General features: G+C 52.5%; 5 protein-coding genes and 1 non-coding gene across 23 annotated transcripts; 4 read left to right on the top strand and 2 right to left on the bottom strand.

Annotated features, from left to right (window-relative positions):
• The first annotated feature begins 3,890 nt into the window (after positions 1-3,890).
• Positions 3,891-26,552, top strand: CWC25 (CWC25 spliceosome associated protein homolog). The gene is made up of 10 exons (XM_045488642.1): positions 3,891-4,084; positions 6,354-6,526; positions 11,541-11,777; positions 14,304-14,373; positions 15,096-15,223; positions 15,881-15,944; positions 16,830-17,041; positions 17,409-17,507; positions 24,523-24,684; positions 25,410-26,552. Exons 1-10 carry the CDS (start codon positions 4,067-4,069, stop codon positions 25,522-25,524), a joined length of 1,278 nt encoding a protein of 425 aa, XP_045344598.1. The 5' UTR covers positions 3,891-4,066; the 3' UTR covers positions 25,525-26,552.
• A 1,259-nt stretch (positions 26,553-27,811) lies between these two features.
• PIP4K2B (phosphatidylinositol-5-phosphate 4-kinase type 2 beta) lies at positions 27,812-53,479 on the top strand. Of its 6 annotated transcripts, XM_045488637.1 has the most exons (11): positions 28,012-28,123; positions 28,672-28,771; positions 37,891-37,988; positions 40,792-40,888; positions 43,128-43,280; positions 44,178-44,324; positions 45,305-45,343; positions 45,859-45,972; positions 48,308-48,566; positions 48,663-48,766; positions 49,006-49,341. In XM_045488637.1, exons 3-11 carry the CDS (start codon positions 37,924-37,926, stop codon positions 49,324-49,326), a joined length of 1,299 nt encoding a protein of 432 aa, XP_045344593.1. In that variant the 5' UTR covers positions 28,012-28,123; positions 28,672-28,771; positions 37,891-37,923; the 3' UTR covers positions 49,327-49,341. The 6 variants fall into 6 exon arrangements, with proteins under 6 accessions (XP_045344595.1, XP_045344592.1, XP_045344593.1 ...); XM_045488639.1 differs by lacking the exons at positions 28,672-28,771; positions 49,006-49,341 and adding an exon at positions 49,348-53,479 and having other exon boundaries at positions 27,812-28,123; XM_045488636.1 differs by lacking the exon at positions 28,672-28,771 and having other exon boundaries at positions 27,812-28,123.
• A 1,894-nt stretch (positions 53,480-55,373) lies between these two features.
• Positions 55,374-64,663, bottom strand: PSMB3 (proteasome 20S subunit beta 3). Its single transcript, XM_045488635.1, has 6 exons — positions 64,524-64,663; positions 64,031-64,215; positions 62,170-62,277; positions 57,951-58,128; positions 56,403-56,497; positions 55,374-55,489 (listed from the first exon to the last, which is right to left on the bottom strand). The coding sequence occupies exons 1-6, from the start codon at positions 64,524-64,526 to the stop codon at positions 55,441-55,443; spliced, it is 618 nt and encodes a 205-aa protein (XP_045344591.1). The 5' UTR covers positions 64,527-64,663; the 3' UTR covers positions 55,374-55,440.
• An 814-nt stretch (positions 64,664-65,477) lies between these two features.
• TRNAN-GUU lies at positions 65,478-65,551 on the top strand. The gene has a single exon. It is a non-coding gene; the product is annotated as a tRNA-Asn (tRNA).
• Positions 65,552-69,065: 3,514 nt separating this feature from the next.
• Positions 69,066-80,862, top strand: PCGF2 (polycomb group ring finger 2). 8 transcript variants are annotated; one of them, XM_045488632.1, is made up of 12 exons: positions 69,601-69,972; positions 74,916-74,971; positions 75,138-75,289; positions 75,919-76,015; positions 76,315-76,370; positions 76,453-76,503; positions 76,721-76,829; positions 77,006-77,060; positions 77,150-77,248; positions 78,537-78,617; positions 79,161-79,269; positions 79,490-80,862. In XM_045488632.1, the coding sequence occupies exons 1-12, from the start codon at positions 69,814-69,816 to the stop codon at positions 79,501-79,503; spliced, it is 1,038 nt and encodes a 345-aa protein (XP_045344588.1). In that variant the 5' UTR covers positions 69,601-69,813; the 3' UTR covers positions 79,504-80,862. The 8 variants fall into 8 exon arrangements, with proteins under 8 accessions (XP_045344584.1, XP_045344587.1, XP_045344589.1 ...); XM_045488628.1 differs by lacking the exon at positions 69,601-69,972 and adding an exon at positions 69,066-69,248 and having other exon boundaries at positions 77,153-77,248; positions 79,161-80,862; XM_045488631.1 differs by lacking the exons at positions 69,601-69,972; positions 74,916-74,971 and adding an exon at positions 69,066-69,248 and having other exon boundaries at positions 79,161-80,862.
• A 221-nt stretch (positions 80,863-81,083) lies between these two features.
• Positions 81,084-107,365, bottom strand: MLLT6 (MLLT6, PHD finger containing). Of its 6 annotated transcripts, none has more exons than XM_045488620.1 (22): positions 107,126-107,363; positions 105,836-105,915; positions 105,315-105,369; positions 104,975-105,084; positions 103,893-103,996; positions 103,570-103,663; positions 101,126-101,284; positions 100,360-100,458; positions 97,679-97,904; positions 96,550-97,164; positions 95,919-96,106; positions 95,597-95,705; positions 94,332-94,398; positions 93,987-94,132; positions 93,271-93,468; positions 93,079-93,167; positions 91,614-91,963; positions 91,086-91,176; positions 89,714-90,064; positions 84,107-84,163; positions 83,422-83,541; positions 81,084-81,474 (listed from the first exon to the last, which is right to left on the bottom strand). In XM_045488620.1, the coding sequence occupies exons 1-22, from the start codon at positions 107,232-107,234 to the stop codon at positions 81,295-81,297; spliced, it is 3,597 nt and encodes a 1,198-aa protein (XP_045344576.1). In that variant the 5' UTR covers positions 107,235-107,363; the 3' UTR covers positions 81,084-81,294. The 6 variants fall into 6 exon arrangements, with proteins under 6 accessions (XP_045344576.1, XP_045344578.1, XP_045344577.1 ...); XM_045488622.1 differs by having other exon boundaries at positions 97,766-97,904; XM_045488621.1 differs by having other exon boundaries at positions 101,126-101,281.
• Positions 107,366-108,946: the final 1,581 nt, after the last annotated feature.

Below are 108,946 nucleotides of genomic sequence, written 5' to 3'. Positions count from 1 at the left end.
CTCAATTGTAGCCTTTGTTATACTATAGTGATGTCAGGTGTTTAGATGTCTGTCACCTCCTCCACACCATGAGCCCCTTCAGGGCAGAAACAGTTTCCATCTTTGTAGCTTCCATACAAAAGTATAGTGCTAACTAGCCTATAATCATCTCTCCCTTAAGGTGCTGATGGATGAAGGAAGGAAGAAAGAAAGAAATGCTTCCTAACTTCGATGACGTTTTGGCTAACTTACCCCCAGAGTTCCCTCTCCCACCACTTTCTGCAAAGATCTATGCTTAACCAGGCCACTTGATCAGAGCCTATCTGTGTTCACCTTGGTCAACAGCTGTGGGGCTATTTATGATTACTTGACAGGGCTGGTTGCCACAAGCCCCAAAGAAGCAAAAGTTGGAGCATCTGTCTCTGGAATAGCTGAGGAGTAGCAAAGACCTGACTTTACCTCAGGAAGAGAATTTGTCAGTTTGCAGACTATGGCTATAATACAATTTGTCCAGTGTCTGACATCTATTGAATGGAGGGATGGATGGAAGGATGGATGGATGGATGAATGATGAGTAGCTGGATGAAAAGGCAACACAAGTCAGCCACGGTGATTAATTTCTTGATCAGTGATGTCTCGCCTCTCCTTATTGGGGAAGCATCTCTGTATCACGATGTTTGTAAACAACCTTCACGTTTCCTGGTTTCAGACAAGACTATATTTTTCCTTGAAAACTAACTTTATTCTAAAAACATTTTCAAATTTTAGTGTGCATCTGAATCACACGAAGAACTTGTTAGAATCTGGGGGTTCGACCCTTTGGGAAGTCTGATTCAGTGATTCAGAGGTAGGGCCCAGGGTTCTGTAGGCTTGAATAAGACCTTCAGGGCAATCCATTATGGGTAGTCCCCAGGTCACAATTTGGAAAACACTGGTGAAAAGAGATTATTTCCTGCGATTTCAGTTCTCTCTCCCTCAAATATAGGGAGTCTTGTATTAAAATATTTTCCACCACAAAACTATGGCACCATTGACTTTTAGAAGCATCCTTGTCCTAATCTCTCATGTCAATCAGATAGAGTCCTAGAAAAGAAGTTCTACAGATGTTAGTAACATAGTAGAATTGTTATCATCCACTGAGCATCTGCTATCTGCCAGACACTTTGTGAAATGCTTTACAAATGCTGTTTCATGTAATACAACAACTTTCACGGTAGGTGGTAGTATATTTATTATACAGATGGGGAAAAACCCTCAGAGAGGTTATATAACTTGTCCAAAGTCACAGTAACCTACATGGCATACAAAGTCATTGCTTTTTCAAATATACAATCCCTTTTATTATTGTGTAATTATTTAATTTTTAATGTTCATTTATTCTTGAGGGAGAGAGAGCCAGAGTGAGAATGGGGTAGAGAGAGGGGGAGGGCAGAGAGAGAGGGAGACACAGAATTCGAAACAGGTTCCAGGCTCTGAGCTGTCAGCACAGAGCCCGACGCGGGGCTCAAACTCAGGAGCCATGAGATCATGACCTGAGCTGAAGTCAGACGCTTAACCGACTGAGCCACCCAGGCGCCCCTATTATTGTGTAATTATTAATAACATTAATGATTACTCTTATTTCTATGAGATCATACCCTAAAAAAATATGTTGGTCAACTTTGACTCCAGACATGAGCCTTTAAGGATTCAGCAATCCATTCACTCATTCATTTAACGACACTTAATTGAGCAACTATTGTGCGCCAGAATCTGTCCCAGGCATAAAGCACACAAAGATGACCTAAAGTCTCTAGTATTATGGAACTCACATGGATACAGACAAGTATACAGGCAATTTATAAAACAGCGTGATAAGTGCTATAATTCTAATTAATCTAAACATTGATATATCCTTCAATAAAAACAAAACAGCACTGTTTCTGGAACTGGACAAGCTGACTTTAAAAGTTCACTTGGAAGAATAAAAGTGTAAGAAGAGCCAGGACATTCCAGAGAAAGAGTATTGAGGGAGAAGTAGGCATACCAGTCATTAAAAAAAAGTTACAATAATGAGGACAGTTTGGTAATAGTATATGAATAGAGGGATTAATGAAATCAAATAGAGAATCCAGAAACAAACTCAGATACGAATGGGAATACACTATATAATAAAGGGATATTTCACACCAGTGGGGAAAATACAAGATTATTCTGTAAAGCGTTGAGGCAAATGTGTAGCCAACTGGAAAGACAATACACAAAAATAAATTCCAAATGGATCTGAGACATAAATATTTAATATAAAATTATAAAGTTACTTGGAGGAGGGGCGCTTCGGTGGCTCAGGTCATGATCCCAGGGTCATGGAATTGAGCCCTGGCTGGACTCCACACTGAATGTGGAACCTGCTTAAGATTCTCTCTCTCTCTCTCTCTCTCTCTCTCTCTCTTCCATTTGCTCTCTTTCTCCCTCTAAAAACAAACAAATATATGGACATTATAGTATGAATAATGCCGAATTATAAAAGGTTTTAAAGCATGGGGATTGATACAGCGTTTTGCATTTTAGAGAGATCACTCAGTATAAAGTCATGCATAGATCCGGAAGGGATAAAACTTAAAGAAGGGACATAAGAATTCTCCCAGAGGAAGGATGATGGTAGTCTGAACCAAGCTGGCGGTGAATGGTGATAGAGAGGTGGATAGATGTGAGAGATGTTTAGCAGTGAGGATCTTGTTGACTGATTGGATGTTGGAGGGGAGGGAGAGGTCTTGAATGATGCCAAGACGGAAGTGGTGGTAATAAGGGATAAAAGAGGTGGGTTGGGGGAATACGGATAGGTTAGATAATAAGTTCAGTTTATGTGCCTCCCAGATGTCCAACTGGAAATATCTAACAGCCAGGCTTAAAAACCTGGAGCTTGAAAGATAAATATGACTGGAGGTAATGAATTTGGGATCCATCAGTTTATAGATGGTAACTGAAGCCCTGATGAGATCACCCAGTGAGAGCATTTAGTGTGAAAAGACCCAAGACAGAACCTAAGAGGCAAGATGAAGTAGGAACAAAATGCTCCCTGAGAAGGGATTACAGAAGAAAACAACACCCTAGAGAGTGGTGCGGAGAAGTCAAGTGAAAAGTATTTTGAAGAGGAGAGTGTGATGAACCGCCCCGCCTTAGGAACGACGCCCCTTCCAACATAAACCAAGGGAAAGGAAATGGGGAAGCTGGCATTTTAAAGGTTTGGTGCAGGGCGGGGCGCCTGGCTGTCTCAGTGGGTAGAGCACGAGGCTTTTGATCTCTCAGAGTCGTGAGTTCGAGCCCAGGTTGGGGGTAAAGATTATTTGATAAACAAACAAACAAACAAACAAAATATATATATATATATATATATATATATATATATATATATATATATATATTTTTTTTTTTTTTTTTTTTTTTTTTTTTTTTTTTTTAAATAAAGGTTTGGTGCAGGGAAGCCGATGGAAGTTCGGTTCGATGCTTTCTCCTTCTTTCAGTAAACTCGGCCTGGAGTAAGGGAGTTGACCCTGCGTGGAGGTTGGAGGGGAGTGCGGGCTATTTTTTTTTTGGAAAAGGCCGCTGCGGGGAGGTGTGCCCGGGCGAGGAGACAGACGTAGGCTGGTCGGCGCCGGGGCCCTGCGGGCAGAAGCCCGGTGCGGCCTGCGGAAGAGCCGGGAGGAGAGTCGTGGCACGCTGCCATGGCAACAGGACCGCGGGGCGCAGCCCGCGGCCGAATGGTAACTGGACCGAGCGGCGGCGTTTCAACACAGCTCTCGCGAAACCGGGTGAGGTGCCAACCAAGAGGCCCAAAACACGACCGCAGGCGCCGCCAATCTGGGCGTCACTGGCCGTGACGCTCGCGCTGCTGCGCGTCAGAGTGCGAAACGTCATCATCCCGCGACGCCGACGCTGTAATAGGACGCCCTCCCGGAAGTGGGCTCTGGAGCTGGCAGTCGAAGCGGCAGCCGGTGGCCTCCGAGACCAGATCCGGGGAGGTCGCAGCTGAACTGTTTGTCTGCGTTTCCTCCGGATCCCTCCTGAATCCTCCAGGTCCGCGCAGAGAGGAAACTTCCCCGTCGTCATGGGGGGCGGAGATCTGGTAAGTGGGCGAAGCCTGGGCGGGAGAGGACTGAGCGGGAGACCGACCGGGTCTGGGGACGGAAATTGGAGGGTGCGGGAGTGGGTGACCATGGCTACACAGCCGTGCTTTCGCGAGAAGGGAGCCGTAGCCTTGGAGAGGGGACCGATCTCTGGGGCCACGGAGGGACAGGGCGGAGACTTGGAAAGGTGTGCGAAGCGTGTCGCCAACGGTGGCGGCAGGCGTTTGTGGTGTTTGTTGGCGGGGACTCTCCCGACTGGAAATTCTGGGAGGGGGTGGTGGTGGTGGTGGAACCATGCTTACGAAAGGAGGCAGATATCGAGTCACGCAAGCTTTACTTTGTATGTCTTGTCTTGGGACACTTCTGTCTTCCTCAGCTGGGAGTTCAGTCATATTTTGGACTATAGTAGGAGTGGTGTGTGCCCCATTCTCTTTGCCCTTGAGCCGTATCCAGGGGTCTGTTTTAAACCTGAAGAGATCTTCTTCATGTCCACCTTTCTGACTTCCACTCCTCGTCAGTGCTTCATTCTGATCTGTAGGGACAGAGCTTTCTTCTGAATTTATAGCACTTAAATATAAGTGATGTGGCAATTTCTCTTGAACTGCATAGTTCATTTGTAGGGTGCTGAAGCCCCCGACGGGGCAAAAGACCCACAACGGCATGGTGCAAGGTCAGAAAGATGCTAATCTGTTTAAAGTGTAGCTGATTGAGTCAGCAAATAGATCAATTCTACCTATCCAGTATCTGTATTAGAGTTTGTTTGGTGTCACTGATTAGAATGACACCTAATTTTAATGCTGAGTGTGGCTCGATCCCATGACCCTGGGATCATGACCTGAGCTGAAATCAAGAGTCATATGCTCAACTGACTGAGCCACCCAGGCACCGCTTTTTGTTTTGCTTGTGTGTGTGTGTGTGTGTGTGTTGGGGGTGGGGGGATGATGGCCCTATGCATTGTAGGATGTTTAGCAGCATTCTTGGTCCCTAGCCACTGGATACCAGTAGCACTCTTCTCTGGATGGGGCAACCAAAAATGTGTCTGGACATTGCCAAATGTGGAGTGCATGGGGGGGGGGGGGGCAAGATCACCCATGTTAAAGGAGAGAGAGGAAGACCAGTAGGCCAAGGCCAGGGATGGGGTGGGACAGGGGATTGAGTGACCTGATGAAGGGAAAGGAAGGACAAGGAGGAAGAGAGAAAAGAAAGAAAAGAGAGCCCTCATTGACGGAATACCTTCTCCATGCCAGATACCTTGTGTTGGTTTTCTCATTTAGGCCTCTTAACCGGTCTCCTGGTCTCCAGTCTCTGCCCTCTCCAATCCATTCTTCACATGATAGCTAGTCATGCCTGCAATGTTTAGTGTTTCCTACTGTCCACAGGATGAAGCCCACTCCATTAACATGGTTTATAAGGCCCTTATTCTATTGCTTTCTTAGTTGGTTTTGTTGATTTCATCTTGGACCCCGCCCCGTCCCCCTTCATCAGCTTGCATGCCATCTTTAGCCACACGAAATCATCTGTGCTGTGTTCTTTGTTGCCGCTGGGCCTGCGGTTGTGTGTGCTGTTCCCTCTGGAAATCTGCCCCCTCTCTACCCTGCTTCCTACGTCACTGGGCTAAATTATAATTGTCCTTAGATGATGACTGCTTCCAGGAAACCTTCCCTGGTTGGGAAGCTGAACCAAAGTAGTGGCTTATGGGGAAGCGGGAGAGGAGAAGCATTCTTGAAGTTCGTCAAGGTGTAGTGCGAAGGGGAGCTCAGAACCAAGGGGAGAGTCCCAGGAAGGAAGGGGGAAAGAGGTACTCGGTGGGGTTGTAAACCACGAAAGGTTGGGGTTGCAAACCAAGGTGAAGGCAGGTTAAGTGGACTCGAGAGAAGGAAGATTGTGTTCGTGAAAATGAAAGGTCCCCTGCCAAAGGCACTTGAGTTCTGTTGCCTTTTAGAGTTTACCTTCCCACCTCTCTGCCCATTCCTCCTTTACTGTCATCACTAACCCTTAGTTCAGGAATGGCCCGTGGAAGTCCGAGTCGTGTGCATTCCGAGTGAAAAGTGTTCAAAGGGAACCCGGACAAGGCCTGAAGGCTTACATACTTGAACAGAACCCCTGGATGTGTGGGAGATTGGTGGGGGCCAACCTCGCCGTTGTGAACGATGCCTTGCCCCTAGATGTCGGCCCTGGCACGAACAGGGAGCAGAGGGGTCGGTGGTGGTGGGGCCCACGCACCCACCGGCTCCCCGCATCATCTTCTCCCTCCTTTGGCCACCACAGAATCTGAAGAAGAGCTGGCACCCCCAGACCCTCCGCAATGTGGAGAAGGTGTGGAAGGCCGAGCAGAAGCATGAGGCTGAGCGGAAGAAGATCGAAGAGCTGCAGCGGGAGCTGCGGGAGGAGCGGGCCCGGGAAGAGATGCAGCGCTATGCCGAGGACGTCGGGGCCGTCAAGTGAGGGGGCAGCCGGGGCTGCGGGGAGGCGGCGGGGCTGTGGGTGTCCCAGGGTGCAGGGCCGGCCCCCAGCGGCATCATCCTTTGGCTGCAGACCTGCTGGTTAAGAGCATGGGTTTGGGAGTCGGCCCGGCCTGAGCGCTGAGGCTGGCTTGGGGTGTCCTGGCCTCACTGTGGCACCGAGAGCAAGTTCGGGGCCTCGGTGACCTCGGTAGGACCAAGGAAGGGAGAGTGCCCAGTTCCCAAGGTTTGTGGAGGATCAAATGAGATGACACCCAAAGGGCCTAGCGCAGGCCTGGCTTGTGGCAGGCGATCGACCAATAACCAGGCCTGAGGATGATTGCCCCCCACCCCGCCTCTCGGGACGTGTCCAGGTCTCAGACCTGCTTTTGTTTGTTTACGTACCGCGGACTCATTTCAGGGGCGCAGTGAGGCCTCGTGGAGGGAGGCAGATGGTGCGTCTGTCAGTAAAAGCTACGTGAGCGTGGACAGTCCCACCGCTCGGTTTTACCTTATTTCAGTTTCCTCTTGTATAATATGGGATAGGAGTAGCAGATAATTATCAGGCTACCCGTCTCATAAACTGAGGTGGGAGGACATGTGTTCTGAGAAAAATGCAAAGCATAAAGCGTACAGCGCATTCTTAAATTTCGCCAGAACAACACAGAGCCAGAAATGGGGTAATCGGCACCGTCTCCTTGTTCATTCTCCTCGTACGTTTGCCTTGCTCACATCCTTGTGGGCAAGTCCCCGGGGTGCCGTGTGGCATACTCTCCCCACTGGGTATCTAGGGCTCTTCCTTAATACTTCATGACAGGGTCTGTGACATTCAGGGTTGTGTGTGTACGTGAAACTTAGTTTCACTTCATGGAAATGGCATTACGGACGTGGTGCCCTGGGGAGGTTCAGGATAATGGATTGGGGAGAAGGCCCTTCTGACTCAAGTATGAAACTTGGAATGTTTTAAAATAAATAAGAGTTTTTAGGGGCACCTGGGTGGCTCAGTCCCTCGAGCACCCAACTCTTGGTATCGGCTCAGGTCATGATCTCACGGCTTTGTGGGTTCGAGCCCGGCCTTGGGCCCTGCACTGACAGTGCGGAGCCTGCTTGAGATTCTCTCTCTCCCTCTCTCTCTGCCCCTCCCCCACTTGCTCTGTCTCTGTCTCTTTCAAAATACATTTTTTAAAATTTGGGGAAAAAAAAAGAATTTTAGAATTTTTAAATACAGCAAAATATGACATTAATATATCCAATGAGATAAGGGAATGAAGTTTTATGTTTTTTGGTACTGTAGACACGCCTTAAATTATTTTACTTTATATGCTTTATGTAAATTAAAGCCTATAAAGCAAAAAAAAAATTTACTTTTTTTTTTTTATAGAGTGAGCGAGAGTGTGTGGGGGAGGGAGCCGAGGGAGGGAGAGAGTGAGAATCTTAAGCAGGCTCCACCCTCAGCACAGAGCCCAAAGTGGAGCTACATCCCACAACCCCGGGATCATGACACTGAACTGACTAAGCCACCCAGGTGCCCCTAAATTTTTTTTTTTTTTTTTTTTTTTAGGTAAATTCTGCCCCCCATGTGGGGGCTCAGACTCACAGCTCTGAGATCAAGAGTGGCATGCTCTACTGACTGAGCCAACCAGACACCTACGTTATAATTTAATGCAAATAGGGGCACGTGGATGGCTCAGTTGGTTAAGCAACCAACTCAGCTCAGGTCATGATCTCGTGGTTCATGAGTTCAAACCTCGCATTGGGCTCATTGCTGTCAGCGCAGAGCCTGTTTTGGACTCTCTGTCCCCCCCTCTCTTTCTGCCCCGCTGACTCTTGCATGCTCCATCTCTCTCTCAAAAATAAGTAAAAATTAAAAAAAATGTTTAATAAAAACTAATAATTGAATGTAAATAAATTTCACACATTCAAATTAATTCCTGGGCAGCTTACAAAGTGAACACACATTGTTCTATGTGAAATTTTAGACTTTGTAGGGGCACCTGGGTGGCTCAGTCGGTTAAGCGGCCGACTTCGGCTCAGGTCATGATCTCCCGGTCTGTGAGTTCGAGCCCCGCGTCGGGCTCTGGGCTGACAGCTCAGAGCCTGGAGCCTGTTTCGGATTCTGTGTCTCCCTCTCTCTCTGACCCTCCCCTGTTCATGCTCTGTCTCTCTCTGTCTCAAAAATAAATAAACGTTAAAAAAAAAAAAAAAAATTTTAGACTTTGTGACCCCTTGATTTTCAAACAGATACCAATTTTAGATTCAATACTCACTAGTCATAAGAGTTTGCTTTCCCACTAACCAAAAGTAAAAAAAAAAAAAAAAAAAAAAAAATTGTGAAATTCTCTCTCTGTCTTTTTTTTTTTTTTTTTTTTTTTTTTAAAAAGTAATCTCTACACCCAGCATGGGGCTCAAACTCACAATCCCAAGATCAAGCATTGCATGCTCTTATGACGGAGCCAGCCAGGTGCCCCTTGAAATTTTTATTCAGCAAAGCATTACACATCATATGCCTGATGTGTATTATTTAATCCCCAACAAATCTGTGAGGTAGGTACAGTTTTATCCTCATTTTACAGGTGAGGACACCAGGGCTCAGAGAAGGTGCTTGGCTTTAGACCTGGGGTTCAAATCCCTGTTGCCTGACTCCAGAGCTGGTGCTCTTAACCATCATGTTGATTATACGGCCTTTCAGGAAAGTGAGCTTCCTAGAATGTTCTAGGCAACACTGATCTTCCTACTCAGACTTCCTTAAGATCTGAAGTGGTCTGCCTTTCACAATCAATTCTTTTTTTTTTTTTTTTTTTTTTTTTTTTTTCCGCCCCAGGCACAGAAATCCCAAAGGAAATGGTGGCCATGTTTCACGGTTATTTGCCCTTTGTCCTTGACCTTCTACGCACTTATTATATATTTTATTTTTATGCTATTGGACATTTACTTTAGTCACAAATACAGTCCAAGGGTGGATAAAGAAATGTATTCTCTTTTTACACCTCATCCCCTTCCCCCCGTGTGCTAAATGTCTCTTCATAGCCTGTTTGGCCATAGTTAGCCTATGGTTTAAAAACAGACTGTACCTTGGTCTTCCCAAATCCTTCTTGAACTGCAACTTATTCTGTTAAAGAAGTCCTGGGAAAGAAGTCCTATTGGCATTGTCCATATAGTCTCCAATGGGGAGAGTGGTCACTGGGTTGAAGGCAACTGGGAGGAGTCTTCAACAAACTGAGGACCATTGAGAAACCACACAAAAGCGAAAGAAGTCAGTCAGAGAAAGACAGATATATCCTATGTTTTCACTCATATGTGGATCTTGAGAAACTTAACAGAAGACCGTGGGGGAAGGGAAAGGGGGAAAAAGTTACAAACAGAGAGGGAGGGAGGCAAACCATAAGAAACTCTTAAATACAGAGAACAAACTGAGGGTTGATGGGGGGTGGGGGAGAGGGGAACGTGGGTGATGGGCATTGAGGAGGACACTTGTTGGGATGAGCACTGGGTGTTGTATGGAAGCCAATTTGACAATAAATCATATTTAAAAAAAAAGAAACTGCACGAAAGCAAATCTTGTCAACCAGAGACCAGCTCGTCCAGTTAATCCTTGGATCACCCATCACAACTGACCCAACAACCATGGCCACTGGTCCATTTCTTGCTGCCAGTGTGGCTCCTATCAAGGCAGCACATGTGATGAAGTTTCAGAGGCCTTCGTTCCCTTTATCTTGAACCATACAACAATCGATCGTGGAAAACAGACCTCTCCAAACTACAAAGCTACCTCCCAACTGCGGAGGCCTGATTTTAATAGCTGTCAAAATCTCCTGTAGTCGCTGGTTTATTCCAGCTGGAGAATGGCAAGAACCTTTAATTGCTTGAAAGACTCCACTACCTGTGGTGCTCATTGTAAAGGCCCCACCACAGTCTCCCACAGTTCGCCAGGGCACGGCCCTGTCTATACTCCTCCATCTTGACTCCAGTGGGGTGAGTGAGGCTGGGCAAGCTGGGTGGAGCCCGACCCCAGTGGCCCACAATCAGTTTTTAATTATAGACTAGAGGGTTTCTCAAACCGCTCCTCTTAATAGGAAAAACAAAAACAAAAACAAATCTAAAACGAAAGCATTATGACCCTCCATTATTGGGTTAAAATATTCTTATTAAAAATGTCCAAAGACCTCACGAGGAAGACTTTCCTTATGCTCATAGTTGTTACGTAATCGTAAACAAAAATAGATACGCCAGTTTTGAAAAGCCATATTCAAAAAACATTGAATTTAATGTTACAGGTAATACTGCTTTTGATGAAGCTACTTAGCCGCTCGCAGTGTAAACGTGCCATCGGCTGCTGCGGCGCATGCACTTAATTTGGCGTGCCTTTGCTGTCTGTTGTGGGAAGGTTCAGTTCTCCCACCATTTTTTCCCCTCAGAAGCACAGGGCCATGTTTGTTTGGCAAATATCAGACATGACTGACATTAGTGATATTGATAACTCTCTTTTGGCTTGAAAGCATAATTTCCTTCTTCACTTATCTCTGGTCTTTTCTCATCATCTTGAGTTATCTCAAATGTGGAATTCCTGCTTGTGCCCACGCTCCAAAAGACACCTCGAACAACCGCACACGTGCTCCCTGAAACTGTTCTCGGTCATGAGGTGATGCAGAATCTCTTTATTGTTTCAGATTATCCTCAAAATGAAAGCGTAACATAAGGGCTTTTGTAAAGGAGGCTTGAGAAGCCCTGAACAAAGGTCCGTGTCTCGGAGGATACTTTCTTCACAGAAATTGCTTTAAGTGTGGGGGAACGATCTCTCCACGAAATGGCGAGCTCCATGCCGGCAAGCACCATTTCTTCTCATGTGCCACATGAGGAGCACAGCGTTTAGTCCCTACTAGGTGCTTGGAGAATGAGTCGTGCTCTTGCCAGCTGCCGTCTCTCCCTCATGTTGGGGTTGTGTGTGTAGGTCTGCAAGAGCCCTACACTTCCTTTGATTGTATTTTTTTTTTTTTTTTTTTTTGTCTTGACCTAGGAAAAAAGAAGAAAAATTGGACTGGATGTATCAGGGTCCTGGTGGGATGGTGAACCGTGATGAGTACTTGCTGGGGCGCCCCATTGACAAGTACGTTTTTGAGAAGATGGAGGAGAAGGAGGCAGGCTGTTCTTCGGAGACAGGACTGCTCCCAGGTTCCATTTTTGCCCCATCCGGTGCCAATTCCCTCCTCGACATGGCCAGCAAAATCCGGGAGGACCCGCTCTTCATCATCAGGTACTGGCGACGGGCCGGGGAGGGTTTTTTCATAGTTGCTCAGCTTTCCAGTCGGTTTCCTCTTGACTTTGGTCTGCTCTGTAAAAGGATTTGTCTCCATTTGGGCTCCCTGATGTTGGGAAGGAGGCTCCATCAAGTGTGTCTTATCTAGGCCGTGTGATAAGAGATGGCAAGTAGACCAGGGCAGACCAGATTTATTCATTTACCTTTGGCCCTTGAACAAAAAATGGGATAGAAGCAAGGTAAGGAGTACGTGGGTAGCTCAGTTGGTTAGGGGTGGTTTTGGCTCAAGTCATGATCTCGTGGTTCGTGAGATTGAGCCCCACACCAAGCTCTGTGCTGACAGTGCGGAGCTTGCTTGGGATTCGCTCTCTCTCTCTCTGTCTCTCAAAAAATTAAAAAAAAAATGAGAAAGGCTGGCAGCTTCTTGGAAATTTGGGGATATGTATATCGTGGGATAGGTGGGTGAACGGGCCTTCTACCTACCCCACGGCCCTCCTTTTTTGTGTGGCCAAACCCCTTAAAAAGAATCTGCCTCGAAACCCTAATATGTAATGTATCAAAGTGGAGTTGCATTTTTCCATATGTATAAATTTGTTTGATTTAATTTGCAGGATTTTATTTCAAGTGGATAGGTTGAACATTGAAAAACCTTTGTCATTTATATTTCTTCTTTTGAAAACATGTTAAAGTTATTTACATATTGGGGCACCTGGGTGGCACAGTCGGTTGAGTGTCCAACTTCAGCTCAGGTCATGATCTCACGGTTCATGGGTTCGAGCCCCGCGTCAGGCTCTTGCTGACAGCTCGGAGCCTGGAACCTGCTTCAGATTCTGCACCTGTCTCTCTCTGCCCCTCCCCAACTCACGCTCTGTCTCTCTCTCTCTCAAAAATAAATATTAAAAAAAAATTTTTTTAATAAAAAATAAAGTTATTTACATGTTAAACGTATTGCATAGATATATATATAAAGGTATTGTATAAAAATTTATTTATTTTGAGAGAGAGAGAGAGTGTGAGCAGGAGAGGTGCAGAGAGAGAGAGAGAGAGAGAGAGAGAGAGAGAGAGAGAATCCCAAGCAGGTTCCGTGCTAACAGCTCAGAGCCCGACTTGGGGCTTGAACTCAAGAACTGCGAGATCACGACCTGAGCTGAAATCAAGAGTCAGACACTTAACTGACTGAGCCACCCAGGCGCCCCACCATTTTGTTAGCCTCTTAATTAATTAAATTGTGGTAATTGTGTTAGCTGTGCTGACAGGTTCAGAGCCTGGATCCTGCTTCTGATTCTGTGTGTCCCTCTCTCTCCGCTGCTTCTCCACTCGCACTCTCTCTCTCCCAAAATAAATACGTTAAAAAAAAAAAAAAAAAAAGGTTTTCACCTTACAAAGCTGAAACTCTTTACTCATGAAACAAGAACTCCACATTTCCCCTTGCCCCAACTCCTGCGAACCACCATTCTCTTTTCTTTGAGTTCTACTACTCTAGGAACGTCATATAAGTGAAATCATACAGTAGTTATCTTTTTGTGGGACTGGGTTATTTCGCTCAGTATAATGTCTTCCAGGTTCATCCATGTTATACCATGTATAACATGTCCTTCCTTTTTAAGGCCGAATAATATTCCGTTGTATACATTTTGTTTGTCTCTTTGTCTGTCGGTGGACATTTGGGTTATTTCCACTTTTTGGCTATTGTGAATAATGCTGCTGTGAACATTGATGTACAGATATTGTGCACATTATTTTATAAGCTTTTTTTTCACCTAATTATATATAGCAAGCATCTTTCTACATCCCTATGTTTCTATAATACCGTTTTTTATGTCGATATTATGTGGTATACCATAATTTTTTAATACTCTCTTATTAGGTCCCTAACCTGTTTCTGAATTTGCATTGTTATAATATGGACGACGCTGTAGGGACCTCTTGATTGTATCCATACAGTAACAAATTCTTGGGAAAGAATTGGTTAAAGAGTGTGCAGGCAGTGATAAGTATTGCCAAATTGTCTTCCATGAAGGCTGACCAGTTTACCCTCATGAATAATGAGAGTAAGACTCCTTTTTGTTTTTTTAATTTTTTTTAATGTTTATTTATTTTTGAGAGAGAGAGAGCAAGTGGGGGAGGAGCAGAGAGAGAGGGAGACACGGAATCCGAAGCAGGCTCCAGGCTCTGAGTTGTCAGCACAGAGCCTGACGCGGGCTTGAACTCACAAGCTATGAGATCATGACTTGAGCCCAAGTCAGATACTCAACTGACTGAGCCACTCAGGCATTCCCCATACTCATTCTTATACAACAGGGGGCCAGTGTGGACTTGCCTCACACCATTCAGTCCCTTCTGCAGATTTGGGGAAGAGTCCTGACTTCCACACCATCATGTAGCTTTTAACACAGGTCCTGTCTGCGTGTATTTGGAAAAACGATTGCTATATAGATGGTCTTGTGGAGAGTACAATGAATGACTTAATCCCCTTCCCCAAAGAGATAGTCATGATTTTTATAATGTTCTCTTTCTCTTTAGGAAGAAGGAGGAAGAGAAAAAAAGAGAGGTGTTGAATAATCCCGTGAAAATGAAGAAAATCAAAGAATTGGTAAGTAGTGCATCAAATTAGGCACCAAGAGTGCCTTTTAGCTACTTCTCGTGAGAACTACTCACCATTCACTCTTACCTTGTGAGAGGGCAGACAGAATGGCTTTTACATTCTGGCTTTTAGAGACCTTCCCTTGGTGATTTTATGCAGTCTTCATTATCGAGCTCAATTAAGCTTACCTTCTCTTTTATTTTTTTGATTGGAAGAGCACCATGTGATGTCTTTTTTTTTGTTTGTTTAGAAAAAGGAGTGTATGGGATAGGCCTGTGCAAGTCCTAATCACACAGTGTGTTCAGGGGATCAGGTGATATCAAGCCTCGAGGGCCCATTTGTCATTCACGTGACATATTCCACAATTGTGTTTTGGATTAGTTGGCAAGGAGAATGGAAAGCTGGATCCTACGGTCCCCGATTGCTTTCGGTGTTGCTGGGAGTTCCTCTGACAGATTGGAAATTCCCAGGCACCGGTTCTGGGGATGGTTTAAAAATACAGATTCCTAGCCCCACTCGCCAGAGATTCTGTTCAGTAGTCTAGGGGCTGTTTATGCACCCCCCAAGGTAAGACTCGCCCCCTCTTGTTGGTGGGGAAACTCCGCTGGGGTCTTGGGCCTCTGTAGTCCCAGAGGACGAAGTTAGGTAGCTTCGGGCGTGAACCAGGCCCCTCGGAGGGACCGACAGGGGCCTTCGTGATCTTGCATGGTTATGTTCTGGGTGTTTTGTAGTTGCAAATGAGTCTGGAAAAAAAGGAGAAGAAGAAAAAGAAGGAGAAGAAAAAGAAGCACAAGAAACATAAGCACAGAAGCTCAAGTAGCGATGGCGGCAGCAGCCAGGATGAGCGCAGCCGGGGGAGGTGAGCACGTGGGGGCGGGCCTCCCTCATTGACTCATTCACTCATTCATTCCCCACGTAGTCACGGCTGCTCTAGGCGGGGAACTGCCAGGCACTGGGGTTTCAGTGGTGAATGCTCGTACGTGGGCCCCGTGCCCACAGAACTTTGCCATCTAGCACCAGAGTTCCTTGGAGGTCTTGGCATGGCCCCTAAAGGGCTGCCCGTAGCCTTGTAGGTCTTAGCTCAGACATCCTGGCTGCGACTTTCGTCTCAGCTTATGACTCCTCCAAGACCGAAGTGGGTTTTATGTAGGCCTTTTTTTTTAATGCATTAATGGGCCCATCTGGGCGCATTCTGTGTGCCTTCTCTGTGGGAACAGTGAGCACTGTCACCGCTGACTCACTCTTAGTCGCTGGAATAGCAAGCAGCACGAGGTGAGAGGAGAATGTGTTCAGGCGGTGGGGCTGAAGAGCCAGGCCCACGTGTTTTCGCAGGAAAAACATGACTGTGCTGATGCATCTTCCAAAGACAGTCCAAAGCGAGAGCCACGCTCCCAAGTAATAGAAGAAGTGGGGAAGGTCACGTTTGAAGCAGGAGGAGGCGTGTTTCAGCACGAGACATTTAAACTGGACCTTCATACATTTTCTTTTTCAATGAATGTGTGTTTTAATCTCTTAGAGCTCAAAAGAAGACGGCAGATTCTTCCCCTGTTTTGTCCAAAGCCCCTGGATACGGCTTACAGGTAAGGGTGTGGGCGTCTCAGAGGGAGTGACCGTGGACCAGGGAATGCGTTAACTTGAGAGCCTTTTTGGACAGAGAGCATTTCGAGCAGCCAGTCAGGCGTCACATGGGAAAAAGGGAGTTTGGGCAGCCAAAGCGGGCACCGCTGGGGAACTGGCCCATTCCTTGTCCTTGAGCCTCCGACCGGGGCTGGGGGCCCTCTGAGTGGAGAGTCTAAACCACCAGTGGGGCCTGCAGGCGTTCTGCCCATCTCTCTGCAGATGACTTACGTGAAATGCAGGCATTTTAAGCTTCAAGGTTGATGACTTTTTTTTTTTTTTTTTTAATTTTTTTTTCAACGTTTATTTATTTTTGGGACAGAGAGAGACAGAGCATGAACGGGGGAGGGGCAGAGAGAGAGGGAGACACAGAATCGGAAACAGGCTCCAGGCTCTGAGCCATCAGCCCAGAGCCCGACGCGGGGCTCGAACTCCCGGACCGCGAGATCGTGACCTGGCTGAAGTCGGACGCTTAACCGACTGCGCCACCCAGGCGCCCCTCAAGGTTGATGACTTTTGACAGATGGACATCCCTCTGGATCCCTTTTTCCCATAGTAGGTTTAACCTTAGGGCCTGTTCTCCACGCTCTGTCTCTTGCTCCTGCTCAGGCTTTGGTGAAGCGCCAAGCCAGTGGAGGTGACTGGGTGGGTACATTCTCTTAGGGGACCCTGCAGGTAACTTTGCTAAGTTTGAGTGGTTCTCTGCGGTAACTGTGCGATGGGATCGGTACGCCCACTTAGCTTCGTACCGACCCTCATTGCTCATTCATTTCCTTGCTTCACTGCATTTCCTCCTGAGCTGCACATTTTCCTCTGAATACCTTTTCTTCCTTTCCTTGGTGCTACAGATCAGGGACTCCTACCACAGCCAGGGACTGCAGAGTCCTCTGACGGCCAAGCAAAAGGGAATGCACGGGTTGAAGAATTATTCCAGGTCCAGAAGCTCCTCCCACTCACCTCCCAGACATGCCAGCAAGAAGAGCACCAGAGAAGCAGGGTCCCGGGACAGGAGTTCTCGATCCCCAGGCAGAAGGTCACGGTCCCCAAGGCCAAGCAAACCGTGAGTGTAGGAATTCACTGGGAAATGGCTTGTAAGGGTGGGGGTTGCTCACCGCAGGTATTTCTGTTCATTCATTTTTCCAAACGCCTTTGCTTTATTTCCTTTACATCATTTTCCCCCACCGCTATGTAAAGCTCAGTCCCCTAGAACTACATATTTATATATGTAGGCTCTTTGGAGTGAGTTTAGTACCATATCTTCTGTTTCTTTAGGTATTTGTTTTTCTTCCACCTCTGCCCTCTGTTCCCTTCAACTTGGATTGCAATTCTAAGACTGTTAGCTTTTCTTCCATCATTTGAGGGACACGATAAAAGCCCCTACCTTGAAAAGGCTTTTCTCCTTTCTGCCCTCTGTGTGTCTGTCCCAGGCACAACTCTAAGGTCAACAGGAGAGAGAGAGGCCGCACTAAGAGCCCATCGCCTAAAAAAGAGGTCTATCAAAGGCGCCACGCTCCTGGATACACCAGGTGAGTCAAGAGCCCCGTAGGTGAACTTCAGACTCTGCGGGCCTGAGTCTCGGAGTGGCTCAAACCAGGGCAGGTGGATAATCTAAATCACCTTTTTTCTTTCTTTTTTTAATTAAAAAAATTTTTTTAATTAAAAAAATTTTAACCCAAACCTCTCTCTTTGAGAGAGAACGAGACAGTGCGTGAGGAGAGGAGCGGCAGAGAGAGAGGGAGACACAGAATCCAAAGCAGGCTCCAGGTTCCCAGGTGTCAGCAGAGAGCCCGACGTGGGGCTTGATCTCACAAGCCATCAGTCAGATTGTGACCCGAGCCAAAGTTGGACGCTTAACCGACTAAGCCACCCAGGCACCCCTACATCACCTTTTTGCCAAACCTGCTTTTATTCTTCATGTCAGCTTTTTTTTTTAATATTTTATTTTTTATTTTTGAGAGAGAGAGAGAGAGAGAGAGCGTGAGCAAAGGAGGGGCAGAAAGAGAGAGGAAAACACAGAACTTGAAGCAGGCTTCAGGCTCTGTACTGTCAGTACAGGGCCCAACTGGGGCTTGAACTCATGAACTGTGAGATCCTGACCTCATGAGCTGAAGTCAGAGCCGAAGTCAGATGCCATCCAGGGGCCCCTCTTCCTGTCAGCTTTTAACAGTCTGTCCCGCCTCCCTACACTGTACACACTGAAAGGACAAAGAGTTTTAACTTGATGAACAATCGATTAAGCGACTGTCTCTGGACATCTAAGCATGTTAATTCTCTCAAGAGATTTCCACCGAGAAGCTTTTCTTGAGAGAGTGCTCCTTTCTTGAGGCACCAGCTGAAGGAGAAGCAGGGTGCTCTCCTTGAGGGCCGACACCCTAAGATGGACTCTGTGTTCACGTTGGGTGTGTAGTGGGTCAGACAGAACAGGGACATAAAGCCCTGGGACCTGAGGGGAGTTGGTTGTGCCCATGAAAGGCTGTCCCTAGGGGTCCGTCTTGCTCTTAGAATTTAGAGGAGCCAGGCAACTTTTGTGAACTTCCTTTTACTGCCCAAATTGGCTGCACGTTCGAATCACCTGGGAAGCATAAAAAAGAAAAAATCCCGTTACCCAGCTACACCCCAGCCCTACTACATCAGAACCTCTGGGGGTGGGCAGCCAACGTTGAGAACCGCCGAGAGTCTATACCCACCTCTTATATTCACTGTGTTAAAACAGAGGCAGACCCTACATGTCCCTTGCAACTCTTAATTGCCCGACTCCCTGAGTCTCCAAGGAACAGAAACTTTTAAAAGGTTTAGTCTTGACTGACAACCTTTAAAAGTATGTTATATATTTCCCTGCCTTCCCTGACTGAGTATGTTACATAGAATTTGACCTATTATTAGTTGGCAGTTTTTCAGCTGTGCTGTAATTCATGCTGCTCTTAGGGTAGATACTCGTGAGTGTAAGTATTTGTTTCTGTGGGTTTTTTTGTTTTTTTTTTAATTTTTTTTTTTTTTTAACGTTTATTTATTTTTGAGACAGAGAGAGACAGAGCATGAATGGGGGAGGAGCAGAGAGAGAGGGAGACACAGAATCGGAAGCAGGCTCCAGGCTCTGGGCCATCAGCCCAGAGCCCGACGCGGGGCTCGAACTCACGGACCGTGAGATCGTGACCTGAGCTGAAGTTGGACACTCAACCGACTGAGCCACCCAGGCTCCCCTTGTTTCTGTGTTTTAAGGCTTGTGGGCAGCAGGCTTTTTCAGATCCTGCTTTGTTTTTCTCTCTTTTGCCATCTACCATCACTTTAAGTTTATGTATTTATTTTGAGAGAGAGACAGCATGAGTAGGGGAGAGGTAGAGACAGAGGGAGAGAGAGAATCCCAAGCAGGCTCCACACTGTCAGCACAGAGCCTGATGCGGGGCTTGAACTCAGGAACCGTGAGGTCATGACCTGAGCCGAAACCAAGAGTTGGATACTTAACCGACTGAGCCACCCAGGTGCCCCTCACTTTAGTTTGTTTTATTTTATCAGCCTTCCTTCTCTCCCTTTCAATTTGTGTTGAATTTTGTGACGTAAATGGTTTAGAGCCCTCAAGACCTCTCTTCCCCAGGAGTAAAAGCACAGAAACTTTAACACGTAGACTTTATGATTTCATTGTCTGTTTCGGTTTGGTGTTCCAAGTGGTCAAGGTTGTTTTATGTACTTAAGATGATGCTGAATTAAGAAAAAGAAAAATTAGGGCCATAATTGAGAATTCTGTAAGAACTCTTTCTTTTGTGTATTTTAGCTGCTGGTCTAAAATGACTTTCTTAATGGCTGAAAAGATGAAGGTTCTCTTTTATAGTGAGATGCTCAATTTAAAGTAATTTTTAGGGGCGCCTGGGTGGCTCAGTCGGTTAAGCATCCGACTTCAGTTCAGGTCACGATCTCGCGGTCCATGAGTTCGAGCCCCGCATCGGGCTCTGGGCTGATGGCTCAGAGCCTGGAGCCTGCTTCCGATTCTGTGTTTCCCTCTTTCTCTGCCCCTCCCCCGTTCATGCTCTGTCTCTCTGTCTCAAAAATAAATAAACGTTAAAAAAAAAAAAAAAAAGTAATTTTTATGGGCCAAGACAATATTTTTTTCTTGTAAAAAATTTTCGGGGTCTTTTGGGATTCCCATTTAATTAATATTAGTTTTGATTGCTTTTGAAATTTCTTACAGGCAACACAGCCCTTTTATAAGTTAAAAATATATGTGCTCAAAACAGACCAAAAAACCACTATTATGATGTCACACCCCAGAAATGCCTAAAATTCCTTCTATTGGGCTTATAAGTTGCCCAGAATAAAAGTGGCTACAGGCAATAAAAAATAAAGCTATTACTCTTATATTAATTACTATTATTTTAGAGGCACAATTACTGTTATTATCAAGGCTTAAATTATTTTGATCAGATAATACCCCTTAGAGATACATTTTATTTTATTTTATTTTATTTTATTTTATTTTATTTTATTTTATTTTATTTTATTTTATTTTATTCTATTTTATTTTATTTAACATTTTATTTATTTTTAAAGAGAGAGTGAGCACAACCGGGAAAGGGGCAGAGAGAGACGGGGACACAGGATCCGAAGCGGGTTCTGCGCTCTCAGCACAAGCCTGATGCGGGGCTCAAACTCACATACCGTGAGATCATGACCTGAGCTGAAGTTGGACACTCAACTGACTATGCCACCCAGGCTCCTAATTGTTATTATTTTTTTAATTTTCGAGAGAGAGACTGCGAGTGGGGGAGAGGGGCAGAGGGAGAGGGAGATTGAGAGAGAATCCCAAGCAGGGGCTTGAACTCACAAACTGTGAGATGATGACCTGGGCTAAAATGAAGAGTCAGAGGCTTAACCGACTGAGCCACCCAGGCACCCCTAATAATACACATTTTTAAAAGTTAAAAACGATTAAAAATCTTCTCACAAGAGGTGCCTTGTGAGACCCAGAGCCTGCTTCAGATTGTGTCTCCCTCGCTCTCTCTCTGCCCCTCCCCCCTCACACTCTTTCTCTCAAAAATAAAATAAACATGAAAAAAAAAATCTCACAAAAATTACCAGTCCCTTGCTCTGCCTGACCTCACTTCCAGTCATGCTGCCTAGTGGCAAACACTGTCAGCTTTTTGAGTGGTTTCTTTTGGCAGCTACCTGTCTCTAAAAATATGCACATGTTGCTGTCTCTTAAGTCATCAATTTTATGTATGTATGTATGCATGTATGTATGTATTATTTATTTATTTATTTTAAGATTTGATTTTTTAAAGTAATCTCTACCCCTAATGTGGGGCTTGAACTCACAATCCCAAGATCAAGAGTCTCCTGTTCTACCAACTGAGCCAGCCAGGCACCCCTTAAGTCATCAATTTTATCTATCTATCTATCTATCTATCTATCTATCTATCTATCTATCTATATTTATATCTATTTACTTATTTATTTATTCCTATTTATCTATTTATTTTTAAGTTTACTTATTTTGAGAGAGAAAGAGCACAAGCAGGGGAGGAGAAGAAAGAAGGGGAGAGAGAGAGAGAGACAGAGAGGGAGAGAAACCCAAGCAGGCTCTGCACTGTTAGCACAGTGCCCGACACAGGGCTCGAACCCACAAACCGTGAGATCGTGACCTGTGCCAGAGTCCAGAGCTGGGCGCTTAACCGATTGAGCCACCCAGCTGCCCCTTAAGTCATCAATTTTAGACATTAGGTATTTTCTTACTATTGGAGTAAATGAGCTCTTATACACTCCCAGTCCCATATTTCTTCTCCCTCCATTTATTCCATTAGGTAAATATCACAGTTTTTGGTTTTGTCAATAAGTGGATTCATGTTCTTCCATTATGTAAATATTGTTCATCGATACTTTTCATCGCCAAGCAGAATATTGAGGTTATATCTCTTTTCTTGTATGAGTTTCATATTTTTTCTAGGGTCAATATTTGCCTCTTTCAGTTTTGACTTACGGATTTTATTTCTGGGAAATGTTCTTGTATCATTTCTTTGATAACTTCTTTGTTCTCTCTGATTTTTCAGAGCTCTTGTATGTTCTGATTGTTCCTTTTTAAAAGCCTTTCTCGGGGTGCCTAGGTGGCTCAGTCTCTTGAGCATCCAACTCTTGGTTTTGACTTTGGTCATGATCCCAGGGTTGTGGGATTGAGCCCGGAGCCTGCTTAGGAGTCTCTCTCTCTCTCCGCCTGCCCCTTTCCCCTGCTTGCAGTCTCTCTCTCTCTCAAATAAAAAATTAAAAGAAAGTAAAGCAAAAGCCTTTCCCATTTCAATGATGTAATATCTTTTATTTATCATCTCTGAGTGAGATTTTTAATTGTTCACTTTTTGTTGCCAATTTTAAATAGTTTTATTTAAGATGAATTGTACATTTTTTAAAAGTTTTGTGGTTTATCTTTGTTAAGTTCTCTTTTCCTTTTCCTTTGGTCGCTTTCATGTGAGAGGCTTTCCTGAAATGTTTGGTGATATTTCACTGTCTCTTCATAGGCATTAAAAAGCCTATGAAGTAAAAGCCAATACACACTGTATTGTGTATGGGCAGGGCTTGTCTACTGGTGGAGATTGGTTTTTTGTACTGGTTTTTAGCTGGGGACATTCTTATACCCTCTGGTTACCTTTGGTTCTCCTGTCAGGAACCATTAAATTTTTGTAGAAGAAAAAAAAACCCCTCTGGTTGCCTGACCAATGGCTCTAACTCTGGCTGCTGGCATTTTGGGACGTTATTTCCACTCCTGGTAGCCCTACCAGCTTCTTTGGCTGTGCCGGATACCTCTGCAACTTCTGATTTCCTATCTGGTTTAGTTCTTCAGACACTACAAGAAACGTCTCCCCTTTGGAGGGTCTCCTGTAGACGTTTGGGAGAAAAATCACTGGCCTCCCCCAAGTTGAGGTCCCAGGGTGTCTTAATTGCTTCCCATACAGACTTTAAATCATTCCCTTTGTTTTCAGCCTTACTGCCATCCTTCAAAGTACTGGGTGCCTGCAGTCCTTGAGCCTTTCCTGGATTTTGCTTCTGATTAGTATTGGGCACTTTATTTATTAAAAAAAAATTTTTTTTTTAATGTTTATTTTTGAGAGGGAGGGAGACAGAGCATGAGCGGGGAAGGGACAGAGAGAGAGGGAGACACAGAATCCAAAGCAGGCTCCAGGCTCTGAGCTGTCAGCACAGAGCCCGATGCGGGGCTCGAACTCATAAGCCGTGAGATCATGACCCGAGCCGAAGTCAGACATTTAACCAACGGAGCCACCCAGGTGCCCCCTAGTATTGGGCACTTTAAAGGGATTCAGTTTTCTCTAACCTGTTAAAGTAGTTACCACTTCTTTATCCACTTCCATCTTCCAAAAATTTTTAGACATCTCTTATCCAGTGTCGTCTCCTGTCCCGTTCTCTTTGTGGTTTTTTTGAAAGGGAGCATTGCCATTTCACTGTAGACAACCGAATGTCAAGTTTTAGTGTCTTAAGTTTGTTTCTCAAAATTTGGCTCCATTTATGTATGTATGTATGTGTTTTAAAGTTTTATTTATTTATTTTTAAGTAATCTTTATGCCCATTGTGGGGCTTGAACTCATGACCCTGAGATCAAGAGTCACATGCTCTTCCGACTATGCCAGCCAGGTACCCCTTATTTTTTCTTTTAAAGGGGGATCTTTCACGGGGTACCTGGCTGGCTCAATGTGAGGAGCTGCGACTCATGATCTCGGGGTTAAGTTTGAGCCCCACGTGGGGTGTAGAGATTACTACAAAAAAAAAAAAAAAACTTAGGGATCTTTTTTTTTTTTCTCTAAAGACTTTATTTTTAAGTAATCTCTACACCCCACATGGGGCTTAAACTTACAACCCCAAGATCAAGAGTCACATGCTCTACGAACTGAGTTAGCCAGGCACCTCTAAAGGGGAATCTTCCAAATGGGTACATCACACCCATTTGAGAAGCAATGGATTCCGATTTCTCATATTGTTAAATAGTGATTGAGCTCCTTCATCACCTCCTCTTCTTGCTCCAACTTCATTTTCAATGAGTGCCAGGAAAGACTTACCTATTACTTTCTGAGGTTAAGTTGAATTGACTTGAATTCTTCAGGCATCTGGCTTCTGGCTTAGTCCTAAAGTGGTATACTCATGGGCTGCGTCCATGAATTTCTAAGCATTTCCAGTGGGTAGATGGTAGATGTCAACAGTCACATGGCTAACTTAGTCCTCCATACTTCAATAAGTTGTTGAGCAAATAGTGGAATATTTTGTTTTTTGGGGGGGAATATTTTGTTTTTAATGTTTCAGAATAATCACTCCAGGGAGTATAGAGAGTATGGAATCCTTCATTACAAGTCTTTGAAATTTGGATGAAACCACCTGACCCAAGATGTTAGGAAGGAAGGAAACTCATGCTGAGTTTGGCCCTGGGTTGGGCATTTCCATGGAGAGAGCAGTGCGATGGAGAACCTGGGGTCCTACCTGATTTCTGTTCTCCCTGAAGTGTTTGGTTTTTTTTGCTGGGAGAGAAGTAGACCTGATCGTTTTTGTGTTCAACAGAAAGCTCTCATCAGAGGAACTAGAGCGAAAACGGCAAGAGATGATGGAAAATGCCAAGTGGCGGGAGGAAGAGAGGCTAAACATCCTCAAGAGGCATGCTAAGGATGACGAACGGGAGCAGAAGCTGGAGAAGCTGGGCTCCCGAGATGGAAGGTTTATCCAGTGAGTGCATCTTCCTGCTGCCTAAAGGCTTTCATGGCTGTGGTTCCAAGGAGGCAGTTGGGCAGCTGATTCACTCATCGTGTTCCTGGTGTTTCTGTGACTATGCAGAGAGAACGGGGAGGTCAGCCTCCAAGCCACCTTTGTTACTACTCCCAGCATCTAGCCAGACAGTGGGATGGTTTTGATTTGAGGAGAGGAGAAGTGAATTAGTATTTTCATTGAATCTCCTTGCCTTCCATTTAAATAAGAGTTCATGGCTCAGGGGGCCTTTTTCCTTTTCTTTTTTTTTTTTTTTTTCTTTTTTTGCATGAACAGGGGAAGAGCAGAGAGAGAGAGGGGGAGAGAAGAGAATCCCAAGCAGGCTCCACGCTGTCAGCACAGAGCCTGACGTGGGGCTTGATCTCACGAACCGTGAGATCATGACCTGAGCTGAAATCAAGAGTCGGATGCTTAACTGACTGAGCCACCCAGGCGCCTCTCAGGAGGCCTTTTTCCAATGAGGCTTTACTTACTTTCCAAAACAGATAAATTTGCCCTTAGGGATATTGGTTTAAAGAATGGAGTTCCAAATGGACTCACTCCAAAGTTATCTACATGGGCTTAAAAGAGCTTGTATTTCTACATGGGCTATAGGACTGGCAACCCGTTTCTTCTAATTCTGCCAGAGAGTTGACCAGCTGACAAATATTTGTAACTCACATTATTCTCCTCTCTTCTGTTCCTAGTCGCATGAAGCTGGAGAGTGCATCTACCTCCTCCCTGGAGGACCGGGTAAAACGGAATATCTACTCTCTGCAGAGAACCTCAATAGCTCTGGAGAAGAACTTTATGAAAAGATGAAAACCATCCCCTCTTTTGTTGGTTTTCCTGAATTTTCCAGGGAGGCTGCTGTTCCCTTAAAAATTCTCTTTATAAGAGTTCAAGTGACTTCTTCCACAGTTGTCAAACCACCACTGTTCAAAGTGACTCTCCTCCAGCGATTCCCGAAACAGCTCACTTCCTTTAAGAACCAGTGTGACTCGCTTTATGGGACCCTCAGTAACTTTTGCTGGGTGCTGAGTGGGTTTTGACTGTGTTTTTAATGAGTGGGCACTGGACCATGTAGGTGTGAGCACTTGCCCTGCCGTGGAAGGGCTGCTCCCTGTGGTCGTGATACTGACTATGCCACTTCTTTCCCACCCGTGTAAACTGTGTGCCTCAGTATAGACCGGACCTTTCAGAAACCTCCCTCTAGAGTCACCCAGGTGGATGGTGCCTAGTGGGGTAAATGAACATTTACTGGGTTTAGTAGATAATGGGACAGAATGATGTCTGCTTAGGGCAGAGCAAAGGGGGTGACAAAGAATCTGGAAGGGAAAACAATACAAAAAAGCACTAAATGAGCTGTTGAACTATTTGGACTATCTTTTCAACTGTAAAAGTGTAGTGTGTATGTGTATAAATGTATAATTTTTACAAGCTTTTTAAAAAGTTAGCTTTGTGAGAATATCTTGTTCGGTAAGTGACTTTACTATGTCATGGAAATGTATCTTGTTATCGAGTAATACGGTAAGGCAGGTCAGCTTTTTTTTCCCCTCTGAATCCAGCTAGTTTAGGAGAAGCCTGGGTTTGTAGATCGGATCTAGTGTATCCTTTTACACTGCTTATAGTCTCCCATGTGGGCAGTGCAGTGGTGAAGTCAAATGATTTTAGGAGTCAGGACCAAATTACCAGTGTGCTCCCACCCTGGCTCTTAAAAGAAAATAAAATGGAAGCTGTTCCTTTCATGGCTTCCTTTTTATCATGTAGTAATCTTATTACAATGCTAAAATTTCAGGAGGTGTTTGCTACTAATTTTTAGTCAGGTATTAAAAAAAACCCAAAACTCATGGGACCGGTCTCCTGTCTTTACTCCTTCCCCTTTTCTATTCTTTTACCAGAAGCCCTCATTTGACCCATGCAGTCCTAGGCCCTGTTGACCCACACATTAGCTGGGCCAGTTCCTTGTTCTGCCAATCCCTAATTCTGCTTAAAACGACGTTGGATTTATATTTTTGAGCACTTAACGATGCCAGGCACTGCAATACTTAAAGCCCAGTCTTTCCCCAGAAAGAAAGTAACATACACTTGTTATTCATTTAATCACCTCATCGTGCTTCTCTATGCTAGAGTTAATTATGTCTTTTATTTTATTACTTGGTAATAAAGGCTACATTTTTTGTAACTGTTTAAAGAGCAACCACGCGCGGAGTACCGAATTTACGAATTCCCCCACAGAACGATATTGACCTGTTAATTTGTGTCGCATGTATGGAGATCCTTCGTCCAAGAGGAATTATGTAACAAAGCGTGGGCAGTTTACCGAAAGATTTCATGAAGCGAGCCAGAGAATAAGACGATTATGTTTCTCGGCTGTAGGATAGAAGTCTTAAGGTGCCGCCGGTCTTTTAACTGGACCCTTTGGAGGGAGGAGGCCAAGCGGCAGGTGGGTGGACGCGCGACCCATTCATAAAACCCAGGGCTCTCGGCTTGCTTCTCTCATTGGCCCCGGGGGGAAGGGGCGTGACCCGCGGGTGGAGCGCGCTCCAGGCCCCAGGGAGTGGGAAGATCCACGCTTGGGTGGAGCGAGGGGGCGTTCCTTAGTTTTCCCGGCAGGACTGCCTTTTCCCCTCGCCCTGTTCCTCCTCTCTCCCCTGGGGTGGGATGGTACGTCCCACCCTCCTCGCATTCCCGCCCCCTCCTCCCCTCCGGAGCTGGGGCGCTGCCGCCATCTTGGCACGTCAGGTTGAGGGAAAGAGCCAAACCCTGGCTTCAGGGGGCCCGGACAGGAGGAACCCTCCGGCGGTAGACAGCGAGCCCTACCCCCAGCCCTCCTCCCGTTTTTGCTCCGGCGCGGGGCTCTGAGGCGTCCCAAGGCCGGCCGGTTCCTGTCAGGCCCGGGGAGGAGGGGCGGGCGGGGCGGCCTCTGCCTCCCCGGGACGGGCGCTACCACCCGGGCGGGGAGGAGAGCGCCTGGTGACGGTGGGGCGGCGGCGGCGCCCGGGGGCGGGGTGCGGAGCGAGCCGGCCGACTCCCTGGAGCGGAGCGGGGCGGGGCGGGGCGGGGCGGGGCGGGCCGTGGGGGCGGGCCGTGGGGCGGACGGAACCACCGGGGCGGGGTGGGGAGGTAACGGGACGGGCGCTACCATGGCGCGGTGAGGGAGCGGGGGTGGGGATCGGTCCCGGGGAGGCCTGGGGCCGCTGGCTTGTGCGCCGTCTCGGCCGCCCCCCCTTTTGCCGCCGCCGCCGCCGCCGCCCCGGGCATGTCGTCCAACTGCACCAGCACCACGGCGGTGGCGGTGGCGCCGCTCAGCGCCAGCAAGACCAAGACCAAAAAGAAGCATTTCGTGTGCCAGAAAGTGAAGCTATTCCGGGCCAGCGAGCCGATCCTCAGCGTCCTGATGTGGGGGGTGAACCACACGGTAACCAGCTCCCCCGCGCGCGCCCCTCCGAGCGCGGCGCCGCGCGCTCCCACGCCCCCCGCAGGCCCGGCCCTCGCCCCGCGGGCCCTGCCGGTGACGCCTGCAGCCCCTCGCCAAGCCACTTGCACGCCCACCCCACCCTTGCACGCCGTCCCGGCCGGGTGTGCACTCCCCGAGCGCCACGCGAGGCCTGGTGTCTCCGACGGTGGTATGCCGTCGCCCCCTCCCTTCCCTCCAGCCCCTCTAGCTTCCTGCGTCTGGCTTGCTCGCTTCGGGCAGTCCCTGGAGCGCTGGGGGAAGGCCTGGGTGCGGCGGAATCGCTTTCATCCCTTCACCCTGTTTGTTGCATGTGTTTCCCCCCTTGTTCCTTTAACCGGCTGCCAGCTCACTGTCCAGTTGACGGAGCAAGTGGCATTGGCCTGCCTGAATATTCCTCTATTTCTGGTTATTTGGTTGGTGTGGCTGCTTAAAGTTTCCCACCCTCCAGATCTCCCTACCCCTGACTGTGGAAATCCTTCTTGGGTTTCCTTTTTTTCTTCTTGAACAAGATGTATCAACTGGAGAAGCACAGGCTTCCTTGAACCACAGACACTTTACCAGGGTCTTCCTTGGTTAGGGAGAAGAGAGAATGTAACCATTTGAGAGAAGGTGAGGCCTGATTATAAGGAGGGCTATTCATAGTAGAAATAATGTGTCTTTTTGCATTCGCCTATGGTGTTCATGTCAAAGACACTGACTTCTCTTTTTATTGAGCTTTCTGTTGTATGGTCATGAAGGGTGTGATAGTGGATGGTGGTTAGGGTGAGAGGGCGGTCCCCTGGACCTTTGGGGTGCTTTGAGATTGTCCTAGGAAGTTGGAGCCCAGCATTAGTGCTTGAGCTGGAAGACTTTGTGCCCTGATTGTTTAGGGTCTTTCTTTTCTTTTCCATCCACTTGCTCCTTGCTTTCTGACCACTTGCACTGTGAGTCCCTACGCCAGGAATGAGCAGAGGAAGCTAAAGGACCTGAAACACCAACTTCACCAACTGGAAGTCTGGAATGAGGAAGATGAAGCTGATGGCTTGGGTTCCCTGTGAATTTCAGTTTAGGCACCTGACTTTTCAGAGCACTTGCAATTATCCTCAAGATCAAATGATGACAAAGGGGCCTGGGGCCAGCAAGACTTTGTGCTTTGCTTTGGTAGAGGAGCCTTCAGCTGGAGATCGATGAACCTTAGTCTGAGCCAGGGTTTTAGATCTTTACATCTAGTACAGAAATGTACATGCATATGATGAGGTCTTTGTTGGTGTTTTGGTCTTGGACAGGTTACGGTTTTCAGTAACCTCACTCAGGCGAGGGTCCTCCTGGCCAGGGGTAGAGACTAGCATTGCCTGGAAGCTGCTCTGGGCGAGTAGTCCAGCAGACTTTGTTTCTCCTGCTTCCTGCTGCTTCAGGGGTCATCTGACAACATTGCAAGTGAAACTGGGTCATCAAAATGTGAACCTTGTGTCCCTGCCTGGAAGTCAATCCTTAATTTTGTTCTACAGCCTACTTCTCACTAGAAAGCATCCCGTCTATATAGAGAACTGGTGGAGGTCTGAGAGTCGGGAATATTGCAGCTAACTACCTTGGGTCCTTATTTTATACACGAAGAAATGGAGGCCTCAGGTGGGGGATTAGCTCACTCACCCATGGCCACGGCAAAAGATGCAGCTCATTGTCCGACACCATGGGCTGTGTTGGCCACTGGTGGTGCTTGAATGGCAGGTCTCACTTTCTGTGCTTCCTGTTGTTCATTCCATCTCTCAACCGAGTGCCAGGATAGGTGGGGATTATCGTCTTGTTGGAGAACCTGAATGCACCCTCCTGTATGTGTGCTTGTGCACGCCGTTTCTCGGGAGTGTGTGTGACGTTTGGCAATGAGTCTGCCCAGATGTGGGCCTCTGAATGGCAGATGGATAGGCATCTGTGATTCTTACTTTCTTGGACTAGGGGGTCACCCTCCTTCATTGCTAACTTGAAGAAAGTTCATTTGAGGGCTAGTTGGGAAGGCATTGACTTTAAGTAAGGCCCACGGTTCTGGGTGTAATGAGTGAGCACCTCAGGGGAAAGGCACTGGGCACCACTCCCTGGACAGGCCAAGCAGCGCAGGGCAGTTAGTTCCAAGCTTTATTGCATTCATCTTGGCCTGCCATAAGGTCTGATACTTTAGGGTCCCCATCTGGGAGATGGAGGTGTCTCTGCAGAAGAAGAGTGGTATAAAATCTTGCAGTTCTCTAGGGGGTCAGGACTGCATTGTTCTTGGCAGATTGCTCGCCTTTCTGGGAGGTTACCTTCCTTCAGAAGCCCACTGTTGCCACTCTTTGCAATCTGAGGTTTCAGATACCACGTTTCTTTGATTCTTTAGTCTCTCACCCACTTAGGCGTTTAGAGCATGATGGTCTGTGACTGATGGTGCGTGAGATGCTATGTCTTTATCGAGAGCAAAAGTCAGTTACTCTGTCCTGAAGTGGTTGATTGACTTCTAGATGGACAAAGACAGGTTTTTGAGCTTGGTGTTGTTACAGGAGCTCCTCTCCTGGACAAGAGATGCGGCCCATTGACTTTGTGGAGGGAGACTGAAGGAAAAGGAGAAGAGTCCGAAGACTTTGGATCTGTCAGGGAAGAACTAGTAAAGAGAGAAAACCAGGGTTTTTGTGGATGCAAAACAGTTTAGAGGCTCTTGAGTTAGGGAAGAGATTGTCTTGGAGAGGGGCGTGGAAACCAGAGATCTCCAGACCTGGGTCGATAACCTGTTGGCCATTTCAGGAATCAGGTATGTGTGAAGATTCACCCAGGTTATCAGAGAGAGTGGGAGCAATCCATGGTAGCCATATTTAACCATACAGGAAACTGATAGACTGTTCTACACCATTTTACATTTCCCCCAGCAGGGTTGTGGGGTTTCCAATTTCTCCTCATCCTTGGCAACACTTGTTATTGTCTGTCTTTTTTATTATAGCCCCCCTGGTGGATTTGAAGTGTTACCTCCTTGTAATTATGATTTGTGTTTCCTTGATAACTAATGGTGTCGAGTATCTTTTCATGTGCTAATTAGCCTTTTTTATGTTTTCATTGGAGAAACATCTAAGACCCTTTGCCCATTCTTTTAAAAACACTTTTGTCCATTTTTTAATTGGGTTGCCTTTTTATTACTGAGTTGTAAGAGTTCTTTATATATTTTCGATACAAGTCCCTTATCAGATATATGATTTGCAAATATTTTCTCACATTCTTTGGATTATCTTTTCTACTTTCTTGATGGTATCTTTTGAAGCTCAGGTTTTTAATTTTGATAAAGTCCAATTTATGAATTTTTTTTTGCTTGTACTTTTGGTGTCATATCTAAGAATTTACTCCTATATTTTCTTCTAAGAAAAAGTCTGATAGTTTTAGCTCTTACATGTAGGTCTGTAATCCATTTTGCATTAATTTTTGTGTACGGTGGAAGGGACAGATTCATTCTTAAGTCTGCTCAGTTCTCCCCCCACACTTCACCCCTGTTCTGCCCATGTATTTTCTTTGCCTAATGCAGACCCAGAACCTCTTTTACCTGCCTTTTTGTCTTCCTCTGCCACTTTTAAAACCTTCAGTAAATATTCCCATTCTAGTGAGGCCTTTGGATAACTTTGCCCTTTGCCAGGGCTTTCCACCTCACCGAGAAGAAAAGGAGAAGAAAACCCACGGTGTGCAGAAGGACGAATAAACGTAGGGGTGAATTTGTTGGCACTTGTGGCTCTGTTCGTGCTTTTTTCCTCTCTGGTTTGAGGTCTTGCTTGGACTTCCTTGGTCTTGGGAGTGTGTTTTTCAACACAACATGTTTTCTGATGGAGGCAGGTGACACATGATTGTCAGTGGTAGCCAGCCCATTGCTGAGCCAACCACAGAATTGCAGGACAGGTCAGGAAACCAGCACGTCCCGCCCACGCCTTCTGTGTAACAATTCCTATGAAGGTCACACAGGGAAGTAGAGGCTTCTGGAGTCAGAAGTTCACCAGACGAGAACTAGCGACTGAATTTTCATCTCCAGTAGGATCAGCCGAGGGTGAATTCTCTGCTCCTAAATTTCTCACTCAGCTTGTTTAGCCTCCTTATTATTCATGCTGATGGCTCATGGAGTTAATCATGTGGATAATCCAAAAACCACTTACGTGATGTGAGATACAACAGATTTACCATCCTAACGCGTTGTATTTAGCGTGATACTTGAATGAATATGCATTCCGCAAGTGCACTTCTGCTGAAGGGCAGAGGGGTTGGTTGGCCCAGAAATGTGCTGGATAATAAAGGAAAGGCACATCTTCCTGAAACGTTGCTGTAAGTCATGACCTTTCAGGTTTCGAAACTTTTAGTTACTCCCCTTTACCTACCAAATAAAGTTTCTTCTTCTCTCCCTGGTATTTAAGACTTTTTAAGGTCTAGTCATAGCCTTCTCTGTAGCTGACTTAATCTTCGTTCCCATTCTCCAGACCATGAGTCTTTGGCAAAGTCACAACAGCTTTGCTGTCTCTTTTCTCTTTGTCCTGGTGTTGCCATCCTTCAGTCCCCTTTTTCTAGCCATGCATCCCTCTGGCCAACATTTATTGTGCAATTACTATGTGCCAGTTATTGTGCTAGGGGCATAAACATGGGTAAGGTGGTCACTTCCTTCTAGGGGAAAAATTAAGCCTAGTGGAAAAATCAAGCATGCAAGCAAACAGTTACCCAAGTGAGTGTGATATTTAGGTTATAAAGATGCACAGAGGAATGAATAATTAATTCAGCTTGGGAAAGACAGAGTGGGTCTCACAGAGGAAGTGTCATTTAGCCAGATCTTGTATGATTCTCTTAGCTTTATCCTTTCCTCAATTCCTGCTGCCAGAGTCTGTCACCTGAACTATTGTAATGGCCCCATAAATGGTCTTACTGCTGCTTATTTTTGCCTTTTCCCGTCCTTACTTGATTTTGATTCCAGGATACCTTTCTGTTCCATTTGAACATGTGAATTCCCAGACTTAAACCCAAGAGGACTTCCCATTTCCTGCCTAGTTAAGTCCAGATTTATATAGTGGACAAGTCTGAGTTCAAATCCAGGCTCTGCCCTTTGTTATAGCTTTGGAGCTTCATTTTCCTTTTCTATAAAATAAGCAAAAACACTTGCCTTGCAGATTATTAGAATAGAGGCAAGGGATGGAAAATGCTTCCTTAGTCAAGGTAGCTATCCATAAGAAGGATCACACAGCACGGTATAGGGGCACCAGACCGACCTGGGAGCAAATCCTGACTCTGCACATCCTGTCTATGTGACCTTGAGCAAGGTACTCTGAACTTCTTTTGCAAAATCAGATTAATAGCAGTTCATGTGACCAACCAGGTATTAGAAATAATAGCACAGAGCAGAAAATCTGCGATACATGTGATATCTATGTATTTGTATATACAATATATGATAATATAAAGCACCAGCCACTTTTAGGTATTTGGTAAAAAGAAGCAGCTGTTCTTTATTAATACTGATAATGTGAACACGTTAGACCAGTCACCTATCTTCCTACGTTGTCTCCCTCCACTCCTTAGTGCTGCTGACCTACTCTCTCACCCTCCAGCCTTCTCCTCACCCCCCAGCTCTGTACTTAGGCTGGGCAATAGACTTTTACAACTCTGAGGCTTGGTTCTGACTGTTCCCACCACCTGGGATTTCCTTCCTCTTATTTATTTATTTATTTATTTATTTTTTTTTGGAGAACTACCATCCTAGGCCTTTCTCACACATTCTCCACAGCTTCCTCTAGCCAGCAACTCTGACTCCCACTCCCAGGCAGCACCAGTTTCTTCATCTGTTTTGCCACCTCCCTTTATTCATAACTCCATAGCACTCATCACATTGTATTCTTTGTTGTCTGTCTTCTCAGCTAGACAGAGATCATGTCTTTTTATTTTTGTATCCCCAGCTCTGGCACAGCCCTGGCACACAGAGTAAGGCCCTCGGTACACTGAGTGGAAATTAGCTGAAGATGAGTTTGGCAGAGTCTGAGCCAGGTCAGGAAAGGCCTTAAATGTCAGGCTAAGGAGGTTTGCCCTGCGGTTGATGAAGAGCCATGGAAGATCTTAAGTAGGGGTGTAACATGATCTTGTAGATTCTTCCAGTGTCAAGTGCCCTTGGCAATACCAGGAGAGGCATTAGGTGCCCTGTTTCAAGCCTGACGTGTGAGAGCCAGGAGTCTTTGTGACCACATTAACCTCACCCTCTGAGCCTCTCCTGTTCTTGATGTCTCTGTGCTGTGTTCGCACTTACTTGTATACTACTTGACTTTGAATTTCTCTTATGTCACGGGTTTGTCTCCTCTCCCTGAGTAGAGGAGAAGCCTCCTACTTCTTTTGGGTACATAGTGTGCATGTTTCCCCCGCTGTGCGCCCCCTCCTCCCTAACATGAAGTGAAGCATGTAGTAGGTATTTTAGTAAGTGCTTGTTCAATTGAAATTGAATAGAACTCTCTGGGGATGTAAAATTTAGCACAACTAAAAAAAAAAAAAAAATAGTACAGCTAATCCCCAGAGTGAATCATCTACATGGGGCCCAGTGGAAATGAGAGGTGAGTCTACATAGTTCAGATGTATGGATTGTTCGCCAAAAAGTATCTCAGAAATTTCCTCCCGTTGGGTTGTGTAGTCAAGAACAGAGATGAAGGGAGAGCTAAAAACCAACCGAACAACCACTCGAACTAGGCTGAACTAAAAGTTAACAGAGAATTAATGAGTGTTCCTGAATAGCTGCTGTTAGAATAATTCCCCCCGGCTTGCCGCAGCTGACCCTCACAGGCAAGGGCTTCAGTCGTTTCTAGTCCTCGCAGCATCAAGCCCTGCCCTGGCACCAAATCTGGATTTGAGACGATCCCAGAATCTATGGATAGCAAATACTAGAACATTTTGGTATAAAACCGTACTCTTGGAGCCAGTGGTATGTCCTTTCTAGTGTGGAGGTGTGAACTAGAAAATCCGGAAGCTGCACATGCTCTATGAACTTCTTAACTTCTTTAGCTGTCAGAGCCGGGCAGTAAATGCTGGGGCGGGGGCGAGGGGGGCAGGGGGAGGAGGTGGGCCAGCTACCATGAATTGTTTGTGTTGGCAGGAAAACGAGGAAGTAGAATGGTTTCCTCCGTAGGCACAAGCTTAACAATCGGGCTCCCTTGTGAGCAGCCCCTGGAATGGGAAGTGTGTGTGTGTGTGTGTGTGTGTGTGTGTGTGTGTGTGTGTGGCTGTAAGCCAATGGCAGGCATCACAGACCTGAATGCTGGGAATTTTCAGTGTCCAGTCTGATGAGTTTCGGCAAATGTATATAGTCATGTAGTTATCAAACCAAACAACATATAGAACACTTCTGTCACCCCAGAATCACACCTGTCATGTCCCTTTACAGTCAACCACCTCCAGCCCAAACCCAGGCAGCCTCTTTTTGGATTTCTCTCACTGTAGATTTCTGCTCTAGAATGTCCTGTAAATGGACCCATACAGGATATACTCTCGTGTGTATGCCTGTCCGTTTTTGCCAGCAGTTTATTGAGTCTCTGCCCCACTGCCAACTTCTGCCAGTACCCTGCTTACCCGCCCCCCCGCCCCTCCGCCACATATATATGCCTGTGCCTTCCTTCATTTCCCCAGAAGCAAATTCGGTTTTTCACTAACTCTAGGAAAATATGGTTCCCCAGCCTGGTTACTGCATTAACTTGAACTTCTATCCTCTGACATTTCTAAATAAAAAAGGTTTGGAGCATGAAAGGGGCAGCAAATTAAATGCTGTTTCCCCCATTCATGCTCCTAATGACTCTAGGTTATTCCCTCACTGCCACATGGGCCTCATTGAGATAATAGGATTTGCAAGGAAAGTCTCTGGGAGACATAAGGCTGTGCGTCCCCTCCCCCCCAGCCATTAAGGCAGACCTAAGGTTTCCTCTGTAAATCCTGAATGCATTAGTGGCCACTGGGTAGAGGGTCAAGTGTCAAATACTCTGCTGTGAAGGGAGAGGACATCTGTGGCTAATTAGACCACTAATTGGCTAAGCTGGGGACAGGGAAGGGCAGGATGAGCTCTCTCAGCTCTGCACCAATGGGAAGCCTGCTCTCCGGCAGCCTCCTGCTCCCTGAAGGGAGAAGAAAGCCCATGGGAAGGTTTGTAAGGCACCCCACCCCATCTCCCCCAGTTTAGCAGAAGGCAGGACCTGGCTTTAGGAACTGGCCCTTTTAAATTTTAATTATTTAAAATTTATTTTTAGTTTTATTTTTTTATTTTTGAGAGAGAGAGCATGAACATCCATGAAGATGGAGGGGGGGGGGGGGGGGGGGACAGAGGATCCAAGGCGGGCTCTGCGCTGACAGCCCAGAGCCCAGTGTGGGGCTCGAACTTCACGAACTCTGAGATCGTGACCTGAGCTGAAGTCAGACACTCACCCAGGCGCCCCTATTTTTAATTAAAAAAAAAAAGTTTATTTATTATGAGAGAGCACAAGTGGGGGAGGGGCAGAGAGGGAGAGAGAATCCCAAGCAGGCTCCCTGCTGTCAGCTCAGAGCCTGACATGGAGCTCAATCTGAAGAACTTTGAGCCGAAATCAAGAGTTGGCTGCGTACCCAGGCACCCCAAGAACTGGCCCTTTTTTAATCAGGAGAGTGAGAGTGAGCCAGTGGCCAGATGTCTACCTCATCTTTTCACTTAGTCCTTTATTTTAGGGGCACCTGGGTGGCTGAGTCGGTTAAACATCTGATTCTTGATTTTGGCTCAGGGCATGATCTCACGGTTCATGAGTTCAAGTCCTGCATCTGGCTGTGTGCAGGCAGCAGGGAGACTACTTGGGACTCTCCCTGTCTCTCTGTTCCTCTCTCTCTCTCTCAAATAAGTAAACTTAGGGGCGCCTGGTGGCTCAGTCGGTCAAGCGGCCAACTTCGGCTCAGGTCATGATCTCGCAGTCTGTGAGTTTGAGCCCCATGTCAGGCTCTGTACTGACAGCTCGGAGCCTGGAGCCTGCTCCCGATTCTGTGTCTCCCTCTCTTTCTAGCCCTCCCCCGTTCACGCTCTGTCTCTCTGTCTTTCAAAAATGAATAAATGTTAAAAAAAAATTTTTTTTAAATAAATAAGTAAACTTATAAAAATAAATTTAATCCTTCACCTTGGAGATGAGTTATCCACCCACACAAACTCATCCAGCTGCTTTCGTACCATAACCTGGTTTCTTGAGTGACCTCAATTTGCATGAAGATGTTAAAGGCCACCATACCCACATAGGTTGTGTGATGTTTCTTCATTGATCCACTTATTACTACATTTGACAAATATTGATACAGTATCTGCCAGATGCAAATCATGGTGCCAAGCACCATGGAGCCTCTGGAGATCAGTTAGATGACCTTTGCTTACAAGGATCAGTGATAGGGTCTTGCCTCGCTTAGAGTCTAGCAAGCTGGTGAGGTTGATAAGCACTAACCACAATATGAGGGAGGCTGTGCGATGGCCCAAAGGACAGATGCAAACACTGCTTCAGGAATTCCAAAATCAGAAAGAATATTTATGGTCTAGAGAATCACGGGGAGCTTCCTGGAGGGAGGTGCCTTTTGAGCTGGACCTTATCAGGTGGGGAGAATTTCAGTAGGTAGAGATGAAGTTGGGAACTTAACTTGAAGAGAAGAGCAGAAATACAAAGACCAGGAGGGACTCCATAGACACGTTTTTGGTGAGATGGCGGCATTCACGTTTGTAGCATATCGCGTCTCTTGCTTTGCAGATCAATGAGCTGAGCAATGTCCCCGTCCCTGTCATGCTAATGCCAGATGACTTCAAAGCATACAGCAAGATCAAGGTGGACAATCATCTCTTCAATAAGTAAGTTACCTACTGAGTGGGCTCAGGTTTTGTGGGCAGTCCTTTCCCTCAAGGCAGAGAGCTTCTGAAAACTGGCGCACGATAGTGCCAAGCCAGCGCCTGGCAGGGTGTGACAGGGACACCTGGATCTCAGAGCTGACAGACTGGCAGGGAAAATCCATTCATTATGGGCCTCTCAGACCCTTTGCGGTGTTCTGTCATCGCCTTTGTCTACCTGCCTCCGGTGTCCCTCGGGGCATGTGGCCAGGCCCAGGGTGATTCATCTGGGGCCAGGTTAGGTAGCAGTGAGCTGCTCACGAGCTGTGGTGTCTAGTGTGAGGCTGACAGCAGTGGCCCTATCTTGATCTCCGTCTGAGGCAAGAAGCTGCCAGACATGTTCCTGGCCCGGAATGCAGCCAAGCTCTTCCCTCTCCAACGGGTGTGTGAAAGACAGGCCGAGCATGGGGCCCAGGGGCGCCATCCAAAGTAATTCTTCCCACTTTCGTTCACTGTGGCTTCTGGGATCGGCACTGGGGTCGGAAGCTTGTCTCAGGTTGTTGGAGCAGCCATCTTACCTGGTCCAGTGTGGGGCCGGCTCTGAGCCCTCTGGAAGCCTCACGTTTTCATCCTACTGTGGGTCACCCTGGGAACCATTCGCTGTGCACACTCCCCTCTGTTCTGCATTTGCATCCTGGCTCCACTTTCCATTGCCCCACCGTCCCCGCACCTCACCAGCTGGGCTCTGTCACCCTACCATTGCCAGACTGCTAGCCTGGAGGGACGCTTGATTTGAAAATATCCCTTAGTGGCCTCTCTGCCACAGTAAGTAATAACGACATCTTATTCTAGAAGACATCTGTCTTCATGGCTAAGCGGCCACCTGTATAGACAGAAAACTCCTGTGTTTCTCACACCACTACCACATGTCACTTCACTGGGTTTTCCACACGTCAAGCAATTCTGTAGGACACTAGTCGGGTGCCCTGCCAATTCAATTCAGCTCTGACACTGTCCACCTGCAGTTAGCGTCAGGCCCCACAGGTGAAGAGCTTAGTCCCACAGAACTGCCCCCCCCCACCCCCCGCAAATCTAGGTCGTCACCTGTGCTTCTGACCAGCCTGCTGTGGGGCCCATGTTCCCCCGACCCTCCCCCTTGGGTTCGGTTAATTTGCTGGAGGGGCTCACAGAACTCAGGAAAACAGTTTATTTACTTGATTACTAGTTTATCATCAAGGGTACAGCTCAGGAACAACCAGTTAGAAGAGACACATGGGGGAAGGTATGTGGGAAGGGGTGCGGAGCTCCCATGCCCTCTCCAGGTACACCACCCTCCCCACACCTGCATGCATGCAACACCTGCGAACTCCGGAGCCCTGTCTTCATTAAGAAGGCATGATTGAGGAAATCGACTGGTGATTGGTTCAGCCTCTAGCCCCTCTCCCCTCCCTGCCATCCAGGGAGTGGGACTGAAAGTTCCAGCCCTCTCCTCCTGGTTGGTTCCCCTGGCAACCAGCACCTATCCTTTGAGGCTTTCCAAAAATCACCTTATTCACATAAGCTCAGATGTGGTTTTAAGGGGATTGTTATGAATTTAAAAAAAGACCTCTTTATTGCTCTTATGACTTAGGAAATTCCAAGGTTTTTAGCTGCTCTGTGTCCGAAACAGGAATGAAGACCAAATATATATATTTCTTATTATATCACAATATCACACCCGGTAAGGAAGAAGAGGCAGCCCTTGGCTCTGAGGCAGGAAAGGAGGTTGTTCTCTCCCAGGGGTCAGGGCTCTGGAAGTGGGCATCGAACCAGTGCCCATTTCAGGGTCCGTGGCCTCTGGTGAAGTTCTGGGACCTTGACATCTTGGCCTAAAGCAGAGCATCGATTTCTTTTCTTTCTTTGTTCCTTTTGGCCTTTCAACGACTGTTTATGTGCTAGTTATTAGCCTGCAGTGCTCCTTACTAGAAGATGGGTACATGAGGCAGGCCAGGCCCCTGCCCTCATGAGAAGCCACTGCTTTTTTATTTCCTCGAAGTATATCATCCTGGAGCAGTCAGAGGGATGTATTTCTCAAAGGGACTCCCCAAGGAAGGTGGCCGTTGTAAAGACGGAGGATTTGGAGGAGGCATCCCTTCAAGGCGATTCTCTGCCCTCCTGGGAGTCTGAGTTTTTGACCAAGGAGTGGCAAGGGTTCAGGTTGGTGCCAGCAGCCCACAGACAAGGCTTCCTGAAAAGACAGGATTCCAGTCATTTGAGATCTCTTTAATCCGAAGCACCCTTGTCCTCCGTCCCGGGGGAAGCCCAAGGCAGGGCCTCAGGACGTGTCGATAGCAGTGTCCCCGAGGAGAGGGTCCCTTGGTGGAGAAAGTCCGCTCCCTCTAGCAGTCAGACTGCTGTCTGCCTCACAACTGCTGCTCCCATGCAGCCATTGACAGGTAGCAAGTACAGCTCTCGTGCAGGAAGGGCCTGCACTCCGTCTCACTTCTTGGCAGGTAAGGTTCTTTCCCTTTAATGTCGATTTCGTCTAAAGATAACACGCAGGAGAAGTACACAGATTGTAAGTACACAGCTCGACTAATTTTTACCAAGTCAACACAAGGGATGTAAAGTTTTAAAACTCTTACATGCTCAGGATCACCAGGAGTATTGGTTAAAAATGCAGTCTCCAGACTCCTGTCCAGAATTTCTGGGGCCTAGAAACCTCCATTCTAAGCGCCACAAATTGTTCCGATTCTGATGACCTGTGGACCAAACCCACAGAAGTTCTGATGTAAGGATTAGATGGGCAAGGAGAGGCTCACAAAGACATTTCTCTGCTTTGCCCTAGGGAGAACCTTCCCAGCCGTTTTAAGTTTAAGGAGTACTGCCCCATGGTGTTCCGGAATCTCCGGGAGAGGTTTGGGATTGATGATCAGGATTACCAGGTACTGGGTGTCTTTGCAAAGTCGGAGGGGTCAGGGAGTGAAGTGGGGCCAGGAAGCCACAGGACGAGGAGAGGCAAGGCTGGTCCACCGTTCTTATGCTACATCTTCCTGTCCTGTCCTGCTCCCACCCACCCGGCGGTCTTTCCCCGGTGCTGGCAGGCTTCTGGAGGGGTGAGGGCCCTGGAAGTGGTTCTGAAACTGCCTCGAAGGCTCAGGCTGTCTCCCTGGGAGGGAGAGGCGCGGGAGGGAGAGGGCTGCGGAAGCTGCTTCATCTCAGTCTGACATTCCCAGTCTAGGCCGAAGAACCCTTCTCCTCCGTAGTTTGACTTAAAAGAGAATTGTTGCCAGCGGGAGATGAGGCCTCTTAAAGCAGATAAGACAGAGTAGAAAAGGAAGACTTCAAGGGTAGTGTAACCTTGCCAGGTATGAGTGCCACCTCCTAAACTTGTCCCCTGTCCTCTGTTGGGAGGGGGGGATTGGCGAGACTGGTGACTGCCCCCTCCAGGGGCTGATAATGCCATAGAGGCCTTTGGCCCGCTGGAAGGAATCGGTCCCAGTATCAGGGACGTTATAGTCTGACTCCTAGTGTGTGGTTTCTGTTACTGCTCCACCTAGCACCTTCCTTGGACCTTCTCCCCCTGGCAGATAGCCTGCTGGTGATGGTGGGAGAATTTTCCACTTCACTTTGGTAGCAGTTAAGAAATACAACTGACTTTCAGTTGTCTGGGGGGGGGGGGGCGGGGGGGAAGGAAAAAAAGGAGTGTACAGCCTATTGAAATCGAAAATGGACGCCCGAATCTTTTTAGAGACCATAACACCTCCCGGCCTGGTCCCAGTAAGCCCTTCATAGCGTAGTTCCTGAGGAGCAGAACGCGCCTCGGTGAGTCCCCCTGCCCTCCCCCTCCGCTCTGGAGGGCCTCCTGCAAAGACGCCATCCCCGAGAGGAGGGCACGGGGATGTGGGAGGAGGAGATGCCAGGCCCGGAACGGTCAAGAATGGCTGTGTCTAGGAGGTACTGGGAGGTCCCTCCAGCCCCGTCTGTTCGGACTGAGCCCTGAGCTGAATCACGACCTGATTGGAGCTGGAGGTTTTCTGAAAACTCTTGCCGCTACTGCAACCCCACGTTGCTCGGACGTCTTCCTTCCGCCGTGGCCCCTTCCCTTCCCCTCGGTATTCTAACCACATCCTCTCGGTGTCTGCATTTTTCCTCTAATAACCTTGTGGGCGAATGATTGTGCTCACAACTGACAGAGGCAGGGCGGGCGTAGTTCAGAGAGGGGACTCGAAGGATTTGGAGTCAGAAAGCGCTGCCTGCAGACAAGGCAGCATCCTTCGCACCTGGGCTGGAGGCCTGCATGTCTGACTGGGAGAAGGACCAGGCTGGGAGGGTGAGGCCCTCAGCTGTGTAGCCTACTCAACATTTCTGGGTCGGGGACACCCTGCTTTGGGGATGCCCTTTTAATTCAGGGAGCATCTCACCATGTCACATTTCAGTCTCCCCATGACAGTGGTGCTCCCTCCTTCCCCCGGGGTCCCATGAGGAGGCATTCAGTGAGGGGAAAGCGTCGAATCCTAGGTAAGAGCTGAGGAAAGGGCTTGGAGAGGAGGCATTTCTGTGAGCAGATCCCCACATGTGTGCTTGGGAACGGGGACATCTGGGACCTCCCTCTCTGCCTCACCTTGCAAAGGTCTGCTCGGTGAACACATCCCTTCGGTTGACTCACGTGTCCCCCGCCACCCCCTCTAGAGGCTTCTACTGCTCTCTGGTCCTAATGGGAGTAGGGCCTCAAGGAGGAGCGGTGGCACTAAGCTTTGTCTTTGTCGCCCCAGGAAACTGGGAAAATCATCTCCGTCTGCCTCGTGTTCCAGGTCAGGAGTGGACAAGTTAAATGGCTCACCCAAGGTCATGTTACCTGTGAGCGTCAGGATTCAAGCTCAGCCCCAACGTCTGAGGCAGAGATTTAGTTTACAGGGCAGTTCTAGGGGGTCAGAATGAGAGGAAGTGTCTCATAGTCAGCCCTCTTCCCACCCAGTCAGGGATTAGGAGCTGGTGGAAAGGAACAGCTCTTGTCACTCTGCAGGAGGACTTTTGGGAGAGAGGTGAACTTCCGGTGAGGCAAGGGGTGGGTAAGGCCCTGCCTGTCTCGGCGTGGCTGGCTTCAGAGCAGTCTGGCCCAAGTAAAGGTCAGAGTCTTTGTTCCCCTCCCAAGACCAGCCCGCTTTTGTCTTGGTCCGTCAGAATTCGGTGACGCGCAGCGCCCCTATCAACAGTGACAGCCAGGGCCGATGTGGCACACGTTTCCTCACCACCTACGACCGGCGCTTTGTCATCAAGACCGTGTCAAGTGAGGATGTGGCTGAGATGCACAACATCTTAAAGAAATACCACCAGGTATGGTGAGTCCCAAGCCTGGGCGGTAGAGGAAGGATGGCAAGAGGGAGAAGAGAGCCCCTGGGGAGGGACTGGTCCTCTCACAGCGGCCCACACCTCCTGAGAACCAAGCACTTGGCCCTTCCCGGTGCCATGTGTCTGTGAGCTGAAATGCCTACTGGAAAAAAGGGAAAAAGGAGACATGAAGGCGTGTTACCGATTCAGTCCCATCGAACAGCTGCTTCTTGTCAGAGTCGGGAAGTTTCACACTCGGGCACCTGCCGCGTGTCTTCTAAAAGAGGCCCTGTGGGCTCGGCAGGCTCGCTGCTTTTCCCCTTCTGACTCCCCGCTCATCAGGAACCAGTCCCGGAGAAAAGCAGGGGGCGGTGCGGCGGCCTGCTTGCGTCTTCAGGGAAAGCTGGCTTGTCTCTGGGGCCCCTGAGAAGTGGTGAAAGGGACTCCTGGTCTTTGGGGGGACAACGAAAACCCTGCCCGTGGCATGGCTAAGGCCCCCCGGTGCAGGGCCGTTCATTTTTCCCGGACAGCCGGACGGCAGCCCCGCCTCTGCACGCCCTGTGCCCTCCGGCTTGCCCGTTCAGGCCGGCGGAGGAGAGGCCAGACCCGTCTGAGGTGCTGACACACCTCTGAAATGGCAGACACGTTCAGTGGCGTCCCAGTAGTGCGAAACCAGAAGGGCTCTGGAACTGCCTCAGCCTCTCCCTCTGCCATGCCCGCTGTGGGCGGGGGTGGCCGTGGCCCGCTGTATGTCCAGGAAACCCCTGTGACTTCACGGGACCCCTTTGAAACCGACCGGTCTGGGAGCTAGACTCCCCGGGAGCGTCTGAGCCTGGGGCGAGCCCCGTCTGTCCTGGCACCTTCACACGTTCCTCAGCATCCGCCTTCCTCCCTTCGCTCTAGTTCATCGTGGAGTGTCACGGCAACACCCTTTTGCCGCAGTTCCTGGGCATGTACCGCTTGACCGTGGATGGCGTGGAGACCTACATGGTGGTCACCAGGAATGTGTTCAGCCATCGGCTCACTGTGCACCGCAAGTATGACCTCAAGGTAAAGGGCTCTGTGGCCGCCCTCCCACGTGTCGGGAGAGCCGGGGCACGTGTTTTGGCGTGGACGGGAGACTCGGGAGTTGATGTGCCTAATTCTTATGGGTCAAAGGCTGTTTGAGGTCCAGATGACAGTGACAAGGGGTTATTTATCGTACCATATTTATGGCACGGTCGATGTCCTTCAACTCCTGTCAGTGGGACGTGCACGTCGAGGGCAGCGCTTTAGGGACAGGCTGTGCTGTACACGCACTCAGGCGTGTGTCCGGGCCCCGCGGACTGACAGCACAAGCACGGTTCTGGACATGGAGAGGAACACGCTTGTGACTGTGAGCCACCGTGCTCCACTGTTCTCGAAGCTGGCTTCCTGACGTGTCCCCTCACACCTCTCTCTCCCTGCTACAGCCACGAGGGTTTCTTTCCATTCCAGTGCCCGTGCTCTCCGCCTCCAGCAGCTCGCGCGGGCTGCCTGGCCTGCGTTCCCTCCCTGCCCTTTTCTCCACCTCCACCAGCTCCCACCTCATTGCTTCCTGCTTTCCCTTCTGGGCTCAGCTCAGATATCACTTCTTGCAGGAGGCCGGCCTTGGCCTCCACCCCTGTCCCTCCCCAGTCTGGACCCGCCCTGTGCTAGTGCTCTTGGTGTCCTCCTCCCTCGTACCACCTAGTACTGTTGTAACTAACGGATTAATTAATCGCATAACTGCTTCTTACTGCCTGTCTCCCCCGTTAGAAGGAGAGTCCCCTAAGGGCAGGGACCGGGTCTTGGTTTGGGGCTGTTGGCCGAGCACGTGCCTAGTGTCCGATCAGAGCTCCGTCAGCGGTCCGTGACACGGGAAGTGAACAAGTTGCTGCCTCCTGGCCTCTAGGACTCTAACCAGCGTCCTTCAGTTCACCTGCTGCCTCTCCCCAAAGACTGGTGCATGTTTTCTCGCTCAAAGGACTTTGCCTCAGCTGGACCTCTCCTGACGGCTCTTATCCTTTCAGGGCTCCACTGTTGCCAGAGAAGCGAGCGACAAGGAGAAGGTATGCCGGGACCTGTACTGAGCGAGTGTGGAATGGGCTGCTTGGAATCAGAAACACCTTCTGTCGGTCACCCTGTCCCTTCCTCCACCACAGCCCCCAGCCCAGTTCCCAGATGTGTGGCCTGTCGGTGCTGTGTCACCAAGCTCCCGCCCGTCCTCATCCTCGGCCCCGGCCTCTCTTTCCAGCCTTTAATCTCTACCCTTGCTGGATTGGTCATCGTCCTACAGGACTGGCGATCTCTGTCTCATAGTCCAGCCTGAAGTGGGGAGTGGCTGCCTGAGCCCCGAGGTAGTTCCGGCTCAGCAGGAAGACGTGCTTTGGTCAGTCCTCAGTGTCTGACGTATGTCAGATATTTGCCATCCCTGCCTGCCCGAGGCCTGGGACTGTAGCCTCCTGCGCTGAACCTATTGATTGGGCAGGCGACCATCTGTGCTCTAAGGACCCTTCCCTTTTCTGTACCATCACCTCTGGGGGTGAATGGTACCCAGCCTAACACACTGCTGTTGCTCTCCCAGGCCAAGGACTTGCCGACATTCAAAGACAATGACTTCCTCAATGAGGGGCAGAAGCTGCATGTGGGAGAGGAGAGTAAAAAGAACTTCCTGGAAAAACTGAAACGGGACGTGGAGGTACTTACTAACCCTCGTTTTCACCTTGGTTGAGGAGGCCCCCTCTTGTCCTCAGAGCAGGAGCCTGTTCAGCCTTAAGAAAAATTGAATTCACTACTTTCCAGGAGTGTGGACAAAAGGAAGGCTGGTGATTTGAACAGTGTGGGTGCGAATGAGTATTCCATTGCGGGGGAGACGTTTGTGCCGGTAGAAGCTTTGTAACTCAAGTTGGAATGCTTTCCTTCACCTCTTCACTAATCTATTCCAGCACCTTTTTCAAATGCCCCGAAACTTTCTTTCTGGAGGTGTCCCTGTAGTGGAGAGGGGGACAACGAGAAGCCAGTTGCTGAGATCCACCAAGCAGGCCCTTCTTTGGCTCCCATTCTCCACTTACCCAGCAGCCTTCTGGTGGAATGGGGCTTCCTGTGGAGAAGTTCTTCCAGGGCGGGCAGGTGCTAAATAGTGAATGCGTTACTGGACCGTTTGATAACTCAGTGTATCCTATTTTAACAAATTGGGAGCCTGCTCATTAAAACCAAACCCTACAAACTTTTAAGATGTTTTCTTTTTTTTATTATTGTGGCAAAATACGCATAAGATAAAATTTGCTGTCTTAACCATTTGTGAGTATATCCTTGAGTGTCATTAAGTACATTCACGCTGTTGTGCAGCCATCATCACCATCCATCTCCAGAACTTTTCATCTTCCTGAACCGAAACTCTGTACTCATTAAACACTAATTCCCCGTTTCTCCTTCTGCCTAGCCCCTGGCAGCCGTCACGCTGCTTTCTGTCTCTGTGAATCAGACTTTTTTTTTAATGTTTATTTATTTATTTGGGGGGTGGGCAGGAAATGTGATTGGGGGAGGGACAGAGGGAGAGGGAGAATCTCAAGCAGGCTCCATGCTGTCAGCGCAGAGCCCAACATGGGGTGTGATCCCATGAACCACAAGGTCATGACTTGAGCCAAAATCAACGGTCATATGCTCAACTGACTGAGCGCCCCAGGTGCCCAGGCGCCCCGTGAATCGGGCAATTTTAAGTGCTTTATATATAAATGGATTCATACAGTTTTTGTCTTTTGCGTCAGGCTTATTTCACTTACCATCATGTCTTCAAGGTTCATGCATGTTATATATAACACATGTCAAAGTGGCCTTCCTTTTTAGGGCCGAATAATATTCCACTGTATGCTTATACCACATTTTGTTTACCTGTTCATCCATCAGAGGGCAATTGGTTAAGGTTCTCCAGAGAAATAGACTAGGGTGCCGACAGATAGATACACAGACAGACAGACAGACAGATGTTTATTGTAAGGAATCAGCTCACAGCTGTAGCTGGCACGTTAGAGACCCAGGAGAGTGGGTGGTTGAGAGTGTCGCCCGGCTGTGGCTTTCTTTTTTTTTTTTTTTTTTTAATTTTTTAAATTTTTTTAATTTGAGGCAGAGAAAGAGAGAGAGAGAATGAGCGGGGCAGGGGCAGAGAGAGACGGAGACAGAATCTGAAGCAGGCTCCAGGCTCTGAGCTGACAGCTCAGAGCCGGATGCGGGGCTCAAACTCATCAGCTGTGAGATAGTGACCTGAGCCAAAGTCCGACACTTAACCAATAGAGCCACCCAGGCAGGCGCCCCGGCTCTGGCTTTCTTATGGGGTGTTTGTTCCCTTTTCTTTTCCTCCTCATTTTCATCCTGACTGTTAAAGAAGCTGAATTACATAGTTTTTCAAGCTTTGCCTGTGCCCCTCAATTAGAAGTACATTTTACCTCACAGCCCAACACGCACAACTGAAACACTGCCTGCCTACGTCGTGTTACATATGTTTTCTATCCTGTTCCATAGTATTTAGTAATAAAAACTGCCTAGTCCCAGCCAACTAAATTAGATTTCCGGCTCCCAGTGGGTTGAGACCTGTGGCTTGAAAGCCACTGCCCCGTCACACCCACCTCTCCAGCCTCCGTGCAGTGTGGGACTCCTTTCTTCGCTGGGACTCACCACAGCTTCTCTCGGGCAGTTTCCTCTTCCCTCAGTGTTCTACGTCCTCCCGCAGCTTCTGCCTGCCTGTCTGCTCCTCCTCCGTCAGGCCGCCTGGGCTCTTCTCCCCAGAGAGGCCCCTCTCCCCGCTGCCCTGGCTCCCGCAGCTACTTCCTTCGAGGGACGGCCTCGTCCCTCGGGGGACAGCCGTCTTCCCCGCTGGGCACTGAGCTCACTGAAGGTGGAGACTGATGTTTTATTCTCGCCCGGGGCTCAGAATCGGAGGATGGACTTGAAGGGAGTGCCTTTTCTCCTCTTTCCAGATGCCACTGGGGTGTCCCTGTAACCTCTCCCTCCCATCTCTCCCTCCTCACCCTCCCTAGTTCCTGGCCCAGCTGAAGATCATGGACTACAGCCTGCTGGTGGGCATCCACGACGTGGACCGGGCGGAGCAGGAGGAGATGGAGGTGGAGGAGCGGGCAGAGGACGAGGAGTGCGAGAACGACGGGCTGGGTGGCAACCTGCTGTGCTCCTACGGCACGCCTCCGGACAGCCCCGGCAACCTCCTCAGCTTCCCCCGCTTCTTTGGTCCTGGGGAGTTCGACCCCTCTGTTGACGTCTATGCCATGAAAAGCCATGAAAGTAAGTGGGAGCTGCGTCTGTCTGGCCACGGGGCCAGCTGCTTACTGCCCTCCTCCCTGCCGCCTCTTCTTCCTTTCCTGCTTCCCTCCCCTGCAGGTGCCCCCAAGAAAGAGGTCTATTTCATGGCCATCATCGACATCCTCACGCCATACGATGCTAAGAAGAAAGCCGCGCACGCTGCCAAAACAGTGAAGCACGGGGTGAGTCCTCCCTGCCACGTCGAGGCCCGGGGCGGGCAGCCTTGGGCCTCCTGCTCTGAGCCGCTCCCCACCCCGCCCCCACAGGGAGCAGGCCCCCTCCCAGCCTCCCAGTTCTCCCTGCCGCCCACCCCTGTGCTCTCCCCACCAGCTGATCTGCCCAGCCCATTGGCCCCTACTTCTCAGCTTATTGGTTCCATTCCCAGAGCTGCTGGGCAAGTTGTGCGTCCTGTTGCCTGCAGGGAATAGCTCTGTGTACACGCCCACGCTGCTCCCCAGAGGCCCTTTTCCCCATGGACTTGAAGTTACTGTCTCCAAACACGGACCCCACCCAGAGATCCATCTCTCCACCACCTCCCCACCGCCTTGCCGCTACTCAGTGGGTTCAGGCGGGGGCTCGTGAGTCAAAGGAGCAAGGCCACGGTGGTTCTGAGACAGGAACTGCTCCTCGAGGGCCTGCCCAGGCAGGGGTACAGCATTCAGTTCAAACGCTGGGCCAGAGACTTCCGGATACCCAGGCTCCTCCCGGCTGTAGGCTCTCAGGGCGAGGGAGCTCGACCTGAGTCAGCCTCTGTGTGTTACAGGCGGGGGCCGAGATCTCGACTGTGAACCCTGAGCAGTACTCCAAACGCTTCAACGAGTTCATGTCCAACATCCTGACGTAGTTACCTTCTACCTTCAGCCAGAGCCGGAGAGCCGGATGTGGGGTCGGGCCAGAAAAGGGAGAGGGTGTATTTGGGCTAGATGGGAGGGTGGGGAGCGTGGGGAGCAGTGTAGGGGGAGGGGAGGGCTTCAGTGATGAGACTGCAGCCTGTGACATTGACAGACTCTAGCTGGGGAGGAGGGGATGTGCTGTGTGAGCACGTACCCACAGGGTGTAGCCTTGATCTTTCCCCCATTTGACCCAGGTTGAAAAGGGGTTTCCTTTTTGTTCCCTTGTAACCTTTTTAACAATACGTTGGGGCTAGAGATGACTTTGTGGGTTTATGTGGGTTTTGTTTCTGAAATCTCATTGCTCCAGGTTTGCTATTTATAATGATGTGTGTCATCACCCCATCACCCTCCCCATCCCTGCCCTGCTCTCGGTTCCCTTCAGTGAAAGAGGCACCCCCATGGACCCGGCCAAGGGGCCTCTCAGGGCCAAGTGCTCTGATGGCAGAGGAGAGGTCAGACACTTCAGTCCTGCTGCATTTGATCTTGTCTGGATTAACTTTTTCATTTTATGGAGTATTGTGCACAAACTTCCTCCACCTTTTCACCTTGGATCCAAGTGAAATGTTACCTGATTCCTCCATCTAAATGCTGTCCTCCAAATCAACAGCAGGCATCTTGGATCAGAATCAGAGATCTCACAGGGGCGTGAGTTCATCCTCATGGGATGGTGAGGGGTGGGGGTAGCGGCTGGGCTCTTGGACAGCTGGTTCTCACAGAACCCTGCGATCATCACCCACGCCTCTGAGCTCCTTTGGCTGCTGGAGTTCAGATGTCCTCTGTCTAAAGCCTGCCTCCCGTTGGTCAAGAGGAACTAGAAAGCATCTTTAGGTACAGCAGGAGCCTTCATGCTTCGATGGTTATTTCCCCTTGGGAAACCCCCAGAACCTGATGAGTATCCAGTGAGGCCTTGTGCCCTCCATCCGTTGACTTCCTCCTGACCTTCTCCCACGCACCCTCCCTTGTAGTTGAGCTTTTAGCTGGGGGAGACCTCCACGTGCCTGGGATGCTCCTTGCAGAGAGGCCTCCTCAAGCCCCAGGGCCACCATGTAGATAATCTGATGCCCTGTGCCTGTGGTCTGTCCCCCTGGACAGTTTTGGCCATCAGGGAGTGCTGCCCCCCACCGTGGAGTGTGGCACCCAAGCCTGAGCTTGCCGCGGAGTCACTTGAAGATGTGACCCAGGAAATCCAATGTGGAGGCCTGAAACGGGATTCGACCTGGCCCAGCTTTGGGGCTGTTTTCCTTGATGCCCCCGTCTTAACTTTGAGCAGATCTGCCACCCCAGGGGTGCTTCGGGAGTGGCTTCCTGCAGCTTCGTGCAGGGTCCCCACCCACCTGCTGAGCTACCCAGGCCTCAGAACTGAGCCGGGTGTCATTCTGTGATGCCATCAGAGCAGTCTGGTCTGGCTCAGAGAGAACAGCCCTGTGTTGGGGGAGGTACATTCCTGCACCTTCTCACCCCCTCACCCGGAACTGGGGATTTGGGATGATCTATAGTAAAACTTTTGTAGATAACCCCACAGGTGCGATGAAAGTTTATGGAAACATTTCAAATGGATGGATTGGTTTCCTGCGGCTCCCTCCAAACCTGGCCAAGTTCAGCTTCTGGAGCAGGAACCACCGCCTCCGTGCCCTACCTGCAGCGTTTAGGTGAGGGGGGAATGGAGGCAGCATTCTTGGACTCCAGTGAGGCTGCTGGAACTGTTCTGGAAGAGGCAAATAGGTCAGACAACCGCCCCCCGGCCCAGGAAGGGGCCATAGGCAGCTCTGAATGATCAGCAGCAGCAAGACCATGAAGTGACTTGGGGAAGAACTTGGAACCAAGTGGCTCACGGAGAAAACAGATCTGACTTAGGACGGGATTCCGTAGGAACGATGTCTGGACTTGATTTCCCCACCTCCTAATCAAGAATGGAAATTTGGATCTGTCCCTCGGGAGGCCCGCATCTTCCGAGCTTGGCGGGCTGTCCTCCAGCAGAGGCCACAGCCTTGGGCTCCCACCGGCTTCCTGCGTTTGGTCTGCTGATTATGTTGCCATCATGTGTGTGAAAAGTGTAACACAATCCATCGGTTAAAAATGAGCTACCAGGTATCTAACTTCTTTAACATTGAGTTTTGTGTTTTTTGTGGGGTTTTTGGTGTTTTTTTTTTTTTTTTTTTGTATATTGTTTACATTTTGAGGGTAGCATTCTGTTTCAAATGCTTTTTTTTTTTTTTTGACAGTATTGTTGTTTGGGTCAAAACATTTGAGCTGTGGTCGGGTGGACTTTAGATTTTTTTAAAAGGTCATTCTCTGTGCTATCTTCAAAACCTTGGGTTTGGCCCTCTAATTCCTTTGGCATTCAAATGTTTAAAAGCTATTTATCTTGGTTTATGCCAGTTTTCTTTCTCTTCTTTCTGTAATGATGCCGATGTGTTTGGTTTGTGGTCTGAATGTGGAGAAAGTGAACTGATGGCCAAGCCTTTGTCTGCCCCCACTCCTTTCTCAGAGCCCCACCTTCCCGCTCTCCCTACAGAAGGCATCCAAGAGCAAAGGACTACCCTCAGCCTTCCTCTCTGGAGCCCTGAAGAAAAGCTCAGCTGTCCCACGGCACCCTAGAATAATTTGGGGGTCTCCTAAGAACCAGGTGTAAGGATAGGACGTGACGGACTGGGTGAAGCCCGGGATGGGGGTCAGGGCAGGATTCCTCTCCATTCCCCCCACCTTGACCACCTAGCCAGTCGCAGCTTCACCCGTCCTAAGAGTCTGGGGCTGAGAAACCCAGGCTGGTCCTCTGAAGACTCCGCGTAGACCACTAGATGAAGGCCTCTGGCCCTTGTTCCTATTAGTGAACCATTGAGTCTTTGTCCCCCCCTCCCCCCCCAGTGCAAGCTCCTTCCCTGTGCCCTGCGGTTTGGGGGTACAGGGCGGGCTGGGAAGCCAGCAGTTCCGGGAGCAGACTGAAGCAGCGCTCCATCTCTCCTTATCTAGCTCAGGGGTTACTGGTCTGTGGCGGGTGCCACGAGTCGCCCCTGTGGCTGCTCAGTGGCACCTTCTAAGTTCCCACCACAGGCAGCTCTCCCTCCCCTCTCCCAACTCCTACTGTTTCTCTCGCCTGTGCTTTAGGCCTCAAACAGGTCCCCTGGTAGCGCTCAGGGCTTGGGACTAGACTCCTGCCCTAGTTGACTTTCCCTCTTCAGTCTGCCAGGGTCTGCCCTGGGGAGGTGGACCAAAGACACAGGACTTCTCTCAGTAGCCAATCCCCACCCCCCCAATTGTCTTTTTACCAATTCAAGTCGGGAGGGAAAAAAACTTCAGCACTCCCTAGCATCTGAGCTACTCGAGTGTTAGGGGCCAGAAGGGACAGTGTGTTTAAATGGCCCTTACAGCTCTGGCCTTATATGGCTCCCCCGAGTCTAGGGACCTCACTTCTTTCTGGCAGAAATGGGGGGGCGGGGGTCCAGCCTGAGCACAGAAATCAAAGGGAAAACACATCCGAACAACTGCCCCCAAACCTACCAGCCACCTGCAGGGGCAGTGACTGCCTAGCTTTCCTCTGAGATGTGCCGCGTACGAAGAGTGCCTCCAGAGGGAAGGGGAGACTCAGCTGTCCCCAGCGAGTTGTGCCGAGATCCTTCAGAGGCTGGGGAGGAAACTTCCAGAGGAGTTCCTTCCCCCTCGCTCAGAGCTATTTTGTGAGTTGTGAACCAACAAACAGCCTTTAGGGGGAGGCCGGTGCCGCTCAGCACACCTCAACATCAGGTCAAATCATTGTAATCAAAAAATGTGAATGAAGCTGAGATTCAGCTTTTGGGGGAGCAGGATAAATACGACCCCTTCACGTGTGTGTCACTTCTCGGTTCTCACCGCACTCTCCATTTTTTAAATAGGAATTTTCAACCCCTTGTGCTTGTCTAATGTCTGCTCGGAACAGTTCGAGACACTGTTACTGTTTAAAAATGCATGCATGTGAAGATGAATCTCCAACCCAAGGAACAAATAAAACTCAAAAAACTTTGTGTACACATCTGTCATGTGTCAGTCCTTTGGAAACGAGCCTTTATTTTTCTCAGAATTAAAAGGTTTTGGCCCCAGTTTCAAAGGCTGCTTGGGTGAAATCAGTGTCTGGCTTGAGTTTGGAGAAAGGGTATATACAGGCCGTGACTTTGGCCGCCTGCTTTCAGATGTGGCTAACAGAGCAGCGGTTAAGAGCACAGGCACCAGAACTGGGCAGCCGTCGTGACCTTACTGTGCACATTGAGAAATGGACAAACCACCCGCTTCTCGCCTCTCTAACTACGTAAAACCAGCACTGGCTGAGAGCCACACACAACTACCACCCCTGTCCCAGCTCTCCCTTGACTGGCTATGTGGCTGACTTTGAACAGGTGACCTCTGTGTACCTCATGTTCTCCATTTAGATTGAGCTTAAAAATCTAGTGATCCTCCTGGTGTGGTTCTGGGAGAGTAGGATCAGCAGCGCCTGGGAATCAGAAATTCCGGATCCCTCTGCAGATCTGAATCAGAAAGTTTTTTTTTTTTTAATTTAATTCTATTGAAATCCAAACATGAGGTGTAATAATGGTTTCAGGTGAATCAGAGTTTTAACAGGTCCTCCAGGAGATTCTGATGGAGGCTCAAGTTTGGGAGCCGCCACCACAGGTTGGAAGCTGGAATAATTTGGGGAACTTTTTGGAAAGACAGGCACCCAGGCCTTTAAAAGCCAGTTAAATCAGAATCTTGAAGGATGGTATCAAAGTATCTTTGTGGCTAATGTGCACCCAAGGTTAAAAGACACCTGGGTGGGGCGCCTGGGTGGCTTGGTCGGTTAAGCGTCCGACTTCGGCTCAGGTCATGATCTCACAGTCTGTGAGTTCGAGCCCCGCGTCGGGCTCTGTGCTGACAGCTCAGAGCCTGGAGCCTGTTTCAGATTCTCTGTCTCCCTCTCTCTCTGCCCCTCCCCTGTTCATGCTCTGTCTCTCTCTGTCTCAAAAATAAATAAACGTTAAAAAAAATTTAAAAAAAAAAAAAAAAAAAAACCACTTGGGTGGCTCAGTCGGTTAAGCGTCCGACTTCGGCTCAGGTCATGATCTCCAATTTGTGGGTTCGAGCCCCATGTCGGGCTCTTTGTGGACATCTCGGAGCCTGGAGCCTGCTTCGGATTCTGTCTCCCTCTCTCTTTCCCTTTCCCCTGCTTGTATTCTCGCTCTTTCAAAAATAAGCAAACATTTTAATAAAAAACAACAAAACACTGATCCATAAGCCTATTACTTGTCGTTACTTAGCCAAATTTCTACCTGAAACTATGAAAGATTTAAGAGTTTTCCTATAGGGGTGCCTGGGTGGCTCAGTTGGTTAAGGGTCTGACTCTTGATTTCAGCTCAGGTCACGTTCTCATGGTTTGTGTGTTGGAGCCCTGGGTCAGGCTTGTTACTGACAGTGCAGAGCCTTCTTGGGATTCTCTCTGCCCCTCCCCTGCTCATGTGCTCACTTTCTCTCTCTCTCTCTCTCTCTCTCTCTCTCAAGGGAAAAAAGAAAAAGTTTTCCTGTAGAATTGAGTGCAAAGCATTCTAGGCTTTGGGGTCAAATAGAATATGGGTTTACATCTTTGCTTTACCATTTATTAAAGTCACCCTGAACAAGTTAACTGCCCATAAAAGAAGATTACGTCAGCTGCCTTAAGTCACCATGATGATTAAATTCTAGAATGTGTAAAGCACTTTGTGCCGGGCCTACCACACAGCAGACACTCAGCAAGTGACGCGTCGATGTTCTCCCCGCTGGTGTACCGGTAGAGTTGGCTGCAAGTCCAGAAGAAAACGCAAGGGCTGAGCTACACCCTGAGGAGCTATCTGAAAGTGCCTAGCAGGGATCAAAGATCTCAGGTAAAAGTCCCAAAGACAAAGAAGCAGAAGTGAAAGAAAAAAACTATTTTATTAAAAAAAAAAAAAAAAAAAAAAAATGCAGGCTCTGAGAACAGAGGGTCAGTCCATGCGGGCCTTCAGTGTCCTGGTGGTAATCCTGTCCTTCTCACTGCAGAGGGAGAAAAGTCACAAAACATCTACGCCATTCTAGACTGCAGAACGGAGCTGTCCAGCCAATTCTAGGTTTAACTGTCTTGCTCATGTTCCACTAACCTTAGCCTGTCTGCTCAGCCTGGGATGAGGAAGGGGGGAAAGACAGGAGACTAGTGACAGCTCTCCAGGGCGGGAACCACCAAGAGTAAGAGGACGGCCTGACTGCACAGCCCGCCAAAGAAGGGCAGGAGCTCCCCCAGGCCCGGAGGACCAGTCATTTAGGAAGGACGTTTCATCCCAAGGAACATAAAAGGGCCCGAGGGTGAATTGTCTGCTATCAGCCCCAGTCTGTTTTTCGTGATAATTGAGCAAGCTACCCCATAACTAAAGGGTCCAAATGCTTATTTGGGGATGTGCCCAAGGAAAGCTGTCAGGAGGACGTCTACTTCATCCATTCGGGTTCCTGGTGACAGCTCCAGACGAGAGGAAAGGGGATGGCAGTTAGGGAGCTGGCTGGGGCTGGAAAATCATTCCCAGCGCCCGGAGCACCAGCCAGTTGTGGCTCAGAATGTCACCCAGAGGTGGGAGTTGGGAGAGAAGGGAGTCACCTAGAGTCTTGACCAGTCTGCAGTAGCGCTGCTGTGGCTCATCCCCACACAGGTCCCTGAGACTTTGGGGACACTTCCTACTGTGAGCAAGTAGGAAGGAAACTCCGGGTCATGGAGCCTCACCTGACAGAGGCCAGGGGAACCGCAAGAGGCTCCTTGCCGCCACCCTTGGAGAAGCATGGATTTCTGCTATCCCAAGCCTGCCACAAGCACCTTTCCTCCCTCACTCCTGATCAGGGGGATGGGAAGATGGGGTGTTTGTGGGGGAGGGGAGAGGCAGGTGTACGCAAAGCTTCTAGACTTTTTCCAGCTCATACTCACATGACGTGGACAATGACTCCCATGCCTGACACTGCATCCCGATCCACGGCATTCAGCATGGCTTGTGAGATGGTTTCAAACAGGTGTTCTGGATCCTGCCAACAAGCAGAAGCCTCAGACCCTAACTTGGCTGAATCCTTCAACTCTCTCTTTTCTAGGCTCAAGATCCCCAACTCTGGCCACCCTCACGCCTGAAGTGAGGGACGGTTCCCGGGATGTGGGAAGCCCTCTCGGCTGCTCAGAAGGAAGCAGGTTACGTAAGGGAAAGCGAAGCCCTGAACTGCCTCTACTAACCAGCAGTGTGACCTTGGACAAGTCACATGTTCCTCCGCTAAGTTCAATCCCCCTTCTGTAAAATGGGGAGAATCCCTATTTGACTTCCACGTGCTTTAGGAGTTGTCTATGGGCTCTCCTCCTGGGTGTCACACAGGTACCTCAAAACTCGATCTGTCCAACCGTCAACCCACTCCCCAGCCCCCCAAACCTTCTCCTTCTCCTACGTCCTCCATCTGGGCTGGCTTCGTGAGAAAACTCAAGACACCCTCATTGTCTCCACCTCCCTCACTTCTGGTTGAAATGACCAAATGCTCTAGACGCCAGAGGCACCCCTGCCCCTCCCCTGATGATCTTTGCTCAGGCCTCACTCAGCGCCTCCTGCAGGGGAGCACGAGAGCCTATGGCATCTACCTGCATCTACCTACCTTTGACATCAGGTACCGGGGAAAAGTTTAGACTCTGGAACGGCATTCAAGGCCTTTTGAAGTCGCAGCCCACTCTTGCTCTCCGCCATCATCTCCCCCCACAGAGCAGCCACAGCAAGCTCTCTCATCACCGAACACACTCGCCCCTCTGGTACCTTCGCACAGGCTGTTTCTTCCGCCAATCAGACCTTTTGTTTCCTCTCATCCTGGCAAACTGCATTTTAACATGCGTTTGGGGGTCTGTCTTGCTTCACCAGACTGCAGTGAGCCCTTGAAGACAGGCCAGCGGGGCCCGGCAGAGCTGGCACGACAGCCAACCCTTCCCGTCAGGGACCATTCCGGTCTTCATGTGTTTCCCTCACACTGCCCCTCCTAAGGTAGACTACGCCGTTATCCCCATTCTACAGCCGAGGTAATGGAGGCACAAAGAGACAAAGTGACATACCTGAGAACATAACTAAGTGACGGGTGGATCCACTGGTTTCCAACCCAGACAACCCGGCTCCAGAGCCCATTCCGCTGACCCGCCTCGGCTGTGACCCTACACCTTGTTAAATGTTTGTTCCACGAACGGGTGTGAAAAGCCCGTAAGGAGTTACTCCAAGGTAAGGAACCATCTGCTGTTGCGGCAAGTATCTGACCGGGGTCTCCTGACAGATGCTGTTCTCCCTGGAGCCAGCCTGCACCAAGGCCCGGCCGTTTCTGGACACCGTCCCGAGGCCAAGCAGCTGTGGCTCTCTCCTACCTGCGTCACTCTCTTCATCGTGTGCCACATAAACACATTTTTCCCCGATGGCCAAGGGGTGGACACCTCAGAGCCCGGCCCCACTCCATGCCACCAACTCACCATGTTGGGCTCCCAGAGGGACTCGCACATCCCATACATTTGTTCGGAGCAGGTGCCGCTGACCACAAAGTCGTCAGTCACCATGGGGCAGCCGATGAGGTCTAGGGAGCAGATGAAGGGCTTGAAGGTCTTCGGGTCCAACCCGGCAATGACTGGCTCTGTGTAGTAGGGGCCAAACCTGTGCAGGCCAGGAGCAGAGAGAAACCAGGACTCAAGAACAATCGCCTTCTTGTTCAGACCTACCCAGAAGACTTTTTTTTTAATGTTTATTTTTGAGAGAGCAAGCGAGCATGAGTGGGGGAGGGGCAGAGGGAGAGAGAGAGAGAGAGAGAGAGAAGGGAGGGAGACACAGAACCCAAAGCAGGCTCCAGGCTCCAAGCTGCCAGCACAGAGCCCGACGCGGGGCTCGAACTCACAAACTGTGAGATCACGACCCGAGCCAAAGTCGGTCGCTTAACCGACTGAGCCGCCCAGGCACCCCTCAAGACTCTAAGAGTCACATGCTCTACTGACTCAGCCAGCCAGTTGCCTCCCACAGGGCCAGCTTTGATTCACCCTTCCCCACCTCCTGGCATCTGACAGTGCTTTAAGACTTCTTTTCCCTGACACCTGCCTTCATAGCCTCCGCCCCCCTGACCCTCTCTTCCACTTCCTATTTCTGGGAATTCTGAGTTCTTCTACTCTTCCCTATCCTCACCAAAGTCCTACCACCATTCAATTTTCTAGTCATGTATCTACCTATACCTCCACTCCTTTCGAAAACGGACTTGAGGGGCGCCTGGGTGGCGCAGTCGGTTAAGCGTCCGACTTCAGCCAGGTCACGATCTCGCGGTCCGTGAGTTCGAGCCCCGCGTCGGGCTCTGGGCTGATGGCTCAGAGCCTGGAGCCTGTTTCCGATTCTGTGTCTCCCTCTCTCTCTGCCCCTCCCCTGTTCATGCTCTGTCTCTCTCTGTCCCAAAAATAAATAAAAACGTTGAAAAAAAAAAAAGAAAACGGACTTGAAGCAGTTTATAGGAAACACACTAAAAAATAAAAATCATTAAAACAATAACAAGACACCCAGACTGAACACAAAGTTTTGTCCTGAGTCTGTTGGCAGACAAGGCAAAGAAGGATACTCAGGAAGCTGGGTTATTTTCGTTGTCTGCCTATAGGAAATAGGAGATTATCGGACACATGTCCAGGACCCTGAGCTCTGAGTGGAATTAATCTCAGAAATCTATTGTAAAATACTCAAAAGCTGGGACACCTGGGGGGCTCAGTCAGTTAAGCATCCGACTTCGGGTCAGGTCACGATCTTGCAGTTTGTGAGTTCCAGCCCAGAGCCTAGAGCCTGCTTCACGTTCTGTGTCTCACTCTCTCTCTGCCCCTCCCCCCACTCATACTGTGTGTGTCTCTCTCTCTCTCAAAAATAAACATTAAGCCAAAAAAAAAAAAACCGCAAAAGCTAATGGCCGTTATTCTCAATAAAAATAGTAAGTAAAGATGTCTTATCTTTATTTTTAAAAAATGTTTATGTATTTGTTTTGAGAGAGAGAGAGAGAGAGAGAGCAAGCACGAGCAGGGGAGGGGCAGAGAGAGAGGGAAAGAGAGAGAATCCCAAGCAGACTCCCCGCTGACAGTGCAGAGACCAACATCGGGCTAGATCTCACGAACTAAGATGATGATCTGAGCCGAAATCAAGAGTCGGACACTTAACTGACTGAACCACCCACTCGCCCCATCTTGTCTTTATTTACCCATGTCTTATATTGGCTCTCAGTAATACCTGAGAGCATGACCTGAAATTATAGCTCCGTAAAAAATAATTCTGAAAAAAAAAAAAAAAAGGTTCTGTCCACTGCTCAAGTTTGCAAATCACAGAATTAGTTGATCCTGCTAGAAAATCCCTGACTTCAGGTGGGCTTGTACAGAAAGCTCCCGGTTAGCTGAGAAGCTAGGACTTACCAGGTCAGCCTCAAAAATCCTGTAGTTTTCTTTTTCTTGTTAAAAGATTGTTTTAAGTTATCTCTACGCCCAGCATGGGACGCAGACTCATGACCCTGAGATCAAGAGCCGCGTGCTCTACCGCCTGAGCCAGCCAGGTGCCCCCGTATTTTTATTTCCAATAAACACGATGGGGCACTGGCTCAGTCAGTAGAGCATGTGACTCTTTTCTTTTTTAAGTTTACTTACTGATTTTAAGTAATCTCTGTACCCAGCATGGGGCTTGAACTCACTACCTTGGTTGTGAGTTCAAGCCCCATGCTGGGTGTAAAGTTTGCTTGTTCTGCGCTGACGGTACGGAGTCTACTCGGGATTCTTTCTCTCTCTCTCTCTCTCTCTCTCTCTCTCTCTCTCTCTCTCTCCCTCTCTGCCCCTCCCCTACTCTCTCTCTCAAAACAAATACATAAACATTCTAAAAAACAAAAACAGAAACATGAGCCATTATTCATATACTTAAATGTGAGGTAATTTTTACAGGTGTGAAAGACATTTCCCCCATCTACAATCAGTTTAAAAATTGTTTAGGGGCACCTGGGTGGTGCAATCCGTTGAACATCCAACTCTCGAATCCGGCTCAGGTCATGATCCCGGGGTCATGGGATCGAGCCCTTCATTGGGCTCTGCGCTGAGTGTGGAGCCTGCTTAAGAGTCTCCCTTTCCCCCTCTGCCCCTTCTCCCTGCTCTCTGTAAAATAAAGTTTAATTTTTTAAAAATATTTATTCACTTTGGAGAGACAGAGCACGAGTGGGAGAGGGGCAGAGAGAAAGGGAGACACAGAATCCAAAGCAGGCTCCAGGCTCTGAGCCGTCAGCACAGAGCCCAATGCGGGGCTCGAACCCACAAAATGTGAGATCATGACCTGAGCCGAAGTTGGATGCTTAAACAACTGGGCTCACCCAGACACCACACTCTAAAAAGTCATCTAAGGGGCACCTAGCTGCCTCAATCAGAGTGGCGTGCTACTCTTGATCTTGGGGTTGGGAGTTTGAGCCCCACGTTAGGTGTAGAGATTACTTAAATAAAAACTTAAGACAAAAATCATTTAAACCTTTTTCAATTCGGGATTTTGATAAACACAGTTACACGTGGCAGACAATTCACAGCTGAGGATATTAAAATACACCTAAAAAAAGGTAACCCTTCTTACAGTTTTTAGCTTTTTAATACAACAAAGGCAACAGTATTGATCCAGGTATGAAAATGGCAACGACTCAGTTTTGAAAGCTAAAGAGTACTTCTGTGACTTTCCATAAAGTTCAAAATTATTTCAAACTAAATGATTTAAAAAGAAATAAAGGGGAAAAAAAAAAAAGAACTCCACTTGTCAGTTTGCTACCCAGCTGTGCCCAGAGATGAGTGGAAAAGTCCCTGTGGGGGGTGCCTGGGTGGTTCAGTGCGTTAAGCGTCTGACTTCGGCTCAGGTCATGATCTCACGGTTTGTGGGCTCGAGCCCCGTGTCGGGCTCTGTGCTGACAGCTCAGAGCCTGGAGCCTGCTTCGGATTCTCAGTCTCCCTCTCTCTCTGCCGCTCCCCTGCTCGCACTCTGTCTTTCTCTCTCTCAAAAATAGTTTTCTTTCTTTTTTTTTTTTTTTAACGTTTATTTATTTTTGAGACAGCGAGAGACAGAGCATGAACGGGGGAGGGTCAGAGAGAGGAAGACACAGAATCTGAAACAGGCTCCAGGCTCTGAGCCGTCAGCACAGAGCACGACGCGGGGCTCGAACTCATGGACCGCGAGATCATGACCTGAGCTGAAGTCGGCCGCTTAACCGACTGAGACACCCAGGCTCCCCTCTCTCAAAAATAAATAAACAGTAAAAAAAAATTTAACAAAAAGAAAAAAAGAGAAAAGGAAAGTCCCTGTGGGGCTCTCCTTTGCTTCCATCCCAGCTTTTGCACTGGATTCTAGAGCTAGGCCTCTGCTTTCCTCGTCACAAAGTCTTCAAAGAAAACGGACAAAAATTCAGGTACCCAATTCCTAGGTCCCGAGACTCTAGGGCACACTTTGGTGGGGTCAATGCTGCTGCCTGGAAGCAAGTTTGTCTGCTGTGTGCGATCCCTGCCTTCTTCTGAAGTAGCCCTTTCTTTCCTGGTTGGTCGTCAGGCCCACAGAAAACAGACCCATAAAACAGGGTTATCACCCTGCAAATAAGAAATGGGAGAGGGAGGAGGAGGAATCATCCTCCAGCCATGACCACGTGGCCACAAAGTCCCAGGCTACACTTCCGCTCACCGTTTCTCATACAAGAGGTTGGCCACCATGCTCATGAGGGTGTAAGGCTTGATCTGCCGACCTTCCTTCAGCTCATACAGGTTCAGCCGGAACTTGAGGCGCTGGGCACTGTGACAGGAGGAGAAAGGAGTTAGGACGTCACTCCTGAAGGTGCCCGAGTGTCCACTCTGCGGAGGGCAGGAGGTACGTAGGGAAACACACAATCGCCACCCTTGCCAAGCAAGACTCCTCTCTTCCTCTCCCGGTGATTTTCTCACCAGAAGTCCGGCCTCATGTCCACGTTTCAGACTTGCCCAACAAAGGCCACACGGCCTCCAGTGCCACAGCTCTGAGCCCAGGACAGGCCCCGGCAGGGAGGAGGAGCAGACCAATGCCAGAAGCAAAGCTGCTGAGTGGGTCAAAGGACGCCAGAACAAAGAGCCTTAGACACAACCTGAGCTTCTCTTACAGGTGAGGAAACTGAGGCCTTGCAAATTAGCAGTTACCTCCCACAAGCCTACAAAGGCGGTGAGAAAGCCTCCAGAAGAAAAGGAAACGGTGTGAGGGGCGGAGAGGAAGGCTGCTGGAGGCCTTTACAGTGACGGCAACTTGAAGCTGTTGCCCTGATGCCAGAAGGAAGCATTTCCAAGTCACGTGTTCTTGAGACTTAGGGAGCTTCGACGGAAACGAGAGAAAACGTTCTGACCAACTTCCACCCACATTAGTGAACTAGTCTCTTGATCTTCTAACAACTAAGTCCAGGAACTGCTGTTCTTTGGGCCACCAGTTTCCTGCAGGACCTGCCACTTGTGACATCTTCCCTCTTGAAACCCTAACCTGATCCTTTTCCTCTGGCCTCTCATCTTCCCCCACCACTAAATGTACAGTTCAGCTCTCGAACGGCAGCTAATTTTTCTCCTCTACATATTCTGTCCAAAATCTGTTCCCAGAGGTTTAAAAGATCACCGATGCCTCTCTAGCCCCGAGATACGATTTCAAGTTCCCAACTGCCCGAAAGATGTTCCTTAGGTCGCCTCGTCCCTTCAAAATTGGTGTCAAAAATCAGTCATCACCTTCCCCTAAAACTAGCCCGCCCGATTTTCTGGATTTCGGTCAACATGCTCAAATCAAAAATCATCTTTAAGACATTTCTGGATCACCTATATGCCAAGTAGTAATCTAGACACTAGTAGCAGATGAAAAAGACACAGAGCCCACCCTCAGTGAATGACTCTTTGGCCTCACAATATCCAAGCAGCTACTAAGGCTGCTAAACTCTCAGAAATGCCTTCCTTTCCTTTCCCATTACTACCATCCCATTAGGACAATAACCCTCATACCTTTTTTTTTTTTTCTTTTGGACCAACACAATAGCTACCTCTTTCATCTCCCAGACTCCTCTTCCTCTTAAATCAGGGCTTCTATCCACTAGATGAGGAATCTAGCAGTTAATATGCACTCATCTTGGATCAGGTATCTTTCTGTATCCCTTTCCCAACTAGACCTGAAGTTATTTAGGGACTGAGCACAAGCCCCAGGAAGACCTGCATTGAGATCCTAAGTGACATTCATCAACTTGCACCTTGGGCAAGAAACTCTAAGACCTTCAGTTTCTTCATCTGCAAAATGGGACGGCAGCATGGTAATGTACTTAAGCGGTTTAAATGAGTCCCTGCAGGTAAGGTGCTCCGTGCAGAGAAAATGAGTAAATGCTGGTGAAAGTTGGCTAGGATACAATTCTTTATGGCTTACGGTGTGTCCGGCAAAGTCTCTGATTCACTGGTGCTGTTTGGTAGATGACTGACACCTGGGCCACTCAAGACACCAGGCAAGGCTAGTCCAAGAAGAGGCCTGCGTGTGGGCGGGGACCCCCGACACTTACACAGTCTGGACATCGGTGGCCAGTCCGGCCAGGCCTATGTACAGCCGATCGCCCATGGGAAAGATCTTCTGGAAGTCCGTGGTCACCATCTGGGCCTGGATCCCGAAGCGCCTGTCGGCAGCGATGGCCACACAGTTCTTCCCCTTCATGGCCATGACGGCCCCTCCGTTATAGGACATAATAGACTGCGGCAGACAGAGCGGAGGAACTCAGCGTGACGGGCCAAATGCGGCCAGAGCCCCCGGCGCAGCCCCTGATCCGAAGGCTCCTATGTGCACCGTCCTCCCCTCTGGAGGCGCCTGAACACCCCGAAGCCCAGCTGTGACATTAGCGCTGTGCAGCTGCGGGGAGCCGCCTTCGAACCCCTGGTCCTCACCGCAGTCGGCTTCCCTTCAAACGACCACCAGGCCCTCTCCGCCTCCCAAAGCTCCCGTGCCCCCTCCCCGTTCTTCAATCCCTGCCCCGCGTCCCTTCTCCTCGCTCCCCATCTCACCATGACTGCGGCGTACTGGGACCCGCAATCGCCACAATTCCACTCAACCGGCTGAGGCCCCCCACTGCACAACCACTCTTGCTGCCTTTTCCCTGTTCGCCCAAAGGCCGACCCTTCCGGGACATTTTGACTTCCTACTGGCTGTGCCTATCTGTCAGTCATCAGAACCGGAGTTTGGTTGAGAAGCCAAAACCGAGAATGGGAAGGCGGAAAGTGAAAAGTCACTGTTGAGTGCGGAAGAGCCTGGCGCCGCGGTGCAAGCTGGGATCGCGGCGGACCGGGACTCCCGGCTCGGAGGACCTGGGCTGGGACCTGTGTGCACGTGGGCTGGTGAAGCCCAGAATAGGGGCTGCGGTCCCAGCTGAAGGACCACGGTGTTGTGATCGCGCCGTGTGGCTCGGGTGTATTACGCTAGCTTGTTTCATTTATTCTTTCCAGAAATCCTTCCGTCTCTTATGTGCCAGGTACTATGCTAGGCTCTGCACATTCGCTGGCCTAGAACGGTGCCTGGTATTTAGGAGGCGCCGATTCAGTACATATTTAATGTTTCGAGGGGGAGGGGCAAAGGGAGGGCGTCGCGGATGTGCTGCGTTTGCAGGGGTTCAGGTCCAAAGGGGAGGTTTGGAGACCAAAGGTGGTTATGCTTTTTGAGACCCCCCCCCCTCCCCACGTATCCCCAAGACTCGGGTCACCCTAAAAAAAGGACGTTTCGGGCTTTTCCATCTTCTTATCTTCCCCTAAGAGCGATCCAGAGGAAGCCCCGACTACCCCTCCCAGAACCAATAGAGGAGGGACGTAAAGGTCCCTCCTCCTCCCTTTCCTTGATTGGGACCCTTCCCTTTCTCCCCAGGGCCTGACTGCTTTCGCCCGATTGCAGGGTTTCCGTTGGATTCCTGCGCCGTCATAGGCTCGCTCCCATTGACTCGGCTCACCGCCACGCTGGCAGTTGTCGCAGTCTCTGTGGCGCAATCGGTTAGCGCGTTCGGCTGTTAACCGAAAGGTTGGTGGTTCGAGCCCACCCAGGGACGCTGCCTTTTTCTCCCCCCCCCTCCCCCCCCCCCCTTCTACTAAAAGAAAAACCTAAGCGGTATCCTCCCAACATCTAAGATGCCAAATTCCGTTTTGAAACGGCAGATGTTTTTATCTATAGCAAGTCAGAGGGTCATTGTGATTGAAAATTCCTTGATGTTCAGTCAATGATGGGATTATTTCTCCAGCACTTTCCTCCACCGCCTACCTCCCACCCCGCCCCCAGGCTGGATTGCAGGAAAGGCAAAGACAGAGGTTTTTGTCTCGCTGTGCAATACGTTTCAGGTTGCATTTTTCGTAGGATTAAGAATGAATTTACAGTGGAGGTGGGACAGTTTTCCATTGTCTGCCTCAATCGATGTTACCCTCTCGAAACATTATGTTTGGAAGGGAAGAAAGTGGCGCCAGAGACAAAGGCAGGGAGAAATTGTGGGATGAAGCAAAAGGTGAGAGACAACAGAGCGGTGATACAGAGACAGAAAAGGGAGATGACAGGGAAATAGGTGCGGTGAGTGGAAGGAAGACACCAAGAAAATGGAGGGAAAAGAGAAGCAGTTCATATGCGAAGCCTCCAAAAAAGGAAAACAACAACAAAACTATTTTTTCTAGAAATACAGAGCAGTGGGGCAGAGAAGGAGAAATAGAAGCAGAAACTGACAAACGACATTGTCTTGGGGAGAGAGAAGGAGCGAAGGACACAGAGGCAAAGACAGTCATAAAATCAAGAGGAGCCACCCTCTCCTGCCTTTGTCATCATCTTCTAGGGGATCTTAATTTCACAGTAGCTCTTGGCATGTGCCAGAAATAATTAATTAGATTTCCCAGGGTTCCTGCCCTCTGGAGGCTTCTAGTCTGTGCCACACACAGTGATTCTTCTGATGAGAAGTCGTCAGCTAGAGACCCCTGTGAGGTCGTACAACTAGCACAGAAGGCAGGGGAAGCATTGGCACCTAATGGCAGCCGGAGGCACATTCCAGGATGAAGAGCTAAGCAAGGGACTCGGGCAATTCTCTTGGGTATCTGGCTTCTCCTCAAGATTGGGCCCAAAGGACACCTCTTGTGAAAACCTTCCCCAGTGCTTACCCACCCTTACCAGGTGCTCACAGGGCTGGTGCGGGCAACCTGGAGGGATACCCAGTGCCATGGAAGCTAACGGGACAGGCTATGTAAACCCACTGGGCCGTGAGCTCCTTGCAGGCTAAAGCCTGGCTCATCAGCTTTAGGTCTCCAGTACCTCGTACAGTATTTCACATTGGTACATGACAGGTGCTTCTTTGTCAAGAGACCAGAGAGCTTCACATGTGAGAAAGATTGGCTCTCGGAAAGTTCTCCTGATAAGTCAGAAAGGCCAGGGAGGTGGGGACTGGTTGCCCAGGATGGAAACGATTAAAACGAAGTTTTAGTGAGTAGTGGGGTGTTCACCCCTCTGTCTTGTGGTTTGCTAGTGACTGACGCTTAATAACTCTCTGAGGAACGAGTGGATGGACCCGCGTGTGATGGGCCCCCTAGCTGCAACACTCCGGGATGAAAGGACCAAAGTGCGGATTTACCAGCCCTCCTCCTCCTGGCTGATACCTGTCCCCCACCACCCCCCACTCCGGTACACACACTTGGAAGGCAGCCCTAGGTGCCCCTGTGGATCGTGTGTAGGATGGAGGTCTTCGGGAAGCCCCTACAGGTTTCTCTTGCCCCAGGAATCTTTTAGCAGGAAAGGAGTGACACTCCCTGCTGCGCTCCCCTCCCCACAAGGCAACTGGGGGACAGTAGAGGATGCGCGAGTCTTCCCTGGCAGAATTCGGGTTGCTGTCGACCCACTTGCCCTGGGGATAGTGGGTGTGTCCATGCCAAAAGCCCCCTTTCCAAGAGGGGCGGCAAACTCCTGGTATTCCCGCGTAAGGACAGGGGAGTCGGTGACCGGGCTCTCTAACCCCTCCCCGCATCTTCTCCCGCGGGTTCTCCGAGCACCCCCTCTAAGAGGAAATCTCTCCCGCCCATCCTCTTCCTCTCCGCCCCATTTGGCTGCTGTGGGCTGAAGGCTGAAGCTTCTGAGGTCACTTGGCGGCCAATGTCCGCAGGTCTCCTTGTCGCCGGCCAAAGGGTGAAGGCATTCAGTCCAGGGGGGCCCGGCTTCGGGGCGGCCTGAGCTGCGAGCGCTTAAGGAAGCAGGAGGCAGGCGCTACGAAGCTTGCGGAATATTTGTCTCCTAATTTCCTAACTCGAGCCACCCACCGCCAGTGCGCTTAATGGCCCTTCTGGCCGGATAATCAAGCTCTCTGGAGGGACAGACCCGGTGACCATCTCTAATAAATCTTGAATAACGAATAAGCGAATCGACCGTCCTAATGAGGCAGGGCCCGGGTCGTCGCCGTAACGGAGTATCGATTGGCTTTCCCGGCGCCAGCCTCAGCCGCTCCTCCCAGCCTTTCCAAGCCTCCCTCTTCGTTTTCCCCTCCCAGCGGGAGCCACTGGGGACGGGAGCCCGAGCGCTGGGAGGAGCCGGGAGCGACGGTCGGAGGCGGACTGGCACCAGCCGCCTTTGCGCTCGCCCGGCTCCTCCCGCCGCCGGGGCGAGGGAGGCGCACCAACCGCGCAGAGCTCGGAGCGCCCCGGCGAAAAATGCGGGAAGCAGCGCAGGGGAGGAGAAAAAGCGCGGGCCCGCTTTCGGGCCCTGGCGCCTAGTTTTCTAGTCCAGTCGGGCCTCTTGCATTCGAGCGGGTTATTGTGTCCCGGACCGGGAGTGAGTCCCGGTCTTCAGATGGTCTCCCAGCCCAGGTTACGTTCCATTCTTCTCCGTTCGAGCACGCGGGAGGCACCAGCCTCCACCCCAGCAAACCGACCCCCCCCCCCCCCCACTCAGACTACCCCCTCGGCCTTTCCCTCCGTCCCCCGGCAGTTCGCTTCCCCGGGGCGCCCTGGCTGGGTCCCGGGCGGTGGCGTTTTAGAGCCAGTGATCCCGCCGCCGAGAGGGGCCAGGGGGGTGGGGAGCACACGCTCTCTTCCCACCGTTGCAGTTGTTAATTTTAAGGGAGTGTCACTTAGAGTGAATGAAAATACCCTGGACGCGTGGCCGGAGGTGTCGGGTCCCCCGCCGGAACCCAGCGCGCTTTGGTCCAGGCCGTGTAGGACTGCAGAACGAACCACATCTCAGCCCGGTACCCCTCATTTCACCATTTTCTAGGCGCCCCAAGCTTAGGGCGGGGATCGCAGGGTCAGGGGGTTGGGGGGCACACACACAACTGGGGGGGAGGGTTAATTGCAGAGGTTAACAGAGAAGAGGATACATCCTCCAGGGTCAGGGTCTGTTTGGGAAGAGTGAGGTCGCGTCCTAGTTTAGGGGGCCCGGCACCCGGTGTGGGGGCAGCCGCGTTAGCCTCTCCCCCTCCTCCTCTTCCCCTCTCCGCAAACACCCTGAAGGAATGAGGTCACGTGGGTGAGTAGTGGGCGGGACCTACTCTTGTCTGGAGGAAAAAAAGCCATTTTGTACCCCCCCAGCCCCGGTCCCTCCCCTCCCCCCTCCGTCCCCTCCCCTCCCCTCGCTCCCTCCCACCCCAAGCCGCTTTCACAAACTCCTTTCTTACCGTAGGTTTCTCCCCTCCCGCCGCCACAGCGAGCGACACGGCTGCGGCCCCCCTCCCCCCCCTTCCCTCCCTCCCTCCCATCCCCCCCTCCCCGAGACCCACCGGACCCCGAACCCAGGTAAGTGGAGGCAGACTCCCTGTCCTTTCCTTCTCCGCAACTGGAACGGGGCTGGGGGGCCGGTCCATCCCTCCTTACACACCCCTGCGGGAGGGGAGACTCCGAACCCGGCCTGCTTCTCGCGTCCCCGCCCCACCCCGCCAGCCCCTATCCTAGCTCGCCCCGTCCGCCTTTCTTTCTCCCTTTTCTCTCCCCTTTTCCCTTTCCTCCCTTCCAAGATGGCCGAAATGGATTCCCCCTTTTAGCGATTTGGCGTCTCCCTCGACCACCACCTCTTTGTGCCGCAGCCCCCTCGCAGACCTGCTCCTGAGGTAGCGAGGGGGAGGGTCCGAGGCAGCCACCAGGGCTGTGGGCTGCGCGCGGGGCCGGATCTCTGCCCCCCTCGCCCGCCCCACGAGCCAGAGCGGCCTCTGGCCCTGCCCCACTACCCCTTTCGGTCTGGGGAGGGGTCGCTCTCTGCTTCTTCCGTGGGCACTGGGGCGTCGTGGACGCGCAGGGACTTGAGACCGGGAGGAAAGCGACATGCCTTTTTGATCGCTGCGGGGCCGGGGGAGGGCGCTCCTCCATGCCCGGGTCCCCGGCCTCTCGGGCACCTCCCCCAGCGGGTCCCTTTCCCCCCAGCCCCGGACTGGGCGCCCCGCCCCCTCCCCGAACCACCCGGGCCGAGCCTCTTTCTCCGGAACACCCCTCCTTGGGCTCCGCCGAAAGTTTGACTCTAGGGAAGGTAGGAACGGCCACCCGGTAACTGAGGTCCCTGATCCTCTGACCCAGGCTCCGGGGGAAGCCCGGGAGGAGGGAGTAGAAGGGAGAAGGGGGGAGAGTTATCGCGATATTTCCCATCGCCAGCGGAGGCAGGAGGGGTCTGACCGACTGGCCCCTCTTCCACCGAGGAGCCGGGCTGCCCCCTCCCTCCCCCGGCCCTCCTTCCTCTAGCTCTGAGGGGGTGGGACCTCTTGGCCAGCAGACACCCCTGCCCCTCCTGTCTCCACAGTGGGCCTAGGCATGCCTCTCCCCCTCCCCCACTGCCCCCATCTGCCCAGAATTGCTTCGGATGGCTTGAGGTGGGGAAGGAAGAGGCCTGGGGGGTGGTGGATTTGCCTGTAAATATCGTGGAAGTGTTACCCCGCGCTTCTTCCTGGTCTTTGTCTCTTAGAGGAACCCCCACCATACGTATATATGCCTCAGTCTCTCCTGAGCTCCCTGTTGCTTGGGGGGCGAGAGGGGGGGAAGTAGGGGGTTTGTCTCCTGGTTGCCTCCCGCTGTCTTCTGATGCCTCCTTCTCTGGGCCTCTCGCAGTTTGTATCTGTTCCTGAAACTCTCATTTCTCTTCTCCCCGTCTCCACTCTGTTCCAAGGTGTTAGTACTTGCAGAAGGAGCATAAAGCCGGCTCTGTTGCAGCTTTTGGGTAGGGAGGTTTTCCCAGGGGCTCCCTGGTTTGGAGTTGGAGTTTGTGGCCTTAGAGCTGTCTTTGGAATGAGGCCGGAAACAGACCCCAGGTGAGACCTGGGACTCAGTATCCACCCTGTGTGGCTTGAGTGGAGTTCAAGTTGGAGTCTTTGGGGGTGGGCAGGAGGGCGGGGGGGGGGGGGCTCTCTGCTGCCCCTGGCCTTGCCTGAGAGGTCTAGGTTGATGGAGCTGTTGCCATGGAAATGGAGACAGCCTGAACAGGAAGAGGCTACATCTTTGTGCAGGTCAGATGCCCACCCTACTCCTCCAGCCTCTGGCCCCCTGAGTGGAGGTTGGGAGCTGCACTGCCTTTGTTGCTGGAAGACTTATGTTATAATTTATCCTGGGTGGACCGGGGATGCACAAAAGGTTAGTGTGTATTTCCAGCTCTGGTTTCAGGCAGGGATGTCAGACGGTGTGCTGCTGGGGTGGGTGGGGGTGGCTTATACATCTGGCAAGTGTGGGCCTGGCTCTGGTCTGGCTGTATGTGTGATGGGGTGTGTCTGGCCTGGTGTGTGTGTGTGTGTGTGTGTGTGTGTGTGTGTGTGTGTGTGTAGTGTCTGTCTGGCCTTGTGTGTTGTGTGAGAGAGATGGAGGGGGTGTGTCTGGCTTTGTGTGCCTCTGTGTATATTCGGCAATGTGTAGCTCTGGGTGTATATTTGGGGTTTTGTCTTTGTTTGATCTTAGGAAGCTGAGGGGGGAGAGCAGAGAGGGGACAATGAGCCCGGCTTCAGGAGACTAGAGGATGTTTTTGACGCCGCTGGCAAGGAGGGGCAGGTCCCAGGGTCAAGGATCAGGGAACATTGAGAGGTTGACATTGTCCCCAGGCGGACCCCTGTGCTCCCCCTCCATACACAAATACACAGAGCTTGTGCAGTTGGACCCACACAGCTACCAGAGGAATGCACCTAGTACATTCTGGCTCACTGGGCTTCCATGGAGCCTCAGTTTCTCTAACTGTTCCGTGGAAGTGGGGTGAGGCAACTAGTCTCTGTCCCTCTTCCTACTTCAAGGTGAGAATGTGTGCTGATGGTCATATTTGGGCCAGACTCTGACCTCCCCCAGAAGGCTCACTGAGCAGTCTTCTAAGGAACCTGGAGTCCTTCTGCCTTCCACCTGCCTGGATGGAGTCAGGCCAGGCTTATTGGTTTCTCAGATGAGAGGGGAGCCTGGCCTGGGTGCCAGTGTGTAGAGAGCACTGGAACAGGAGCCAGGCAGTTTCTACTCCTAGGACTGCCACTGCGTTACTGCATGACCTTAGCTGAGTCACTTCTTTCCGAATTTCTTCATCTGGAAAATGAAAGGATTGGACAAGACGCCTTCTAAGATCCCTTCTACTTCCGCAGTTCTAGGTGTCTGCATGTGACCTTGAGTGACTTTTCCTAAGACCTGGTGATTTTCTAGTGGGGAGTGGGGCTAATTTCATGTGCAGGAAAGGCAGAGCAGAGAATGCTGTCGTGGGGCATCTGAAGGAGCAGAGACCTCTGGGTTATCAAAGACAGCCGGTTTTGCAGAAGAAAATCAAAACAACACAAAACAAAAACAAGAGAGCCCTAAAGTGCAGAGAGCTTCCAGCAAAAGACTGGCTAGAATGGAGAGATGGGGGTGGTCTCTAATTAGTAGGGGCTTTGAAGAAGAGGAAAGACAAAGGTCAGGCTTGAATGGCAAGGAGGAGCTGGCGCTGGGTGCTGACCCGAGCTCCTTTCTTGACAGTGTGGCCAAGACCCGGATCCCCAGGGGCCAGGATGGGCTGCCCAGCCATCATGCCCTTGCAAAGAACAGTGGTTTGGGGACAAAAGGTGCTGAATGACTTGGCTGCAGTTGGGCATGGGGGACAGGGCACAGGTCCGCTGTGGTGGTGTCAGTGGGACTGACCTGTTAAGGCCCCCAGAGCTCCACAGAGGCCACTTCCAAAAGGCCCTTGGCTCCCTTTTCTGCTTCACGGAACTTCTCTGTCTTTCTCCCTCACGCTGTTTCCCATCTCCCAACCTCTTCCCTAACGTGATGACAGCCAGAAGTCCAGCCACCGTCACCCCTCTTCCCTCTCCTTCCCACGATACACCCGCCAGTTGCAGCTGGGAAGGAATTGGGTGTCAGGTGTGGGGGGCGAACAGTGGGGGAACCAAGCTCCTGTTTACAGTTGTTCTTGGCACCTGCTGGCAGGGCCCTGCAGGTAACCATGGCAATCAGGTGAGGAGCCAATCAGTGCTTCTCCCCACCCCCAGCCCCAGAGGTAGCAGTCTGAGGCCCCTGGGGATAGGGTGGGGGGAGCTGGGAGTGCGGGCGAGGGGGGCCTGCTCTTACACCAGACAAGGAGGAATATTTCTATACAGTCAGCTCCACAGCTCCTTCCTTCTCCCGCGCATCTAGAAAGGAGCTTGAGAGATGATCTGGGCCCGAATTCTCACAAATGCTCGCGGAAGCGAGAGGGTAAAGGTCACAGCCCCTTGCCTAGGAACTCCTGCGTGTTGAGGCCACAGTCTACCTGGCAGGAACTGCATGCAAGTTCTTAAGAGCCAGTGTGTGTTGTGAAAATCCAGCCAGTGTGTGAATGAGGTGACTGAGGCAGTGGGAAGCGCCTGTGTGTTTTGTGTGTACGTACGTGTGCGTACGTGAGAGGGAGAGACAGAGCCGGGTGTGAGATGCGCTGATAGCAACCAGCATCGACCAGAATGTGTTGTTTCTGTCTGTGCATGCACACAGAGGTTCATTTGGATACACACACACACGCACGCACGCACGCACACACGCACAGGTCAAGCAGTCGTACAAAGTAGTTTTGGAAGCCCAGACATCACGTACACATCCAATGGATATTACACACACTCAGCGAGACAGCCACTTGGAGTTTGTTCTCTCCTCTGGATGGTTGTAATAATATTTGGGCATCTTGCCAGGGACAGGGTTACTATGGAAACGACCAAACAGTGGAGTAGCCAGCAAGCCTTCTGCGTAATTGTTAAGGGGGGAACCCTTGCAGGGAGACCGGCCTAGGCCGCCCTCCTTGGGACAGGAGCCCCTTTCCTTCCTTAGGCCGCTGTGTCTCCGCTGGCTCTCTGGGCTTGCTTGGTCCCCTCTGTCTGCCCTGCAGACTTGGTGTCTCTCCCACGTGTGGCCTTTGTGTCTGTCTCTCCATCTCTTTGGGTCTCTGGCCAGCCTCTGTTGGCTGTTTGGGTCCTGGCCAAACTCATCCTGGGGTCTCTATAGAAACTGTTGATCCTGGCTGTGAATTTCTGGTCCTAGAAAACCCAATATGGTGGCTTTAGAAATCTCTCTGGAAAGGAGAGAAGGGTGTATGTTGTGAAGGAGTCATTGGGGCTTGGCCACTCTCCCAAGCCCCACGCCTTGGGCTTTTACTCTGGGAAAGAGGAGGGAGGGAGGGAGGGGCCTTCCCTTCTAGTGCAGGTTTGGTTTTTATACCGAGAAGTTAGGCATATCAGCCAATTCAGAGTTGGGCTCTGACTGACTTCCCAGGTCCCTGCCAAGGCCTGGCTGGGTGCTCGGGGCTGCTGCAGAGAGAACTTTCTGCCCAGCTTTGGCGGGCATATCTCTGAGAGCCTGTGATGTGTCACTGGACAGCCTGGGGACAGGCAGCCGGAGTGGCAGCAGTGTCCACGTGGAGAAATTGCTGTATGTGCCTGGGAGGGAGGTCCCGGACTGCGTGTGGGACCGGGGGACTTGTACGGTGGGCCGTCCAGCGGGGACTGTGCAGAAGGGGCAAGAGCAGTCTTTTTTGCCCAGGCTCTTTGCCACTACCTGCAGGGTCGGGGCTGGGGTCAGGCTGGAGATGCGTGCTCCCAACTTCGGGCGTGTAAGGACCATCCTCCGTGTTTCCTGCCTGAGCGCCAGGCCTGGAACCTGCATGGCCAGCGTATGGTGGACCTCCAGGGAGCCACTCCGGGCCCAGTCTGGATGTAGAGCTAGGAGGACGAGGTGGCGGGGTGCTCCCTCTAAACCTAGGGCATCCCATGGCCACAGTGTTTCCGGGACTGCCTTCCTGGGGGAAGGGTGATGGGGTGGAAGGAGGGGAGGATGGAGTAGAAAGACCGAGGCAGGGGCCTTGCACCTGGGTAGAGGGGGGTCTAAGTGTCCTCAGCTCCTAGCACTCACTTCAGTGAATGTGGATTGGGATCAGAGACATTTTGAAAAACTCTGTTCTCTTCAATTTTCCTGCCTCCTCTGGAGAGTTGGTCTAACTTCATCTTTCCTCCTGCTCTTGAGATGGAGCCCGATGGTGTCGCTCAAGGTGGCACGCGTCTCCAGAGCCCCCGTACCCGGTGAATACTCAAGAGGGGCCAGGAGGAGCCAACCCCATGCACGTAGCCAGTCTGCCCTCGGAGGCAGAGAGCAAAAGCCTCGCGCTTCGGGACAGACGTTGGGTGGTGTGGACTGTGGGAGGGGCTCTTGGGCCTCTGGGTTTCTGATTCCACTTTCATTTCTCAGGGTGACGCTCCCCAGGCCCCCTGCCCCCCACCCCGGCATCATGCATCGGACCACACGGATCAAAATCACAGAGCTGAACCCTCACCTCATGTGTGCCCTCTGCGGGGGGTACTTCATCGACGCCACTACGATCGTGGAGTGCTTGCATTCCTGTGAGTTGGGCAGAGGGGCCGCTGCTCAGGACGGGCAGTCTTTGGCCAGGTCGGAGGGGCACTGCCTGGGGAGGGCAGAGCACAAGGCCCTGCCCTGGAGAGCACGCGCGTCCGTGCACCCCGTGGCGGTCCCTGGCCGCAGAGAGACTCCTGAGGGGCAGGGGGAAGACGGGAGGGGTCAGCCCGGAGGTTTATTTCAGGAGCTTTCACCTACCTGACCCCTCGGTTCCCTCCTCCATCCTCTGGCTGGAGCTGCAGCCCCTGAAGATGCACGCGCCCCCCCCCCCCCCCCCACGTGCACACTGGGCTTGGTGGCAGAGGTCCAGGACCCTGGGAGGTGTCCAGCAGGCGGGCTGTTGTTTTGTACTCCATCGGACTTGGGGCTCCCCTTCTGCTTGGTACATGACGCTGGCCTGACACCCGCACGCACGCACTCCCACGGCCCCTCCTCCCCCAAGGACGGAGGAGGGGTGAGACCAGGACCCCGTTGAGCCTTTGAATGGGCTGAGCTGCGGGGACAAGGTGGAGAGGAAGGGATACCTGAATCTGAGCAGAGGCCGTCGGGGGCTGGTCCTGGATTACGAAGGGGGCTCTGACTCTCCTTTCTTTCTCCACCCCCCACCCCCAAGTCTGCAAAACCTGCATCGTGCGCTACCTGGAGACCAACAAGTACTGCCCCATGTGTGATGTGCAGGTCCACAAAACCAGGCCGCTGCTGAGCATCAGGTGGGCCCGGCACTGTCCCTCCCGCCCACGCCGACTCTCTGGGTCATCTGCCCTCTGTCCCTCCGCCCTCTTTGCATCCTATAGCCAAGGTGGCAGGTGGGGGAGAAGCAAGGCCCCTCCCCTCCCTCTGGGTCGTATCCAGCTTGTCTAGGCTGAGAAGTACTAGAGGGGTAAAGACCGTGCCTCTGGGGACCCTGGTGCCTGTGCCCCGGATCTAAGGAGGGGAGGTGGAAATAAGGGTTCCTGGCTGGGGAGAGCAGGGTGAGGTGGCTGCTGACGGGACTCCGTGCTTTTTCCAGATCTGACAAAACCCTGCAAGACATCGTCTATAAACTGGTCCCTGGGCTTTTTAAAGGTATCTACCCCTGTTTCATCCTGCCCACAGCCCCACGCTTCCCTGCCTAGTGCCCCGTCCTCACCCTGCTTTCCTCTTCCAGATGAGATGAAACGACGGCGGGATTTCTATGCAGCGTACCCCCTGACTGAAGGTGAGCGTGTTCGCTTGCCTGTTCCCCTGAGCAGGTGGGGCCGCCCCGGGCTGTCCGCCCTGCACGTGCCGCCGTGTCACCGCCCCGGCCCAGAGGATGGTTGCGCTCACCACCCCCACCCCCCCCCCCCCCCACACCAAGCTGTGAGATCCAGGGTCCTTGGTGGGGCTCCTTTCCCCGTCCTAGGCCAGCCCCTCAGCTCTCTCTCCTTCTGCAGTCCCCAACGGCTCCAATGAGGACCGCGGCGAGGTCCTGGAGCAGGAGAAGGGAGCTCTGAGCGACAACGAGATTGTCAGCCTCTCCATCGAGTTCTATGAAGGTGTCAGGCAAGTCTGAGCCACGCCTGGTTTGGGGGGTCCTAGGTTGGGTCGCCCCTCTCTCCCACCCTGGCCCCCTTCCCCTAGCAGGAGAAGGTGTCTCCAGGAAGGTCTTCTGGCTGCGTGTGTTGGGGGATCCTGCCTGCTTCAGGGGTTCCCTAGCTTCATTGTTTCTCCTCCCCCAGGGACCGGGAGGAAAAGAAAGGTCCTCTGGAGAATGGGGATGGGGACAAGGAGAAGGTGAGTGCTGGGGACCTGCCTAGGGGTGGGATGCGGACTGGGAGAGAGTGCCTGGGGCGGACCCCAGCCCTTGGGTGCTTCTCCCTCAGCAGACAGGGGTGCGGTTCCTGCAATGCCCAGCAGCCATGACCGTCATGCATCTCGCCAAGTTTCTTCGCAACAAGATGGATGTGCCCAGCAAATACAAGGTGAGTCCCTGGGCCCTCTCAGAAACTGAGTGCCTGTTGTGTGGCTGCATCTGGCAATCTGTGCATCCCAGCCACTGTTCTGAGCAGGCTGGGTGACACGAGGACCTGCGTGGTTGTGTAATTGAGCTGAGTAGAAGGGTAATTGAAACCAAGATTAGGGTGGAGTAGTCTTTGTCTGTTGAAGCCAGTGTGCAGAGATGCACGGGAACCAAGACGGAGTGTATGTGTGTGTGTGTGTGTGTGTGTGCATATGTGTGCACATGTGCATGCTTGCATGTTCAGAACTGTGGCAGAGGTGTGTGTGGAGAAATATAGGGGGTTGTCTGGGGCCACCTGGCTGAAGGAAGGCCAGTCTGAAATTCCACTGGAGGTCTTGGACAGCACTTCTCAGATTCGAATACGTTACTGGTTCTCTAAAGATCTTGTTAAAGCATAGATAGGTTCTGCATTTCTAGCAGGTTCCCAGGTGTTGCCAATACTACTGGTCTGTGTACCACACTTTGGGTATCAAGGCTCTAGGACAACGGATCCCAAACTTTGCTGCAGATCAGAATCGTGTGGGAGGCTTTAAAACTTGACTCATGTCATACCAATTAAATCAGAATCTCTGGTGAGATCCAAGCATGTGTTGTTGTTTTTTTTTAATTTTTTGTTAATGTTTATTTTTGAGAGGGAGAGACACAGAGCGTGCGTGGGGGGAGGGACAGAGAGAGAGGGGATGCAGAATCTGAAGCAGGCTCCAGGCTCTGAGCTGTCCTCACAGAGCCTGATAGGGGGCTTGAACTCATGAGCGGCCAGATCATGACCTGAGTTGAAGTGTTGAAGTCGGACGCTCAACCGACTGAGCCACCCAGCTGCCCCAAGCATGTGTTTTTTTAATGCGTCCAGGGTCATTCCACTGCAGCCTGGGCAAGAGCCAGTGCTCTGTGAGATCTTTCTCACCTGGGCTTTTTCTTTGCCCCCCCCCCCTGCCCCCCCTTTATCTCTGGAGGACCTGCCAGAGATTGAGGGATTCAGACAGCTGTGTGGGTGGCGGGAGGCAGGGGTTGTTAATGATGTGGGTATCTTCTCTGGATCCTTCCTTCTCCGTCTGGTGGTCTGGAGTTCGGTTGGGACAAGCCTGCCCGGGAAGTCAAACCCACCGCGAAACCCCAAAGTAGTAAGGGAATACCTGCAAGTCCCTCCTCCCCATCGCCCCACTTCCCACCCCTAGCTAGGAGCCTCTCTGCCAAATGGCTGGAGCCTTGAACCTGAACCGGGTAATGGTGTTCTCCATCTCCTCCTCCAGGTGGAGGTTCTATACGAGGACGAGCCACTGAAGGAGTACTACACTCTCATGGATATAGCCTACATCTATCCCTGGCGGCGGGTGAGCTGGGCGGGAGAGTGCAGGGCGGGGACAGGGCCGGGAGGGGAGCCCTGCAGGGTCTGGCATTGGTCTGTGGCCACAGTGACCACATAGTGACCAGTAATCACGGTTCATGCCTTGTCCCATGAGCTGGGCATGTCCAGGGTGGTCTGCCACAGCAGGTCGGCCGCTTCCGGCCGTCTTCCGATGATGGCCTCCTACACTCTAAAGGGAAAAAGGACCCTTTGGCAGATGACATGCCCTGATTTGGGGCAGAAAGCAGGGTCGGGTGGCCGTGGAGGAGCGGATGCTGCTTCCTGCCTTCCAGCCTCTCTCCTCTCCGGTCCCTGGCCTTGCACGTTCTGTCTGCCTCTCTGGGTCTTTGTGTGCCCCTGTATCTCTGGCCTTGCTTGGTCAGTCTTGTTTGCCTATCTGCTCCTCTCCAAGGCCCGGACCCCGTTCCTCTACCTGGGCACTGTGGGGTGAGGGCTGGGTAGCTTCCTGGGTGGCCTCTTTCTCCCGACACCCTCCCCTTCATTGCCTCTCTGCCCCCTCTCCCTGCAGAATGGCCCTCTCCCCCTCAAGTATCGGGTCCAGCCGGCCTGCAAGCGGCTCACCTTGCCCACAGCACCCACCCCCTCGGAGGGCACCAACACCAGCGGGGCATCTGAGTGTGAGTCAGTCAGCGACAAGGCTCCCAGCCCTGCCACCCTGCCAGCCACCTCCTCCTCCCTTCCCAGCCCAGCCACCCCCTGCCATGGCTCTCCCAGCTCCCACGGGCCCCCGGCTACCCACCCTACCTCCCCTACTCCCCCTGCGACAGCCAGTGGGGCCACCACAGCTGCCAACGGGGGTACCTCGAACTGCCTGCAGACACCATCTTCCACCAGCAGGGGGCGCAAGATGACTGTCAACGGAGCTCCTGTGCCCCCCTTAACTTGAGGAAAGGGACCCTCTCCCTCCTTTTCCAGCCATGCCTCTCCACCCCTCCACTTTTTCTGGGCCCCTTTTCCACCTCTTCTAATTGCCCCAGCTCCTCCCGCCTTAGGGGTGGGGGGCGGGTTTTATAAATAAATCTATATATATATGTACATAGGAAAAACCAAATATACATACTTATTTTCTATGGACCAACCAGATTAATTTAAATGCCACAGGAAACAAACTTTATGTGTGTGTGTATGTGTGGGGGGTGGAGTGTTCATTTTTAGGGGGTCTTGTGTAATTTGCCCTGCTCTTATTTTGGGGGTGTCTGGCGGTGGACCCGAAGGGCCACTTGAGGCTCAGTAAAGCTCTACTCCATCCTCCTGTTTCCCAAGGCAGATGGGGTGTTGGGGGAGCCCCACCAGCCCCCAAAGCTTTAGGCACAACTCCAGCCGGCTGTGAACGGGGTCTACCCTCTCTCTTTCCCCATTTTGGCTGCTGTCCGGCCCCACCGGCACCCCCCCTCCCCCCATTGTTGAATGTCCAGAGACTTGCTAAGACAGTGCCTTTTACAAATGCAGTCTATCCCCTGGTTCTGAGGAGTGAGTGGGTGGCGAAGATGGCATCTCCCTTACCTCCTCCTCTCGCAGTGGAAACTTTGTGCAAAGAATAGATAGTTCTGCCATTTTCTTTTTTTTTCCTGTGTGTGTGGCCTTTGCATCATTATCTTGTGGAAGAGAAGATTCGGGCCACGGGAGGCCTCAGCCCTTGAAATTCCACTGTGGCTTTAGCAATGTGAACTGCTTCACCCCGTTCTGCCCCTGCCCCCCACCCCACCCCGAAACTCTGACTAGCAAGGCTGGGAGGAAAGTCCCATCTGGGGGCCTGGAGTGCCGTGGAGAGGCGGAGTGGGGCTAACCTCAGACAAGCACAGACCCCAGATTGTGCCAAAGGCCAGCAGCCCTCCAGTCCCCTCCCCCCCCCCCCCCCCCAGCTGAGGCAGAGTCAAGAAAGAGCGACAGAGGCATCTAAAAGCACAAGAAGACAGAAGCCTGTAGGCTCTGACCTCTGCTCCGTCCCGCGAGGTCAGTGGACTGCCCCCTGAAGGGCAGACCCCACCAGATTCCTGCCCACCTGTTTTCCCTCCAGTGTACATAGCTCAGATCGGGGAGGAGGTGAGGAGGCTAGACTCTCTTGCAACCTAGGTGTTTGGGGTTGGGAGCCCCCCCCATCAGGTTTGTCTGTGTTTGCACCTTGTCCTGTGTCTGAGGTGCTGTGACTGTACCCTCCTGCCCTGGAACATTTGTATCTCCTGGCTTTGTAATAAATGCTGCATACTCTCTGGACCTGTAGTTCTTTGGGGGACAGGGAAAGTGGCGGGGGGGGGGTCCTTTGCCCTCCTCCTCGTGTCTCTCGTCTCTGGGCTCAGCCTGCCTTGGGAGACCCCGTACGGAATGAAAGTGAGCTGCTCCCTCCCTATGGCCAGTGGGATGCCCCATCCCAGGTTAAGATCCCGAGCTGGGGTAGGCCACACGCCTCACGCCAGTGACCACAGGAGCACCATTCTGGGTGGGTATTCTGTTTAATGTCATCTTCACCAGCAGGCGTTGAACCAGGGGCATGTTCCCCGGCTGCCCAAGAGACCTCAGGTATTGGGAGCAAGCCCTTCACAAGCCAGCAGTGGGTACTGGGGTCCCTGGGTGGTCCCTTCTTGGGTTCAGCAGTTTCCTTCCCCACAAATGGGGTACCTGTCAGAGGCCTGGGAGCCACCCCCTCAGAGCGGGGAGCCCACTTCTGCCTTCTGCACCCGCTCACTCCTGTGAGTGCCATCGCAGTACGGGGGTTTCTGGGTGGCCTTGCAGGTACAGAGGGCCACTACACGGGTCTCCTGGGCCTTGAACTTGAGTGGGGATAGGCCAGTGCGTTGGAAGAAGTGGGAGCCATCACAGAAGGGCTGGTAAGGGAAAGAGAGAAGTTAGAGACGCAACCCCACCTGCTGGGCTGAATAGCGCACAGTGTTTAGGGCTCAGGCTCCTGAATGAGTCTGCCTGGGCCCCCTAGTTTCACCTCCTTCATCTGCAGTGTGAAGGTAATAGGAGAACAGTCCCTAGGCAGTAAAACAAATAATGGTTCTTTTGCATTTTGCCTGTAGGAAGCGTTAGGTAAGTATGAGTCTTTAATGCATTAGTCTCTAGGGGATCCAGAGGGCCAGGATAAAAGGGCAGAATTTTCAAGGTGAAACAGCACTGATAGGTTTTTTGATTTTTGAAGGTTTATTTATTTATTTAATTTTTGAGAGAGAGATGGGGCACAAGTGAAGGGGGGGGGGCAGAAAGGGGGAGAGAGAGAGAAGCTGGGCTCACCCGAAGCGGGGCTCAAACTTACCCAATTCGGAGCTCAAATTCCCCCGATGCAGGGCTCGAACTCACAAACTGTGAGATGATGACCTGAACTGAAGTCCGATGCTTAACTGACTGAGCAGTTAACACCCCACTGATAGGTTTTTCTAAAACATCTCTGATGGGGAGTTTGCGTGGCTCAGTCGCTTAAGTGTCCCAACTCTTGGTTTCGGCTCAGGTCATGATCTCAAGGTTCGAGAGTTCGAGCCCCACACAGCATGGAGCTTGCTTGGGATTCTCCATCTCTCCCTCGCTCTCTGCCCCTCCCCAGCTTGTGTGCTCGCTCACTCAACTCTCTCTCTCTCAAAAGAAGTAAACTTAAAAAAATAATAAAGTAAAATGTCTCGGGGTCTCCACCGGCTCGTGAAATTCATTTCCATATACATATTCTATGGGTAAAATCTTCTCCGTGTGGGAGACAGCCTGCCACGTACAATGCTTTAAGACTGGGGTATCAGTTTTGTTCGGCTCCAGGAAACATGGGCGCATGTCACAGGGAGTGGATGTTACAGGGAGGAAGGGGATGTCCCACGGGGAACTGGCTGCCTGTTGCAGGAATATATTTCCCATCCTTCCGAAAGCTGCTCAAGCAGAGACTGGGTAATGGAAACTGAGGCCTGCCTTGACTTGCTAGTTAGTTAGGCAGGCCTCCTGACCTTGAGGTCAAGGTAGGGTAGGAGACGAGATGAGAGAAGTATACAAATAAAACCCAGCAACCTGTCCCAGAGGGCAAAAGCCAAGAAGGCAGAGTGCCAGACTGTGCTAGGCCACACTATGGCTGGCATTCCCTAGAGCTGCTCCACCCTCACGAGGACCCGCTCAGGGTCAAGAGAGTGGCAAAGTAGGACTTGGGACCCTGGGCTGGGGCACCACATGACACCGCTTGGAGGCGCACAGTTCAGAGCTCAGTTTAGGAAGGAAAGGGGCTAAGAGGCTAAGAATGTGGGTCAGGTTCCTGCTGGAAGGAAGGCTCCTGGGGCGGAAGGGAGAGGAAGGTGAGAGCAGGCAAGGCGACCAAGGAAGCCCCATCACTAGAGGCTTTGCAGAAGACACTGGCAAGGGGCACCTGGGGGTCTTCCCAATGTTGGGGTCCAAAGCCTGGGAACCTTTGGCTCAGATGCTTCCTGGAAGGGAGAAGAGAGGGGGAGAAAGACAACCCAGCCTCTCTCCTTTGAGCGGGGAGTCCAGACCACGCCTCCGAGGGGTCGCACCAGAAGAGGGCAGAGCCCTCTCAGAACTCAGAGAGACTGAGTTTCTCTCTGGCCTTGTGTCAAACAGTGGATACAGAGAACAAGGAGCTCAGGGCTGTGGGTGGTGGTGCTGGCCAGACAGCATTCTTTCACCCCCAGCCTCCCTTTTTGTGTGTGTGTGGGTGGGCGGGGGGGGGGGGGGGGGGGGTGGTGGGGAGGAAGAGGAAGGTCTTGGGCAGGAGCTCCCAGGAGATACCTGTTGTCCTAACCAGGGGTGTCATATGTTAATGACAGGGGGTAGGGGTCTCTCACCTGCTGCTTGCTGCGGCCACACACACACCACCTGTAGGTTTTCCCAGCCACCAGCTCCACCCTAATGGGTGTCTTCAAGGCCACCACGGACTTGGCTGGCGTTTTAGGGAACCATCGGGCCTGTGGCAAGGGAAGACGAAGGGCTTGGGGTCAGCCCCATGCCCAGCAAGCACTTTCCTGCCTTTGGACTTGTCCAGTTTCCCAGTGGCTTAGGGCAGGCTTCCTCTGCAAGAGGCTGATCTGATGCCACCCCACAAGGACATTCCCCCAGGTTCCCACAGGACACCATAAGGACCCTGAGCTCCAGACAGGGAAGAGATTTCAAGCCCATGTAGGCGCTCTGGCTGGCTTCTGGGCCCAGCTACCTTCCTTTCAGCTCCAGGCTCCCACTTGGGGACTAGGAAGGGAAGGGCCAGGATCCTGCCAGCCTAAGCAGGGTCACCTGCACCTGGGGCTGTGTTTATCAGGCACTGCTGTTCCCAGCGTGGAAGCCTGGCTCCCTGCCCTGTGCCCTCTGGTCACCCTACCTCCCCTGAGCCAGTGGGAAGGTGGCTACAGTCAGGGCTTTCTGAGGTTGGAGTCTGGGAAACAGGGCTGACTCTCTCGTTCCTTCTCTGATCTCTAGTTTTAGGGTCTCTGGGACTGGGGGGACTTGGGCGGAGGCAAGGGGAAACTGGGTACTTACCAGCCAGGAGGAGACGCCCCGCCTCTGATTCAGCGTCTGCAAGGTATGTAGGCATGACTAGACGGTGGTTTGGAAACACACAAAAAAAAGAAAGAAAAAGTCAGTGGAAAGCGTTGGACTTCCAAAAGGGTCATCTGGGAGGGACGACAGGACCTGGCGGGGGAAGGGGGAGGTAGCAGAAATAAGAGGGTAAGAAAAAGGGGTCACAAGACAGGAAGTGGAGTTGCTGGAAGGTGCGGGGGGCACCCAGCCTGCGCTCAGCGAGGGAGGGCCGCAGGGCGCCAGGCGAAGCGGGACTTGGGGACGCGCAGCCGCGGGACAGCGGGGCGGGGCCCTGGAGGGGCGAAGGGGCGGGGGTGGGCAGGCGGCCCGCGGCGCGGGCTCGGGGTGCTCACCCAGGCCGCGGGCCGCAGGGGCGCCCCCACGCCACCCATGCCTGTCCCCGCCGCTGCGCCGCGCCGGCTCCGCCCCGCGCCCGGGTCACCTCTCGCTCCCGCCCTCCCGGCCGGCCCAGCCCGCCGCGACCCGGAAGACGCCGCGGGGCTCCGCGCGGGTGGGGGCCGGGGCCTGCGCCGTCCGGTGCCCGCCGCCGCCGGAAGCCCGGCCGCCCTCCCCCCACCCCACCACCCCCCGCCCCGCAGCCTCCCCGGTCCCCTCGGGGGCGTGTGGCGGGGGCCGTCCCGGCGTCCGCTCCGGTTGCTGCGTGCGCGCGGAGCCACCGGCGGGGAGCTTCGCCTCCGCCTTCCTGGCGTCCCCGTGTGGGCGGGGACCTCCCGGGAGCCGGCCTCTCTGGCGGAGGCCGAGGCAGCGGCTCCGTCGCCTCCCCCAGGGAACCTGCTTTTTCAACAGATTCCCGCCTGGCCCAGGCGTACACATCACGTCCCTGTGGGTGGGCACAGGTATTTGGGTCTTTGGAGCATACCGGTGCGCGAACTACTCATTCTAAGTGCTTAGAGAAATGGAACCGACCCCCCGCCCCCGCCCCCCCCCCCCTCCTGAGGCTCCCACAGTTGGCACGCCCCTCCCTTTCCCTTCAATAAAGCCAGACAATGCAGGGGTCTTTGGATTTTTTTTTTTTTTTTTTTTGTAAAACATTCTTTTATTAAAAGAACAAGTGCTGTTTACGAACTGCCCTTCGTACAAATAACATCCGTTATACAAAGATACAAGATCCGGGTTATGCACAATTCCAGGCTCGGAAGTGAAAGGAGGGGGCATTGCCTTTTGGGCTGAGGATATAAAGGAGGTTCTAGAAAGAATGTAAAAGAAGCCCCTGGGTTTGCAAACTCTGGCTTCCCCTCCCTGCTCCCCTAGGAAGGGTCTGCTACATTGAGACAGGCTGGGATGGACAGAGGGAAATGGGGCTGGGAGTCAGGGTTTGGGTCTCCAGTCCTGCCACCTGAGTCCCAAGTTGGGCTGGAGGAAGTGAACAAAGGACAATGAAGGCACCCCTCAGTCCCCAACTTTTCAGTAGATCAAGTCAAAGCGGTCGGGAGCTGGACACACTTTGAATCCAGATTGATGTGACTGGAGGGAGCCAGGGTACTGTGCCCTGCCCCCTCCACATTCCCCACTGAAGGGACCTTAATCCTTCTGGGCACCTCTCCCCAGGAAAAATACATTGAGATAGAGGAAAATTGGGAGCAAGCTGCCTACTCCTAACTTTGGCCCACCGCTCACCAGGGAAGACGCTCGAAGTTGGCCAAGGGGAGCCCGTGCCTCTGAAAAGTTGTCTGCATTTCCAGCTCAGGGGGAAAGGGAAGTGTGGAGGTTACCCTTTCTCAGAGCTGGCCCCTGGCTCTGGCTCCCCTCACTTGTCTAGGCCTTCCCCAGGAGTACTTCCCTAGCCCTCAGTACAGGAATGGGTGGGGTGCTCTCGGCCTCAAGGTTAGGGCACCAGGAGGCAGCAGCAGACCCAGGAGCCTGAGGGGAAGACACACACAAATAGGAAAAACTTAAAAAAAAAAAAAAAAAAAAAGCAATCTTTAAAGTGTCATTGTCTATGGAAAGGATCCATCAGCTCTGAGCTAAGACAATCAGTGCTACATAGATACCCTCCCACCCGGGCACAGCCCTGCACTCACACACACAGGGACAGACAGACAGCCACATGGAGGTGGTGCAGTGGGGGGCAAGAGAGCCCAGGACCAGGAGGCCTGGGTCCTGAGGGCTGGTCCTGGCTCTGCCCCAAGCCCCTGCCCCTCCTAGGCTTGGAGCTATCACCTGTGAAGCAAGGAACTGGCTCAAACCACCCCTAAAGACAGGTCCCTTCCAGCTGTGACATTCATGCACCAGTCGTGACTTCGGAGCTGGACAGGGGTTCTGCATGCACAGCCCTCACACCTCCACACTGAGCGTGATTACACACGAAGCTCTGCTCATGCATTTTCAGACTTCATTTCCGCCCTGCAAACCACATCCTTTCGCTCTGCTAGGTAGAGATACACAAATCTGTGTCTTTTTCCCACTCCCCGTCCAAATTCGTCCTGGAAAAAGGGACCAAGGCTGGGAAAGGAGGGTGAGGTCAGTATAGCCATTCCCCCTGCATTGGGACCCTGAAGATCTCCAGAACTTTCTTATAAAGCTCCCTCCGAAGAAGGAAATGTACTCTCTCTCTCATGCCTCTCTGTCCCAAACTGAGGGACAACAGCAATCCATACCCAGCCTGGGTCCCTTCTTCAAATCTAACCTACCTGGTGCTGCACCCCAGCCTGGGGAAAGCTGGAAAACAAAAGACTCTTGGAGATGAGAACCCCAGACTCTCGGGTGCTGGGAGGGAGGGGGGAGGTCTTGGTTCCAGTGCACTAAATCATAGGGACCTCTCACTCTCTGCCCCAGCAGCCTTGGAGCGGGTTTACTTTCCTCAGCATCCAGAACAGAAGTTGACTTCAGTTCTTAGTGGGCCGGCCTTGGGCAAGGGTGTGAGTGTGAATGGGCAACTCTTCTAAGAACCTCTGAAGGTTATTTTTCTTGTCAGTGGTTCGGGGGCAGGGAATTAGAGAGCTTAATAGATGAAGATGAATAAAATGCTGAATTCTATCGTTTCTTCCTAATTGATATTTAGCATTAATAAAAAGTGAGTATTTCTGAGGTCATCACAACTGCCTTCCCCCCTCCCCCCAAGCCCTTGCAAGTGCCTAAGAAATTGCCTCCAAAGGATTCCCACCCACCCCCTCCTTTATCAGCTCCCTAACATCTTACAAAGTCTTATCAACAGGAATATTAATATTATTTTCAGTATCAGAAAAAAACCAGTTGAGCAGCACAGGCAAAAATATATCTGCACTACGTTTCTGTCGTTGCCAAAAATATACACATCTTCTTTTCTTTATTTAAAAAAAAAAAAAAAAAAAAAACCAACAACAACAAAAACCCAAACGGAAACACACACAAAAAAATCCACACATGCAAACACTGACGAGACATGAGCTTCAGGGAAAGCTGGAAAAGCCTTCTCCTGGCTCCAACCCCAGTGCAACTGAAACACAGACACAGGCTTCACCCTTGCCCTTCTCTCCTGGCTGCCCTACCGGCCCCTCACTCAGCCTTTGCCACCAAAGGCTCTGAGCAGGTGGGGGCTCTTTAAGGTGAGAATTGCCCCCACACCCTGAGGGGGGGAATAGCTGGTGGGTGAAGGGACAGTTGTCAGGTCAGCTCAAGCTGAAGGCTCCCCTGGTCGGTGGGGGCAGGGGTGGGGGTAGGGTGCAGGGGAGCAAGCTGGCTAATTCAGGGATGGAGGTTTTCACTAAAGGAAGTGGCACTTCAACCCCCCTCTTTGCCCCATCCCCCCATCCCTGGGACTCCCTTCGTGCCAGGGAAGCAGGACAGACCATCAGTGGCGGTGGGGGGGGGAGGGGAGGTTTGAGGGGGCACTGAGACCATGTGGGGTCTGGGGGAGGGAAGGCAGGATATTACCCTGATTCAAAGCCCCCAGCCCCCGGTTACTCTCCAATATTGGAGTACTGTTCTGGTTTTGTTAACCATTCACGCCCCAGAAAGGGACCAAAGTTGGTGAGGTGGGGAGGGTGCAAACAGAAGCTGGGAGCCCCCTTCTGGTGCCGCCTCATCTGAGCACTGCTCCTATCCCTGCCCTCGGCTGCCCCAGGTCCAGGGGGAGTCAGACAGACAGACGCGAGCACACACACACACATACACACACGCACGCAGACACACATGCGCAGGCTCACAGGCACACACTCTCTGAGTCAGGCAGCTCCATCTTCCCACCCTCCGCACTCCTAAATCCAATAGTGCAAACAAGGGACAGGGCACTAAAGGGGGCTGGGCCTCCTCCCCTGCCCTTCCCCAGCCGGTCACTGGGGGCTCCAGAGAGGTGGGGAGGCCTGGGCTGAGTTTGATGCCATCCTGCCCCTTCCTCAGCTCCCTAGTCTGTGGGCTTTTACAAGCTCAGCTTGTAACCCTTGTTGGGGCGCAGGGGCAAGGGACTGGTGAGACACAGTCCAAGGGATCTCTTCTGCCACCTGCCCAAGTTGGGAAGAAACTGCAGGTAAAGCAGGACTACTCCTTTCATAAGAGATTTCTGCGCAGGGGCAGGCCCCGGGCCTATCCCTCCCCGCCTCTCCCCACTCAAGTGCTGATCCATTTTATGTGGAAGGTCCAACCAACCCCCCACTTATGCCATGGCCCACTTTGCTCTTGGAGGACCTCAAAACATTTGCTGAGAGTGGGGGCTCCTAGGTGGGCTTGGAGCCTGTCCTCCCTCTGAGCCCCTCACAAAGGGGTCAGTGCAGAGGGAGAGGGGGCCAATGGAAGGGGCATCCCTCTCCGTCTCAGTCCTCAGCACCAGGAGCACCCCACACTCCCCAGGCCTCGGCACATGATCTGGGCTGAGGCTCTCCAGTGTCTGGGTGCAGGTGCCTGCTCCAGGCTAGGACCCCTCAGGCCAAGATCTGCCCCCTCCATCTGGGGGTCAGGAGGGGCTGGGTGGATTTAGCCTTTTTCCTGGTTGGCTGAGGTTCCTTTGTCAGCGGTCTGGAAAGAGAGGAAGGGAGGCTGGGGGTTTAGGAGGTGTCTGGTCCTAACACCCAGTTGAGAACAGCTGCCTGGGTCAAGGAAGCTGTTGTAGGGTACAGTGAGGGAGCCCCGCTGAAGCCCCTGCCCTGGGCTCTTGGGCTAACGTGTTCTTTATTTCATGGGTGTTCGTGTGTGGGGGAGGGGGGGAAGCGGGGAGGGGGGGCAAGTTGCCCTGCACAAGGGCACCCAGCTAAGCAGGTATGTTCCAGCCAATACCAGCACCCTGGGCTCTGCCTGTATACCTTAAGAGAAAAAGAGAGGACCTTTCTCCAAATGGGCCACCCAGAGCATCATCTTTTTCTAACTGGTCCACTCAGAGAGGAAACAGACTTTTCTAACTGGTCTTCCCAGAGGAACACTATTTTCTAATTGGTCCTTTTTCTGTTAACCCATGCTCAGAGTTTATCGTGGATCTAGCCCAGGCCCTGGGGTCTGGGGCAGGGCACTTTGCTGGCCTAGGGATAGTTTCCTTCCTCCTTCTGATGACACATCTAATGATGTACCTTCTGATGTTCCACCTCTGCCCATCCCGGAGAAGGGAGACAGGAGGATGGCCTTGGGCCCCCTACTCACCCCTCCTTTGGGACCACTGCCGTCCGCCCCCGACAGGCTGAGGAAGGGGTTGGTCTGGGCAGTGAGGACTGGAGGTCCGCCCGCTGCTGCTACTGCTGCGGCCGCAGCTGCTGCGGCCATGAGACTCGTGTTGTTGCCAAGCGAGGGAGCCACCAGGGCTCCGGCGGGCAGCAGAGGTGGGGCAGACGCCGTGGGCAGCAGGCCAGGGGTGCCCGCGGACAGCAACGGGGTGGAGCTTCCTGCCAGCAGGCTGGCCATGGGCAGCTGGGAGCCCCCGGCCATCTGCAGCCGCTGCAGCTCCCGCTTCTGCTGGATCTGCTGGATCATCTGGTAGACAACAGTCTGGTGTTCCTGCAAGGGGGCCACACCACTCATGGGCCAGTGGTCCCCAGAGCTAGCTTGCCCTGCTTGGCCCAGGCCCCATCCCATCACCCTGGAACTATGAGGAAGGAGACCTGGGGGACCGTCAAGTTTCTGTTTCCATCTCCCTACCTGGGGACTCAAATCTTCCCATCTGGATCAGAAAGCAGTCACTGCCATCAGTGTTTGGCAACTGGGGCACTACTGGCCAAGTGCGGGAGGATGTTTAACATCCTTGGCCCCACCCCCTCACTGAATCAGTTCCTGTTGTTATGACAACCACAAATGCCCTAGGGGTGGCACGACCCCAAGTTGAGATATAACTAAGCTAGGTCAATAGTATTCCAGCCCTCCCACCTTTTGTTTTGTTTTGTTTTGTTTTGTTTCATTTAAGACTCATTTATTTTTGCTTTAAATAGGCAAGGCGTTTTCAGTGTTCCAAAAACCAAAACAAAATATCAAAGTTTACCTTAAGAGATCTTGCCCCCACCCCTGTTCCCATCAGGCCCCTATAGGTAACCAGCTGAATTGGTTTCCTGTGTATCTTTCTAATGTTTCTTTAGGGGAAAATGATTATGTTTTCTATTTTTTCAACTCTCTTCTTTTTAAAAGGAAGAACTCCTTTTCTCCAAAGGAAATCTTAGCAGAACCCGACATGTAAGACAGACCCAAAAGCGGCTGCTCTGGTTGAGACGGTGTCACCTGCTCAGCCACAGACCCTGAAGATCCCCCTGAAGATCCTTGGGGCTGGGATTGGAAATGCTCCGTAACTGAGGACCCACCACCCTCCAGACCTTCTCACTAGGATGTTATCTGGGGCCACTGGAGCACCCCTTCCGCAATGCCCAGGGGCCTGAGAGCAACCCTCATCCCCTTTGCCCCCACAGGCCCCACAGGGGCCCAGCCTGGGGCTGCCCTCCCTCCTTCTATGCCAGCCTGGCCCAGGCTGGCCCAGCCCCTGACATGGGTCCTCCCCACGGAGCTGGAGCAGGCTGGGAGGGGCGGGCATTACCGGGGTCAGCTGTGGGGAGGCCAGGAGCTGTTGGAGCTGCTGAAGCTGCTGCTCTTGCTGCTGCAGGAGATGTCTCTGCTGCTCGGTTAGGCTGAGACAGGGGGACAAAACACACACTATGGAAAGGGGCAGGGACATACGCCTCCCCCCTCCCCGCCAAGTTCCCGGACTCCCTCAGACCCAGGTGGAGAAAGGCAGGGATGTGCGGTTTTGGAGGGCTAAAGAGAAACAGAGCGAGCTCAGATACTGCCCTGGGAGGGATACAAGTCAGATGGAAGAGCTTTCCCAAAAGGGAAATCAAGACTGGGGGTGCAAGAAAGAAACCGGCGACTTTGTCCCTGGAGAGCTACCATCCAGAGAGCACTCACATCTAACATCTGGGGAGTACCTGGGATCAAGAAGTGACTAGATTCTATACCTTGTGAGACTGGAGAACATTTTTCCTTTAAGGGGGACTGTGGGTGTTTGGGGGAGTCCCTCCCAGAGCCAGCCTCCCCGTTCCCTTCCCCAGGCTGAGCTCTCCCTCACCTGTTAAGACAACCAGGCAGCTGCAGCGTGGGGGCCCCGCCAGCCTGGCTCAAGCCCGCAGGGTTGGGGGCGGCAGCCCCATTCAACCCCCCCAGGAGCCCATTGAGGGGCAGGGCCCCGCTGCCCGCCAGCCCCCCCAACAGCCCCTCAGCCATGGGCATGGCCCCCAGTCCCGCTGCCCCCGGTGCCCGACCCAGCCCATTCTGCGGCTGGGGCGGGAGCGGGGCAGGGGCCCCGGGCAGGGCCAGGGGCAGAGTAGCAGGGCTCTGCTGGAGCAGGGGCAGCGGTGGGGGCGTGCTGTGGAAGGACAGCGACGAGCTGCTGCGGCTGGGGCAGCCTGAGTGTGGGTCCTGGGGAGGGAGGGGGAAGGGAGGGGTCAGAGGGGCAGGGGGCCAGCATGACCTCTCTGGCCCCCGGCCCAGCACCCACCAGCATTCTCACAGAGCACAGCCCCCCTCCACCTCACCCAGCAGAGCCACCCAGGAGAGAGAAGCAAGGCCCAGGGATAAAGGCTAAGAATCCAAAGAGTCCTTCACAAATCACGTTTACAAATCACTTCCTGGGGGCCCAGCACCCCTTGCAATCCTGGTTTAATCATGAACAGTGACGATGGTGGTGGCCATCTAGCGAACCAGAGCCAGGGTTCAATGTGTGACCTGTACCATCTCGTTATTCCCACACATGGGTGAAGCCATTGATTCTTAGACAGGCTCTGTTAACTCTGCAGGCAGGAGAGCAGTGGCTGGAGTGAAAGGCTCAGGTTCAAACTCTACGGTCCACAATTCAATGGCTTCACTGGCTTCTGTGTTAGTTTACTCACAATGTGGGGGTGATGGCAGTCCCTACTCCACAAGGTTATTGTGAGGGCTAAACAAGCCAATGCTTTGAAAGCCTCAGCACAGGACGTGATTTCAGAGGGCGGGTCTGTCATTAATATTCGCTATGATGATGATGGTGATTGCGCAAGTATGTTAAGCCAGTTCGATTCCAGTAGCAACCACCGCATAACGATAGCGACCGGTACCCCAACCCCCACCAATTACACAGGGATTATTTTGTGTGAGGCACTGTAATAAGCCCTTCGCAAATACTTCTCAGGGGCCTTCCCTAACCACCTCATAACTCCAGAAGAACCCCACCCCCACTCTTCCTCACCACCCTCAAATTATTTCCATTTTAGCCCCTTTCCTGGTTCGTGATTATCATTTTCTTGGATTTACAGTCTACCTTCAGGAGCAGGACTGCGTCCGTTTTGCTCACTGATTGCGTAGCCAGTGCCTGGCATCAAAAGTAGGCACCTCATAATCATTATTTATTGAAGGAATGAACGGATCAGTCAACCAATTGCTCAGCCAATCACTTCACTGCCCAGCCTCCAATAGCTGTAGGGTGGAGATGAGACCAGAAGGCCCTGGCGCTTCCCCTCCTGCCCCCTCCCCCCCTTGCCTCTCCCCGCGGCGCCCACCTCGGAAGACGTGGACAGAGAGTTGTCCAGGCCAAGGCTGTTCTTCCCCGGGGGGCTCTTGCTGGTGCTTAAGGAATCGCTGCTGCCGGCTGAGGGAGGGGAGCAGGGAAGGAGGTCAAGGGCTGGAATCAGGGCCACGTCGCATCGCCCGGCTGAGGCCCCTACTCCCAGGCTGGGTGGGAGTCCCCTTACCTTGGGGAGGCAGGCCATAGGGCCCAGGGACTGGGCCGTTGGCGGCAGGCAGGGCGGCAGGCAGGGCGGGGAAGGGCACAGAGAGCTGCACGTTGAGAATCTGCAGCCGCTCCTTCTTGGCCGTCAGGCTCAGAATCTGTTCCTGAAGCCGCTGGTTTTCCTTCTGCAGCGCGTGCAGTGCCTTCAGCATCTCCACGACTGCGGAGACAGGGTGAGAGCGCCTGAGCCCGCAGGCCTGGAAACGGGAGGCCAGGCCTGGGGGCGGGGCGAGAGAACCGGAGGCGGGGCCTGGAGGGCGGGGCCTGGAGGAGGAAATCGGTCTGAGACCTAAAAAGAGAAGGCAAGGCGCCTGCTGGCGAGACTTGGGTGAGCTCGGAGAGGCAGGACCTCGGGAGCCGGAGGTGTGAGGACTGGGGGCGGGGCCTGAGGTTCGCGGGTAGAAGCTGTGATAAGGGTTGTGGAGGCCGGAGAAAGTTGGAGCATAGGAAGGTAAGGGCCAGGAGGCCGCGGGGGCCGAAGGCCGGGTGCACAGGTGGCGGGTCCAGGTGCGGGGCCTAGCAAAGGTTAAATACAGATCAGGCCCGGGTAGCCAAGAGTTAAGGCCGAGGCGGGGCCAAATGCGGAATCTTAAAAGGTCTGGGGACCTCGGAGAAAAAGGTGACCGAGTCTGGGGGGTCCTAGGGCAGGTCTCCCAGCCCGGCTGCACCCCTCCTCACTGTTGACACCGGCCTCGCCGTCGCCCTGCTTCTCCAACAGCTGCTCCATGTTAGTTGTTCCGGGGGCTGCTGGGTCTAATTGGCTGCCCCCGCAGGATGCAGACGCTGTCTGGTCAAAGAGTGCGGGGAGGCTGCTGATGGGGGACCTGGGGTCAGAAGAGAAAACCAGGGTCAGGCTTACCTCATGTCCCCACTCCTGTCTCCCTCCACCTCCCTCAAGGGTTCCAGTCGTCCCCTTTTGGACCCCACCCTCTCCTGGCGCCCTTCTCTCCGCCCTCTCCTCCCCTCAGTGTCCCTCCAGCCCCGCTCCCAGCCCCTCCCCCAAGCCGCCGCCCCCTCCCTCACATGGAAGACAGACTCTCCTGGGGGGAGGTCCCCCGACACCGGAAGCTGCAGTCCTCCAGGTCTGGCTCTTGGAAGGAGAAGGGGAGCAGGGATCAGCGGGGAAAGGGTGCCGTCGGCCTCACGGTCCCCGCCTGGGAAGTGGTGCGGGATCTGGGACTTTACCGCACACCCCTTTCCCCCAGCATCTCCCCCAACCCCAGACTGGCAGTTCTAGCTCTTAAGACGCTGGTAGCCCTGGCTTAGAAACCTGGCCCCTTGGGAGGCACAGCCAAGGGATCTGGTCTCTTCCCCTTTCTCTAGGCACAAAGGCGGCCGCTGCCTGGCTTCTTTTGGAACCTCCTCCCAATTTCTTTCCTGGTGTTTTCAGGGTTATAGAAATTCGGGGTCTACACAGTCTTGGATTGAACTTGGGCCCGATACTTGCTATGTGACCTTGGGCTTGAAACTAATATCTCTGAGTTGGTTGTGATGAAGATTAAAAATAAGGTAATAAATGTGAAGTGTTAGCTGTCCTGCAGCAAGCCCGTAATAACTGTAGCTATTATAGTTTTGTGCGACTTTTCATATTCATAAACTCACAAGTTAGATTGCCAAACCTTTTTGTTGGGCCACAGAATTCCAATGTGGGGTTTGGAAAATGTAGTCACCCTGCGCTGCCGGGTCATTAATTCTGGAGTCGGATTCGGCCCCTTTTAGAAAGTTTACCTGAACTGGCGGCCGGGAGGTAGGCTCCGCCCCCTAACCGGCCAGGTGGTGTCTCTGTGCCAATCAGCTCTCTGGGGCTGGGACAACTCTCCCGGGAGAGGGAGGGGCGCTTGTGATCCTCCCCCTTAACTCCTAAATACCCGGAGAGCAGGTTGCCCAGCTAGTGGACTCCCTAGACGCCCATCCCAAGGACTTACTAAGAGGCCAGCGGGGAATTACGCTGCAGTGACCAGAGAACGGGGCTTGAAGTCAGGACCAGAATTGAGCTCCAGCTCTGCCCTTCTCTACTTGAACTGCCTTGAGCAAGTCATTAAGCCTTTTTCTTCTGTGAGATGGAGCAGTAGTAATTAATTCTGCCAGGTCCTACCCGTCCCATCAGGGGATTTTAACGTGAAAGTATACCCTGGTTTGCTGTGTGTGGATTTCTTTTTTCAGGGTGGGCAACGGCCAGAGGGAGGGGGCAGCCAGAAAGCCCTCCCATCCTTTCTGGGGTGACATGCAGGTGACGGGTGCCCCTTTGGTCTTTGGGAAGAAAGGGGAATGGGATCAGAGACACGTACCTGTGTGGCTGCTCTCGGCCTGGGTGAGGAGGGGGTTAACGGCACCCATGGGGGTTCCAAAGATGTGGGTAGAAGGAAGGCTAAAGGTAGAGCCAGCCAGAGAAAACACCTGAGGGAAAGGAGGTATAGTCCAGCCTGGTGGTTATTCTTGGATCTAGGGCACAACTGTGTCGGGGGAGGAGGGGATCAGGTAGGTGTACTGGGGAGGAGAGAGGGCCGGTGAGAGGAAGACATTCTCAATCTCTCCCATGGAGACCTGGGGTCCTAGGCAGCCTGTCCCCCACATGTCTAGGGATGGAGGAGCCCAGGAGTAAGGCCTCACCTGAGTGGTGGAGATAGAAGCAGAGGAGGAGGGGAGGGTGCTGGTGAATGGGGAGCGGCTGAGGCGGGGCAGGGCCGAGGTCCCTGGGGGCCCCAGCAGGCTGGAGGAGAGGGGGGTGCTGCAGACAGCTCGCAGCATTCCACCACTGCCGCCGTGGGAGATGGGGTCCTTATTACTGGTGTAGATGCCTACAGGCAGAAGGAGGACACAGAGGGAAGCTTAGTCACCATTCCCCCTCGCCCTTCCTCCACCAGGTGGCTGGGGCAGCCCCTCCCCAGAGAGAACACTCCCCTGGGTCTGGCCACACACAGCAGTCTAATGCTCTCGCTACAAAGATGTCACATCTGCCTGTGACGTCTGCTTGATGTACCTGCTTATTAGACTGCCCTGCCCAGACCTGGGGGAGTCCTGGCTTTTCTATTAGGTAGGTCCTGTTGGCAGTCTACCCCAAACTCTCTCACTACAAGCCTGCAGATGATGGGTACGGGGGAGTGTCTTAGAGGTGACTATCTCTTCCCTCCTTTATCTCTGTCTTTTGGAGCAGTTTCTATCATTTCCCTCTCACTGCATGTTTATGTCTCTGTTCCCTCACTAGACTGGCTGGGCCCTGAGATGTCCAAGGGTAACTAACCTGCCCCTAGTAGGGGAGACTCCAGGCTCAGGCTGGGAAGGCTCCCTGAAGGCCCAAAGGTGCGGGAAGCCAGACCACCCAGGCCAGAGCTGACCAGGGAACCTCCGGAGAAGGGTGAAGCAGCAGTGGCAGTAAAGCCAGCCAGCTGGGCACTGGGCAGCGAGGGAGCAGCTGGACCCCCAGCCCCCTCCTTGTTCCGGCTGCCCTTGGGACGTCCTGGTCCATGTCGGCTCCTCTTGCTAGCTTTGTGCTTCTTCTCCTTCAGGCCTGTCTCGGGGGTCTCCTCAGCAGGCGCAGGGGCAGCACTCAGTGTGGGCATCCGCTTGTGGGTGCCTGCTGAGGCCCCGGACCCCGACACGTGGGGAGACTTATAGTCTCCAGGGGACGGGGCCCGGGCCCGGCCCGAGCTGGAGGTGGTGGTGGAGAAGCGCATGATGGGCCCAAAGCCAGAGAAGACCACCTTCTGCTCAAAGAGATCAGCCTTGGGGGGCTCAGGGGCTGAGGGAGAGGGGGGAGCCGAAGGGGTGGGGGCTGCGGGCTTGGAGTACTTGTCCTCCTCTGGCTGCTCCAACTTGGGGAATGCCGAAAAGTCGGGAGAGCTCTGCAGGGACGAGACTGCACACAGGGAAAACTGAGTTACAACTGGGCCCCATGTCCCTCCCACCCCACTCCCAAGGGCACTAGCTGGAGAGAGCTCTGGGCAGGGATTGGGGAAGCCACCGTTCCTGTCCCAGCTCTGCCGCTGTCTCTAGGTCTTGGGATGAGCGTCCCCAGCTCCGGCTTTCCCACATGTGATAAAAGAGAAGGAGAAGAACTCCTGCCTAACTGATCTCACTGTACTGTAGAGATTATAGGAGATCATTAGTGTTGACACTTTAAAAATGGCACCTTATGGCACAAGTGCAGGGGATAACAAGTGCATACTGTTAGGGCAGCAGAGGAGTGGGACCTGAGAGGGACCGGCTGGGGGAGGGTTTGGAGAGGAGTCATTTGGTGGGGATCTCCCATCTTTAACCAATTTAAGAAGCAAATGAGATGCAAACCAGTATGCAGAGGCCCTTGCTAGAGAAGCTCTGGGCTGGCTGAAGGCTGTCCCACCCCCAGCTTCCTCCAGGATGCCCACACTCACCTGCAGGCTGGAAGGGCCCCCCAGAGGAGGAGGAAGAGGAGGAGGAAGAGGAGGAGGAGGAAGAGGCGGAGGTGAAACTGCTCACACCTTTCCCACTGCTCAGTTTCTTCCCCTTGTGACTCAGGCTATGGCTGGAAGACTTTTTCCCCTTCGAGTCCCTGCTGCTCTCAGAGGTCTCCTGAGTGCTGGCCTCATGGTGGGAGGAGGAGGAGGCTGAGGAGGGGACCTGAGAAAGGAGGAGAGGGAAGGCTCAAGGCCCGCTGTCCCCGCTCACCCAAACCCGGAAGTGGGGCAGGAGAACACAGGGCTCAGGCTCTACAGGGAGAGCCCAAGTTTGCTTTGGAAAGGACTTGTGGGTGGGGAGCCCAGAACAGGGAAGTGGGTGTGACGAGAGAGGAGTTGGTCTATCCTTCACCTGAGGCAGAGGAAAAGTGAAAATAGTCCCCAAGCCTGTACTGATGTGCCCATCTGATCATTCATCCTTTAAAGAAACGCTTAGTTTAGTTTCCAGAGGGCTGGACTTGGATGGGCCTGTGCTGGGGAGAGGGACCACTGCCCTGGCCCCCTCCTTGAGGCCTCCAGTCACCACCCTGCCCTCCCCGCACACCCTGAGCTGCAGCCCAGCAGATCCCCCGTTTCCTGGCCACGCTGGTGCCCCTCCTAAACCACCTGAGCTCGCAGTGCCCAGCCCTCTGCCAGGACAGCCTGGCTTCGCTCTCCCCGGGAAACTTCTCATCCTTCCCAATTCAACTTGGAAGTTCATGAAATTCTTCCATGGGGCCACCTGGATCCCTGGGGTGGACCCAGTCACTCTTGTCCCTTTGTTCCAGAGCTCTGTGCGCTCACATCAGCCACGTCAACAGTTGCCACACTGTTCTAAAATACACAGTCCCCATGTCTGAGGCTTCCAGCAACCCCTCTGAGGGCAGCAGGGTACTGGCTGGAGGAGCATGGGCTCTGGGGTCAGGCAGAGCTGGCGATGAGCCTCGTGGGCTCTACCATCTACTGCTGTTACATTATTCGGTCTCTCAACCTCGTTGGGCTTGTGTCCTTACAAGACCAACTATGCCTCTTTGGAGAGTCACGAGGAGCACAGAGCCAGATGCGTAGTATGGGGTCAATAATGATGATGGCTCTGATGCCAGTGGCTGCTATTATTATACCGCAGAGACAGTGTCCTGTGGTAGGTTAAGAGTACAGGCCCTCAAGACTGACTGTGTTCAGATCGCGACTCCACTACTTACTAGCTGTGTGCTTTTAGGTAAATTACTTAACTTCTCTGTGCCTCAGCTTCTTCATTTATTGGACAAGGTTAAAAAAAAAAAAAAACACCTAATTCATTGGATTACTTTAAGGATTAAATGAGCTAATAATCCCCACGTACTCCTTCCATCCCCCTGTTCTAGAAGTGACATTGGCATGTGGTGAGTGAGTGAGTTAAGGTTTCATATTACTGCCAGGGATGGTGCGTTTCCTCCTGGTAGAGACCAGGTATTTAGTACATGAACAAATGCTAGAGGAAGGACGGATAGGGCGATGAGAGCCACCCTTCCCTGGGTGGAGGCCTGGTCTCTGTCTTCCTCTTTGTTCTTTTCAACAGCTGGAGTTCTGAAGGGAGCCAGATGTGGTTCTGAGAGCAAGGGAGGAGAGGGGCTAGGGGGAGGGGTAGCTGAAATGCTGGGGTGGGTGGAGTGGGATGGGCAGAATGCTCCTACATGTCCAAGGGGACAGCTGGCCACTGGGAACTCCCATATCTCTGGTCATATTTCCACCTGCATACAGGCCCCAGGGAAAGGTCAGAGGGCAGGAATGACAAGCTTTTCCAGGTGAGCCCTGGAAAGCAGGCTGGGAGGGGGTTACTGGGAGGGACAGTTGCCACAACATCACCCTGGAAACCTGACACCTGAGCCTCCTGCTAAGATGCCCAGAGCTCCGCCAACCTCCTAAGGCAGGTGGAGGTGAGTGGGTCATAGTGGTGACAGGAAGAAGAAGCTTTTCTCCAGGCCCCTGTGCTCCTCCTGTGGGTGGGTGGGTTGTGGGGGGCGGTGGCTGGAAGGAGGGGAAGGAAGGGCTGCTCTGGCTTGGATTAGCAACTCCCTAGCCTCGGGTAGGGCCTGCCGGTTGCTCCTCCAGATGTTGCCCATTTCTGGAGACAGGCCTGACATACCAAGCCCTGGGAAGGGTGGGAAGAGTGGGGGTTTTGGGGTGCTGTCCATGGGCCTGGCCCATGCCACCATGGATTTTGGTTGGGAGCCAGGCTCTGAGCAGGGTCCTGATGTGGGGGAGGGGGGAAAGCGAAGGGATCCTCTCTGCCTATCTCCGGGGAAATGAGCCCCAGAGCTTGGAGAACCAGCTTGAGTACGGTGCCCGCAGACAACAGCCCAGGGTTGAGGCTCTGTCTGGACAGAGGCAGATGTAAACATCTGGCAGCCAGCAGGCAGGGCAGCACCCCCCACCCCACCCCACCCCTACCCTCCTGGTTGGTCAGTGGTTGGTGGGGCTGAGGAGCACAGGCACCCGCTGGGCTAGAATAGGGGAATGGAGAGGGGTGGAGTGGGCAGCAGAGGCACATTAACCAGAAGCTGCTGAGGCAGTGCCCACAGTCTCTGGCTCACTCTGACCCTCGCGGCGTGCCTCCCTCCCCTACCGTGGCCGTTCCTCCTGGGTGTGGGCAGCAGTACCTTGTCAGCAGTGGGGACCACAGGCGGGGTGAGGATGCTGGGGGGTGACTCAGGCCGCTTCTTGTGCTTCTGTTTAAGGCGTTCTTTGTCCTTTCGACTCTGGGGAGGGAGAAGTGACCAGATACAGGTTGTGGGGGACAGTCTGGGGGAGGATAAACATGACATGTGCATGAGGAGAGGGGTCGCCTCTCAGGGATGGGCTTTGTGGGCATCATCTCCCCCTGTGGAGGGACTGGGGGACTTAGGCTGGAGGAGATGGGCTCAGGCAGGTCGCTCTGAGAGCCAACAGCCCCTCCCCCTCATCCTCACTGCTTGCTAAAAATAGCCTGTCCCATTATCACGCCAGGGACACACAGTACCACACACATGAGCGTGTACCTGTGAGGATGTCCACCTGGGGCGTGGAGCCGTGCAGAGGGTTGGGGACCGGGTGCACTATGATGTATGGCGCGAGGGGACATACAAAACTGGGCCGACACACGGCTAGACTGTGGAGGTGTCTGCAAACGTGCAGGGCCATGTGTTGAGGGCTTGCGAGACACTGTCACGTCACGGGGAAGACATGGAGATACGGAGAGCCCCAGAGAAGCCACGCCCTCATCTTACCCTCCATGCCCCTCCTGTGTCACTTTCTCAGCCTCCTGCTGGCCCTCAGTGGCCTCAGAGGAAGGAAGGGGGCACAGGGGCACCTTGTGGTGGCTTCTTAAAAAAGTTATGTGTTTGCAAGTGTGGGCAGGAGGGGGAGAGGAAGAGGACATTTATTTACCTTCTTCTGGCCCCTTTCATGGTGTGAAGGGTGCTTCTCCTGCTGGGTGGACGGAGAGGCTGACCGGCTTCTCCGGCCAGCAATAAAGCCGCTGCCACCTGCCCCTGTACCACCGCCTCCTGCTCCCCCGCCACCCCCGCTGGCATGCCGGGATGTCTTCTGGGGAAAGAATAGAGAGGAAATGCCAAACCCTCCTTTCGATAGCTTAGGAGAAGATTCCTGAAAGTCAAATGATCCCGGGGGCCAGTTCTTCCCACCCGCCTTGTCACTAAAAGGACCTTGTATCTTCAGTGATGCTCTGCTCAGCAAAAGGCATTCTTTAGCCTTAAATGCCAGCGCTTCCCAAGCTGGCTTATCCAATGCAGATTCAGCAGCCGAGGCCCAGAAGAGCTAGAGGCGTCTTGGCCCCAGCAAGGTACCACTGGAGGTAGGACGAGGACCTGGGGCTCTTATTTTCCACCCTCCTCTTTCCAGGGTGCCTCTCGACCCATCTCAGGCAGCCTGAGCCATGGCCCAGGTCTGCCTCTTTCTCTGGGGTAGAGGACAGAGGGGGGCCCTCATGGGAGTCTCTGCTCCCCTGAACCCCATACCCCTCCTCCCCACCAGCCCAGACACTTCCCTCCAGCCATCAGCTCTTTCTCTCTTGATCCTGGCCCTCCCCCTCCACCAAACACAGTGGTTCCTTCCGTCCCAAAGGACCTGATGCCCCTAAGAAGGGGGAAGTAAACATATGCAACAGCAAAAACCCAGATACATGATCCTCATGCTGCCTCTCCCCCCAGCCAGGGCCTGCCGCCTCCTTCCCTTCACTGCTGATGACTGCCCCCTGCCTGACAGCTTCACCTGTGCCAGACTTGCAGGTGTTTCCTCTAAGGTCACCCACTACCTCCCAACTGCCAAATCCGAGGACTAATTGCAGGCTCCGTCCCACCCAGTTGCTCCCCTGTGGTGGGTACTGCGCCTACCTCGCCAAGCACTAGACTCTCCCCTTCACGGACCCCATCACACCTTGCCCCACCACGTCCTGCTGGGCACTTGAGGATTCCAGCCCAGCCTTCTATACTTGGGCCTGCCACCACTACCCTGCCTGGGGGACAGACAGCCACCAACGCCAAACATCCCCATTTGGCACCTCCTATTAGCCACACTGAGCTCCCTACCTTGTCCTAAGTCATCATCGAACCCTGAAACCAAGGTGACCGTATGATTTATGATCCAAACCAGGACACTTTTGAAAACAAAAGGGGGAACTATTAATAATTACACCGGGGTGATGGGCATGAAATGGAACTATCGAGGCCAGAACAGGACATGCCAACCCTACAGAAGGCCACTGCACCCCCTGTTCATAGCATTCCCAGGTGTCCAAGCACTGAGAGCCAGGATCCTATGTAGTACCCTGAAATCCTCCTTCTCAGCCACCCCCACATGTGAGCCTGTCTACCTAGAAATCATTCTAGAGTCCAGCCTCACCCCCCCCCCCCCCCCACAGCTGTCTCCCAGCCACCAGCCTCAGCCCTTCGGATCCAGCTTCACAGTGGCTTGCCAGGGCAATCTTCCTAAAAAACAAACCTGATCATGTTACCCTCCTGCTTACGAGCCTGTGGCCTGGTGGTGAGGTCCAAGCTGCATTCCCAGTCCGGCTGCAGCCTCCCTTGCCAGGATACCCCCTAGTTTCTGGAACATACAGGTCTCTCCACAAACATGGAATAGAACCCCTCCTCCAGCCTCTCCTTGGGCCCCTGAAGCCTAGGGCAGAAGCAAGCCCCGCTCCGGCCCTGCCTGAGCGTCCGGTCATCTCCTGCCTCATCCTCACCAAGCACCGTGTTCTGTTCACAAGTTCTCTTTTCCATCTCAGGACTTTGCCCATGCCAGTCCCTCCCCCTCGGACTCATTTCTTTCTGTCTTTGCTTGGCAGGTCCCCAAGGAGCTTGCAAGTCAAACTGTGTGTTCTGATTCCCACACACTAGCTGTGGGATGTTGCACAACCTAAGTGTGGGTCTTAGTTTACGCATCCGTAAATTGGAACGATACGGTACACCTAGTTCTTCGGGTTGTGGGGAGGACCACATAAAATGACACATGGAGAGAGCTGAGACAGAGGCTGGGGCACAGTAACCCCCTCAGATGTCGGCTCTTACTGCTTCCACCTCCACTCAGCTCAAAGGCTGCCTCTTCCTTAAAACCTCCCAGGCTCTGACAGGCAGAGTCTGAGCCTTGTCTTCTGGAACGGACTGCCTGGTTCAGCCCTCTTTCACCCACCTCGGGCTGGGCTTCAATCTGCTCCTTATCCAGTGGCATGCTCCTCGGGGCAGACACTGGGTTCCTTCCACCTTTGTCCTACCAGTGCCAGGCACTGGCCTGGCCCAGAGCCCACACCCTCTAAAGCTGACTTAGAGGGTATGGCTGACTGACCCACTCGTGCCCTGGCCGAGGAGACTCACCATTTTGCTGAAGTGGTATTTGCAGTAGCCGCAGTACTTGACGTTGTCTACCTCGAGCACTTCCTCCTCGCACAGCAGGCCTGCCATTTGGGCACTAACCGGAAAAAGGTCAGCCTGAGAAGGGTGTGGCCACAGACCAGACCAGCCGCCTTCTCCCCACCCCCCGGGACCACCGCGAGGGTGAGGCCCAGACCATCTGGCGAAATCACCGCCATCACCACCAAAGAGACAGTTGTCCATGGCAAACCTCGGAGCGGGTCGGTGCGGCCGGCCAGGGATCCCGGAGAACCCTGGACGGGGTGCGGGACGGGCAGGGGTCTCACCAGGTGACGTGGAAAGCTTGCCGACATCCATGGCGGTTACAGGTCATACAGGCTCCTGAGGCTGCCTTGCTCTCCCGGCCCTGCTCCTCGCAGATGTAGCAGGTCTGCAGGACACAGTGCAATTGTCCCCTCCTCCCTCCTACCTGAGGGATCCCTTGGCCTTCTCCTCCACTCTATTCTCTCCCCGTGATCCTAGGTCGGTGCCATCCAGTGGGAGATTTTGCGATGATGGAAATTTTCCCTACCTTGCTGTCCAACACAGTAGCCACGAACCACACAGACTACTGAACAACTGACAGGTGGCTCGTGTGACTGAGGAGTTGAATTTTAAATTGTGTTTAATTTCAATTAGTTTACATCACCACGTGTAGCCGGTGGAGACTAGATTGGATGGCACCGTCCTTGGGCGGGGAGCCCTGTAAGGCCGGGGACTATGTCTGCCTTGCTCACAGGGAGCTTATGCCCACCTCTGGGACTCTGCACGTTGTTCCTTCTGCCTGGACCTGGAACCCCATCCTCCTCAAGGCTGGCCTCAGCCTAAATGTGGCTTTCCCTGACCGATTTATCTGATGTAAGTGCCGATGATTTATCTGATGTAAGTGCCCCCCCCCACCCCACAAGGTATTTATTTCAGTACCTTGTTTGTTTTCTTCACAGCACTTACCACAAACTGCGTTTTGTTTTTTTTTATTTGCCTGTTTATTGATATTTACAGCCTTCCCACACAAAAATGTGGGTTCCATGGGGCAGGGACCACATCTGTTTTGAGTACCTCAGCCCAGGTTCGGCACATAGTAGGCACTGAGTAAAACGTGTCCAGCCAATGAGCAAGCGAACTGCTTGCTAAGGTCCACCCACTGGACCTTGCAGTATTACCGCAAGGGAGGCTACTGCTTCACTTTGAGCCCCAGAGCATAAGCACGTGCCAGTCAGTGGCAGGTGCCTACCCATCTCCTGAGTCCCCCCTTCGGCTGGACAGAATCAAAGGACACTGGATGGAGAGAGAGAAATGGAGGGACCCAAGGACGGTGGGCCGGGGCGCGGAGCGGGGGCTGGTACAGGGCATGGCACGGGCGGCTGACCTTGTTGAAGCGATCGTGAGGCACGTACTGCAGCACGATGGGCTCCATGGTGAGCACGTTGGCAAACTGTACCTCCGGGATGTAGAGGGCACATACCACGTGGGCCCAGCCTGGGGTGGCGGGGGGCTGGCCTCAGCTGCCATGGCAAGCCTCAGACCCTGGCCCCTCACAACCCCACACTGCGGACAGTCCCCTCCTCCACAGCCTTCCCATCAGACTCCAACCTCCATCCCCACCCTGCCCCCCTCCCCCCTGCAGTCCACTCCTGACTTCCCAGACCCTGCTCAGGGGGCCTTGCTGACCTCAACCGATGAACTCTGGGGCTCAGGGACCCCCTCACCTCCATTATCAGTCCTCTTCAATGCCCCGTCTTTGTGTGGGCACAGCTCACACCTCTGCCAATGCAAGGGGGCACAGGGATTTGGAGAGGGGTTCCAAAAAGGAGTGGGGGATCTGCTGAGCTGGGCCCTTCCTCAACACACTCAGAGGGCCCCAGGACGAAATAAGCTGTCTACGGGGGATGTGTAGGGATCTGGAAGAAACGGGGTTGCTCATGAGTGGTAACTGTCGGAGATGAGTGATGGGGACAGGAGGTTCGTTGTAGTATTCCCTCCACTTTTGTACATGTTGGAAACTTTCCATAATAAAAAGTTCAAACAAACTAACAAAAATAAAAAGCTCAGTGCAGGAGGTGGCGCAGAGTGAAGGATGAGCTGCGGGAGAGCTGGGTTGGTGATAGATGTGCAGGAAACAGGAAGTCCTGTGTGACAGTCCCACCCCAGCCTCAGCCTCAGCGTCCCCTAGTTTAACTGGGAGGAGACGCTCAGGTGTACAGAAGTGGGGAGGGAGTCTCAAACTCACCACCCTGGCTGCTCGCTCCTGAGATTCACATTTCCGGCAGAACCAGGGTCCCGTTGGCACCTGGACGATGCCATAGCAAGCTGGGGGTTGCGGAGAAGAATTGCCAAGTCAGCCCTGGTTTTTCCCAGAGCAACTGGGGGAAGAGGGTAACTCTAAGGGTTGCGTGAGGGGGGGGGGTGTTGTTCCCCTGTCTGGAGTCACTCACTAGACAGCAGGACCACAAGGAATGCCCCACAGCACATGGCCAGCCTTCAACCACACAACCAAACACTCCCGGCAGGGGTGAGAAGTCTGAGCCCTTGACCTTAAACTTCTAGAAGACTCCCTACCCCATGCTCTTTCTGGACCTGTTTTCCCAACTCCTGCCTGGGAAGAGTCCTCATCATCAGGAATAGAGGAAACCAGAGGGACAACACTTACAACAGTCAAACACGTTTTGTTGTTATGGGGAGGGGGGGGGGCATTTCTTAAAGGGCCAGTAAGAGAAGAGGTGGGGAAGTAGGGGGTCCAGGGACCTCATCTTAAGCCTGTAACTGTAATAGGTACAGGTCAAAAGGCAAGGCCAAGGGCAGGTGCAAGTGCAGGTAACCAATAGGAGAGTGGCGGGAAGAGCGGGCAGCGATAGCATTAAGGGCTGTCCCGGGAAGGGGGGGGGGGGCAGCTGGCTGTGCCAGACAAGCCGGAGATGCCAGCCTGCGCCCTCGGCAAGACTCCTCAAGGAGTTAACTCCCGAACCATGTGCTGTTGGGGGAAACTCCAAACCTCCCTCTTCTCTTCCCGGCCCCCTGCACAACCTCGCTCCTATCCGCAGCTCTTCCCGGAGGATTTTAGGAGTCCCTTCTCCCCTGGGACCCTTCTCCTCCCTTCCCAATTCCGCTCCTCCCAGTATCCGGAAGCGGGAGGGGGGGATGACCCCCCCTTGACCTCTCCCTCCGGGAGCCGGGACCAAAATAACCGGGCGGTAGGGGACACCTCGCAGGTAAACATTCCCCCAGCAGCCCCGACACTGGCGGTGTGGGGCGCCGAGAGTGCACTCACTGCCCCCTAGTCTGTCCCCAAACTCCCTCAACTTGGGGTGGGGGGCGCGGGACTGGAACAATAGGCAAGAAAACAATGCCTGACCCGGTCCTCCAGGACCAGGCGGGGGGAGCCCCCTGACGCCTCCCTTCCCTTCAGGTGGGGTGGGGGAGGGGCGCCCGAGCCCCAGGAGGTCCCCGGAGGGCGCGGCCGGGGGCTCCCTGCTCGCGCCGCCCCCGGGGTCCCGCCGCCCCCCGCGGGCCACCCCCGTACCTTGGTGGACAGCCACGCTGCACGCGTGCCCATCACAGTAGACCAGCGGGTTCTCGGCCCAGCCCCTCTCGTCCGAACATACGCAGCAGCCTCCTACCATCTCCTTCATACTCCCATGAGCTCCCTCCGGGGCTGGGGCGGGGGGCCGGCCGGCGGGGGTCGGGGGTCAGGGGGGGAGGGAGGGAGCGGGGGGCCGCGCGCCTCCTCGCTCCCTCCTCCTCCTCCTCCGCCGCCGCCGCTTCTTTTCTTTGCCTCCTCCTTCCTCCTCCTCGGCGTCCTCCTCCTCCTCCTCCTCGCTCGCTCTGTCTGGCCGCCCCCCCCGCCGTGCTCTCGCCCTCATGCCCCGACGGGCCCCCCCCCCCGCAACAATGAGACCCGCGCGCCGGGTTCGCCCCCTCCGCGCCGCGCGCCCGGCTACCAGGGCCGCCCGGCCGCCGCACAGCCCGGGCCCGGCGGGGGAGGCGCCGAGTGGCACATCGCGGGCGCCCGCCCGCCCCGCGCCGCCCGCTCACGCGCCGCCCCCCCGGCCCCCCTGCCCGGCCGCGGCAGCCATGGCCGCGCGCCTCCGCTCGCTCGCTCCCGGCCCGCCCGCCGCCCGCCGCCGGGTAAAGTCTTAGGTTCAGGGAACAAAGCCTGGCTTGGTAGGGAGCTTTTCGCTCGCTCACTCGCTCGCTCGCTCCGCGCGTATTTTCCCTCTTTCTTTTTCTTTCAGTGGCTGTCGGTTGTTGCGCCTGAGCTCTCCCTGTGCCTGCCCTTGCGTCTCGGGCCGGGGTCCCCGATTCTCCATACCCCTCGGCCCCTGTCTTCGTCTCTTCTCTTGAACCCCGAGGAAACTCAGAGGTGGAGATCGGAGGAAGGGGCGCTAGAAGGAACAGGAGCTACGTGGGCCGCTTGCCCTTCCGTGTCGGGGGTGCTCTTTGGGTGGCCGTTCGTGGGCTCTTTCCTCGGAGGCCCCTCTGGAGGGTAGACACTTTCACACGCAGACGTTTGTTCATTACACAAATATTTATTGAATGCTTACTGTGTGCAGCCGCTGGGATAGAGCAGTGAAACAACATACAAAACAGGTATAGATTCCTGCCCTCAGGGAGCTTCCGATCCAGCTTATAGACTCAGGCGCGCGCGCACAGGGACTCAGACCCCTTAGAGGCACACCGAGGCACCCACGGACACACAAACTCACCCCCAGCCTCATCCAGCCACACCACCGGACTCTCCCAGAGACACAAACCTCAGGTCCGACCCCGCAGGCACGCTTATAGACCCACGCCAGTTAAAGACCCACGACTACGGAAGTGCCTGCAAACAGCACAGTTACACTTGACCTCTAGGCACACACACCAGCACACAACATAAACTCACACACAGCACCCCCAAAGGATCAAAGCCTGAAATTGGGTCTGGGAAGAAGTGAGGGGCGTCAGCCCGATGGCTTTATCCCAACACCGGAGTGGACCAGGGGGACGCAATCTGATCCCCCTTCCCACTTCCTAAAGGGGGGGACGGACGCCCTCAGGGACCAAAGGTCACGCTCCCTCCGCGGGAGGTGGGGTGGCGGAGGGGAGAAGGCAGTCCGGAGGGCTTCAGCGACACTTCAAAGACCTTGCGCCCGGGAACGCTTCCTGCGGGGGAGGGGCAGACGGAGAGGAGAGGGGAAGAGCGGCAGGGGTACTTGAGGGTGGAGGAGGTTGCCCCCCTCTTCCGCGCACTGCCCCCCTGGCCGACTCTTCCGCCGGGACCGCCTCCTTTTCACCCGCACCTGTTCAACCGGAACATCAAGGGGCCAGGACCCGCCGCCACCCCTCCCCTCGCGTCTATTTA

This window comes from Leopardus geoffroyi, chromosome E1 (assembly GCF_018350155.1).
Source record: "Leopardus geoffroyi isolate Oge1 chromosome E1, O.geoffroyi_Oge1_pat1.0, whole genome shotgun sequence".
NCBI classification, from domain to species: domain Eukaryota; kingdom Metazoa; phylum Chordata; class Mammalia; order Carnivora; family Felidae; genus Leopardus; species Leopardus geoffroyi.
Note: the sequence above shows the minus strand (reverse complement) of the source record. Positions and strands in the feature narration are given on the sequence as shown.

Excerpts from the sequence above, each read along its gene's own strand:
- CWC25 (XM_045488642.1), top strand. Across the intron at positions 17,042-17,408 it reads TCCCCAAGGCCAAGCAAACC|GCACAACTCTAAGGTCAACA; the intron begins GTGAGTGTAGGA and ends TGTCTGTCCCAG. Across the intron at positions 24,685-25,409 it reads CGAGATGGAAGGTTTATCCA|TCGCATGAAGCTGGAGAGTG; the intron begins GTGAGTGCATCT and ends TTCTGTTCCTAG.
- PIP4K2B (XM_045488636.1), top strand. The coding sequence starts at position 27,965 with ATGTCGTCCAACTGCACCAGCACCACGGCGGTGGCGGTGGCGCCGCTC. Across the intron at positions 45,344-45,858 it reads AAGCGAGCGACAAGGAGAAG|GCCAAGGACTTGCCGACATT; the intron begins GTATGCCGGGAC and ends TTGCTCTCCCAG. Across the intron at positions 48,567-48,662 it reads TGCCATGAAAAGCCATGAAA|GTGCCCCCAAGAAAGAGGTC; the intron begins GTAAGTGGGAGC and ends CCTCCCCTGCAG.
- PSMB3 (XM_045488635.1), bottom strand. Across the intron at positions 58,129-62,169 it reads AACCTCTTGTATGAGAAACG|GTTTGGCCCCTACTACACAG; the intron begins GTGAGCGGAAGT and ends TGGCCTGCACAG. Across the intron at positions 55,490-56,402 it reads GGAGTCATTGTCCACGTCAT|TGAGAAGGACAGGATTACCA; the intron begins GTGAGTATGAGC and ends CTCCCTCTGCAG.
- PCGF2 (XM_045488626.1), top strand. The coding sequence starts at position 74,926 with ATGGTGTCGCTCAAGGTGGCACGCGTCTCCAGAGCCCCCGTACCCGGT. Across the intron at positions 76,504-76,720 it reads AGCGTACCCCCTGACTGAAG|TCCCCAACGGCTCCAATGAG; the intron begins GTGAGCGTGTTC and ends CTCCTTCTGCAG. Across the intron at positions 76,830-77,005 it reads GAGTTCTATGAAGGTGTCAG|GGACCGGGAGGAAAAGAAAG; the intron begins GCAAGTCTGAGC and ends CTCCTCCCCCAG.
- MLLT6 (XM_045488620.1), bottom strand. The coding sequence starts at position 107,234 with ATGAAGGAGATGGTAGGAGGCTGCTGCGTATGTTCGGACGAGAGGGGC. Across the intron at positions 91,177-91,613 it reads CTGCCTGGTTGTCTTAACAG|CCTAACCGAGCAGCAGAGAC; the intron begins GTGAGGGAGAGC and ends CCCCTGTCTCAG. Across the intron at positions 90,065-91,085 it reads CCTCCCCACAGCTGACCCCG|GAACACCAGACTGTTGTCTA; the intron begins GTAATGCCCGCC and ends GCCCCCTTGCAG.